General features: G+C 29.9%; 1 protein-coding gene across 1 annotated transcript; it reads right to left on the reverse strand.

Moving 5' to 3' along the window:
* Positions 1-36,122: 36,122 nt before the first annotated feature.
* Positions 36,123-115,419, reverse strand: LOC111037516. Its single transcript, XM_022320139.1, has 6 exons — positions 114,822-115,419; positions 65,210-65,415; positions 63,302-63,437; positions 53,988-54,121; positions 41,820-42,057; positions 36,123-36,213 (listed from the first exon to the last, which is right to left on the reverse strand). The coding sequence occupies exons 1-6, from the start codon at positions 114,913-114,915 to the stop codon at positions 36,149-36,151; spliced, it is 873 nt and encodes a 290-aa protein (XP_022175831.1). The 5' UTR covers positions 114,916-115,419; the 3' UTR covers positions 36,123-36,148.
* Between the last annotated feature and the right edge of the window lie 28,760 nt (positions 115,420-144,179).

A 144,179-nucleotide genomic window follows, 5' to 3' on the forward strand; every position in this document is an offset into this window, starting at 1 on the left:
CTCGTGGGCCGGGTGTAATTACGAAGGATTTTGTGACGCCCGATATATCGCCATATAGTTCACATTAACTATAATCCTGTTCCTCTCTCGCCCTATACATAAAACACCATTATACTAACTGGCACACGTTAACCCACCCGTAAAATACCAATAATCACGATACCAAACAACGTACGCGTATATTATATTGTACTTCGATCGAGTGTATAGTGGATTATCTATATTTTTTTTTTTTACTTTTAAATGGAGGTGTCACCAAATACATATTTGAACAGGATGTATATAGTACGTATATACATATACGTAGATATTAATATAAAATCAAATTAATTTAAAACATCCTTATGATAGTATATTAATATAATGTGTTTATAGTTAACAATGCTTCAGTATTATATTTTCATTATCCTCGATGTCAGAATATTAAAAAGACATTGGCCCAGAGACCTACTGAGATAAAACAACAACAACAACAACAACAACAACAACAATTTATTGCACTCAAAAAGTTCAATGTTGGGTAGGGCACTGCTGAGTATACCTACGCATAAATGTTAATATTTCATTCCTATGTCACAATATTATGATACATCAATCTTACTTATATACACATTAAAAACGTAAAAATTATAAATAAAATCTTTTTAAATAAAAGAAATACATTGTTTCCGTTTTATGGTGATCGAGCAACCTCTACGAAATAGGTAAGCATTATCAGATAACTATTATGGTGCCTATGAATATAGTTTATACTTTATTATGCATTTAAAGTAATTAATTATATAATACTGGTGTAATATAATATATTAAGCGTGACAGTCATGATATAAATGTGTCTTAATTTAATTAATTAAGTTTACATTTATGATTCAATTCTCCAAAGAAGCAAATGGTGGTGCATCAATACTCAGTAATAAATAATAACTAATATTATTCATAGTATATTGAAAAGGAAAAATAAGTAATGCAATACGGTAGGTACCCAAAGAGTTACATTCATATAACAATTCCCGAGAAATTTGAATACGCCACTGACCGCGGGTGTAAATCGAAGTAGGTTTCGTAATATTATTACGCATATTACATATAGGTATAAAATGTATTGGTACGGAGATCATTGTGTGAGGTGAATATTTTTTATTTTTAACAAAATAAAAACTATACCGGTTGACTTGCTTTAGTGCTCATACAGTAAAACACTAAGACATAATATTATTTTTGCTTTTAAGACGCAAATGCCCAATGATTGTTATAAAATATACCATAACCACGTGACCTGTCGATATATTATTGTGTAATTGACAGTAACATTATGTAAGCACCTTATAATGTAACATATCGCATGGACTATTATAGTACGGTAATCAATTCCAATTATATTCATTGTAGTAATAGGTAGATGCACTATGTGTATTGTGCGTATTCGGCTGTAGTTGCGTCTAATATTATGAGATTTGGTTGAAGGAAGACGTGGAGGACCAAGGGAGGAGATCAGAGGAGAGTACCACGTCCCAGGAGCCCACAGTGTCGTCAGCCAAGTGTGTCAAGCGATCCTTTGTACATAATGTTATAGCGAAAAACATAACATTTTAGATAAACTTAAGGGGAAAAATGGAAAGTAGGTAACCGTAATAGCATTGCTGTACAGTTGTTGGGGGTCGAGTGTACATCGTCATTGAACAGATATTCTAAGATATGTGTTAAATTGGAATTCAATGATAAATCATTGCATACGATGTAAAACAATTCTGAACGAAGATAACTTTTTAATGTTTTTGTAACCAAGGTTACTAAACGTTTATTTTAATAGAAATAATATTATTAGCATTAAAAAAAATATTCTGTTTCAGTTTTTCCCGATTTTTTTTTTTATTGTATTGAGAATTGTCAATTTAGCCTTAATAAAAGTGTTGAATTTGTAGTCACATACATGTATAGTATAAAAACAATTATTTTTGTTTTTTAATACTGAATATAAAAAAATTGAAATTTAACTAATTTTTTTTTGGATAAGTTCAAAATCGCCAATTTGGGAATCTGATTATAAGAACAATTTTGATGGCAAAAACATTTGTCTAAGTCTAGTAGTTTATTTATTAGAACTTTTTTAAATATCAATTTTTTTTGAATAAATTCATTTGAAACATAATAACTTTTTTCAAAATATAATTTTAGGAAATTTGCTGACACGAGTATATTTATTAAATTATTTACTACTCATTTAATGTTTAAAAAAATTGTCCTACGCTAAGGTAGCATCGTTTTTTTTTTTTTTTTTTGATCAGGTCTATCTGTTACACCTTGTATAGTATAATGCACTTAAGTGTATACAATTTTAAAGATATCATACAGTTATTGTAATAGATTAAACATCATAAAGTTATAGATTTTTTCGTTTTTTTTTTTTATTGTTATAAAGCTTCAACATCTGAAGTCATTAGCTTGGGTTATTCAGTAGGTTTAGTGTTCGGTAGGTGAAGAAGAAACGGTAGGTTAGATTACGTGTACAATGTGTATGTGACGAGGATTTGCCCCTCAAAACTCGGGTGGTCATCCATCTGGGATCTTGTGACACGGACTGATACTTAACTTCAGAACACGTTAAAGTGACTGAAGTCAAACACCATGCCACACAAAACCACGTTTTGCATTAATAGTATACCTAAATTGTACATAATACTTAATTATAATAGATAATATGTTGTATTATCTTTTTTTTTAATTTTTAATTTTTTTTTTTTTATACGAGTATAAGTGAAGACAGTACATTTATAATACGATCGAAATTATAAATAACTCCTCGTGTAAATAAATTATTAATATTTATTAATTTAGTATTATTTAATATACGGTAGACAATATTGAATATAATTAATATTTACTGATTAAATAGGACGTTGGCTTATGGTTAAAAATACAATGTTATATTCGTGTTAAAACACAAGTATAATGTAACAGTTCCATCTACTATTTCCTTGTCGGATCGCGTTATGGACTATTTCGTGTTTTCAGAATATTTTATTTTTTTCAGGAAAATTATAACTGTTCATGTTGAAAATAATAATTAATAATGTTATAATTGTTATTGTAACGACATTTTTTACCATTGATATTATTTTAGCCATTTTCTCAATATTGATTAAGCTAGATACAACGTACTCACAAAATTTGTTAAATTTTAGATTAATATTTCATAAGTAAAATGGATATTAAAACAATTTGAAAATTTAGGTATACAGATAGTAATGGCAAAAGCAAAAAATCGCTTAAGTTGAGTAAAGAAGAGAAAAGAAGAAACAATTTGAAAAAATCAACAATTTTTTTTAAAGCACCCAAATGGGATTTAAGAAAAACGTAAATATATATATTATTTTTATTTTAAAAACCTAAAAAATGAAAACATTAATATTATAAGTAGATTTATTTTTTAACTATTTTAAAACTAAAGATATTCTATTTTTTATTAAATCAGTATTTAATGACGTTAATAAGGCGTACCTATATACTTATTTATATTTAATAAACAATAAACATGTTAACTTTTAAATTTTGTTATATTATTTAAGATAATAATATTATGATACGGGTACAGTCATTATTATAACAATAAGTAAATTTTTATGAAAATGTTGTTTTCATACTATTTTAAGAAAGTATTAAAATTAAATTAAAGAGCTCTGTTGCTAAATGATACGGTTTAAAAAAGGTAATATTTTAGTATTGATTTGTTTTAATTTAATGATAGTTATATCATTGATTAATTGTATAATGTAAAGTATAGTTACATTATATATAATTTCTTTTAATGACTGGTATATTAAATTCTTAACAGTGAATAATTGTAAGTTATAAGTATCACAATAAATCATAATTTTCAAACAGGGATAAGAACATCGTTGTATTTCCCCCGTTAACGGGGCTCACTATCTAGTATGAGCCCCCGGTCTAAATTAGACCCCCTAAGTGTTAATTTGGTCTTGGATTATGCATATTGATAATAATTTCACAGTGCATTGAGCGATTAAGTGGGGTCGCTGCCACCGTCACCGTCGTTCGCACTACAATTTTCACCCAATTTCCTCTTTCTACAACTATTTTGTTAGGTATGTATCTACATTATAAGTTTTCTATTCAAATCCAATAGGTGGGAATAAAAGTATATGCATTGTATTGGTCTCGAACCTAAGAAGAATAAATCGATACCGTACGATAGTGTCCTTGTGCCGAGGGGTATATTCACCACCCGGGCACCACCCTTGCTTCACCATGCAGATAAATAAACACGACAACTACGACAATGGTGACGCGTGGACTATCCAACGACGAGTTTCTACAGTTCAAAATTATTTCAACGGTTGGGCCCATGGTAATTTTCCCTCGTAAACTATAACAATGTCTTATTATTGTATCAACAGACAGCTGGTTATTGACATGTTTGCAACATCATGCGTGTAATATAATTATTACAATTACACAGAATTTTAGGCCCTAAGTGATAGGTATTTAATAATTAATTCCTTCAGCGTGCAAAATACAATATATTATTACAACGTATTACCTACTAATAATATAATACATTGGTATAATAATTAATAGTAATGATGATAACAATAATAATGTACAATATAATCGGGTAGAAGCTGTGTGGTATTGATTGTGCAGTATGTCTGTCAACTGGAAATCGAAACGCTTAATCAAAACCACCCCCCCCCCCTCCCCCCAAGTTACCCCGAAGTGCTATCAATCTGCCAGCAGTAGCGACGGTATAGTGATATGGCAAACGAACGGGCCGACTGACATACACGTGTGTAGGGGTAGCGATTACGGGGTCGCGGGCTCCAGAGGATATTTCTTCGTATTACCTCCCCGGGTTATTCAAAACAAAAATGAGATTATAGTTTATACGAATTATTAATATTCACAAACATTATTATCTTCCACAGTCCGCGGGCGTACTGCTTTCGAAGAACAAAATAGTTGTTTAACTAAGACGGAAAACGTTTAAGCGCTGGATGTTTCGCAGAAAAAATTCTCTGTACATTCGTAAATGAATCGACAATCGAATTAGTTTGTGTATGAATATGACCATTCGAATATAATATACCTATTATATTATTATATTATTTAATTTACATGATTATTTAAATGATATTCATCGAGCGTTCCGGAATCGACGTTGGGACAGCGTAATACTTTTTATCGTTTAAAATTTGTGAACGCGACGATTATCGGATTATCCGAATTCAGCTTTACTAAAAAAGGTCACAGTTTTTTTGCTATGGCTGTCACAAATTCTCTAAAAAAATTTTTGGGAATTTTCCAATTTCCGCGAACCCTGTATAATATTGTAATGTACCACCGACCGACAATGTTTTCGATCGACCGAAAGCACTCGACTCGCGGTGGTGCTGTGCCCACAGCGCCAAAAAGTGTTTTCCGATAAAAAAAAAAATAATAATAATAATAATAATAATAATAATAATAATAAAAAAAACCCGCACTCTGCACCGTGGGGTGTTATATATATTTTATATTATTTGGGGACCATAAATCATGACGTACACAAGTGCTCCGCCGTTCGGAATCTATAACGATGATTAGTAGTCTCGGTCTCCAGAGTATGATATATGCACGCACTCGGGTGACTGGAAGACCGCATATACAGTACACGGTTGAATCTGTTTAATAGTTGTCGGGGCTGCTTGAAATGTCGTCATCGGCGGAGTTCGGCGAAGCGATATTTAGACCGGAAGCCTAGTAGTCATCATTCGCCCCCGTCCGGTGTCGCACGTAGTGCACAGGGATCGCCGTTCGGGGGGGGGGGGGGGTCGCCCGGGAAAATACGTTATTTGTATGTAAACACTGTTGAGCGCAGACGACTGCGATTGCTACTTTGGCGCCCGGCGTGGGAGGCCGAACAAGAAGAAGCGGATGGAACGAAACAAGACACGCATTGGATCCGTGCTACTGCAAAGGCAGAGCCGTTCGAACGACGATTTCGATTATTTGCTCGCGAGTTCCGCACTAAAGCCCAATCCTTACGCAAACATCGATCCCCCACCACTCTACGGAGAACCACCGCCTAAGACGTATATTATATTCTGTTATCCGTTGCACGGATGTCGATCGACAAATATATATATATACACCTAGTGTGTGTGTGTGTGTGTGTGTGTGTGTGTGTGTGTGTGTGTGTCGTTTTTGATTTTCAGGGTATGACACGGCCGCGTTGACGGTTCTCGCAATATTGTCCTCATAAAGGAAAAATATATGATGTACCGTACAAGCACGAATACGTCCAATGTACACAACAACACGGACCAACTACGCTGAACTTTACTGAAACAATAACGAACATTTTTCGATCCGTTTTAGGTATTAATTCCGTATGAATAGTAATAATTAATGTCACCTATACTGCAATAATTATTGCTGTAACAGGTAGGTACGCAAAATATTGTGGAAAACATTTTTTTGAATTATTATTTTTTATGTATTACCTATTTTGTATGAACGGATTCGTTAGGAATTCAACATTAAACGTGGTACCTATATTTACCTCAGGTATACAATTATTCTAGATTTATTTATTGTATAATACAGTTTGTGTATAGGCACGTAGTTAATTTAACTTAATTATGATTATTATTAAAGTATAATAACTATATGATCTTTAATAACTATAGATTTACTTAAGCTATTGCCTTCAATATCAGTATATATTATTTAAATGTTATTATTATTATTTTACTTGTCTATAATATGTAGATACCTATGTTTATATAAACCTTAACCTTTGTATATTGGATCATGAACTGAATAAGACATTTTAAATTATATACATATATATTATCACGTCAGATTTGTTTGTTACTCATTTCTTTCGAACAATCAAATTTTATTAGTCATTGACTGGTCAGTTAAGTAATGCTCATAATATGCAGGCTGAATACTAATTTTATTTTCCGGCACGATTCTGGGATATTATATTAAATTGTATATTTTTACTAACATCGATTCGGTGACCTTTAGAAAATTTGTATTTAAATTAACGCATACAAAACTACATTATACTTACTCTATGGGTACGTTTATCACATAATTGTATGTATAATTTAATATACACTATTTTAACGTACCTAATTATTATATTATTATTATTGTATTCATCGTAGTGCATTGTATTTAATATTATATTGTACGCCATTGAAACGTTTTAAAAGTTATGTAATACCTATACATAATAATATAATAAATTATATGCACATTAAATTCGATCATCGGGAAATCGCAATATGTATCTCATGGTTCTATAATTAGCTTAACGAACAATAATCCAATAAATGTTTGCACAATGTGTTGCCGATTAAATAATTTATGGCTTGGCTTGTGAACTTGCGTGTCCGGACGTTTCTGTACCACGGACACAGATGAGGAATAATTCTAACTTTGAATCTGACGGGTGCCAATTGAAATTAAAATCAATTGTGTTTCACCGCTCACTTTATTAGCCGCGACGGAATACATAATAGCGCACGGCGCATGCGCTTTTCGTGCAAGTCAGTATATTATATTATTATGTGTCTACACATAACTTTTAATAAATATTATAATATTGTTTATTTAATATTACTATACTGCTGCTGCAGTTGGATAAATATACGTCACTATAACTGTAAAACATGTACGCTGAATAAATTTCAATTTACTTGGACTTGATTTATGAAGAAAATAAATTGTATTTTTTTCATCGCTTTTTAGTTCTATTATATTGAAATAGTTTGCAATTCAAATAGAAATGCTCTCTCCCCTGATGTAGTTATTGATTTGTCTTATTGAGTCTTACCTGCTGCAGGTGTATAAAATGAATTAATATTTTATTTTGTTCACAATTCAAGTGTATTTTCAAGTAGGTATTTAATTATTTCTGAACTTAATCTCCGATTATAAATATTAATCTATTACTTTATTTAAAAAATCCAGATTCTGTTTTTGATATTTTTTTTTTGTTATCATTTTATTCTAAAAAAAAAAACATTCAACAGCCTAACATTGCAACAATGTTATCGTATTGTAATATATTTTATTCTACTGTATCGATTTATAATTTTTAACAAATAAACTATGTAAAATTGATATAAGAAAATTCAAAATTTTAAAACGAACAATTTCAAATGAAGACCAGGGTGTAAACATGTAATGGTGTGAATTTTACAAAGGCAAAGAGTTCCGACACTTAATTTCTCATATTACACTGTTGATGAATCGTTTGAAGTGAGTAAAAAGTTTTGTACTTGTTAAGTGCAAAGTGTTTTAAATCCTCATTTACAACTTTATTTAAGACTTTTCATTCAGCTCGAAACTCGAAGTGAATATAAGTAGTGTTTATTTTCATCGCTGCACGTACAAACGGATTTAAATCCGATAAATGTAATTACTGTGCACACGGCTGAAATATTTACAGAAAGTATTTTAGTTTGCAGTTTTATTTTAAACTATTACGCGAGAAAAAAGAAAATTAAACAGTGACGTATTCTGAGACATCAAAATATAACGACAAATAACGTCTCTGCGGATAAAAAGGTAGTTCTGCCAATAAACGAATAACAACAGTAGTAATAATAATAATAATGGAGACAGTTTTATGATTCGTTTGAAGTCACTCACGACTTTTTTTTTACCTCGTTATAGAACCGGAATACGTGACACATGCGATTTCGAACGGCGTTCCGCTATAATGGTGGTTTATGATTGACCTGGAGAGGAAATACGGTGGTGACGAACTTTATATTATTCTGCAGACTTTGAGAAGGGATTCCAAAAACGTGTTAACGTCGAAATATCCCCGAATACTATTTAATATGATTTCGACGAATCTCCACGGAGTTTATGAACCGTAATTTCTGGCATTTTTTTTCACCGCATCAGGTCGACATTATCGTTTAGTCTCGCCAGCTAAAGAATGACCGTTTTCCAAACACTATTATACATTAATTATTCCTAAGACTCTCATTGTTTGTATACCGATACGATTTACGCATTGCACGTTATTATTATGAATGTGATTTTTTCGTCTTGAAAACATATTTTTATCCCATCAAATTCGACATTCGTTCTAATGATCGATATCAATGATATTGATTAATTATATTGATTGTTATTTATCGATTAAAATATGATCTCTTGTACTTCGGAAAAATTATTCGATTAGCATTCTTCATACGTTTTAAAACAATAACATACTGTTTATTTAACGAGGTAGGTAACATAATAAAGTTAAATTGAAGTGCATACACACTGCGCAGTGTTAAGATTAAAATAATTATTTTAGATTATTTTTACTGACATTTCATGTAATAAGTATGTATATTTATAAGTATAAATTAAAATTTATTTAGTATAACGTGTACTAAATGGTTGGTTATAACATAATATTATAGTTTAAAATTGCTTACTTGCAGACTACATAGATTTAGCGACACTTTAACTTTTTCTTCACTGAGACATTTCATACAGCCATCATTTTCATTCGCCAGTGGCATGTTTTTAATTTATAGATATCTATAAATAAAACATTATACCGTGTATAAAAATGTTAATACAGTAACGGTTAATTTTTTTAGAGGCATCAAAATCAATTTTGTCGAAAACTGATTCTGCATAAAAATTTCCGTTTTTCATTGATATTGTTTTGTTTTGTTTTTGTCAAGGCGTTTGAAAACTACTAGGGATCATTAACTTTGTCTTCCCAAATACACCAACTACATTCATGCCTGAAAAGTAACACTAAGGTTGAAAATCGATGGACCATTTCGATTAATTATCGTGTACACAGAGACACATCATTGTGAAATCAATACCAGTATCTACAATTATCTATAAATTATTTATTTTTACACCTAATATTATTATTTATATTTATTTAGCATGACATTATGTACTTAACTGTTAGTTGTATATAATACAATTTCAATTTGCCTGCCTACGTGGATTTTTCAGCACATTAATTTTTTCACGGGCGCCCAACACATATCAGACATTCATCATTATCATTCGTTAGTGGCAATTATTATTATTATTATTTTTTTTTTATTTTTTTTATTATTATTATTATTATACCGCCGTATAATATTGTTTACCTCGTAGGACCGTGACTACTGAGTACTGACCGTTGACCACCGAAATGTATAATAAACAACGCATAGACATAATTATTTATGACACATTTTGTTACTAGCACCTTACAATTAATGTAATACAGTCAAGTCTTAATAACTTGAAAATCTCGAAAACTTGAATTGTTTTATTACTTTTTGAAGTGTTATGAAGTTGTGTTTAAGGGTATGTAACTCAAAAATTACATAAGTTAAATTTATTTTTATTTTCCTTGAGGTACGAGAAGTAGTCGTGGTTGTCCAGCCTTCGGGGTATATTATTTCAGCTAGTTCGTAAAATATAAATAACTAGAACTTTTAATACATAGTACCTATTATACGTATAATCAAATCGTGCAATCAGTCTGCAGATTTTAAAATTCTAATAGTAAATAAGCTATAACATTTTTTATTAAAATCATCAAATATTACGTATAATTTATATTTTTTAAAAGTGGAGAGTTTGGTATTCTTTAAGTAAATAAAACTGAGCATTACGGATAATACTCATAATATAAGTATCTCCCGAAATTTTATTGAATTCATAAATATTTTTATAGTTTTAAAGAAAACCGTGCTTATTATTCTTTCTAAAAATAATATGAAAGGTCGAAATAAACGATTATTACTGAAGCTGGGTGGTCGAGTTCAGAAGTTTGTGTATTTTATATTAAAAAGTTTGAATCCGAGTATTCAATAGCATTTAATGCATTTTTTCAAAATAATATTTTTTAGGAGTGAATATTCAGAACCCAAAAGTTATAAAGTAGAGCGCATTTGGTCATTGTCGCAATTATTTATTTTTCGTCGAAACGAAAATCGGTGGAATTGTTTGTCGCATTTTTCTACGAAAAGGTCAAAAGAAAAATCGTAAATGGTGCGGCGTCGAAATAGCGTGAAGAGTACACGCATAAATTCTGGTTTGTTAATAATAATAATAATAATATTATTATATTGTTCTTGACCATAAAAACAATAGTAATAATAACAACAACAACAACAACAAAAACAAAACTAGCAATAAAAACATGGGGCGGGGGGTGAGAAAAAAAGAAGCTGTTTGTTTAATTATTATACTTCGCGTTGTTAAATGTCGTTTAAATAGCAGTTGGATTCTTCGCGTTGACCTATAATGGCTATTATATGATGGGCGTTGGACCGGCGGCAGAACGAGTGGCTGTTCGGTTTTTAAAAGCCAAATCGTGGGGCAATTAAAATTCCAAGCATAGTTCGCCGGCGGTGTGTGTGTATGTGTATGTGGGTGGGTGGTTGGGCGCGGGTGTGCGTGTGTATAGCAGAACAATGGTTACGGTCGTAAATTGGTCTCGCGAGCTTTTGCACCGCATAAAGGCCACGCCGCCGCCTTTTCTTTCTCTCGCCATAATAATATATACTATATATAATATTGAATCCGGTATTGTCCTCTGACCGAGCAACGCGGAAGGAGCGCGTGGCGCGGTAATCTTAGGACCAAATAAAAAGAATTGTCTGCATTTTTTTTTTAGCTAAATCCATATACATATATATATTATATATATATATACTCACGCGCGCGCGCTGTGTCAGATATTTATTGTGCGTGCGATATTTTGTGTAATATATTTCTTCTCGTCTGTTTCGAGTAGTTTTTTTCACTATGATTATTATTGTTATTATTATTATTTTTTTTTTTTTTTTTTGTTCGCGGACACACAACAATAACAATTGAGTTTGGGAGCACACAGCACATCGCACAATGGGAATCCGGAGAGACCGAGTGTCTAGACTCTTCCGGCACTCTCCGCGACCGTGCAGCTGCAGGACGCGCGCTGTAATGACTCGACACGACTGCTATACACATATTAACCCAAATAATATACACGATGGCGGCGCGGACGTTTGTCAAGACGAAATGTCGGACGGCACATTACACACGACAGTGCACATGCGACACACTCGCAACAATAATAGTGTGTGCGCACGACTGGACAATCCACACGAGTATAATGTGCGAATAATTCGAGCAGACCCTTTGTAAAAATATATACACGCTCGCCGTGGATATTGACGGACGGGCCGCGAGTGAACGAAGAATCGCAAACATTTTTCACCCGACTACTCCGATTGTTTATTTTCACACGGAAAGTATTCGTATATAGTTTTACCACTCGAATATGACGATGATGGATTTTAATGCACACATTAAGGGTTCTCCGCAAGGATAGACAGTTTGTGGACGACTCCAAGTCTAAACAAAGTTAAAAAAAAATATTTGTGGTTCAGCTCTTATTGTAATATGCTTCCAAACTAACATAGTATTATGTAATATTATAGGTATTGTTATTTATTTATATAAATCGAGTAAACTATTGCAGGTATTGGGGTATCTCATTGAAACTCGGTGGAAAAGAATCGATAAAAGGCACACTAACGCCTTTTTAAAGAACATGGCATTAATATCTAATATTTTTTCCTTCTAATTATTTTTTTTTCAACAGTTATTTGTTGTATTTAAAAAAAAACTACAGTTTAATAGTGATTTGAAAAAGTCATTTTTAATTGGTTAACAGCGAGATGACTTCAGTGCTGTCGAAATAATTGAATATTTGCTAACAATACGAGTATATTACCTATTTATAATTTTTTTTAACAAAACACTAACTATTTAAAACAAAGTTTTATTTATTTTGTCATTTAAACCACTTTCACATAATCCACTACTAAACTACTTACAAGAATATTGCTTAAATACTGCTGTATGTGTGGCGAAAACAGTAGAGTGCAGACTCAATTTTGTCATAGTAGAGCACATACGGGTACGACCAGATAGCCTGAAATAATTGTGGTATCGCACATTACTTAGATAGGTACTATAATGTCGGTGTTTCATGGATTTCTTCTCCTGCACTCTCCTGTGCCATCGAAGGATCCACTGAGTTAAGTTAAGTGACCTCCCAGCCACTACACAACGATCCGCTTCACCGACTGTTTTTATTATATTGGATTAAGTTTCTTCAAACTTTAAGTGTAATACCACGAGGTACTGTAGACAAGTATCAGAGGATCGATAATAATTACTGTAATAGACGATCAATATCGTGATGAAAACATATTATTTTTATCCAACAATATATTATTTTAAGCTTCATGGTAGTATCTACTTAAAGTAATACGTAGTATAGATATGTACATATTATCATTGGCAGTGAGTGCAGCCATAAAGCTTTTTCTACGCTCTGACCTGATTTCGTTTGTGGATGCAACGATATCGGCTACCTTCATTATTTTTGTTAAGTATTCTCACCGACAAATATGCTCTTACAGATTAACACGAAACAATTGATTGTATTTCAAATATTAAATTACACTATTTTCTTAAAAGACGTGTATAAATTATTTAACAAATCACTCGAAATCACAAAAAATATCTACCAACACATTATACTGGCAATGATAGACGATACTGTAATTAATATAAAAACAAAAAAGATAAATCTGTTAATATTTATTACTTGTATAATAATTAATATTCATACAAGTATGCGGAGTTATAATATTATTATTAATTTGTGACTTAAATTAGGTAAGTAGTTAAAAATATAGAAAAACGTTGATCAACTCATTAATTATACTCTGAACCTCCGTATCAAACCGCTTACAAGTTACAACCAGTTTCGTTATCCACCCCCTAACTCATATTGGTTATGTATTCTTATTTCTGTCGTATGAACAATCTTCTTTCTTTCTTTTTTATTTCAGTTAATTTTATCATAATATTTTTATAGTCTAGCTACTTTTCGCTCTATCTTTTAAATATTATAATTAAAATATTTTATTTTATAACTATTAGCTACTTATATATAATTAACCACAGTTAATTTACTCGATTTTATATACACCACCTGTATTCCTTGTGATTGACGAACTATAATAATGGCTGTATGCTGAAAGTTCTAAAAATAAAATTAAAGATATGTTAACTTGAAAATTCTTAATTATTGTGATACCTAAGTATATAATGTAAGGGTTTTAAGCCACAAAAAGTTTTATTAGAACGAAAATAAATTCAATTTTTACACAGATTACCTGGATTTGAGTTTGGGGTGCTAGGATAACATCATCCCCAGCATCTCAACCATTTGGTAATTAACATTTCTATCTGAATATTGTTTGGTATTTTTGTAATTATAGTATTACAATTTGTGACTACAAACAAAGAAAACCAGAGAACAGGTATTTGTGTTAGGGGTCCCTGATATAATGTTTCCCAATCAACCCTAGGTACTATTAAAACCTTAAGTTATTAAAGTGTTAACTTTGGAAATTCGTTGGTTAATGGTATGGTAACGTAATATAAATGAACACCCCCGGATTAATACCCACTCTAAGGCTATGCCTGTAAAGTCCATGTGTTGGTAGTGAGTCACGACGCTGAGCCGACAACCAGTGGCCCGACAGACATTGGGTCAACAGGATATCAGATCGACGGACGTAGGGCAGACAGGAAATCAGTCCGTCACGTAATTTTTATTGAATATAGATACCTACTTAATTGAATCTTGCAATGTTTTAGTATTCATTATTGTGATAATGTAATCCTCTGATGCTAAAAAAAATGTGATTTAATAAACATATTTATAGAAAATAAAAAACTACATAATATTCATATTTATAGGCTTTACCTATTAAAAAGTTATGGCGGTCCTATTAAATTTATCATTTATAATAATATGTTTAAATGTTTCTTAAGAGCGACATTGACATTTCAGATATTCACTCAATAGTATTAACCTTGACCTACAACCCAAAATATTTTAATTGCGATGTATAAATTAAACACTTACACTTTATGTTAAATAAATTATATGTTCATATAAACTAGTATTATCCTAATGTATTATTTTGTCTTTTTTTTCAATTCTGAAACGATAGTAGATATGTAAATAGCTCATTTGGTCCTTTCCAACGAAAATCTTCCATCGTTTATGCCCGGACTATACCTTGTTCTGAGTTCAACGTATATACCCATAATTTTTTGTTATGACTTATTTAACAAATTCTCGGTAGAAATGAGGTTGCACATACTGTTGTTTCATTTATAAATGTTCGACGAATTTGTCTATTTACTCAAGTATCATCAAATTTTGTATAAATACCTATTGGTATAATATTATACTGTTTTATTTTATGAAACGCTGCAACTCGTCACAGTTTAGTTGGAAATAGTATCGAATATGTAAGAATAATAATATGTTACAAAATACGAATCAGACGAATGTACAGTGTACACTGTACAGGCATACCTCTGATGAGTCCAAAAATCTTTCTCAACTAATCAGCTACTCATAATATTACAGTCGAGTTGCGATAACTCGAAGTTTCAATGAGATAAAGAAATCACTTAGAGAAACATAACTCGAATTTAACTTAACGTAACCTAAGGGGAAATAATAAAAAAAATAATAAAGTTTCAAATTTTTCGAGTTATCGCGACTCGACTGTATGTACTTAAGACACTACTATATGGTTAATAATGAAAAACACATTTATACAATAATATCACAAGGAACAACATATTTTTACATATTTTTCTTTAGATATATAGTGGAAAAGTTAATAGACCACTCGTGGTATGTTTGACGTAATCGTATTGCTATGATTCGTCGTATGCGTAAAATGTACGTCACACAGTGAACATTTATTTAGAATATAAGTCACATATTTCAAATATTTTCACATATTTTAAACATTTAGATTACATATTATTCAATATAAAAATGGTTTAGGAACAAATTGTGAAAAATGTTTAAAAAAATATATAACTTTGCAGTGTGGTATGTCATCTACGTGCGTATACGCTCAAAACTGAAAACGACAAATGATTTATTTTTATATGTAGAAAATAAATAAATCGACTTTGAGTTACGGATTCACAGGTACGCATGGTACACGTCACAATTTGACTTGACGTATAATAATACTGCCTACGTAGACATAATATACGCCATATTTTTCGGGATTTCGATAAGTTTTCAAAATCATTGATATAGGTCGTGGCCGGTCGGGAAGCGAACTTTTTATATAAGACGTATGGGAGTTATTATTACGACGACAGTCGGTCGTATTGCGAGCTTTCTGAATTTTTACACAAAAACTTAATCTTTGTCTTAAAATAAATTCAACGGGAATTGAATCCCGTCCGACGAGTTTTATACAGAATCGATTTCAAAGTAGTATTAAATATACATATAAAAATTATAATATTTTCTGAATTCTGAGAACCTTAAACTCTTTAACAGAGAGAGAGAGAGAGAGACGATCATTGCTGACGAAGTACAATATCGAATATCTATTCAGCTCAAAAACTCCCACTACTTTTTGCTTATTCATTTTGTGTATATTTTATCCTTAGACAATAAAAAATAAACAGCATCTGGGACCTTTTAATGGTTTTGTGTGTTTAATTCATATTATAATGTATATATAATAACTGAAAATTAACCAACATTTTGGATACACATAAATATTTATATTTTATTTTTTTGTTGGTTGGATTAAACCATCTATAAAATATCTGTAGAGCACTCCTACCTGAATGATAATATAATATTGAATTTACAAGAATATTTTAATTGATGTAACAAAAACATTAAATTAACTGTTGCGCAAGTGGCTACGTTAAAATATCTATTAGATTTTATTCTTTGAACAATTAGGCTGTCGATTCAAATAATTCTAAAAACCAATATCGATTTGTAATTAAAATAATCTCGTTTTGTTTTCAAATAATATGCAACACAACCGAAAGCCCTCGGTTCGGGTCCAAAATAGGAGGGTGTGCCAGGGAAATGAATCTATGTAAATAGCTCATATTATAAATAATTGTATTTTTTTCTAATAACTAGGTATATAATTCATTATGTTATTTATATTTACTATTAACACTTAATATATTGGTTTTTTTTCAACTATTATGATATAGTAGTTAATAAACGTAAGACTAGCCTTTAGTGAAGAAAAATAATATTATTAAATTATCTACTACTTAACGTCTGATGATAATACTATTCTGATTATTACATGGTTTAGTAAAATCGTTTTTAGTCTTCAAAGACTTTCCACTTGATTTAAGCTATTCGGGCATTCCTGTTTGATAATAATTTTGTAGGATTTAAAATTTAAACGACTGCCTATTAAATCAATACCAAAGACATATTATCATTATACACTCGATAAACGTGTGCATACAGATTTTATGAATCAGTAGAAACAGAGCTTTTGGTTCGGCGAAATCAATAAGAGCACATAAAAGTATGTGTTGTCCAAAACAAAACGATTTGAATTCAAAAATAGTTGGCATTCCCTTACGCGAAGGTCGATATCGGAATTAAAAACTTGGATTTTGCTATTGTTATTCTGCGAAACAATAAAATGAAATAACAGTTTTCGTCGGTCTTTCGTCGAAAATCGTGTTCCATGAAATCTCGGTTATTGGTTGTAACTTATAAGCTGATATTATTTTTTAACATATGACATTCAATAAGTAGAAACGAAGTCGTTGCTTACTGTTTCACGTGTTCTTTATCATAAATAAAGGTCTTGGGACCATAGAGACCTATTATACTAAGTTTAACGTCTGTGCTTAGGACAAATCTATCGTAATACAAATTTCAGTTTTTAGATACCAAAGCAATATCATTGCTGTCATTATCATCATGTCATTATTGCTTACAATATATACTTATCCATAACATTCTCAATGTGTGCTGAAAATAAAATATGCACCGTAGTACAAGTCGATCGGCATTGATATTATACAAGATACAAAATAAAATAATAAAAAATTAATAAAAGCACATTTATATAATTTTATTGGATACGAGTGACAGGAGGAGACGTAGGTGTACGTATATTAAGCGCCTACTACCTTTATTATTATAATTTTCTTTCATTTCACATGTAGATCCAGATAATTTAGTGCGTAATACCGTAAAAATGTTTAAAATCTATAAAAAATCTTGTGTAGTAGTAGTAGTAATAATAAACGTAATAATTGCATTATTCTATAGGTACTTTAGGATCTTGTCTTAAAACTATCTATGCACGATGAATAATTTATTCTCATATATCAAGTTATTAGCACACAATATACATAAATTAAAAACTTAACTCCAACCTTAAAAATACGATATGTTACTGTAAATAGTGGAATGAACAGGTGCGCACCCACACATGCAGTGGAGTATTCAGATTTTTTTTAGGGGGGAATTGACAAATTTTATATGAAAATTATTTATTAATGCATTTTTATTATTTAACTATTTTTTTGGAAGGGGAGTTACAACCCCCTAACCCCTTTAGATACGCCACTGAACACATGTATACACCATGTTGTATATGTTGTACACACTGCACTATTATTATTATTGTTTTATTTATTTATTTGTACATCCATTTTACAATAAGACACAATTCATTATATGTACAATAACTAATTTATATATGGCGCAGTCGTTTATATTTTGATATAATGTTATAAAGTAACCTATTCGCCGGATTGAAACGGATAAAAAGGCATCATGGAATTTAACCGACCTGCAAATTTAAAACTGACTGGTAATTTAAATGACAACTTTAAAATATTTAAACAAGAAGTTGAAGTTTATTTTATGGCTACTGAGACAAACAGTAAGAGTCAGGAGGTTCAAGTGGCAAGATTACTCAATTTATTAGGACCAGATGGCTTAAAGTTGTACAACACATTTAAAATTGATGTTGTGACTGTAGACAATATTTTCAAGTCGTTAAAAGAATATTGTGTCCCAAGGAAAAATGAAGTGATGGAGCACTACAAATATTTTACTCGAAAACAGGCAGAAGGTGAACCATTTGATAAATTCTACGCAGATTTGCGTGAATTAATTAAATCATGTTCGTTTGGTGAATCAGAAGAAGCACTATTGCGTACACAAGTAGTTCTGGGAATAAACGATAAAGATTTGCAGTCTAAACTATTACGTGAAGACTTACCGTTGTTAAAAGTCATTAAATATTGCCAAGTGGTAGAACAAGCGGAAGCAAATTGTCGACTAGTACAAAAAGAAAATTTAACTGTGGATCAAGTGGAGAAAAGCAAAAACTGGCGTTTCAAATCTAAGGAGGCAAGTAAATCAAATCATCAACAAAATGCAACAAAGAAATATGAAAAGGGAAAATACAGCGAATCAAATCAAGGCAAGTCTAACAGTGCTGATTACAAAGATCAAGGTGTGGGTAAGAATAACCAAAAAATATTTAATTGTTTTAAATGTGGTAATCAACATGCTATAAACAAATGTCCTGCATTTGGAAAAAATTGTAAAGCATGTGGTAAACTAAATCATTTTGCTGTAAAGTGTAAATCTAAAGAAAAATATAATAATTATCAAGTGAATGAGGTACATCAAAGTGATGAAAAGGAAGTAACATATTTATCATTAAACACAGTTGAGACTGAGAAATGTAAAAATTGGACTGATATAGTGGATATAAATAATATTAAGATGGTGATTAAAATAGATACTGGAGCACAATTAAATGTAATGCCATTAAATGAGTTTAAAAAATTAAATACTAAATTGGAAAAGAGTAAGGTGATAATTAAGGCGTTCGGAGGTTTTCAAATTAAGTCATTAGGTAAGATTAAAGTCTGTATTAGTAACATTAAAAATAAAATAATAACATACTTTGAGGTGGTAGAGTATGATGAGTTACCAATTCTTGGGTTAAATGATAGTATAAGACTAAGTTATAGCATGAATGAAATAAATGAAATTGTCAAAGGAGATAACGAGAAAGATATTTTTGTGCAAAAAAATATTGATATTTTTACAGGTCTTGGTAAATTTCCAGAAAAAATAAATATTAAACTAAAGAATAATGCAGTTCCTATATCTGTTCCGCCTAGAAGAGTTCCTTATAAAATCATAAATAATTTAAAAGAAGCTTTAGATAATATGGCTAAACAACAAGTAATAATAAAATGTAATAAACCGAGTGAGTGGCAAAGCCCAATAATAGTTGTTGAAAAACCTGATAAAAGTCTAAGAATTTGTACATATAATGAATTGTGTCTTATTGTAAAATGGATGTACAAATAAATAAATAAAACACACCATTCGTCTTGATTATGGCAAGTCCTTACGACGCGCGACGTTATAATGCTTGTATAAATTTGGCCGCGTACTGAGCGTTTGGATAATAATTTTATAATTGCGCATTTTATCACTGTATTTCCATTATGGTCACATAATATTAAGCACGATTTGTCTAAGGACAATCATTTTGGTAAAAAATGTAGTCGTTTAAATGATGGTAAACATTAATTGTTGGACCGTCTAAACGAAGTCATTGCGTGTTCGTTCGAAACGATATTTTACTAACGACATTTCATTTTTGCAGTAATTATTTACGAATATAATTTAGGCTTTTCGAGGATAATAACCAAACAGTTTCAACCAATAAAGAGGTGTCCAGATAATTCTGCACAAATTTCAACAAAAGCCTGTTGGGCAATTTATTGCATCCTTAATTTTTAATCAAAGGCTTTGTTAGTCTTAAGAAAATAATTAATAAATAAATCTTGAACTTATTTAGGTACTTTATATCATACAACGTATAGTTATTATATGAAATATTGAACTTTATTATAATACAATACACCGCTTCCAAGGCTAATAAACTTTACCTCAAAAGTTTTTTATTAAAGAGATTATAACTTAAAGTTATTGTAACTTGACAATTGCAAAGGTAGTATATACATGCAGTCACATACATACACACACACGTTTGCGAGCTGAACGTGCTTTGATAATATTCTTTGATAATTATCAACTTTGAGCCAAAAATTGATTTTTGTCTGAAACTCGGGTCGTTAAAATATTTAGTGACAATATATTTTATACGTGGTCCGAGACTGCAGTATAGTCACTTTGTATTTATTAAAAGCTTTTATATTCCTTTACCCTATTAGTGCTGTATAATACACGGGTCCGCGATCAAACACGCTTGTTCAAAGGCCAAATTATTATGGAGCGATCAATCGGATTCATTATAAATAATATATACGCAGGCGTGTGTTTCTACCGGTTTGGAAGTGCCCGAGTTTATTATAATATAGGGACCGTTCGGAAATATAATTTCAAATAATTATTATACAACATGATCAGTTTGTCGAGTTTACGCCCTGATAATATTGTATTATTATTTATTGTGAGCACGAAATTAAGTACCTACTTAATATTATGCGTTGCGTGTACAATTTAGTGGATCTGAATCTTAAACATGACGCCGTGCTGTTCCGCCCGCTGGTTAGATTTTTTTTTCGTTTTTTTAAATATGTTTGTAAAAAAAATAATATGCAATATAATACAATACATTATAATAGTGTAATTTCAATAATAGGAAATAATATAATATGGAACCATTAACAACAGGTACTATATGTCACCAAAAAAAATTAATCTTTTCTCGTCAGCCAAAAACTAAATTTATTTGTGAGTTACCATTTAGCTATCTATAGGGTTTGAACAGGTAAACTATAAACACCCTCATGGTATCAAAGAGACTATTTATATAACTTTTATTGAAAACAGTCCAGTAAATGTTGAGCCTATAAATTATAAACAGACAGAGAAAAATGTTTGTAAACACAACACATCAACATTTAAATAATATTATATACCTACATACATATACAACACTGTAGACACTCGCCATTAACTAGAACGGTCGAGTAGTGACAGTCTCTATTTAGTACGGATTGACCACGGAGGGTGCAGCTCTCGTGCATTGAACTTGCGCAGCTCTAACGAGATATTTCACTATCCGATAGTGTTGTATCTGTTATAATAATATTAAATCGTCCATTATAATGTATCGCGGCAAGTTTTAGTCAGTCTGAATGCAGGAATGGAATAGTTCTATCAATAGAGCGAACTCTCGTCCGTACATTGGTCTCTCACACTGCCTTCGTCTAATATAATCAAATATTATATAGCTATATATTAGCTATCCTCTATTCATAAGCTCAACAATAATAATATTATAATGACTGAAATGAAATAAAAGCTGCCGTCTCAAAATCGATGTGCAGTCTAATCTGATAAACAAATCACATACGTATTCAATGTTTCAACAGTCTTTCGTAGTATTTCACGTTTTCACATCGCATTGTAAAGATTGTACTGCATTATTTATCATATTGGTTGTACGACTTAAGTAATTATTGTTAATTTTAGTTTTATATTACCATATTATATTATATTATTTAACTACACAATGTTTTACATAATACTATATTATATAAACAAAGAGAAAAAACATATATTACTTATATTATAAATATTATAGTTAGATATGTGAGAAATGTATAAATATTGCAAATTGTAAGAATTTAATTTATAAGAACTATTTAACGTATTTATATTTCAAATTGTGAACTCATGGGCCCCCACACAAACATGTTCAGTGGGGCCCATTATCTTCAGAATGCATATATATACACCGCAATTATGAAACGGTAACTGTTCACTTCCTGTATGTAGATCATGGTCATCTACGGTTGCCTACAATTATCTATTTGTAGATAATTGTGATTTGGATACAAGTATGTTATAAAAAATGAATAATTATTATGTTTTATTCACTCGTCGTCAAAGTCTTTTAATATTTTACATCGTATTCTATGTACAGTCCATCGCCGTAATTCCGGTCAGAGTTTACGTGTCATGAGCAAATATGAGAAGGTAGCCATCCGATTTCGATGCAGATCACGGTTATCCACGGTAATCTACGGTTGTCTGCGGTTATCTATTTGTAGACAACCGTGATGTGGATATGGGTATAATATATTATACGAAACGAATTAATTTGTTTCGTCGAAGACATTAGGTGCTACCAGAGTTGTTGGCACAACGGTGGTGGTAAGTTTACGACGTGTTAATCGTCTTTACATCATTAGTCGCTGTTTTTGCAAAGACTCGCGAAAATGATGGCCTGGTCCTTTTCACATCCCCCCGGGAATCGGATGTCGACTTCCGTGCTTTTCAAACCCTCTGCCTCCAGCAATCCCGGGACTTCCCGGCGAAACATTCTCCAAACTAGGCTGCCACCATCATCATCATTATATATTAACAGCTTTAGACCATTACGGGTCAACACCGATCCGCCGAATACCATAATAATATGATCGAAATAATTTACGCCACAACCATAAATGTGCACTGGCATTGTTTTGCGTCGAATCGAAAATAATATTCTGGAAACGACTCGTATTTTCGAACAAGTAAATAGGTATAATATAGGTAATTGAGTATTTTTAAATTTGAGATTCCCAAAAAACTACTAATGGTTGTCTAAGACTCCATAAATTAGGTGCGTGTCATTGAAAGAACTTAAATTTTCGATCAATGTTATACTACGTCAAAAACGTTCACTTTTTGTGAATACAATCATATGGATCGCACACGTGATGTGTAATACACCTTTCCGATTTTATGAATGGTTTTAAAGTGCCTTTTGTGTTGAGTACACATTAAACAAAACGAATCAATATTGCATCAAAATCATATTATTCCATGATTCTGCCGCACAAGCTTAAGCTCGAACTTAAATATTCTCAAGTAAATTTTAACTGACACAAATATAGCCTTATAATATATTGGTATAATACAAACTTATAAACTATTTCATTAAACAAATTTTTTAAAAAACTAAACTTAATCAAATACTTTACGAACTGCAACCACGCAGATCGACGAATGACACACTGACACTATAGATTCTCATTTTATTTATTGAACTGCTTTCGTGGGATTAAATAGTTTTGAATCCGATAACCATCAACCATAAAGATTCAGTAGATTTCATAACGTGCATTCTAAAGTTATCTTCTATCAATAAGATAATACGTGATCCCTGTTTTGAATTTCAAAACTTAAATACCTGATCTTTTAAATCGCGTGTGCCTTAAGATCGTATCTCGAAGTGACTCCTAAAGCATAAATATTTCGCTTGAATTTAAATCATTGAACCGCAAAATTCGGTGAAATAAGGTTTTTTTTATGTGGCTTACTGTAAGAGACCGCTTGAGTTGAAGGTAAATTTAGAAAGGATTTATAAAACAGCCAGATCCTCGATATTTACTCCCTACTTAATAATAAGGACAATATTTTATTTATCATAAGGTATTAAATAGTATTTTACATATTTTAAAAATCTTCGTGTCTTCTTCACTGCACCATTATATTGTTATTTACTTATTTATATTAGCGTGGTCTGGTCGATATTGAATACAATTCTTGAAACATAAAATATGCCAATGCGCAAGGGTAATAATCTGCAGACTATTTACAAATTGATAAGTTAGATTATGATATCCTTCGAAAAGTTTTTTTTTTCCAGATAAGTGTTCTATAACATTATCATATGGACCTAATGTGGCCTCATTAAAATTATATGTTCAATAGTTACAATTTTTCAATGTAAAATTAAAATGACATTGACGTGTACGAAATCATTAACGTGTTATCATCATATCCGTGTTTTATTAATTTTTAATAAACAGCTAACTATTTTGATCTTTGTACGACCTATTATTTATTCGAATAATCATATCTCATAACATATATTATACCTACATTATTCTATAATATGTTTTATCTATTTTCTTTGAAATATTAGTTTTAAATCAGTACAATATTATAGGTGTTTATATTTTTTATTTTCTATATTTACTAAAAATAGTCTAAACGGTTTTATAATAATAATTTATATTATTATTTTACAGACAACAAAGCATTAAAAGTTTTAATTTCATATAGTATGCTACAATATTATCAAATCGCATATAAATAACAGTATGAAATGTTTGTCAGATTTCCATTAAATAATTTTTTTTTTAATTTAAATTACAAAATTTATTATTTTTTTTTATTTTAATACGAGTATTAGTTATTAGGTTATCGCTATAATTTGGTCTGTATTAAATAATTAAATAATTGATTGCCCCCAAAATTAATAGAATTAAAAAGTTAATTATATTTTGGGTTTTTGGTTTATTTTTTTTTTGTTATAATAAGTTTAGCTAAATTATTATTGATTTGCAAAACGGCAAAATAATTAACGAATTATCAATATTTGAATGTTTAATTAAGTACTAAATACTCCACTGTACACAAACACACTACAATTTACCATATATTTACGAAAAACAAAAACGAAATTTATTGAATTATGTTCTTTTCAACTGTTTGTATAATGTCCAAAATAAAGTCATATTGTGTTATAATTTATAATACACTAACTAATCCAATAAAAAGAAATATTTCAAATTCATATAATGCTACAAAAAATTAGGCACATTTTTAAATGTGTAGTTATCAATGAGGTAGTTAATTAAAATCGAGTTAGATTAGTAGGTACTTAGTAATTTTACTAAAATTTTACTTTATTTACCTTATTTTAAACTTTAAATTTAAAAAATATATATTATTTGCACGGAAATTTCATATATTCTTTACAAATATAATATAATTCATATCTATATGAATCTAAAAAACCCTAGTATGTGGTTATTTAACAATTAATTTGTTTTGTAATTAAATGCCTATCGGTTGATTAAACGAACATTATTATTCAGCTTGTTCTAATTATCCTACCTCTCTATAATTATAGTAATGAAATGAAATGAATTATATTAAAAATTCGAGAACCATCATGAATATTGTTAGATCTTAGACGTATTAATGCTATATTGTAAGTTAAACATTACGGTAACTGGTTAAAAACACCAAACTAGAGGTCAATTATTACTCTTAGACCTTAGCCTATGCATGTATTAGAAATGTATGTTGTTAATAGTATTTTTTTTTTGTTTCTATTAAACAATTACAGTTTTAAGCCATATTATTACATACACGAAAAGCGTTAATACATTTATAATAACATAAACCACTGTTATGAATTATTAAAAAACATTAGATGTGTAGTGACGCTTGGGTTCATGGAAGTATTATACTAATATTTTATTCAATAATGTGTTTGGAGCAGACAAATCTATAAAAAGCTTATGGCACTTTCACCGAAACCACGTTTCATTTCGGTGCATAAACCCGTATGTTGGTCAAAACTAAACGACGAAACTTCGATATTCTTCGTCGTCATTCGTGTATTTAAAATTTAAATATTATTATTATTTATTATACATAAAGTATATTTTCGTATAATATTATATCATTTATTGTACATACATAGATGATACATTAATATTATCTATGTATGTACATTGCAGGCGAGTCGTAATAACTAGCAGTTGGAGGAAGCTGAAAAATAGTTTGAGATACCTAACTCGGTTTATTTAGGTTCACTAATCTAACCTCAAGGAGAATAGTTTTAAAAAATCGATTCGTCAAGTTTTTCGAGTTACTCGAATATATTTTGTTTTGGTGCCTATACTAAACAGTATTGCACCTGATCTGTGCTGTATTCATTTCCCGATACGTTTTCCCGGACGCTTTCCATAAAATGTGGTCTATGTACCACCTTCTGTACGGACGTATACTGACGAAATTAATCGCGAAAAACGTATTGTGAGGCTAGTCAGGTCACCACAAGTACCTATTATTTACACGGATTGTGGTGTATTAGTGTATTATACCTAAGTGTGATGGCTTAACGATAACTGTTTGCGCTCCTCTCAAACTGATAGAAGCATTCGTATAATTCGCTTTCCCCTATTATACAATCATATAGCATGTTAACAGTGTACCTAAAAAACTAGGACGAAGCCTGTCTTTAATATATAAGAAGCGAAACACTCACAACAGACATTTGCGGCCTCTGCCTTAACACTTCCCCCTAATAACGGACACCAAGGATTTATCACTGCAATTAATATTTACTCTACTTTTGCCTGTATTATCATCACTATAAATATCACTAATATTATCATCGTTCATATGATTGGCATTATATAGTGAGTTATTTTTACCATGAGTACACTCATCATGTCGAAAGGTTATTACTATTATTATTATTATTATAAAAATAATAAAGTTACAATTTAGTAATCGATGTTCTGGAACATTTTTGAAACTGCAAATAAATAGGTAAATACAAAAATAAAAACAGTGTATAATAAAATATTAATATGGAATAATATGATATTATTATTATAATACGTTCAGAATAAAAAAAATAATGAGTATACGATTTATATAAATGACTATACTAAAGTTCACGATTATATTATTTTCCATTCGTTGTTTTTGATTTAAAAAACAACGCATCGCTTGACGGTTAAGATAATATAATAGTTGATATCTGTAGCACAAGTAACAAATTTTCGATGAAAAACCGCACAGTTTTATTACTTTTGAAATATTTCCTTATTTATTCGAATTCTTTCTTGTTTTTCGGCTATAAGCATGGACCATATTTTAGGTATCTGTCGTTTGTACAAATTTTTTATACTGCTCTTGAATAGGATCCATCCTTACGGCAATCATTGTCCCATCATCCTCACACAAGTTCCGATGCTTTGTGTCATACTTTTTCTGGTTTGATGTTTTTCCTTGATATGTTCCCTATTCATCATATTATAAGAACTGTAAATCAAAGAGTATTTTTCATTAATAACTTCTATCAAATAATTAATGAGATATGATTATATAGTTATTTTTATATTTATTTTGCTTTCAATATTTTCTAAGAAATTCAACCTCAAAATAAAATTGTAAGTCTTCATAATATACACAATGATATTATCGTGGAATTAATTGAAAAAATAATGTGAGTCTTGCAGTATGACATGGTACACACTGCATTTACGAAATTGTTCATGTTACTTAGATAAAATACCATTTTCCATCGGTCACAGAAACCCACAATCTTCGTCGTGCAGACGAAATTACATTTACATTTACAGCTGCACGACATACATTTATTTTAAGGATGCTAATTTATTCCTAACGATCGGGATTTACACATTACTATCGGTTCTACCCTACATAAAAATAAAAAACGTTTAAGGAATTTTGTAAAAGTTTTCTTGTTGAGCGAATGTTTCGGTATAATAATGTTGTATTGGCATTTTCACTATAGAATTCATATTTTCTGTATTTTCTTCATATATTCATGTTTTCTGACACCCGATTCGCCGACAAGGCGACAAATAAAGCAGATTTTATCGTTTCATAAAAATTTTTCAATTTTCCTACAACGAATAAAGAATATTGTGATCGTATGTAACAGAATAATAATATTATAGTTGATAGATTGTTTGTAATATACAAACTGTGGTTGTCAGAAAATTAAAAAACTTATATAATATACGTTATCAAACAGCAAATAAGTAACTAAAACCATGCATGCAACACACACAGTGATATAAACAGGTTGTATAAAAAAACAAGACGTTTTAATAATAAAAATTGTCTCTATGTTTCACGTTTTTAACAAACTGCACCAAACATTTTACAATGAATTCTTAAAAAAAATATTCAATATTTTTATCATGCTCACGAAAGTTTATTTAATTTTTAAAATAACGAACAACTACAAAATATTGTTGTTTAATGGAAATTATTACACATGTCATTGACATTTTATAGGTATGCTCTTATACAAACACTATTTACGAGTTTTTTTTTTATTCAAAATAAATTCAATTTTGTTTACTGTACTTGTCGGCAAATATAATACGTGTATTATTATGTAGTAATTAGTTATAAATTAGATTCATTAATTAATTTACTGTCTTGAGAATTATATTGTTAAAACTTGTTTTTTTTCTAAAAAAAATTCAATTAGCATCCATCATTATTGAAATATATATTTTGTTTATCATAATCGATATTAATGTAATGACCAAACGTGCATTTAACCATACGGTTACGTACACTAAAGTGAGATACAAAAATGTAACAGATAAGATTATATTAAATGAAAATGTCAACTTTATAAAGCCATTGTATCTTCAATAAAATTACAATTTCAAGCTTTTTGAAAAAGAAGTAATTACTTTTTTGAAGTGGTACATTATTCTCTTTGTTCCAAAAAGAGTTAATTAATGGTCTTATATAATTATTTGAAATACCGAAAATATTTGATTACATTTAAAAACAAATACAAAACGATTAAAAAGGTAATATTTTAAATAAAATAACGATTTTTATTCAATTGTTTATTTATTTATAATTGTTTATTTTGGTTTGTAAATTAATTTTGTTTAAGTAATGTATAGCTCATGGACAAATCATTATTTTTTTAAGATCAACTTATAAAACGATTTATAACTTTTTATTTCTAATTTCGAAAATACTTACAATCATTTGTATTAATATTTTATATCTACTTATAAATTTGAGTGATGTCGTTTTGATAGCATTAAATGAGTAACCAAACGCAAGGATATTTTATTGTTTTTTCTAGCATATCATTATAGCTTTAAGTTAAGTATTTACAAATATCATAAATATAATCCAGTTTTCTTTAACAATAGCTTGATTTTAAGTAATTTTATTGACTGAAAATATATTGATTAAAATATATTATTATTCAATAGCATAATACAGTCATAAATAATAGCAATAGTTCCTTACAATTGATATAATATAATAATTATAATATAAAAGTAATTAGTTAGATAAGCTACATCAACCTCAAATTATTACGCAAACATCATTGCAAAAACGATACATTCTGTGGTTTTCTTATAATCGACGAGTGTCAAAATACCTAAATATTAAACAAACATATGTATTTGGAAGGTAATACAATTTTGCAGACAAATTGATTATTTTGTCATTTTCCCGAAAAAAACCTCTGGCAGAGCATTGCGCTTTGAAATTATCTTTAAATTAGATTTGCATGAAAATGCTGTCATTTGAAATTGTTCAAAAACTCACATCTGAACAAGATCTGAAGAAAATCACCAAAAAGTTATTGTAAAAACAGTTTTTTGTGGTATTTGTCTGTATTATGCAACTACACAATGTGACTAAATTACCGGAGTTGAATGCACTTTGAATACTTGTGTATAATTTGTGCTATCATCAAATAACAAAACACAAGTTAAGTCATCTATTAAATCACGAAATAAATTATAACTTATAAGACTTATCAGTTTATTTTATATATATTTATTTTATTTAATTAGTACCCATTATTTTTAAGCGTTTGCAAAGCTTACACGGGTTTGAACAAAACGACTTACGACATTAAGGACTGTTTAAGGATGAAATAAAACCAACTTGTTAACTTATTATATAATAATAATTGAAATTAAATAGTAACCAATGAAAAATTCAAAGAATAAAAATATTAATATTTCCTACTTGACCTATATTGCATTGCATAGCAATTAAGCATGTTTGATAACAATGTTAAGATATCAACTTGGTTGTGTTAATATTAGTTAAATATCTTGATACCGTTTACAGTAACGACTATTATTTATCGCTGCAAACAAAAAATGAAGAGATTGTTCCAGATTTCGGAATTCGGTTACAACATTTTTTTCCTCGGTCCTTGAAGTGTTGTAAGCTGTGTTTGAAGTATTCACTTCGAAAAATACACAAAAGAAATTTATTTTGATTTCTTTCGGGTTTCGAATTATCGAGCTATCGACTGTATGAATAATATCGCAGACCGTATTTCGATGCCGTAAAATTACGGTCTGTTCACAATGATAATAATAATAATAATAATAATAATAATAATATAATAATAATAATATAATATACCGAGATCGATTTCACAACCCCGACGTCGCATATTATATTTTTTACTTCACGAAAATGCTGCACCATTCATCGACGAATTCAATCGTTTTTCTCGCCGAGTTTAATTGCGTGTGAGCGATATTACAGCACACATTATCGGCAGGAAGATCGAAACGCCGTTATACGGATACTTCCCGCATAATAGTGATATAGTTATCACGGTAGTGCGTGCCGTTTTCCATACAACAATCTCAATATTAATGCTTCGATGGACGCATTAATGTCAGCTGCTCTACGAATACCCGAAGTCTATAATATTATGATGGAACACACTACAGTACCGCCGGTAGCCTGCAGTGTAATAGTTATAATATTATTATCTGGTACGGACATGTTTTCGTCGTCGCTTTGACATCGAACGACACTCTTGTGCGGTGGACTAAGGAATCCGGCAGATACAGGTAATTTAATTGAAACGGCAAATGATGATTGGCCGATGTATTAATTCGACGGACAGAGGAATCGCAAACACTTTAACTTGCGTAATATATATATATATATATTGGTAGGTACCGTAGTCGTTGTACTACTAGACCAGAGGTGGCGAAACTATGACACGTGTGTCACGCGCACACAATTTTAGTGACACACACGAATGTGTAAAATTTTGATTGTGTTTTTGAAAAAAAAAATTGAAGGGTTATCGAACTAGTTGAAGTGCCGGGAAAAACAAAATCCGACCAAAATTTTTATTTGCCACGCTGGTACAAAAAGGTTCGCCATCTCTGTACAGTGGGACTCCTACCCCATTAGCATGCCTGTAGTTCCATCGGTCTGACGTGAGTGCGCGATCTTGGTGTACACTGCACATGCGCATTAGAATTTTTCGAATTCACAATAAATGTTATTATATCCATTTGGATACGACAACAACCAGGTGTAAGTTCAGAATTTTAATTTGAGGGGCCCGGTCTGATCAAAGTGTATTAACATCGTCTCACAGTAAAACAAAACAATTATATTTAATGTCTCATCATAAATAAACATTTATCACAATGTATATTAAGGTAATTTTATACCAGCAGCCCACCCATAAATAAGCCCCTGACTGCAATCATTCTATCACGAACTCTATAATATATTCGCATGATATCTATGGTAGGTTTATCACACGACGATGACCATCGATAGTCTCTTATACTAGTAAGTAGTAATATTTCTACCCCGAAGTCTATGATCGAAGGCTTTCTAATACTAACACAGCCGTCTTACTATAACTACCGAATTTGTCGTCACACAAGTACTGAAGTACATGTCTTATATTATTATTTTTATTTATTATTATTACCATTATACTCTGTGAATATGGTTGCCACAGACTGCCGGGCAAAATATGGTTACGGTATTCCGCAGGAGGAAACAGCTGGGAATGCACAAACACATATTGTATAGCGTCAGAGCGTTGCCAGTTCGCGTCGACCCTTTTTTGGTACCTACCTATATATACCTAATTGGCCACATTTTAATTGGGGTCACAATCAAAGTGGTTAATTTCCATAAACATCACGAAACTCGGTACTTACGGTCCCCGAGCACATATTTTCGTTCACCTATAGGTATATACCATAATATACATAGTGATTCGCCAATCACTCTCATCTCGGTTGTATCCTTTAGTAATTATGCATAACGTGAGATTGAATAGACACGTATTTTTTTGAAATTTTTAAATAAAAGCTAAGATCATAGTACGTTCAGAGTCAGACACTACTTTATTATGCTGTTATCTTAAACGCTATGTGACAAACTTATTTTATCTCTAATATTTTTTTTTTGAAAAATCATAATTTGAATAGACTTACCTTGGGTTAATTACTTTGCTCAACTGATCGTTTGTGTTTTTTTGGCTGAGACGGCATGGAATACTTTAACGTTGAAAAACGGTCAGCTAGTCAAACAATTTTGAAAACCACTGGATAAATTGGACGCTTGGCCTCGAAATCTCTGTAGGTGTATAATATGTGTTACACCGAACGTTTATTTTAGCAGGTGTGCTATTGGATTGCTTACGCTGCGAACGTCTCCGTTCAAAACCGATAAATGTGTAGCAATAATAATAATTTAAAGACACTGTAACGAGGTCGGGCAGACCTTATTACGACATTAGCCGTGCTGCAGGAAAGGATTTCTATTCCTCATATGGAATTGGGGGTTAGAGCACTTGTGTATGAGGTTTTTATCGATAAAAAGAACTCGTTTGGCTTACAAATCTAGACAAATTATCAGTATAATATAGGTATACTTATTACTCTATCGGAAGATGGCTGTTAATAATACTGTATCTGTCCGCTCATGTCGATGGTGACCCTGAGCAACTGACAGCTGTTCGTCATTTTTTATAACAAGTACTATTACGTCAAAGTTGTATTAGGTGCATAATTTATTTATAGGGTGTAACAAAAGTTAGGAAACATTTTTAATTTAACACTCTCTAGGCAACAACATTGATCGTCCGTATAGTTACACGTGACACGACATTTTGGGATATACGCTCGCAATTCATTAGTATAGACATTTACATAAAAATAATAATAATAATATATAGGTCACGAGTGAAAATACACTTTAAACATAATAATTATTGTTGTTGTTCAACGCTCACCGTCATAAAGCATATTATTATTATTTTATGCACATACGTTATAATAAAAAATATGTATATATACGCAGTGAGAATTGCAGGGTGTAGGTATAACTACTATCACATTCAAAAAGTTCTGAGAACCTTTTCTATTGTCCCACTGCCGACGCCGCCGCGACTGTTATTACCGCTGTTTTCGTATTTCCCAAGCTTAGTACCAAACACATTTCACCTAGGTACGTACCGTATTTTTATAGTTTATATTATTTAGTTGGCTCAATATAATGGCGCCGTTAAAATAATTATACAGTTAAAGAAAAAAATAATACAAAACAATATTCTAGCAATTATTTTGAAAACTACCATTATGCGCAGAACTCGCAAACGTAATAATATATTTCAGTCAAACTTTCTTTTTTTTTTTTTGGTAACCCGTTTAATATAATAGGACGAAAATAAATCATCGCAAATGTATATTATTAAAATATCAAAAACTAAGCGTATAATATATAATATAATATTATATTGTTTTTAATTATATTTCTTGCCGAATCCTAGTTGAATTTATTCATTTAGTTTTCAATTTTAGACGTCTTATAGTATCACATTTGTCACATTCTTCAGAGTATATTTTAATAAAATACATAACTTTTATACGAAATATATTCGTTTACTGACGGGCTCTTTTAAATTATTAAAAGTTTTGGTACAATATTGCTACTCGACTATTTCGTTTATTTTGCAAATAGAAATACCAATAATAATTCACTTCAAATATTAGTATAACATTATTTATTGTTGATATTATTATTGGAATAAATGATTCTGTTAATTTAATTAAAATATTCATAACTTACATTTTAAATAATAATTAATATTTACTGTTTTTTCTGAGATGCAAATGCGTATCAAAATGTCGAAGTTTATTTCATAATTAATTGCTATTAAGCCAAAATCAAAAGTTACTTACTTTTTAACGACTAACATCATGTAGCTTATTTCACCTTCGAAATGTCAACGTTTCATTAAACTCTAAATATGTAATTATTTTAGAAAATTTAATTTCAAAACACTTTTTTCTAAAAAAAAATCTTTCATTAAACTATACGATTTTATAGTCGTCATAGTCAAAATAAATGAGAGTTGTGTAAATAACATTATAATAATTAATTTGCATTTCAAAATCAATTCAATCAATTAACTTAACGTTTAAACTTTTACGTATTTAATACACCTACTTACATTGTAGGTGACAGTAAAAATTGGAAAATACTGAACAATAGATACGTTCAAGTTAAATAGAGCGTTTATATTGTTCCCAAAATATATTTAACATTTTACTTTTATATTATATTTTAGTCGATTGTTAATTATTGCTAGCAAAACAAACTAAATCTTTAAATTGAAGTGGCGATAAACAAAATACATAATATTTTAAACATTGGTAACCATCCTTAAGCGTAATACTTTTTATTTTTCTGTTCATTGGTAATTTACAAAAAAAAAAATGTTCATAAATTAACAAAAATTGTTTCGTTTATTTACCAAAAAGTACGTTTAGAAATCTTGATAAGGATGATTAACGTTCGGTAAGAATAACGACTAATATTTATACTTGTATTTATGGTGGTAGGCAGTTAAGGTGCGTAGTTTATACCCTTAAATAATTTGTAGTTACATGTATTCGAAAGCGACGCGTATACAAACATAATAATATTAGTATTTGTGTACGAATTGTATTAATTAATTATTTTCTTACTTCATCCTTGGAAATGCTGCACATAATATTATAAAGATCATTTTAGTATGTTAATCGCTTCCAAATCAAAAGAATCAATTTGTTTCATAACTTGGCCTTTGCAAGTTTTGTACAAATTAAACTTTGTCAGTAAATTTGCCAAACAAAACTTTGAATGCATTTTTATCACCTAGACGTACAAGAATAAAATAAAATAAGCCAAAAGTCTTCGAAATGCGAATCATTCTCTTGTATGGGAGAAAATAACAATAAGAATAAAATATTAAATTTTTTTCACATTGCGACACAAACGACAGTAATCTACCCAGGGATGTACCTAAATTGACTATCCAAAGCGCCGTCTTATCGTACAAAGAACACAACAACAACACAATACGATTATAATATGATTATTTATATGCATCAATGATTTATTCAATACAAACATTAAATCATAACAAATAGCATTGGCATCTTCTCTGAAGTTTATTCACCTATCTAAGTAATTTTCGGTTAACGATTATTCAAAAGTCGAATAGATATTAATATATATATAATAATATGTATTATTAATATTTTTATTAATTAGTGTACATTTTTAGTTGAATATATATTATATTATACAATGTAATAATATTAATAAAGTCGTCAAAATGCAAAACTTTATAATAACCGATAAAATACTCTATGGTTTTTTTTTTCTAAAATATTTCTATATATACAACATAATACATAAATATTTATACGAAGATAGTTTTTGGATTCCAAAATAACGAGTCTTAAAAATGTTACAAATTTACATACAACGAAAATCAACGAAATCACTATAATGCGGTCGTTTATTTTGGTATTCGGGTTTTTGATTTTTATATGGTTATCTCATCCATACGCTGACCATTATCACAATCAATAACGAATAAGAAGACGTGTGTGATGCACCTGAAAAAAAATCAAAAAAACATATCATTAAACTCGATCGACCAAGCACCAAGCCGTAATAACCGTACAATAATATCACTTTGTCGTTAATTATTTATAAAAATAATCAGTAAGCTGTTGTCCTCGCAAAGCCAATAATAGTATTATTGATCACGTAAAAAATAACTACGAATTGTTAAATATCGTCATTAAATTACTCCGACACCGGTGCGGGAATTAAACTATGGTCTGCAGTGAGTTTTAATTCCCCAACTATCGTGTCGTTTTGCACCATTCAGTATGTACTTAATCGTGAATGGCGGGGGATGGTTAAGCGCATTACAAGAGTCAAATATACTATACTTATACCCCTCGAAAATATACGGGTTTTTGCCGTCTTTAAATGAGATTAAAATTCGAAATCTTTAATTATGGAATGGATTATAAAAGCGGTGACACGATGACCGAGATACGTGGATGTGGTTATAGCATTCGGTAGTAATTGCCTGTACCTCGTACTTGCCTGTTACTGCTGATATGGAACTTAAATGTAATGGGCATTAAATAACATTATATTTTAATTTCATTATTAGATGTAAGCCAATCGGATTGACAAGTTTTCATTAGGTTAGGTCATCTGTGCTGGGTATTAATATTATTATTTTAATTTATAGGCTATTTATGATTGTTATAAAATTTCCGATTAGATCAATATTACAGCATACAGCATACAGCATAACATAAATCATCATTGAAAATTTAAAGAGAGGTATAATATTTACCTACGTAATAAGTATTTTAAATTAATATAGCAATATATGTCATAATATAAATGTAGGTACTTAAATAAATAATTAGTTTGAAATTACCCTCTGTGTAGTTATCACTTGTATTATAGCAGCATTATCGATTGAAACATAATTCTTAGGATTTTATACATGGTACAATTGATCATAAAAAATTTACAATAAAAAAAATATTTAAAAAAAATTATAAGCATTATATATTATAACATATCATATTTATTTTTTTGAGCTTTATCTTTGGTGACAAGAGCCTTATACTATAAAATATAATAATGCAATTTATTAATTTATATTTAAAATAAAATAAATATTTAATTAATTTGTTTACTGATTATAATCAATATTTATATTTAAAAAATATTAACTACCTAATTATTATATTTTATTGATAATAATATTTAATATTTTTAATCTTTCTTTTTGGTTTTCCAATCAAGAAATTTGTCATAATAATAATTCTAACTTGTTTACGAATTTATATTTAAAAAAACTGTGTTACCGTTCAAAACTGTAATTAAAATGATTTTGATCATAAAAATATTTCACGCCTATAGACATCAAAAAGAGTGGAAAGTTCTATTTATTTAATTAGTGTACTTCATTATGACGTAAATTTTCAATATTAAGAAATTTATTTTATCATTATAATTTAAAATAATCATCCTAACTTATTCAACCGTTTATATCGAAAAAACGCGTTTGCCATTCAAAACTACAATGATTACAATTTTTTTTTAGTAAAAGCTCTCACGTCTGTACATATAAAGTGTAAAACATTTTATTTATTAAATTCGAGTATTTTATTTGCATATTGCTTATAGGTATATTTTAAACATTAAGGCTTTAACAAAACCAATTCTTTTTTCCCGAGTTTTTGTTGGTTTCAAGTTTTTAAGTTTTTATTCATTATAATTTAACCATAAAAAGTCATATTGTAAAAGAATTGTCGTAGTTATCTTTTTCCCCTGTTAACTCGTTTGTAAAGTACATTTATTTAAAATAATTGGTTTTAGGACGCATATTTTCGGCAAATCGTCCTTGACAAGCATGACAAAGTCCCAAACAGTTTCATATCTTGTAGTATAGTCTCTGCATGATACCAAACCAAAATGAGGAAAACGTTTCCTGGTAACAATTTTGATTATACAATCACAAACATAATGAAAACATAACGGTAGTTATAATATGCAGTGAATAAAAATATTATTTTCAATATACTTGCAACAACTATATCATTTTTAATTATTTAACTAATATTTTTTATGTCTCGTCAATCAGATATTTTGACGTTACGTGTATAACTTTTGATTATTTATACGCACACATCGTAATTATTGCATTTTTTTTTTTTATGTACAATATTGACTGTCATGCAAGTTTATACATGCCATTGAAAAAATTGTATAAAATTAAAAATAAAACAGCATTTGAACTTTATTGACGAACGCGGAACGACTATGATAATAAAGTAAGAATTTTTTTCCTGAACTTCATAATAGTTTTACTTATATGCTGTGGATAGCGACACTCACTTATAGACCACTTCTGATATAATATGCAATGAAAAAAAAATGTTAAATAAAATATAAACTTTCAAACGGAATGTTACAAAACGTGAACTTTATTGATGGACGATTACGATAATAAAATAAAGACCGAAAGTGAAATTCCATATAATATTTATGCCGAATTAAATATTTAAATGTATGAAGGGAGCGACCGAATTAATAACAGCAGCCGCGTAATAATTACGTTTTCACATAAAAAAAACACAAAAATGTAGTTTTGTATCTAGAAACACTGCTGTAATTATCCCTATAATAATAATAATAATAATATACACTCGCATAAATTATAAAGCATATATATAATATCTATGTGTGTATATGTATATGGGTTAGGAAGTGCCGACGAATATGCAAATGTCGGAATGGCATGTATATATGTATAAATGTTTGTGCGACACGTTTTATGTTACTGCTGCAGCAAAGGCGGTGTTCGAGAAATCATTTTTACCGTTTTATTTTCATCACCAACGACTGCAGCCTCTACGTATTATGGTCGTGGTGAAAATGAATACATATATATATCTTTATATATATATATACACGATGAAACAATAAAATAGCTGTAATATATTATATACATATAAAAAAAAAAAAACAGATCGAGAGTAACTGTTACGGGCGATAGGTTTTTGTCAATACATAAGTCGTCGTCGTGTTTTATACATTATCTCCGTGAGTACCATTCTACTACCTAGGTAGAGGTATGTATAAAACGTACATAAAACACACGCGCGGAGTCATACGCGTTGAATAGGTATAGAGTTCGAAACGTTTTGGCGAAATGATGTGCGCGTTTACTGGCTTTTTTTTTTGATTCTTAATACGAAATGCGTTTTCTGCGAGATCCTTTATTAGTAGACCCAACGAAAGTGTGTCATCAGATAAAAAAAAGAAAAGAAAAGAAAAAACCACACGAAATAAATGGCGACTATCACGCGCGCGTGTCGTTTCACGCCGTCGCGTCGTCGCTACCCATACGTACTATTTATATATAGGTATATTACACACATATATTATATCATCCTCATTCGGATTTTATTTTTCCATTCTTTCCCCTGCAGTTTTCATGGAAATAACCTTTCGTTATTTCGTTTTGACATATATCCACGCGGCGGTGGGTCTTATAATTCTATATACTCCCGCAGGGATCGATTTTCGCAGTATTTTCGACACGTGCCTATATGCTATGGGTAGGTAGGTGCCTAACACTCGGATATAATATGTATGCGCTTGGAGATGAAAAAAAAAACTGCAAATTCTGCAGGATTTTTCGGGGCTTGTCTCCATCCGGGCGCTTTTATATTTAAGGGAGGCAGTCACGATGAATCATTGCACTCCGAAAACGATTCTGCACAGAACCCGGTTTATCGTCTATTTGACGTCTCGTCGATTATTCTATCTAAGAGCGGTAGGCACTGCGGTGAGGTCCCCGTGAAAATGTTCAATACATTATGTATAAAATAAGCTCGCCGAGATTGAAAAGTGTTTTAAGTCCGTTCCGAGTGTGTGAATTGTGTAAAAAAAAAAGAAACCTGTTGCTAAAACCCGGTGTATATAAATAGCTGGTTGGTGGATTTTCAAACACAATAAAACGTCTTCGTCTCAAAGGCCGTAAAGGTATAAATATATTATTATCTGAGAGTGTGGTAAATACAGGGTGGCTCGCCGAGTTTCCCGTTTTCTCATATAAAACACTAACCGAATGAAATCACCGTGAGTCACACACTATTTATACTACCCACTACGAGTAGTTTCGCTTTGTACCCAGTATATTATCTGCACTGGGTAAATCGATGGTATTATAGTGCACAGACATGGTAAGTGACATTTTATAAAATGTTCCGGGCAAGAATTGGAAATTGTTTACCCTCATAAAATACAGTATTTATTTCAAACAACGACGTTATCTATTGGATTAAATATTAACCATACGCCTACAAACGTGTACAATGTGTGTATAGTATATTATGAAACAAAATATGGGGAATCGTATGAAAAGCTTAACTTTCAAATTTCTGCTAAAAATGTCACTCTTAGATATTAACACGTCTGCGTAATATACATTTTATTTACTAAATTGTGAGTGAATCACAGACCAACGATCGCAGAAATCAACAACATCAAAAGTCGAATGAAGTCTCCTTAACACTCGATGACGGAATTCACTAAGGTAGCTGGACCCAAGGGCCGGACGAGGTGGTGCAGTTTTCAATTAAATTAGAGTGAGTATTCCTTATAATATAGGTCTGCGACGTTGTTGCGTTACATAGGGATATTGTTACGAAATCATAGACCGTAATCAATCTAATGGCCGCGAGTGACGGCCGTTTTCATTTATTCAAAGATATCTGTGAGCCACAGCCACCAGATTTAGCCGAGTCACACAGTGTTTAGGGCCTGATTGCATATGATCTAAAATAAAAAGTGAATTGTATAGGTACAATGTTTAACTGATTTCGGTTGAAAACGTCATTTCCCGCATCATTTCACTATACATTTTATATTCTCAGACTCTCAGTTGTGGGCGACCGCGGGCCAACGATCGTGGCAGTTATCGTCAGAACAACAGTGAATGTCGAGTTGGGTCGCCGCGCCTTCCGCGATGACGGAATTCGCTGAGATAGCTGGCCACAGGGGGAGGGGGGGCGATGTCGCGCAGTTTTCGATTAGAACGGAGTGCGTATTCCTTATAATAGGTCTGCGACGTCGTTGCGTTACGGAGATGTCGGCCGAGTTGCTGTGTGATATATGCGATAGCAGCAGCTCACAAACACACGCACGAAAGTGCGGTATAGTTTACGTATTATATAATATATATATGTATATAGCATAAAACAGACCATCGAGCAAATAAATTGCCTTCCACGCGACTGGAGACCATTACATTACAACGACGCGAAGAATGTGCCCTTAATCCCCCGTAAACCCATTTTACACTACATTTTTCACCCGCTCGCTGGTCGAGAAAGTCTATGTGTGTGTAGTATAAAGTGTACGCACTCTCTCCCCCCCCCCTCTCCGTGCTCCTCCTGCTCCCTTAGACCGACAGATTTTTCTTGGCGCGCAGATTTTTATTTTCCTTTCCCCGACCTTATTCCTGGCAGACCGCGCCCACGTCACCGGGACCAGTCGACAGTGGGCGTCTTACAATATAATAATAACAGTTATAATAATAACAACAATAATAATCGGACGATACATATATATTAACGTTTCATCCGTGCATGTATGTATTGCGTGTCGCCATATTTACCTGTAGACGAAAACGTGCCCAGAATCGAAGCCAGGCGAGGTTTCTCCTCGTCCAGCACCGTCTCGGCCGACGTTTTGAACACTCCATACAGCTCGGCCACGCAGCGGATACGCATTTTGCCCACTTTGAAACTGTTCACCTCCAGTTCGAGCCCCACCGTGTTCGTCGACCGCCACGCGTCGTCTGATGCCGGCAGACCCGACGACGACGTCGAAGACCGGCCGTAACTCGAGTTCATCTGTAACCACACCGCACCACACACGACCGCAATGTTTATTATGGTTTAATAATAATAACAACAACAACAACAACAACAACAATATAAACGTCGATAATATTATTTATTATCGCGTGTGCGTTACACGCACTAATAATTATATTATGCAGGTGGGGAATGTGTGATTATATCACGTGCGCGCCAATCGATCATCGATATAGGTACCTATATATACGAGCCGCCGCTGCGGCTGTCATTCGCGATGCTATTAATTACACGTCGTTGCTGTGTAATTATAACACCATACGCATCGTGTACAATATACAGAGGTACCATAATAATATCACGGTAGTCATAATACCACGTAATTCGTATGCCGAAGCTTCCGTAAGCCGTTAGAAATATCATCATCTCGTATCGGCCACGGTGTGTACCGCTAGTGTTATTTGATGCGGACGATAACACTGACCATATTTATGACTGCCTAAGGATTTTTCTAATTTTTCGAACAGGTACTGCAAATTAATATTCGAATCGTCACTATAAATGCATAGTTTTATTATTTTGGTTTTCCATTATTTACATGAAAATTCGTGATTTTACAAGCACAGAGAACCAACCGTAGGTACTACGAAAATATTCAGTGATCGTTCAATATGGTATGTATTTATGGGTAATAAATAAAATATTAATTTTTTAAACCTATACAAGAAAATTGGCATTTATTTACAAAATTCTGGAATGAAAAAATATATTTTTTTCAAATTATTAAAGTGAACGTCTACAAACAAAAAAGCCATAACAAATTGAGCCAGAAAAAATAACCACTGACGGAGTCTGATACACTGTGCGATATCCATATCGCGGACCACATACGAATTTTTTCTCCGTGTTCTCGTGGTCCAAGTGTGCGTGTCCTATATTTCATATTATTTATTGTATTCCCGTGACCTATATAATACAATATTAGCTACCTTCGAGTATCGTATACAGGTACATATAGGTACAAAACGTTGTATGTCGTAGTGTTCTGGGCGCCGAGCGCGGTCCCCGCGAGGGAGATATGGGTTTTCATATAAATTTTCTGATATCAAAAGCAATTTAAATGGCTAACAAATTATTTATGGTCAGGACGACGAAAAAAAGCGAAATTCATACATTCACAATATTATAATATATTACTACGACGCGTTTATTGCCCTCTTGGTACTCGAACGCGTTTCAAATGCACGTGCGTTTTGACGTTTATGGCGGACATTTGTATAAATATATATATAAGATACCGCGTATTCGGACATATTTCACAGTCGGGTCTATATACTTTTCACATTGATATCGGATGCTGAATTTACAAAGTTCTTATCTGCCGATTTAAATTGTACTTTTGCTCTTTCAATGCCACGGAGGCGCGCAAAAAAGTCACGCCACTTTACATTGTATTGTGTCTTAACCGGGGACGTTTAAAAAAATAATAACAAACGAGGTAATAGCAATCGATACGTCTGCTCAGGAAAACAACAAAGTTTTAACGATATTTCTTTTCTTTTGCGTATCTGACAATATTATTATTATATATAGGTATAAATCGCAAACGAGTTTTCGTTTTGTTCATGGGCAATTGTGTTTTATTAGCTCCGTTAATTTGTTTATTGTGTACTCTTAAAATTTGATACTGTCGATAAATGCTCGTGACTATTGTATAAGTTTTTACAAATGAACGAACGTAGTCGTGGTATTTTACAACACAATAATGATATATTTTAAGCATTATTCTTATTAATTTTAAATTTAATTTCATGCTTGTAGCACGGGGGCGGGGATCGAAAAATAATACTAAAAACAAAACCTCATTAGTATAACTGATTATTAGAAACTAATATTATAATAAATGTACCAGAAAACAGAATATATTATGTCGATTTACAACAAAAATGCTAGTAGGGTTAGATACCTACTTTATGTTTTCCATTATGCTACATGGTGATGGTAATGTATTTTTTAAATTATTTGAGTGCAGACTGCAGATAAAATACACATTATCCATGTTTGAAATGTGTTTTTTAATGATCTCTCAAAGATTCCCTTTGATGTGCGCATATTATTATTCTGCGGGATCGTACCTAATAAGCAAACACATTATTGTGAGCCAAGAAAAACGGATATTTTCTATCATCCAATGTTATATATTTTAATAACATATTATTATTTACATCAAACCCGCTAGAGACGATAGAGTAACGAAGAATAATAAAACACAAAGACAAATACATTTATATGTGACATTAAGCCGATTTGATGTACAAATAAAGTCAGTGTTTTCAATTAATATTAATAGTTTGGCGTATTGACAATATTTAATTATCATTCCAGACACACATTTTTTTACAATCATTCATTTAATAATTATTAATCCCGTCGAATATGGACACTCATATTGCGCCCAAGTTTGTAATAAATTTTAATTGGGCAGTATAACCTTTTCAACTTTAAACGACAATTTATGGTGAAAAATTCAATGATATATTATTTTATGTATCCTAATAAACACGAGGGGTAGGAGTGGGAAGAGGGTAAGGGTACGAAAACAGAACAGCAGGTATATACGCGTTCCCTCGGATTTTCTGCGGTCCTGACCATGTTACAAGATAATAATAGTGAATATAAATTATAAATGACAGTTTAGGTATAATGTCCTAGAAATCTACCTCGTAAATTTTAAGTGATTTTGTTTCCAGTGAAAAACAAACTTATATTGTAATACATTATAATAATATATATTATACATGGACATTATTATAATTGTGAGTTAAAAAGTTTTGAGTTCACGCATTTTTTTTTAATTCGAGCCGGCGTAATAAATACGTTGTTGAAAAACTAGAATACATTTCTGTGTTAAAGTTAAATTAATTACGCTCGGGTAATCTTTGTAAAATGTAGACGCTTCCGAGTACAACACCAAGGTTAACTTAATGTGTACCTATTTAAATTTTAAAGTTACATTTTCCAGAAACTATTATAAAATTACTGTCTAACACCAGGCCCACCAGATCGATAGTAAATATAAACAGTATTGTAAATACAGATATACCATTTTAAAGCCCTACTCAGAAGCACTTAGCTCGTACAAAATATAGTATAGTATATTAAATGGACTTTTGAAAAATATACCTATTGTGCAAAAATGAAAAATATAATAAAAACCGATTTTTTTATTCTGGATAATAATTTTATAATTTAGAAAACTTGAACTTCACAATACGTCTTGTACCCTTGTCGGTATGAATTTGACGTGAACTTTAGGGCTGTTCCATTTAAAACTGTATTTACTTTTTGTTGAATATAATAACATAGGTATAATAATAATAATAATGTGTTTATAATATAATTAAAAATTCCTATTTAAAACCACATAACGACTTTTACAATACATCCACACAATAATGTGATAAAATAATTACTAATAATATATCGTATAGTAATAATTAAACTGTACTGTTTTAATACATACTAAAGCTGCTAGCTCGAGCCGTTTACTGCTCAAAACCCACTTTTTTCTCGGTATTTTAACTCAATTGTACAAGCAACTTTGAACACAATTAAGACTTTGTATAATCGGCTAATGTTGAACGTGAGGGGCAGCTCAATGTTGGGTGAAATGCGAGTGAAACTTTGTACGACCAAATGCATTGGGTTAGCGCACTTAAAGTTTATAACGCAACAACTGCACATTCTCCCGGCAGTTTACTGCACGACCAGTTGAACAAAATAAATAAATTGGTTAAGCATCATTCAATATAATATATTATTAAGATACATAATAATATGCGTTGTTTTATACATATATATATACAATATAAATAGGTATTATATAAATAATAGTAATAATAATTAGGGCCCCCGTGACGATTACTTTTGCGTCTTTTTTTAGAATATTATTGACGATAATTTCCTAGTTCAAAATATGTTTCAATGACATAAAACTAGTTTTGAAATTGAAATTTTAATCAAAATCACGCAAGTGTATAAATTGCAATTTTATAGTTTTATGAACGTTCCTTTTTAAGTTTTTACTATTTAGGTCATTAACATAATATAAAATATTTTTTGTGTTTTTGTATTATAAATTAATTATTTATGGCATTTTTATTCTTTTTATTGGGCATCAACATTTGGGCCCTAATAAGTAAATTATTAAATAAATTATATGTGACGAAGAAATATAAAATTAGAACACAACGGCGTCCTTACTTCACTATAATATTATGATGTTTGTTCGTATTCTGCACTATTAGTCTGAAATTAAACGAAACCTTTGACAAAACTATCAATGTTGAATATTATAAAAAATGATGAAATTTGAAATACTAATACTTACAACCGTATTCCGACGGGAAATCAACGTAGGTACATTAACAATGACGGTCTAATAAATAATGGCTTCATTACGATGAAATATTGTAGTAAATAGAGTTGGTACCTACCTGTATTTAATTAATTTAAAAATCTATTTTTTTAAAAAAAAGGTAGTTTTAAGGTGTTTATAATGCGATAAACAAAGATCATTAGTATATGAAAATAGATTATTATATTAGCTGTTACGATTGTAACTATCGCGTTTTACTATTGTTATGGGGCCCGGACTTTTTTTGAAAATACTTATTTTAATAGTTTTAGTAGTTGTACTACATCGAATTTGAATTTTTCACTGGGTATTTATAGTATAATATCATTACTACAAATAATTTATTATAATTTATTATAATATTATGAAATAATGTGTATTATAATGAAATAACTTCATTTACATAATATATGAATATTAAGAGCAATATTATAAATTTAATATTTTTCTAAAAACATTGTCATATTTTACAATTTAATGAAAAGAAGATCTAGATTGGGGATCTGACCAACGCATCTCATAACTTGTGTACAAGAGAACACGCCCTTCGATGAGCATGTCTTCCTGCAACACGAAATATCGTTAGAAAATATATTATTTTTGTGTTATATTATTTTGATTATTATATGAGGTATTATTTTAAGTAATATTAAAACAATAGCATTTGCGACACAGATGATCATTGCTGATATAATATTATTATATAAGTCCATGTGCAATACATTATTATTGCCGTGGCATGGAAACGCAAAACAGTATATATGTATTATGTAGCTAAGAGAAAATAAAATTAGACGGAACAAAATAATACCGAACCAAATCGAAAGCTATATATAATTATCAATACGTGACTTTTAACTTTTTGTTTTCCTAGCAAGCATAAATCAAATATTATTATTTACCTCCGCACGTACACATAGGACCCCGGGATCTGTTATTATTTTCGATACGAAAAAAAAAAACAAAAAAATACTTCTCACAATATCACCCGGCGTGAGGGGAAGTCATTTTATTTTCGATTCCGTACGTGATTTAAATAAATGCGAATTCAAACAATACAATATACGTTGAGCATATTTCGCATTAAATGAATCGCACCAACTCGTGGATCAAAAATTAAATCCAATCACTATTTAACAGCAATCCATTAATCAAAATACATGAACAATATATAAATTAATTATTATATTCGAATACTGTTTGGGCACCATAATAATATATTAACGGAAATTATTGAAACGATAGGATGTAAGTGTTATAAATAATAAATATATATTATTTTTAAAGTGATGTTATATTATGTTTTCGTTTCAGGTTAACTATAATTTATATTTCATTACTCATTTTTAATTCGACTAACGAAATATGTTCGTACTTAAAAGGGCAACGCGAATCCGGTAAAGTTGAGTTATTAGAATCCGATGAAATGCGATATATTAACGATTCTAAAAATACGAATAAAGAAGAAAAATAACTAAATCCTTAGCACATTTTAACGAATATAAATTGAACGACATATTGGTGTACTGGCGACATAGGTATATTTAGCAATATCGTGTAAAATTGGGAGGAGTTAACGAAAAGCATCTGAAAATAGAATCATCTTCTAGATAAAATAGTTTTTAAAAATCAAATTAACGTAGAAACACTGGAAACTAAATGTTTTTTATCTGTTAAATTTAACATATTTTAATATTATAAAAACAATGAAATGTTATAATACTATATTAATTAGTACATTACCTATGTATTATTGGCCTTCCCCAGTTAATATTAGACATAATACCGTATTTTATTTCGCACTGAGTAATCGTAATTTTGTTTGCAAAAGTCCCATCAGTAGAATTTTACATTACAGTATCGAACATCTATCTGATTTTGATTGTTTCAATAGTTCTAAGTTGAAAACTTGTTATTTGTTTTTTAGTTTATTTCTTTATGTTATTTCCAACTTATATGTTATATAATATGTACCCTGGTGCATGAGAGTTGCTATCTATAAATAAATAATACATTAACTACAATTGTTACACATGTAATTTCGTAAGGTTTAATAAATATAAGCTTTAAATTACAAAAAGACGATATTTTAAATCTTCAAAAAACCATATTTACATCAACAAAGACAGTGTAGCTATACCTTTGATATGGTCGCATAGAACACTATTGCGAATTTCAGGAAGGTCGATCACACGCGCTGAAAATTATATTGTGCTCTAACGGAAGTATCACAAACTCGGACGTTAAAAAATAATAAATTATCCATTTGACGTCATCACTTTTTTTTTTATTCGGAATGTGCTCGCGAGGCGTACACAGCGTGACGGGAATTCTGAAGTACACTAAGTATTATAATACTACAGTGAAACCTCCAAATACCGGACACGCTCTGTCACAAAAATTTCATCTACTATTCGGTGGTTTCCACTATTCAGAAAGAGGTTCAGATTGAAGAAAGTTCGTAATTGGTTCCCAAGAAAACGTTCGCTGTTTGGAAGTGGCCGTCAGGGGAGGTTTCACTGCATATTATGCGTATGTATGCTGGGTATTGAAATGTCTCTACTCTTGGGTTACGATATCAATACCTACCTACTTAAAAAGCTAAAGTTGGCTCAGAATTGAAATGTTTGTGGTGATCCTGAACCCACGAGCCACGCGAAGATAAAACGACGAGAAATTAAAGTTTACGCGTGGTGCGTTTCAATTGTAGATTACAACTACAGAGATATATTGAAACAAAACAAAGAAAGTAAATTTCATTAGAGTATGCGTTAAACGAAATCGAAAAATACTTACCTAGGTAACAAATAGTAATACCTATTCTCTACGACTACGTCACAACATTGTGTACACTAACCTAACCTAATGTACCTACTTCGAATTAATATGACGTATCGGCGTAATACCTATAAATTTACTGTTGTTATTGTTTTTACAAATCGTGAATCGTCGATCCGTTGGACTGCAGCAGTTCTCAAACGGTTGTAAGCAGAATGGCGAGCGGTAGTAGTACAGAACATTAATTAATTAATGGGTACTTTTATTAATATTTATAAATGATCTGATATTATTTTTTTTTGTTTTTTGGGCACTAAATATATCGGTAAATGTGCCTAAATTATTATTGTCGATCTTTTATAAATTATAGTGCACATGAGTACATGACTACATGAGTGGTACTCCAAAAAAAAAAAGTTTCAGAATATCTGTGCTCTAGCCATGTAGTCGTTCGCTTATAAAATACTAATAATATAATCTCGTTCGAGCTCGGCGTGGGTGGGTGGGTATTTATTTAAAAAATAATATGCTAACCCTCGTACAGTATATAAATATTTTACGCTGTACTCAGGTACGTCGGATTCAAACATGTGCCTCGGCCGAACTAATTCCCATATTATCGTCGATATAGGTACTTTTTATAACTTATGATGCGGCGTAATGGGTTAGGTTGGCATATTATATAACCCCACTCGTCCTGTTCAGTGTATGACTAGTCCTGGTGTGTGTGTGTGTGTGTGTGTGTGTGTGTGTGTGTGTGTGTGTGTGTGTGTGTGTGTGTATGCTAAAGGCGTAGACACAGCTCAGCGTTTGATACTTGTTCGAAATTTCTCTTACACGTCTAAAACACGAAATAGTAAATTTGTTTGTACACATACGGTTTTACTCTATACGAGAACACTTTAGTATTTCAATAAATGCGGTAGAGTTCAAGTGCCCTTCAGACGGCGCTATTCACTCTTCAATGCATGTGTATAGTATATTATATTCATTTAATACGAACGTCTATTTTAAACTATTATTTGGAAAATAAAGTTTATCCGGTACGGTTGGGTTAGGTATATAAGCGTAGGTGGGTAAGTAGTGTTTGCCCGTTAACAGCCAGAGGAGCACTATAATACATAAATCATTATTGTGTTCTTGGGCGTTATTGTTTTTATTTTAATTCGACACAATGCACTGCGCATCGTTTCAGTTGATTTCTCTCTACAATGCCTGAATTCAGATCGGTAACAGTAGCAGCGATCATATAAACGCTATAATGAGAACGGTAAACTCGCTAAATTGATTAACATCGTCTTAAACAATTATTATGACATCGCGACAAATAGAATGCATCAACCGCCGTCGACTTTTTAATTTTTTTTTAGTATTATTAGTTACATTGTCGTGGGTCATTATTATCCGTACTACGATATAATAGTACGCATTGCTCTCGTTCGAATCACCAACTTTAATTCGCAATCTCTTAATTCCTAGAGGATATTTAATTCATTATGACATATTCATTATCCCACTTTGTGAAAGTTTAAATGCAGTCAAATTTAATTCCTCTATATTGCCCAACTTAATAATTATTAACCACCGCTACGGTAATATGATTGTAAAAGTTTAGTTGACAAAACACTATTCGTCCCTCACACTTGAATAAATGTATTAGAATTATTTTGAAGGACTGTTAATTAATATATATTATAATGTATTATTTTAATTTAACACCAACAGTACCATATTATATTATAATGAAACATTGCATCATGCTATTATTTAGATATTTGTAACTTTAATAATAGTACGAAAATTATATCGCATATTATTTTTTTATGATTTGATTTGTGCATATTTATTTATAGTTGGCTATTGGAGACTGTGTTTATAAATTAAATTTAAAAAAAAAATCAAAAATAATGTTAAGACATATCAGGCAAGTGCATCGGTATCATAATTGAATATAATGTCAAATATATCAATTAATAATAATTGCAATATACACACTGCAATATCGATTCATTGATTTTGATATACGTGAACATAATTTGAACAACGTAGATCAAGTATATGGGTGCAAAAAAAAAGTGAAAGTAAATAACAATAAATCTTATGAATGTTATGACTTATGACACAACATTAATATTATGTACCCGTCTATTGCATAATGTATATAAGATACAAACATACCTTATGTATTGTTTTCTTTGAACTTTAAGTAGATCAAAAATAAGATCTTGGTTATTAAATTGTACTGCAGAAACAGAATTCTATTAAGTTTAAATAAATTATGTTCTATAAGACTCTCGTGAGTAGTAACTTATGTCTTTAAACTTAAAACTTTAAAGTATATCATTTCTGAGAAACCATTATAATTTATTAGCGTTTACCAGTAACAAGAAGTTCACAATAAAATATATATTTAAAGGCTAACCTTGGTGAGGAGCGGCCGAATGCTCAATCTGCAGAAACTCTATGAGTGTACGTACCGGCCGACTAGCTCCCGGATGGGTGACCACCCGGGTTTTTAGCAACAAATACACAGACACGTGTTGCAATCCTATCAACATAAAAACCTACTAAACCTATACAAAAAACTGCCTACCCTACCAGTATACACCCAATGGCCTGTATTGCAGTGGGTTAAAAAAATTAAAATGTACATAATATATATTATGGTATTGGACAATAAAATATGCCTTACTCTACGACGAAAAACTGTCAAAAACGGTTTTTTTTATAAATTTGTTTACAAATTTTAGTGATTTTTAGTATTTTCAGTGCAAATACCCACTCTAACTAGTTATACAAAATCGTAATATTCTTTGAGTAAAAACAATTTTTATTCTCGGGGCGGTTGCTTATAAATTCTTCGAGGTACTTATTATTCAACCTATAACTTACATACTAAACGTAACCAATTAAGTAAGTTGTACTAATTTATCAGTGTTTCGAAATGTTTTATAACCTGAAAAAAGCATGCATAATTCTACGTCGTCATAATTTATAACGGATTTTCTATAATGTCGTTGTAACACTAAAAGTTATGAATTATGGCTGTGGTTTACTCGTGCTAATATATTTAAGTAACATTTCAAATAGTGTGACCAATACAGAACTTTATCGATGTACCCTACGAATAGACATAAAATTATACCTTTGTCATAATATTAGCTACATCGGAGTGCCGTTTTATTTATACTCGATTGTTTTTAATATTGATAAATATTTATGGCGTTATATATTTTACATTTTATAAACACCCACTCCATAGACTTATATCATTTTATAGCTTATAATATATTATATTGTGTGGATGGTATGAATGAGCGGCTGATTGGAAAAAGAGATTACAATAAACTGAAAATATAAAATATTGATTCAGACATAATATTGTACTATAATAATATATATTACACTAGTTTGAAATCATTTAATTTAACTTACTTAATATTATGTCTATTCACAGATGACAAATCCAATTTAAAAATTCGTTTTATGAATATTATAGTCTCTTGGATTCGTTATTAAATTATATAATATATAATATCGTCACGCGCAAAGTTATCAACTACCAGTGTATAGCAATACGCGATAGGCCATCATATCAGATATACAATGTAGCATAATACATGTAGATTAAGTCTGTGTTGGAAAAAACATAACAACCGATGATTATATTATCCGTATAATATAAATTCGAAAATTCAAATAAATATACATTATACATATATTTATTGAATTTTTCAACGCATATAATATTATACGGGTCAATATAATTTAATAATAATAATTTATAAGCCCAATGAATAGTTCAGCTGATAATTTAAACAAAGGCCCGTAAAAAATGTATTATTTAGAATTAGCAACTTTTAGAAGTTCATAATAATGGAGGTAAAGAAAAACTATTGTCTATAATTTTACAGGACTCGTAAGTTGGTGAATTTTCATCTCAATATTTTCAATTTATATTGAATGCTATGGGTAACATAGAAATCCATTTCGAGATAACAGGATTCAAAGTATTATTCAATTTTATTTTGCATAATTAGAGATTTTCGGCATATTTAGCATATTTTGGTATGATCATAGACTTATTTACATTTAAATTGTTATAAATCGTTGTTAACACATTAGTTTTAATATAGGTAGTTACATTTGAAAACATTGAAATACTATCTAGGTAGGAACGCTTTAAAAATATAATCAATACCTACGTAGCCGGTCGAATTATTAAAAATAAGACATTAAAAATAAATAATGTTTGATCTGTTAATTCCAAACGAACGCATGAACAAAAAAATTATTTATTAAAACGAGTAAAAAAATGTTAATAAATTTAAAAATGTAATTGAAATAATATTTATGAGTTTTTACTGCGTAACATTAAAAGTTTTTTTACAGCAAATTTAAGTGCATATTTGAGCATTTTTAGGAGCATAGTTGCTTACATATTATTATTCAAGCGTTTTAAGTACACGAACTTACAGGCGAGTCATGATGATTACATTTTTAATTATGCACTATGATTAATTCACCTAATTAGTTTTATCACAGTAAAACTGAATGTTTCATTTTAACATGGTCAGGAGAATCCTTTAGATCCTGCCTACTGATACATGCAATATTAATGTGAGCATATCTATATTTATTTAAATATCGTATCGGTTTTACCTAATGTAATAAATTATTGTGCAGACATTGTAACCATCGGCGCTATACCATCTATAAATGTTTTTTTTTCCCGAAACTGACTGAAGTAAGTCGGGTTCGGTTTACGTACCCATTTATCGTTTAAGTACCACGTGACGTTGGACGGTGGACTGGATGGCGGTGACGTGCAGTTGCCTTTCAACGTGTCTCCGATGGTGTAGTGCCGTTTCTCCAGCGACAGCACGGGTTGTCCGACAGGTGGGTCTGAAAAGTGACATGTCGCACACATTAAAGTCGTGATTATTATGGCAACAGTCGAGTTACCTAAGCATAACACTTTAATATGTAATATGATAGAATAATAATTGATTATCCGTGTCGGCACTCACAAGGGAACGTATACTCGTAACGAAATAAATTATGATTTTATATAATTTTATATTAAGCCGTGTACATCGCAAAACAATCATTCGAGTCCATTATAGATTATGCTGATGACACTTTGAGTAGATATTTTATAGCATCATAGCTAGGGTGGTCATACTTCATTTTTTGATAACGCAGATCTGCCGAGGGTAATAGATAATATATTTATCATTTAATTTTGGAGGTCTACCTACCATGTATGTCGGTGTGTTATTATAATATTACGTCTTGGTAAATATTTTAGTAGGTACTCATTATTGTATTTTTTAGGCGTTTAAAAATTTAAAATACAAACTTCTTTTAAAGAGTATTTTTGATACATGATATTTTTCATTTTCCACTGAAACTAAACAATTTTTTCCCTCAGAAATGGTTTACTACCAACGACGAATATTGCATAGCGACTAAATAGTGTATAGATATAATTAGATATATTATGTACAATAAGAGTATGCGATAAAGGGCAAAAAACATAAATTTGAGTTACACGAGCCACCCGTTAGTGACACTTAGCGAAAGATTTATTTTATACCGTTATTTTTTTTATTCCTTTTATATTATGGTATATTATAGCTTATAAGTGAAAAAATATAACTCTTATATGGTTTCCACGGAATAATTGTTCAGGAGGCTTTACTTATATTATTGTAGTACAAAAAAAAAAAAAACTATAACAATAAGTAAAAAATAAAAATAATATTATTTAAACAAATATTATGCAACTTAGAATATTATACTCCCACGATTTTTGTACTTGTAAAATATACATTAAACAAATAACCGAACGTTAGAATAAAGAATTAAAATAAAAAATAAATAAAAACAATATCAAGTATTTGAAAATATTTGAAATGCTTATTGAATAGATTTGTACTGAAATACTTATGGGATAATGTGTCTAAATAAGTAATTAAAAATTGTACGTATAAAAAATATTTCTTACAAATAGTATGAGCACTGATGAGTGTATAAAAAGTAAACGCGATAATAACAATAGGCCATACAATTATTTTTCGAATAGAATATATTTTAGTAAAGTAGGTACACTTTTAAGTTGCAAAATCAGAATTAAATAAAATATTATTGGACATCGAACGAAAAATGGGGTTCACCACGCGTGGTGAATCGTCCTGTGTATATTATATTATTAAATACCATAGTTTTTCTCGCGCTACAATAATTATACAACAGCTGTACAACGCATGACGCGTATATTATACACATAATACCAAAATAGCATACCGTAGTCGTTATAATAATTGTTATTGTTCGCGATGTGACTAGGTTTCACCTCATACGCAGTGTCATAGGCACATGTCTGGATCAACCGAGGGGTTGTAAACACCTATGCAAATAATATAATATATATAATAATGTTATATAGACCGCATTATTGTTGTATCCGTTGTTGTCATCGTCATGTCCTGTCGTTCGGTCGACCTCAGAGTGGTAGATTTACGTTTGTGGATCGTGACGCGGGTCAATCGTACATATTTTATAATACGCGTATCGCCGGCGACGGGTTAAAAAATCAGTTTTTCGATCTCCATCCCCACATGCGATTCCACGTGCTTTGTTTGCATAAAATAAACAAAAACATTCCTTTTCCAAAAACTCTACAACACTGTACCTATATGTATATTATATTTTATGTAGGTCAATATTTCATTATTGTATATATAATATTATTATAATATACAGCCAGAAACGAAATATAAGTGTGACCGACTGTATATTATTGTAATATAATATAAAATAATAATATGCGCATAACATAATAATATTATATCCTACGAAAATATTATTATGCTCGTTTCTATTTCGTTCGAGTAAAATCTATACCATAAAGGTAGCACTACAAGAATAATATTTCATTAATTTAAATGTTGTTTTAAAAAGTTATCACAACACTATAGGTACTCGGGGGGTATTCAAAAACGTAACTCCAGTGCCTTCATTCGTTTTAAAAATAACAGATAATATTTTTTAGTATTTTTCCTGGAAGTGTCGAGTTAACAATGGGAATTCGAGATAAACAACTAAAACCCATAATATAATAAAATGAAAACCGTAGTAAATAAAATATGCAACCGAAATAATTAAACCTCCTATTTTATATATTTTGTGAATTAAACTAATAAATGATTGTATCCTTCGATTGTCTTCCGGAGTATACGAGTTTCATTAGGATTTTTGAATTGGTTTGCTGCATTTGCACGCCAAATTCTCTCCTAATAATTAATGGTCCGTAATTTGATCGAACACTTAAAAACTAGCCTTCTAGGTATAAAATAGTTAAACAGTAAGTACCTACCAACTAACCTACAAATAAAAACAACATTTTCAAAATATATTGTTAAAATATAGAAAAACAAAATGAAAATATTTTATTTTATTCATCAGAATGTTTTAAAATATTGTGAAAACATATGGAAAACATTTTTTGGCAGGAGAAACAACGTTTCACAATATTTTATTTCGTTTTATTGTATTATTGATTAATGAATATATAGATATTTATAATATATACCTTTACTTAACGAGTGTGTACCGCTTAAAAGTTACACGGTACTACTCGATAATTTAATAACAATAATTATTAATAAGTAATGACTTATAAGTTATATAATACTAGTATATCTAGTTGTTGAGTTTAGTAATTATAGTTGAGTTATTGTTAATTTGATATAAGTTTTAAAAAAATGATATAAACACAATTGTTGTCCGTTTCAAGGAAATAGTAAGTATTGAATGTAAAAATATAAAAACGATATAGGTAATAGAAAATATACGAACCTACTCAGTATAATACTTACAGCAACTTAATTTTTATTAAATAAACATTTTTTTTTTTTACTATTACATAACTTTGCTCAAACAAAGTTACGCGTTAAATTATTTTCTATCAAACGAATTTTTCTATGGTAGAGAATTTTTTTTTATTCGTGTACTCTGCGACTGAAGGCAAAAGAATGTGTAGTTTATTATAATTTAAACCAGAGAAAGTAAAAATATAAATTCATAACGCTAGGTGTTATATCCGTGTTTTTGAAAAAAAAGTATTATAAAAAAATTCCCAACGATTGGTAATATAATGGTAAATAATAATAATAAGTACGAAATGTGTTGTATTTACCGGAAGAGCACCTATAGAGACACACAAAGATATAAATGAATACAACTGAGTTTATGAAAATAAAAATATTTTTTTTCTGTAAGTAATATTATGTACCTATATTTCATTTCGCAAAATAGCAAAGCGCATCGATATTATTTTACATCGACATGATTAACTGAACTAGTTGTTTATTTAGCGGAAGTTTGACTTCACGGGGTGTGTATTTCTGAGAATGAATTGCGAATATTGAATGTTTTAAGTTTGAACATGGTTGTGTTCTAATTCATACGTATATTGTATTAACTATTAATATTGTGCTTTGAAAGTATTAACTCGACGTATTTAACTGTGTCAGAGGAACAAATAAATTATTCGAATGTCTGAGAAACCCCAACAGACGACCACAATAACATAATGTCAACTTACTATAATACAAAACCGGAAAAGTCGCTCTGTTGTATTTCAGTTGTAGGTGTCGGATACACCTCTTCATTATAAGTAGGTCATGACTGCAGTAATGCATGTGTTTGCAACATACCACTCCCCCTCATTCAAACCAAGTGACTTTTGTGATTTACACTCATTTATTTTTCCATTTCTATCAAATAAATGAGGGTACGTGGTTGGCTATTACCACTGCCCGAACCGGTTTCGTGAACCGAATTTTTTTACTCGAAAAAATAAAGTTTTCCATGTTGTATTTTACAGGTACAGGAAACCTCCGACCTGTGTTCAAACTAATACAATCAAACACGGTGTGGCATTGTGCATATTATAGATTAAACGCCTGAAATAGTAATAAAATAATACTTTACAACGTAGTACTGAGTACACGGCCTATCACCCGAGTAATCATCCGGTTCTCGATGATGGTATTGAAGATCACAGGACTAGCGGAGTACGTGCTATTGAACAATTCGATTAATGAATGCATGGTGGCGAGGTTAGGTTTTGCTTTGGAGGTTATTATGCCTATATTTGATCGATTTAAAATGAAATGTACAAATTGTATAGTTGACTGTCTATCGAATTCGAAGTACCAACCCTATAACTACTGTCTGTGTAAATAACAATATAATATGTACCTCGTACTCAACGTTCCTGTGTTCTGTTAACCTATGCAAATCCACAGAGTGTGACATAAATGACGATTCAGTTGTAATCTGTTAATGTTAAATTTGAATTCAAAGACAAATCATTGTACACGAAAACAATTCCGGGTAAAGGCTTATCTGTCAGCCTACATTGCAACTAAAGCTATTGTATAATAATATATATACCGCTTTGATAGTAATTTATTTTTCTGCTTGTAAATTAGGTAGGTAAGAGGCGACAATTTTCTTACAAATAACATTTTCGTAATTACAATAAAATAATATTTTTTCGAAATTCGAAATATGAACTCGAAAAGGATATACAAAGAAATTGAATGTTTGTATTTTTGAGATTTCTATGAAAACTGTTGTTTTATTATTATGAGTAACCTCGAACTAAAATTAAACTGATTAAAATTTAAAATGTTATGGATTTTAAAATACAATATAGTTCGTACATTTTCGTGACTGACGATTTTAAACTTTAAACAATTGTAAACAAGTTTTGACGATGTATTCAAAAATATTTAAATAGAACAAAAAAGCCAAAATATATTGATAATTGTATCATGACATCTATACAATTGTAACCCACAATTAGTATTTTATGAAAACTCAAGTCATTACTGAAATATATATTATTCTTAATTGAATATTACAACTGCGAGACAATATCAATTTGTTGAAAACTGATTTTGCATAAGATTTCCTGTTTTTTATTAATTTGGTTTTGCGTTCTCCGAGTACGGCAGGTAATATTTGAACTAGACCCGATTTTCTACAACACATGACATTTTAATATTTTCAGATTGATAATAGGCACCTTGAAAAAAAAATCCATCTCCTCATAGTTAAATCAATACATTCGTCGCTCTTTTCGGAATCCAAAAACAATGAAAAACCATGATTGGAAATTCTACAAAGATAAACAAAATCTAATTATACTGAACAAACAAGATGTATTGAATCCTAAGAATTGAAGTACACGCGTATTGGAACACAGAAAAAATAGAGATTATGAAATACATACATATATAAAATATAATAACATAACATAATATTGTATATAATTATATGTTTTCCAAATGCCCTAAGCGACATGTTATTATAAAAGTAATCATATTTATGCAGAATAAGATTAATATCATATACTTGCTTGTGAGTACAATGCTGCGGAAGTCGTCATAGCAATTTTACCGCATATTTGAGGACGATATTAAAATTTAAAATCTTATGCGTTTTCATCTCATATCCAAATATTAATCAAATTTCGTCCAAATACATATTATACTATTAAAAATGATTTATTTATTTTTTGTTTTGTTAGTGAATCAAGCTAGACTTGACTAAGAGTATTTTTTCTTTCTTTAAAAGTAAAAATTTAATAAAATCTATGATTAAAAGTGTACATAACATAAAGACGACCCGAATACATCGATTCGAACGTACCTAAGTGTATATACCGTTTGTAGCAAAAAACATTATTTTGTTAATAGTACGATATCTAAAACTGTTTATTATATATTTTTATTACTATTATTATTATTATTATTATTATTATTAGAACTGTATGCTTCGAGCAGTGAGAATGGTTTTTTCATTTTCTATCGGTCGGAAACCCGTCAAAGTTGTCGGGTAAAAGAGGCCGTCGCACGAGTAAACTACAAAACCAAGTATAAGTTTTCTCTCGGTATTCTTCTTTTTCTTTTTTCTGGTCTTGTTCGCGTTCTCCGTCTCCCGTCGTTTCGGTTTATTTGTTTTGGATCTTTGCCGGGTGTGAGATTGAACACGCGCGCTCACACACACACACACACACACACACACACACACAGACATTCACGACGACACGATGGTATTTTTGCGTGCCACGGCGACCCGGGATTAAAATTTACACGACGACGACGCGACTCGCGAAAAAAACACAGCTGTCACTAACGGCTCTTTCTTTCGGGTGGTTTTCGGGGCAAACAATATTATTGGCCCCCCCTCCCTCCCAACAGTCCGTCTCCAACGCACACAAACACACTCACACCCGCTCGCACAACAACAGCAACAACGCACATCCCTTACGTGGTCGTCCGGCTTAATTACTTTTATAGTCTTAATGGTCGGATTTGTGCGGATGGTCCTCAACCCACCAAAACACGAGCGCGAAAAAACTCGATAAATTCCACGTTATTAATAGACGTCACGACGGCCGCCCACGAAAGGGCACAATAATATTATACAGGGGCGGTTGGCAACGAGTGGTGAGAGTAGAACGAAAAAACTGTCTGTTTTAAGTAAAAATCGTCAAGCCACCACGCAGATTACGTTTTTACGTCAAACGCCAAGTCGTCGACGCTTTCGCTACCAGTTAGTAATTAAAATACATTATGATATTATAAAATAATAACCTACGTTGGCGTTCTCGCGTACTAATCTGTACAGTATAATAATCATTGTAGCACACTCGCAATAATTTGTTCGAATTATATACCCGCAGCTTCAGGTGGCAGCTGAGATGCAGACTCCGTAAGAGTATGAACTAAATCACTTATTTAATACCTTCAAAAGCGTATAATACGATAATGACGGAGGGCCGACGACTATTATTTTTATGAACGTCATCGTTAAGATTTATCCCGCTATATGATTTTGTTGTGGATAGTATACAGCAGTATGACATGCTGGTTATTGTAATATTGTATATTATTATTAGGCGTGACATCGTGGTAATATTCGTGATTTTGAAAACTTAATTTATGTACTGAACCATTGCAGTGTTGCAATCAGGGCCGTATTACCTCTTAGGCTGTGTAGGCTAAAGCCTAGGGTGGCAAATTTTTTTTTGATGTGACCCAAAAACTACGTTGAGATATCAGTAAAATATCAATACCTGTGTAAATTAGGCGGTCAATTTATATCAGCCTATGGGCGGCAAAAACCTTAATTCGGCCCTGGCTGCAATGTTTTAAAAATAATGAACTCAAACGGCAGGATATAAAACTCGTATATAATTTGTATTTTTATTATTAAGATCTGGATTCATGAATTCTATAAAATATAACTGCTGTAAAAAAATTGTTATAAGCTGATAATTACATTAGCATTGGGATAAAATGCAAAATGTTATCATGTATTAAAAGAAAACGATGTTTATTGTTAAAATAATCAACGGATTAGACAAAAAATCCGAATTTAAAACGAAATATTAAATAGCATGTTCAGTGTTCACTTGGATATTTTGTCTCGTATTCGACTGCATTGTATCATCAAATGATCAAAATAAAGCTTTAATTCATAACAATCGCAGTAGATATAATCATAAGCCTCCGTTTAAATGACTTCCTCCCCTTTTGTTTATTCATTTTTGTATAGGTATCTTATGAGAGGTGCATTTTTTAATATTATAATATTACATACTCTTTGATTGTGACCCGGCGATCTGGATAGGCAATCTAGCTACATTATTGTTGTGTGTTCGGGAAATTTTGTTTTTAAAATTAAAATGTACGAAATAATTCAGTTAGCTGAATCAGCAATATTTGATGTATTTTATTAGTATATTACACATTATGTTTTATGTTAATAAGAACAAAATCCAATGTACAGTATTATTAATATTGAATAAGGAATGTAATAATATTGTTAATATACTTTTAATTTACATTGCATATAAACATGGTAAATTTTAACAGTTTTATTAAAACGTCTGTAGTACCTACCAACCTACCAGGGTACGGTCGTGTTTTAATCTTAACAATTCACTACAAACATCTTTTAGCACCGCCACCACTTACGATGATTACGCAATTGTCGTGATTACAGTTGCACCTTTATCTAAAACTGATTGTCTCGGGTTTCTGTAAACATGCAGACATTTTACTAACGAGCACGATTTCCAATATTATGTTTTTATAAAACACATGTTAGTGTGATTTCAGAATAAAATATTATTCGTCATGTTGTCTAGGAAACAAAATAAAATATATTAAACAAACTGAATACCCACACCAGAAACACGCATCCTATAGTTGTTTTGAATTATTATGCTAACTACAATATTAATTCAAAATATTTATCAAGAGCGCTTAGAACAAAATTGTTTTATTTAATAGTAAAATAATTTATTTAAATTGGATTTAATTATACCCATGAAATTAAGGTAGACTAACTTTGCATTTGGGTTTATATTCAAAAAAATTGCCAGCTTATCCACAAGAAAATATTATAACTAGACAAATGCTTCTTTTAAGCCCCTCGTCATTATTTATGAACGAAGTTCATGAATAAAAAATGGCATTTGTATAACGTGCGGTTGACGTGTACGACATATCATTATACGGCTAATAATAATTGTTATAAAACAGAACATTAGTCGTACCTACGTTAGGTTTTTATTTTTTTATATAACCAGCGGATCCTTTATCATTAATAAACGTACATTGTCGGACGAAACGTAATACGCCTGTTATCTAGACAACATGATATGAAAAAAAATTCGATTAATATCGTCAGCTGTCACTCAATATTTTTCAAAACCACCAATCTAGAGAGATATCTAAATTAAATCATATTCAACGTCAAATTCGATTTGATTAAAATGAGTAACATATTATTGGCAGATTCCGAAACAATGAACTTTATTGTAAATCATAATTTAAATCAATAAATGCGTATTTCAAAATCGTATAGCAACATAGGGACATAAAAAATTATATTTTATTTACCCTCAATAAATTATATCGTTTTTGACGTGCCGATGTAATCCGTATATTTTGTATGAAACGGTATTGTTTTTAACATATAGTTTTTAATACTTACAGACAACGTGCATCCAAGAGGACACAATTTTCGTGTGAAATGATGGTGCGTCTGCTGATACCTCACATCGGTATTTTCCTGACAAGTGTCTTTTGACGTCTCGTAGTACCACTTGATTGGGTCCTGATTGGCTAACCTGATTTAACATACAATCAGGAAATCGATGTGATTAATTATGTGATAGAATACGTAAATAAATAATTGATGAATACTACTATTGTAATTACGTGCAAATGTAATACTACACAAGCCAACCATATATATTATGTCTTATCGTAAATTATTCGCTGTAAACGAAATAAATACAAAACATTTTCAAATCACAAAATATTTTACAAATTGTCAACGATTTTGATAATATTTTAAACTCGAAAAACAATAATTGTCGGAAATTTGAAAGGGCACTATAGGAGGAATTTACTTAATGCAATAGAAACACAATATATAAAATAAAAATTTAAGTATGCTAATTGAATATAAACTTTTAAGATGAATCGCCATGTATAAAATTAGAACAATACGCCAGCGTTGACAGGGAAAAAAACTTTAATAAGATTACGTAAGAAAAAATATAAATACCCATAAAGAATTCAAAACCTCCGTAAAAAGTACCATTTTTGTTCCAAGAAAACCATTTTATAAAAACAAAAAAAAAGTATTTACTTAAACTATATAATTAACTGTACGAATTAAATTGAAATTAGAAAAGTATAAGGTTACGTATTATGCAAATATAATATCACGATTGTTTTACATTTATAAAATAGCTTACATTATATTTTATTAAACGCTTAGAATAAAAGAGTATGGTTACGATACTCTTTCACTGCGGACTAATAAAAGTAATTACCTAAGACTGAATTGAAAATAAAATATTTGACATAATAGTAGCATAATAGTGTAATGCATGTACAACATTGTAAATAAGATATACTAAAAAATACTACAAAGCTGTTCATTTTGGAGATTAGCTGTAATTGAACAATTTACTACTATAATTGTTAAACTTAATTTTTACTGCAGAGTGCCGATTACGTCTTACATTTTCATAAAACTTTCGAATTGTTTGACTACAATTGCATAGTAATTATAGTTAGATTCAAACCAAAAAAATGTGTATCGCAGCATGACAAAAATTAACGATTATATCAACTAAATGTTACGTAGATTTCTGCCTGATGTAAAATATTATGTGATTTCTGTCTTTTACAGGGCATTTTTAACAATTTCTAAACACCGCATACAAAATAAACTGTAAATGTACTTGACCGAGTTATTTCACGTTTCAGTGCGCACCCCATAATATAAATATAATATAGGTATGACCCAGCTGGTATTCTCCATTGTAATGTTTGATCGTTCATTAACGTTTCGTATAATATAAATACAATAATTTATAATGGTATTCTGCGGAGTGTTTCCGAATGGTAAATGATAAATTTCCATTAGAGGTTTGATGTAAAAACGTAGCCGTTCGGGTTTGCATCCGACACACGTGTGCCGCTTTTAACGCAATAATAACGCGAGTAATCAAAGGGCAATACGACCTGTACTCTCGCAAACACACACGCATATGCACCTAAGCGTTGACCCAAATAATGATAGTATGCACAACGGCGTATCGTTCTTATCGTATTGCTATCGGTGCCGTAGCCAGAAAATGTATTTTTTTTGGTTCCGGGGTGGGGAACTTCATTTTTCTATCTAGTTACCATGTAGAGTGTAGTAGAAATACAAAAGTACCTACATACTTATCACACGTTACCAGCTACTTTATGACACCATTGTCCGTTGAAAAAAAAACCCGGGGGTGACACTTGCAGCTCACTGTGCACGCCAACGCCCCCCCCCCCTCTGGCTACTGCACTGATTGTTGTGTTTTCATTAATTGCAGGTGTGCACACTTACGTCCACGTTTATGCCGGGCCACGGGAACACTCTGGTATGCGGCAGTTCCTTCGGCACGTACCTGAAGAACTCCTGCCGACCTTTGTACCATTTGACCGTGTACAGCGGATCGGATTCCAGATCGTAGGTGCACGTCATCTTGGCCGAATCGCCAGACGCCACGGCCACGGGAACCGTTATGCTCATATTAGACAGACTGTCGCATTCTGAAACACAATGACCCACAACGATTAATAAAACACACACTCATTATATTATTCGATAAACATCGTCCCGTCATCAGTCCGGGATCGCGGTCATAATACGTCATATATTATTGATGTACCGTCGCCGAAACGAAATTATTATTTTTTTTTTTTTTTCATCAGTGGCCTTTTATATGCAACGGTTTCGGTCGTCCGAATTTGTGTATTCAGTGGCTATGGAGATTGGCAGGGTCATTCGATTTTAGTTTTTTTTTTCCTAAAAGGCTATTTATGTGCAAATATTTACGAAACCGTCGACCATTTTAGTGCAACAGAATCGAATACGATTTAAATTTATAAAATTTGTCCTATGATATAATGTATTCAACGTATAGAGTTTAAACATAATATAGTTCAAGTTAAACTTCCGTTTTGCGAGACATCAAGACAAAATGTATACGGACAATATTTGTCATGCATAAAATACGTGATACGTGAAATACTACACCAGACGTCCAAACATAGTACATAATATGATATTATTATCCTTTAAAACTAAAAATATATTAGTCTTCTGTCAGATGTAAAAAATAACACGAGGTTCATGATTGATAGCACTATAACATAATACATTAATACACCACTGATTCCCAATAATCGGAAAATAATATAATTTAATGTAGATTATTTTATCTCGAAAAAAATATAACCGAAAGTTGATTACATTCTTGTCTTGGAAAGTCACTGAATATGTAAGTTATTTTTAACTTTAAAAATATTTTAAAACTTCAGAACAAATTTCAAGTTTTCTGTATTCTCCGCAACTTGTCTGATGCCGATTTTTGGGAATGTATTATATTAAAAGTTTGACATGATTTGTTTGGGAAATATGTATTATTAAAAGTACAACTTTGTGAACTACAATTTTTTTCAAAATGTATAAAAATTAATATAAACAAATAAGGATGACACATTTTTTGATCATTCTTGAACAATATTAATTATAATGGTCAATGTTTACAAGCGAATATAACTCAATAGCTCAACCTTAACATAGCAAAATCAGTGTTTTCACAAAGCTAAATCCGTTTAAGACTTAATAACACTTTGACAAAGTACGAAACTAAATACACCATCAACGACTTGATTGATATAAAAATTGTAATTAAATAACAATATTATTAAAACCTTTAGGCTTTGGGAATGTAGGTCAACAAAATAAGGGCCATTAAACAATAATAATTGTATGATAGAAATTATATTGGACAGGTATTGTATATGTTATGATTTGCAACAGTTTTGTTGCAATAAGTTTCATGACGAAGTACCAAAACTTTAAGCACTATCGCAGTATTACAAAACGTAAGTAGAACTAAAACATGAAAACTCACGCTGTGTTAAAAACCGTATATCTGTGTTCATTAAACAGGTACAAACTACAAATTTGACGGTGGATTTCATTCTTAAATCATCCTGCAAAATTAAATTCCATTTCCTTTGTCAAATATACAAACGGTCTAATAGAAGTGTATCAAATTATGAATGGGAGTTCACTTATGTTCTACAACTTCTGGGGAATGCGAGCGACAACTACTCACGGCTGCAGTTATTTTGTAGACACAGTAAATGAATAATACGTTTCATATCTTATTTTGTTATTTAAAAAAAAAAACTCTGCAGGCTTCATAACTTGCATACAGTGTATCTGTACTTAACATCTGGCGTAAGAGCCATATGCTGCAATGAGAACTACTGTGATACTATAAACTTAAATAGCATTGAAATAATGTACATAAATGTCTACATTAATATACGTATAATATTATTATAATATTGTACATTATACATATATATTGTATATTATAGTATATACAGGAGTTAAATGTGTTTCATTTCAAAATGGAAAGTCATAAGTTCTCGTCATCCTGTCCATTCAAGGTCGTTGTTCTTATGAATTCCATTATCGTCACTGTTTTAATTATGGTGAATTATGTTCAATATAATATACAATATATTATACTACTATTTGATAATATCATGGCTTTGGCCACAATTTTGGAAGAGTGTCCTCTACTAATATACATAAAATGATCAAAATCATTTTTCGAAAAATATCATAAAATGTTATTTATTGTATAAAATATTCATGTATTGTATACTAATAATTTTTTTTAATTTTAGCATCGGTTTTTTCAAATTAATTTAAACAAAGTTCTACTTAAATTTAAAAAAAGTGTATGTGAACTAAATACGAGGATGATAAAAAAATTATGTAACGTATAATTTTAAACACAAATGATGGTATTATAATGTCATGAGATCATACAATTTAGCAGCTAATATAAAACGTAATACACGACTATTAATACAATTATTATTACAATTATTATTACTATTATTATACTCTAAGACGTGATTTCTAAAATTCATCCATTTTTATTTAGAAGCATCTTCACTCACTATTTCAAAACATTTTTAATAATTATTATTTATTTATTCTTATACTAATTTGAAAACAACAAAATGTAATTAAATTAACAAAATTTTTTTTTAAAATACAATTGATCAAATTTTATGATATTAAACGAAACAGTATTTTCATTTAATCATATAATAAATTTAAACTTATTTGAATTGGAAACATTTCACATATTTTGTAATTTATTTTAACTTATATTATTCGTGTAGAAGGCATTACAGAAGAAATTATTTAGATGTTAGGTATATTATACATTCCGTTTAGTATTTTACTAAGTGATGTTTAAAAACTTGAACATAATTTATTATTTTTCGTCGAGAGTACAATGTTAAATTTTACATGCAACAAATAAAAATATTAAATTTACTTTCAAATATTTAAGATAGTATTCTGCATATAGGGTCACATACATATTAAATAGTTTTACAGTAATTTGTACACACGTGACACGTATTATTTATGTAAGTATTCAATTTTTTTGTAAACTTAAATATTTTATTCTGATATTTGCTTATATAATATAACGTATACAATATGTATACATTTGCATAAGTTATTACCCTAAAGTTTACTTATATAGTTGTATAACACATGCAAATGTTTTCGTTTCATTAAAAAAAATATAAATTTAAATAATCGTATACATCTCACAATACAAGTGGAGAAAGTTCAATTATTTTAATAAATTGTTAGTCTTCGTCGAAAGCTTACCTAACTTGCCTACCTATAGGGTACAAAACGATTATTCTGTAAGAAATTTCTTTGAATTGTATGTTTTTGCGTAAAAGTGTATATTTGTTACTATTTTTTTTATTCTAAATTATTAAATTTTTTAATCTAAAAAAAATCATCCGTTTTATTTTTAAAATTTGATAAGTACATTTATCTTGTCAATACTAAGTATAAAATATACTTAATATTAAAACTAATAAAAAAATGTGTTAAAAATATAATCATGATTGCAAATGATTCATACGACCATATTATTTGCGGCAACAACGCGAAACGATTAATTCTAGTTTAATTTTTACCACAAAAGTTGTTCGATAAATTATTATTTTACAATTGTTTCAAACATCATCTGTGAACCATTATTATTAAAAAATCATAATATATACATATACGTATACACACAAACGTTCTACATGATAAATTATACATGAAATAGTAGGAATGTAAATAGTAGGTGTTAGGTATCTCAGTATAGCTGGTATAACTAAAAACATTTTACATTATATATGATTAATTATGATTTTCAACTAAATGCAGCAACTATTATATGTATTAAAAATAGTAATAATAATAAAACTCGGGTTTCGTTTTGAAAAATCAATTTTAAAAACGAACATTAATTAAACTGTAATAATAATACCATTTTTTTCAGACACAATCACTGGCGCGTTCCGACATAATAATTATTTATGAAAATAAATATTCTAAAGGCATATTTGTACACCGGTCCCTTTCAAATAAAAGTGATATCACGATATCATACTTTTTATATTTGTATCGTATTTTTTAATTTTTTAATGCATACCTATTACAATTAAATTTCAAATTTTTTTTTTTTTCGTTTTAATGAATACAATTTAATTTCGATAATTACAAGTATACGTTAATTCATGAATATCATCATTCATTATTGGGGTGAGATAAATGCGGATTTTTATTTTCAACGCATTTAACGTGGGTACCTGAATTCCCAGAGCGGTGCGTTATTCATCATATAGTAACATATTTTTATTATTATTATTATTTTCGTTAAATTCAAAGCGAAACTTATCAGTTATCAGACAAACGTATATTATATATCCTACAAATGTATGCAGAGTACCATCTCGCTTTAATGTACATAATACTATCATTGTTATATTTTAGTTGTGGAGCTATAATTAGAACACAACCAGCTAACCGTAAAAGCGTTATAAAATAGGTACGTTGTAATGTACGCAGAATCGATTTCTGCAGATACCGTAGTCAGTCCAACGAGGCTACAACAAATACTATTGCGGCAACAACACTATGTAACCGTACTTAAATTACCAGAACATGTCCGTGTAAACTATACGCGTACACACCTAAAATGCGGCTAAACGCCGCTTTTGTTCCGGAAAAACACCAATTTTCAAACAGCATAACAATAATATGTTTATCGATTTGGGAGAGAGGGAAAACACGTTTATAGTTTTTCGTCCACCGCACGGAATATTACAAACCGAACAATAACAACGATTAATAATTACAAAAATATAATAATAATAAATCCAAACTCGTCCGCGTTATGATTTGAAGGGGATTGCGGCGGTAAGCATAATATATTATATAATATATAATTTCTACATATAATGATATACAGTATATTATAATTCGATCAATGGTTTTAGAAGCAATAATAGATTGACAAACGAACAAAGCCGAAGCGCTTTAATTATTTAATATTATAATTTATAATGTGTGTGTATAGTGCGTCGTGATGTCCAATAATTTTGAAATCGATGACATATCATCATTTCGAAAAACAATTCTCGATAAAAATACTAAGCTGTAGCTGCTGAAGTCCCTTTACTTCTTCAGTCATACTTCTTCTATACTTTCATCAGCATACGTACATAATATGATGTGTAGTTTTTCCTCACGCGCTCGTAGGTATACAAGAAAAATCCCGAGAGTGTTTTTGAAAAATGACCTATTCCGTATTCGAAGTACCAACTACTATAATAATATAGTCTCGATTTTCAATCGATAGACAGAAGGGTCACGTGAAACTTTTGAAGCACTACACTTCTTCTAGCCGGAAAACACGTTTGGAGAGAAAGATTAGGTGTATGTAATATTATGATCGCGATAATATAGTAATAATAAAAATTTTACATTGAAAAAACAATACATACGATCCCGCAGGCCGTAGCTATACCCGAAATCGAAAACTCCCAGTTTTAATAATTTAATTATAATTATATAATAGCTCACAACTAAATAGGGGGGGGGGGAGGCACTGTAATTCGTCCCCATTCCGCACCCTTCGTCACACGTTCGACGAACGACTGAGGTTCCGGTACAGTGTATCAGTATATTATACCTAAATACATAACGTTTTATGTATATACATCATCTATTATATGTGTATTATATATATATATTATTTCCCGTTCTCCCGCAAGCAAACAGACATTAAGCCCGGCTAAACGGTCGCGTCGATCTCCGACAATGATGAGTCGTAAGCGATGAATCCATTACCACCGACGCGCGTGTTTACATTAAAGGACATTCCAATTTGAGGGGTTGTCGCTGGGTGGGGGTGGAGGGCTTCGGTTTTCCGATTATAAGGGTAGTGTGGAAAAGCAACCGAGAGGGGGGGAGGGGGGAGAGAGTGAATATCGGGTAAAAGGACTGCCCTCGGATGTCAATAGCACTCCTCGCACTCTTTAATATATCGGTCTGCACACACACGCGCACCCGCACGCACGGCACACTGCACCACCCGCAACAACACATAACCGACAGACAGTGCTCTTCTCACCGTCACCGCACCGCTGGCGACGAAAACGCACCCCCACCCCAGTCGTACCGCTGCTCCGGGTGTGTACACCGAAAACGTGCATTATATTTTCTGTGTCGACCGCCGAAAACCCTTCCCACGAGCTCCATAATCCATAAATAATATAAAACGCGCGTATATATACATAATATAATATACAATATATTTCCTTTAAATGTCTTCGGGGGCACCGAGAAAAGCCGCCGCCGTCGATTTGCTCGAAACACACGACTGCGACATCGTATAATAAAAGTCGCCGTTGTACCATACATACATATTATACGCCCTTTGTGGCGCAGCGTATAACGGATCGCATATAAGCAGCGGCGGCTGGCGATGGCGGCGCCCACTCGACGCTCGCGGAGAGAAGTTTCCACTTATTATTTTATTTTACTTAACGGTTTTGGTCCCGACGCCAAACATCGCGGCGAATTAGAAACCCGGCCCGGCCATATATATTATTTTATCCGAGTGGCCCCCACCAACGGCGCTGCAAGTGTTTCTCACACGGTTTCCAAACTACAAACTATATTATACATTATACGATTACAACACCCGACTGCCGCTTTACGAAATTAACACGAAAAGTTACAACCGAATGTTACGAGCTAAAGGAGACAAATCGTTTATGAATCCGACTGCAATGTGTGACCGTTTGACAGACGTGCTGCAGGACGACGACGGTTATTGATCGATACGAGAGAGTTTCATTTTTCCAGCGACTTTTCGCTGCTTTTGATGTTGCTGTTGTTGTTGTTGTTGTTGTTGTTGTTGTTGTGGCTATCGATCGCCATCTATCATCGCCTTTTTCCGTCTTGATAAATTAATGACGTGTTGAAATAAAATTAATTGATATTTTAATCTCATTCGGCAGAATTATGAACGGACTCTAAATAATAAACTAAACAAATAGCAAAGGTACCTATGATTAATTACGTATTAATACACTATTTATATTTACGTAAATGTATAAGTCGTGTATATAGGTAAATTACATTAGTTTATCTTTTTGGTTAAAATTGTTTCCCTTTGTTCACTTGATTATGGACTATATAGAAGGAAAATATTTTTCAAAATGAAAGATTCTATGTTTATTCATTTAGTTTTAGATGAGCAAAAAAATGTTTAGTTGAATGTAAAAACATATTTATACAATCATAAATAAACAGAAGACATACACAATCAAAACATACACACATCAGATATCATTATTCATTAATAACGTTTTACTGTAGGTACATGATATATAATAGGTAACAATCTGTAACACTCAGAGAATTCAGAGACATCAAAAAATATTATTTCAAAATTGCATTGAATAATATAATAAGTATTTATGGGCTTAAACTGATTAGACACAGACGAATTTTAAACTTAACGTAAGAACTGCGAGATCTCAAAGTTCAATTTAAAAATAATCAACCCTGAGGTCTTAGTTATAGTAGAAATCTAGAATTGAATATTATAGTGACAAATTTCTTTCGAATGCGTTTAAAAATGATTTATTCATTTTTAAGCACCAGCACCACAGAATCGACATTAAAATAATGGCTATTGCCAATTATAATAATTGTGTACACGAACTATAATAATGTTGAGCTTTTTGGAATCATACAATTGCAGTGACTCGGGAAGGGAGTAAATATGAATCACGCCCGTCAGTGCGGTAATCTGCCACAACAAATGTTCACTGATGTTTATGTACAATCATTATTATAAAGAACAAGACACAGAGCTATATATGTATACTATCAAGATTTAAGAGAAATGAGCAGCCATTTATTTACACTGACATATTTTATAATAATAACACTAATAATAACTAAATAACCGTATGCCCGTGGTACATTATACACCACATTATACGATATTATGATAAAAGGATTGAGACACATAAGAGGATGTTCCGAGTTAACCAGATGAATAGCATTCAGCAGCCAAACGAACATTGTCAGATATCTAAAGAAATATAAGCCGGAACAATATCAAATGTACACAGAGACTGCATACTTACAACTACTACTACTACTACTACTGCTACTACTATTACAAGTACTACTACTACTACTACTAATACTACCACAAATACTACTACTGCATCTACTGCTATAGCCGGAGACAGACTGACGTACGAATCGATTAACTGGAGCACCACAAACAGTAGTCAGTAGTTGTACTACTCCACCGCGTTTTGGCAATAATAATAGCCGAGGACAAAGCATAGCATATTATTTCTCAAAACACACACTCGTGCCCACACACCCACGCAACAACACACTCACACAAGCACACACACACACATACACACAATATGTATGGATAATATATTATGTACAATATATTACGTCATAAATCATGTCAAAGTATTTCGCTCTATGTGTATTATTGGGTTCAACACGGTTTTGATACAACTACTGTAAGTTAATTGAAATTCGTAGTTAAATGCATAAACACACAATAATATCTATATAACGTCCACATGTCTTAATTAAAGCATGTTTCAAACATCGACAATACTGCAACAAATTAAATATACCTATACTGGATACTTAATATATTATACTTATCGAACGACTCCCCGCATGATTACAAACACGATATTATAATGATATTATTATTTCTGTTACTAACCAAACTCTAATGAGACTTAAAATAAGTATATGGGTACCTACTTTGGAGATTTACTGTTGTATACTTGTATAATATGTTTAAACGCGCTCGTTTGGCTTGCTACGTTTGAAAGAGTATTAGAATAATAATTTATAATAATAATAATAATAATAATAATAATAATAATATGTGTGTAGGAAGTACACTTTATTTTATACATATCACTATTGAACATATTGTTGGAAAAAAACTCGTAAGAAATGGTACGTAGGTACATAGAAATATTGTTACATCTCCGTGGCTCTATTTTATGAAAAAAAAAAAAGAGAAGAAATGCCATAAATAGTATGTATCATCTTCTACACTTATTTTTCTTTTCGAACAGTTTCTTAACGACTAATACGTATTTGATGAGGTCGAGTTCAAAGTGATTTACTGACATCTTTTACGACTACGAAAATATTTTATATCAAAATATAATGTAATAAATATTGTAGGTTTGAAAAAAAAATTTAAATGTCTGTGCACAAGATAAATGTGTCACTGTGTATACATATAATACCGGACAAAAAAATATCGATTTTTAAACACTTAGTAGATAACATGTTTATGGAAAAAGAAATTCACGTGTGTGGTTAGTGTTTAAGGGGTAGTTCATTAAGGGTTCGGTTAAAATAATATATGTAAAGATAACAGAATAAAATTGTATATACCGGTAGTACGCGATTTCGTTTAGTAGCACCTATTGTTCACATGATTTATTGAACTAAAAACAGTTCTCAACAATGTGTGCTTTTATACAACTTTCTACAACTCTCCATTATAAAATCTTAGCTGTTTAAACTGTTTATTTTGGTAATAAAATATAATATATTCTAGGTATATCGAAGTAAAATGTACCAACTTATTCGCTCAGTATGGTTATGCAGACCCGTTACTTCCAGTTTTATTTTAAAGAAATCAAAATGCTACGTTACATCCTGTGTTTGCATAATATACGACTTACTTAATAAACTAGCAACGTACAACTTTGTTGGTGTGTTTGAAACGTTAAACTTAGATTCATGAAATTGTTAACAATAACAACATTTCAAATTAAATAGTTTAAACACCGCCGTGAAGCGCCGTGAATCTCTTATGAAAATTTAAGCAATTCAAATTTTTTAATAATTTATTACACAGAAAATAGTCAAAACTACAACTTCAAGATAAACTTACTTACGTAAGATGTACAATAATCTTTTTTTAGAGAATAAACTGGAACGACTTTAATTAAAATCAAATAAATATAGCGATGAGGCATTATCCAAATAGATTGGTCGGTTTACCAGTTGGTTAGTTATAAGAATCAGTAACTATTACAAAAGTGGACGGTAAACAACAAAAATAATCGAAATCGATATTTTTCTGATTAAAATATTAGGTACTGTGACATAGTTAATTTTTAAAGAAATTCGTTCCTAGGATATTATTCTTTATGCATCGATAATGTCGGTTTATCCATAGTAAGTATAATCTGCAATAAGTCTAATATCTGGAAAACAATCCGGGAGAGGTATATCAAATAGTTTGTTCAGAGTTTAAAATTGTTTTATAGATTTCTTCCATTCACATGCTTGACATCCGGGAGTAGTATTTCATCTGCCCGTTATTTCCGACGTGTCTGTCGTATTCCCATTGTCTTAAAAATGTCGTTTTTAACATTAAACTTCTAGAAAACAAAACAATAACTCAAGGAAAAAATCGTCGTGAAACTAAAGTTCTAGACTCTATTAGCGTTCCAGCAGGAGTATAGATTTTTGTTTTTAAATATTAGAATAACGCCAGAACTCTTGAACTCGCGGTAGTGTTTTATTCAGAATTCACTAATGCTCGGCAAGTTCATCCATAATTCCTTTTGTACAAGTTTTGATAATTTTATAATTGAATAATGCATCAGCCAAGCGTTTAGAATCCAAAAATCTAAACTGCCATAGTGCAATCGAGTTATAGCATAAAATATAATATAATATGAATAATAGAAGCGATTAGCACTTGTTGACTGCAAGTCATAACAGGAAACTATTATTTTAAGAAAACGCGCTTTTGTGTAAGAACATATTATTTAATGAAAAAGTACACTAAACTAATATTAATCCGTCCACGTTTTAATTGGATTATATATCTCTGATGTAGGTGCACCAATCCCTAGCTACTACAAAAAATAGAATTTATATCAATACATTTAATTTACCTCTCGTCCCACCATAAATGTTTTATACTCTCAAGTGTTAAACGCGCGAAGTGAAAAACAAAATTAATGGCTAATAAAAACAAAAACGTATTGGTGTGTGTATTTTATTTTAAAGAACCGTTGAAACAAAAAAAAAAATGCTACCTCAAGAAGCATGCGAATTAAAATTAGCGTATATAACGTAGAAGGGAGCTTTGCCTTTGCGGTGATATTATTACTAACAGCTGGTTTGAAAAATTCTTTACATGATATAATAAATAAATATTATTCCACGTAAAAGAAAATACGATTATTTATAATTTATACGGCTTAAAACACATTTAAAAGCACTAATGTTTGATGTAATAATTCAAAACGAAAAAAAAATAACAGAAAATTGCATTTGGTACATTATGGTGTTCTACTATAGTTTTCCGTACAATCACATACGATGTAATTTATTACGATGGTACATCGAAGTACACAAAACAGTATTACAATAAAACACGAAAAATAAATGGTTACGATCGCCTAAAATAGATGATACCATTTTCCAAAAAGAATCGTAAAATCTAGTAATTTTCCATCGGTTCTTATAGCACCTTAAAAACAAAACGAGTCCTCCGAAATTTGTTCTTCAAAACTTTATCCATTTAAACACTTTATGGTGCCCCATAAAAATGTCACCGAAACCTTGACACGATTAAGATACTCGCTGTACGTATCAAGCGCGTTAAAAAAAACTTTTATGTATATTATACAAATTGTTTATATATATTTATTAGCCACCTCGTCTGATCATCGCATAAACGGCCAACGTGACAAAAATTGATAATATTTTTTAATTTTGTGATATGAAAAGACTTGTCGAAAATCTCTAGGGATATTATATCACGATGATAAGCTTATCATCGGGCAACTATAACTCCATTCAAAGTGTAATATATTATATTCCCAACTACATATTGCTGTACAAACTTTTTATTTTTTTAATAATCGTATAATGTATTGCAGATAATATTCCTCGGGGATATTTCGTAGAGTTACGATAATATTATTATTTATCTGCAGGTATAATCGTGTTGACATCAATGATAATAATAATTCTGAATTCATATCGATCATTCACGCGAGCGCACGACGGTGGACCACGTCATATATACATTAAATCATTTAACTGTTGTGCACAAAATTAACAGCGACAAAGTTTTGCACACGGGCACAAGACACACGCATTTCTATCAGAAGTGTATATATATATAGGAGAAGGACTAGGGGTTCAAACCCCCGAAAATTAAAGTAGGTAAGTGTGTGTAAAGTTACTATTATTAATTAAACTGTCAGGATTTCTAACACACCCCCACCCCCAAGGTATCCTATAACATACGCTACTGGCCGTAATAATATATCGTCAAATAAAGTACTAGAAAGTAAGACTATTTTTTTCCGTTTCCGAGTAAAACGCAACGACCTCTGCAGAGACAATCGCGGAGACTGTTGTTATACAAACCTACGATAATATGCCACGATCGTTGTTAAAAGGTTCGAAAGTATTCCCAAGTCGTATTCACGGGTGATTTCGGTAAACGATCTTCGGGTTCAGACGACGGGACCACAACGGCTGTTACCCATGCTGCTATATAAAATGAAAATATAATATATGAATACTCACTTCGCTTATACATCTTTGAAACGCTTTTTTCCTATATGAATTATGTCAAAACATAATATTTTAAAAGTGTTAAATATTATATTGTGCGACGTAGGTACGAGTAATTCACCGAGCGCACTGATTTCAAATTTTCAAAACAATAAATTACTCGTTTAATAATTGACAGTAAAAACGGGGGGGGGGGTTCTGATTTGAAAAAAAATCAGAATTCCAATAACTTTATTATTAAGGGGGCGATAAGCATGATTATTGTGAATCTTCTTGTCTGTAGTTTTTTTTTGCTGAGGCACACACTACCGAAAAAGACATCTATCGAGCCGAAGTATTTCAGAAAGGTAATCCTACGGAGGTTTCACCGTTTCTGGGATAATAATAATATTATTGTTATTACTTATTGGGATCTTTAAGAGTCACCCGGATTTGACGGTCTATCTTTTGGCTATGCGGCTGTTCATCGTGTCGACTGTAAATTCCACAAGAGGTCAGATGAAACGTTGTAAACACCGCCTGGAAAATGTACTGGCATAAATGATATAATATATTACATGGTCGGTTAACAATAAACGCAATCCAACGCATTTTATGTTTTATTTAAACTGTTTGTTCTTTCGTTAGAACAATACACAGTCAAACGTTTTAGAGGAAGAACAAATTTTGATGCCGGGTAAATTAGTAATACATAATGATATTAAATAAATCGTATGAATTTCAAAATCCAAAATTTGAAAAATAATTAATTGAGTAATGTAATATTATTTAAAAAAAACAAAATATATGCGAAAATCATAATAATATGTCAACCAGTAGCGGATCAAAAGGTGTTCAGGAAGAGACATTTTTAAAGTAATTCCTTATTTTACTTATCAAACTCTGAATTTAATATAAAATAATGTTAGACAAATATTTAATAATTGTTTCTTTACTCGTACAAAGTATAGTTGGTTCAAACGCTTACAAATTGAAATATCGATTTTTTTCGATAAAAATAATCTTACATTTATTTATAAATTTTAAATTTAATAAACGCTGTGTTTGGAGATTCCGAAGTTGGATTGATAATACAAATCTGGAATAACGAACGAACGTCGGCGTATCAATACAAAGCTGAACTTCATGTATTTTTCCATCCCGTGGATATTTCATCAATTCAAAATGAAAACAAGTAGAAAAGTATAATTATTACTTTAGTTGTATTTAGAAAAATAAAATATTATTGTACACGCTATTTGGAGCCCGGTTTCTAGTATTTTCCCGACTCACGCGCCCACAATAACATTATTTTCATACTAAATTTCCATTCCGTGTTCCAGGTGTTCTTAATTGTTTTGACGTGATCCTCGACGTATTTTTCAAAGCCAAATTTTTATCTTAAGATTTTTCCATTAATAAATCTTTGTCATAACTCGTACGTTTTTAACGAGCTACGAGGCATTGTAGCAATTGCTAGGACATGCAAGGAATTGCATTTCCTTATTAAAGAAATTGAATTGTTTTTTCCAATTATAATAACTTTTGTTTTACATTTACAAATATTAATTTGTTTTTAAATGTACTTGAAAAGGATCACCAACGTGCTCAATAGGTATATTAATGGTTGTAAGAGCACAGCTTCAAGAAGTAATAGGCAGGAGAAAATAAACAAATAGACGATCGTACAATCATAGTGTGAATATCACAAAAACTTCGTATTAATGTCGAATTATTATATATTTATAACTCCATATTTATAAACTTATAAAAATTTTCAGAAAATATTTTTGTCTCGGTATATCAAAATATTAACATCAGTAATTATTTTTATTTTATTTTCTCAAAATGTATTGAAGTTGCTTTAATATTCTAAAATTATGCGGGAAACAAAACTAATCTAAGAAAAACGCACACTCTCTAGATTGTTTTATGCATCAAAACATTTCCTGGTGGAATTTACTACGCGGATACCTATACTCATATTTTGTCTGTACGTCTTTATTATTTCAGGTGGAATTTATACGACTTTTGTTCATCGGTCGTGTACTTGTAACTTGTGCATGAGGGTGGTTTTCAGCCCCCCCCCCCCATTCCGGGAAGATCCATATTATACACGGGTATGCTAGGAATTCGAGACAGTTGAAGCGATAAATAGATTTAGATTTTTTGTAAGTACGCCTACAATTTTTCGGTCGACCTACGATTTCGTAGTGCATATCTACTATATTATACAAATTTGTTTAGTTAACATTTTACCAAACCTTTAGATTCATATTTTTCGTCACGTACGCGCATTTTTGCATGGGACCAACCAATTTTTATAATAATATATAATATATAATCATTTTTTTTTTATTAGATATAAGCCTCGGCAGCAATGGCCGTTGGCAGACAACTGACATTTTTGTTTTTTACATAATATTAATTTTTACAATGATAATAATATTATACTACTATTATTATAGATAGACGGTCGGAAAAATGAAAAAAAATAAACGAAACAAAAACTAGTTATTCAAATAAACGGCTCATGAATATAAAAATCTATAGTCTCGCGACCAAACCCCGCAACCCCACACGAACAGCCTGTGTATAGCCGTAACTCCCGTGCATCTAATTTGAGATTAATACAATTTACACGATTTTTTTTTCATTTTTTTTTCATTTTTACTCCGTTTAAATTAACTGACATAATACAAAGAACGTGGCCGATATTCTTCCGTGATAAAAATATCTTAAAAGACCAGGCCATAAGCTTACCAACTTTGTTTCGATTGTAAAAACTACGACTGTTTAAGGCACAATGTTTCGCGTTTGTCCCATAATTTTTTTTCCTAATCATTGTGCCACAAAAACCCCACAGTAATAATACATATTATAGAAATTCTAACTGCACGATGTTTAAGTTCACTAGTTATAATATTTAAACTTAGGTAAATGTTTTTCCCTCAAATGTTTCGGTCACGTACGACGTTAATTCACATCCAATTCATTTTTACGAACAAAAAATAGGTATAAAGAACAAAATATAACATAACATGCTATAAAAAATAACGAAAATGTTTTACATATAATGAAATTGTATTTTACAACACATTTTTAAATCTGTATTATAATCAAAACGGACTTATATATATATACATTATGTTTGTGTAATTTTTATCATAATATAACGCGTGTTGTATTTTATAACGATGTTAAATACTTAAATCCCTTGTCGGTGCATAATAATATATGCATTACGATTCAGTTTAATTCAAAAATAATTTTTAAAAGATACAACTTCGGTACATAAAATATAAACGTTTTAGTATGTCATTGGTATCCCCTGAAGCAACCACGGTATAATGGACGCGAATTATAATACGTCGCAATAACACGCAATAAGTTGCTGAATTATTATTAATATTTACTATCAAAGCGAGAGCTCTGAATTTAGGTAAATGTATAAGTTATAATTATCTTAACAATTTAGATTCACATTATTTAAACTTTATTGGGCTTGGTTTAGTTTAATCCAAACCCTATAGGTAGGTAACTATTAACTTGGAAACAATGGCTATATTATCATTGGCATTTCACTATCCCGATGTATATGTATTGAATACTTTTCGAAATAGTTTTCCGGACACTTTGAACACGAAACACAACTATAATATAATATAATATATACATAAATTGGGTTATAGTGATAAAATACGTATAAGATATTTTATTATTTCAAGCATTTATTCTGGAATTGGGATTAAAAAGAGTACGAACTCGGTTTGTTTGGTAGAATAATTTACAAAATATGGAATTATACGGCAAATGCCATCTGAAATATAATGCATGGACCCATGTGATTTTGACAATTAACAAAGTTGCTTATTGTATAGGTGTTTACGTTCGATTAAACTTGTAATTTTTTAAAGGACAGTATAATTTATTTGTATTTCGGAATTATTTCCAATTATACTCGTAGGTAATATTATTTTCAAGTGTTTTTCTTTTTATTTACTGTACATATTATACCTCTAGGTACCTAAAGTTGTTGAGTATATTAACGGCCACCTACTTAATATTTGCAACGGCTAGATGCGAAAATGATAAAAAAAAAATCACATCGTACCAGCTTACCATGCTCTATATTACTTAACATAATATGGTATAGGTATATGTATATTACAACATCCAATGAATAAAACCAAATTATTATATTATAATAAGCTTTCTGAGCGAAAGTGTGGTTTTGAAAGCCGATAAAACCGGGCTATATCCAGACTAATTATTGTTGTAAAATTGCATTAAAAAAACCCCTTTTATATAGGTATATGTGTATAATGTATATAAATATAGAGTGTTAGTGTTTTGCTATCTTTCAGTTTTATATTATTTTCTTTATGAATATACATAGTGTGGGGGCAATAATAATTAACAGGCACAACGGATTTTCCCTAATCGTTAATTAACATTTTTCATCCTCGGGGAATGGAAGCTTGTGAAAAATGTAGATATAAAAAAAAATTGTTTGAATAATATTATGTTTTTGAGACGTAAAATAATTGATACGCTCTTCGGGCATATCAAAATATTGGTTACAGAATACCGTCACTCAACATATTATATTTTAGAATTAATTAAGTAATGCAGTTTACTAAAACAATATAGCTTGAACGTTTTTTTTTTCAAAACCTTTACAATTAAAATGATTTAAATTCTATAAAATGCACAACAATGCAATATAATTAAAGATATATTATAATTTATACGACATATTGTCAGTACTTAATTTTTTTGTTGAATATAATATTTCTCTGTCTGTAGAATTAAGAAAAAAATATTTTCCGTTTTAATTAATATCAATTGTACACAGTGATAAATAATTTCTATTAATTCAAGTATTTTTCAAGATACATCTTCAAATATTATAAGCAGCAACTTATAATTAAAATATTCTTAAAACGGTGCTGCGCTATAATCGATTAATATGACGACAATAGAGCTAAAAAATTAAAAATGATTCATTCCTCAGAATATTTTACAAAATGAATAAGCGAAATCACCAAGTTCTAGTTAAATGCATTTCATATCGAGGTCAGTACCAATTAGTTTTAAGTGTTTTAACAACACTGTGTGAATGCAGAATATTATTTTTCCCCCGAAATTACAGTATTATAAGTATTTTGAACGACTTAAAAACAAACAAAACATATGTCATCGACCATACCTACATATGGTATTACCTAGGTAAGTATAATATTATATGAAAATCATCGTGTAATAAGTTCGAAATAATATCAATTACAATAATCACTAATCATTGTATAAGTATAACAAATAATAATTATTGATGTTTGACGAATATTTCATAAATTAATATCAATATTGTGATAAATGCCTAATTCTAATTTATTTAACTGTACAGATATTCTAATGCTTCCATTAATAATTATTGTCCATTCACGATACCTTGGGTATATTATTATATATTATATTTGTTTACCACAGTCAAACTTTAACGCGTACAATGTCCAAAAACAAACTTCACCGTCACTTCGGCCTTTATTGATCCGTTCAAAACTATAAATGTTAGTTTAAACTAACCTAACACGATAAGAAGAAGAAGAAGTACAACTGATAGTGGATCTCTGTTTCACGAGTAAATACGTTTTTATTTTTAAAACGCCTCAGTATCATTTTCTAAAACTATAATTATTAATCCAACAAGAGTTTTGTTGTTATATTATTATTATTATGTTGCTAATGATTTAGCACCAAAATAATTATCACCGGGGACAGATAAATATTATTTATGATTAACCGCAAAATATTAGACATAATAATCTCTTTAAACCCTCGACGTGTACGTATATTAATCTACATAATTTTAATAACGGATGGAACAATCTTTTATAACATCCCGTGCTTTTTTCATTTTCTTTTTTTTGTTGTCTTGAAAATAATTAATAATTTTATTCTATATTATTTTTAGAGTAACCAAAACCACCGTTTATCAAACTAAGCATCAGAGCTAATTTTAGTCAAATTACACAGATTCGTTTATTTTCGCTTATCCTATTATTATTTCACGTAGCGAACTCATAAAATAACGACATGGAGAGCATTTATCGTTTGCAGTTTGTGTGGTCTCATAATGATATTATAGCGAATTGAATACGTTGTACAAAACAAAAAAAATCTCTGGAAAAGGATAAAACTAAAGGGCATCAATTAAAATCAAATCGAAAATAAAACAACAACCATTCACATTTCAAACACAACATTTATGCGGTACACGCGCGTTTCGATTGTAAAAGAAAACGATAAAAAGGGTACCGAAGCGACGTTATAATAATATAATATTGAATAGGCGTTAAAACGAATCGTGTGTATACACATATGAAAACGATACTCGCCCACCGTTTTCTCCCAGGACTGTGGAAGGGGGCGGGGGGAGTAGAACGCGCGAGGGTCCTGGGAAAACGTCTTTCGGCGATCGTTAAAACGCGAAAATTGCCATCGTCGCCACCGCCGACGATCAGAAGTAATTTGTGAGATAATAAAGACAGTGTCTTATGCATCTTGCTATGTAACTTTTTTTATTTATTGATGGAAAGTTAAAAAAATATTAAGCTCGCAGTTTGAACCACAACAATGTCGACTTTACTCTTTTAATTTATTATTGTTATCAAGCATATAAAAATCGCCCGTGAAAAGTAAAGACACTGTCTCGCGTATTACATCATTTTTTGCTGTACTCATCATAGATAAATACACTTATAAACATGTGAATATTGTGGCCAATTAGTTTTATTTTTTTAAATGTAAATACTGAGTATAGATAATTACAGGATAGTCGACCAAGCTATAATCAAACTGACAACAATCTCAATCCTTATTCATCGTGGAGTCTCAGCGTGAAACATTAATAATCTGACTATATTTTATGTTTCAAATAAATGAGCGCATAGTCGTGGTAATTCATAGGTTAGGTTAGACGACGCGTACATACCCGTATTTACTATGGTAATGATTTAATTAATACCTACTTACGATTGCGATTACTGTGACCAAAAAACAAAACAAATAAGCCGGTTGATTATTACTATATATTATACATATTACTCATGACAAATATTTTTCACAACTATTTAATAAACATAATACAAGACGCAGTGTCGCCGTAGTCGTTGGTGCTGTTATATTTATATAATACAATACAGCTGCTATAATATGCGAAATGATATAGGTATAATAAAATATATTTCCACTATAATAATATTATCATTGTACATTTGTACGCTTGTAATGTTATTGCGTAGAATGGTATTGTGCCAAGTGGCGACGAGCTGCTGTCTTATTCGTAATAGAATACCTACGGAAGAGGTGAACTCGAGGAAATGAAAAATTCTTTACTCACGCAGACATTTATATATTGTATACTTTTATATCGTTGTATATTATATTATATTATTATGTGAAGTTAAACGCGTTCTACGCACAGGTGCCGGGAAACATTTTGGCACGGTTCCGGGTTCGCCTCCGTCGACATTTACATATCCGCGTAGCCGATCCTAGCGGCGACTTCCGATTCTCCGCTGTTGCGTTGCGTCGCCCACCGCAGCCTCCGAAGTCGCCGAGACCACGGGGGGCGGGTGACCGTTAAGGGTGGAAGAATATAATATAAGGGCGTGATCGTCGGAGGATCTGGTACGAGTGGGCAGACTCCAATGACTTGGCGGGATAGGATACGCGCTTTGCGGGAGGGACGGTGAAAAAAGGGGACGGATAGGGGCGCCCGTGTAAACCGACCTGCAGGCTCGAGGTGGCCTGCAGATAATCAAATTTAACGAACTCGCACTTCCGGCACACACGCTCTGCACCACCCCCGTCAGTTTTATTATTATTATTATGATTATTTTTATTTTTATCATCGTCATCGTTTATTCTTCTTATTCATTTTTCCGCCATGGGTTTCGTAGGTACTATACATGTATACATATTATAAGATAATATCGCGACTCAACGCTTAGGTTTATAATACAGGTCACAGGTGATGATATTACGCGTATACCATAGTATTATGCCTATACCAGTTATATCATATTATTATATTTTATATGCCGACTTCGAGGTCCTATTTCTTCTCCTTAACGATCCGGAATCCAATCAAACCGTACGAGGTCATAATAATATTTAACGGTCATCGCAGACGTATTATAAACGAACGTACGCGTATGACGATAATATATATATATATAAGCGTGAGTATAAAACGCGCATATTTATACCGCATACCATAATAAATATAAAGAGAGAGAGAGAGAGAGAGAGTGAGAGAGCTTAGGTATAATATCTATCTCGACCAGATGTGTGTGTGCAGACCGCGGTTTACACTCCGCGCAGCCTGCGGTACGTACGCGCATCATATCTGTATACAATCCAAACGTAATACAAATTAGTAGGTGGGTTATATAATATTTTAATCATGTCGTACCGCCCGACGTTTATTAATTATTATTACTTCGCATAATATTTCCGTTTCGTATATCGCGGGTACGGCTGATAAATACGCGGGACCCGTGTAAAACGGTCGGTACCTATCTGTGCACTATGACGTATAAATACGCCATGCCGGAGCAGTAACAAATGTTGTTCGTAAACCGGTGACAACCGCGTCACGCACATCGCTCGATAAATCAATTTCGTTAAAACGCATATCCCCGAAATGTATAAAATCCCACACGTTCCTCTTCCTTATCCGCCTTCTCTGCCGCCGACATCACGAATCGAATCTCAAAAAACGGCGTGTACGTATGCGTCTAATACATATTATTATTATTATTATTATTATAGTATGCGCGATGTGCGATCGTCTTCGCGTCTACACGTCGCGACAGGAAACATAAATCATACACTTATTATCTGTGCTTCGGTAAATATTACGCGTGACGGTAACCGCCGAATATTCTATTCCGACCGGCTTACGCGGAACGACATTAATTCATAAGATCGCTTTCCAGATTTGATTTGTCATTCTGCGGATTTATCATTTACGTGCACATATAAATCCAACCCACGAACTCGAATTCGATCATTTCGCTACATTTATCTTACGGTTGCACACACGCAACAGCGACCTATTTGATTAATCAACGGATTTCTACATCCCAACGTTTTAATATCTGAGAGCGTGCATATTGCGGCAATTTATTAGATTGCATTTGTCGAGACGGTGCAATACCCAATTAAAACTATAGAACACATCGTTTCGATGATTTTTCATATTATAAACTATTATTATTCTAATAATTTCAGTTTATGTTCATTATATAGATTAACCAATGTAAAAACCGTAAATAGTTAATTACAGGTTATAAATAATAATTTTAGAATACTATAAATTATTGCTTATAGGTAATGTGTTTTTTTTATAACTGATGGTATTAATTATTTTTTTAATACCTACACGAAACAATAATTGGAATGCTATTAATACCATAAAAATAATTTACCTTGAAAAAATGACATTGGGAACTAATTTAAAACCCAATTAATAATATAATGTATACAATATTAGGTAGGTATACTTCTATTATAAAACCTAAATAGGATTTTTCAGTTATATCCAAAAGCTTTTAATATTAAAAGTTGTTTATAAGTTTGGAAATTAAAGCTGTTTTTAAACCCGAGCAATTAGTTATGAGTAAATTATTAACTGACGTAAAATACGTGAATCCAATAACCCCAAACTTGTATGTATTTTTTTTTTATACATTTTTATCATTTAATATTTTGTTTTTCTGTACAAACAATTAACGTCAAAGAATTAGTAATGAAGTACTAAACAAATAGAGCCATAAAAGTAAAAAGAAAAAAAGATTTTTAGTATCACATATTTCACGTTAAACACACGTATAACTAACAATTAATTATGGTATACATACATGTATTTAGTAAATTTTTATTTGGTCTGTAAAAAACGAGTATTTTTAAAATACAACAAACTTTCAAGGGAGACAAATATGTAATGATTCACACAATCATTTAGCAACAGGTAACAAACAATACTGAAAAGATTTTTTCATCTACATAACGAAGTCCAACAAAATTAAAAATGTTTAACAGTTGTCCTGCCACATTTTTATGATGAATCCATTGTGTAATATTGTTTTTAAAGGAAAAATAAATCCGTTTTACTTCCATCTTCAGTCGTCCGACTAATAATTTATAAATAATGATCAACTAATTAGCACACTTTCAATGGATATTCTAACATGGCCTAAAGGCGGATCTGAACCCGGGTTTCATTCAATTCTTTGCCTTGCCGACGAAATTATTTATGTTAATAATTATTATGAATTTTATCGTAACATAAAAACTATAATTTATCGGTAAGTGCTACCATAAAATATGAATTTTTTAACGCATTTAGTTTTTTTCAACTCTGCACATAAATAATTTTTGGACATTTAATAAATAGTGTTTTTTTAAATATGTATTTGAGTTTACCTAACCTTAAGTTCGATATTATTTTACATTTTGAGAGAATCTATCGTTGTATTGTAAGTACATTTTATTTCTGAAATAAAATAGTAATATTTAAAATCATGATTTTAGTAATTTCTCTGCGTGTGTACGTAATCAGTTATGTATAGACTATAGGCGGATCTTTCGATAAATGTAATATAATATAACTACTTCTATCAAAAACAAAAATGCAGTTTCAGAAATTTATTTGATAAACATACGGAAAATAACCATACAACTATAATAAAGGTGATTGTGGAATAAATGAAGAAACTCAAGCAAAAAGCATTTATTATCTTTAATTCGCTGATCACAATGTTTCTCTTAAAATTATTCAATTTATCACGGCCGTCATTACCAAGAACCAAAGTATGAAAATCGAGACAGTGAGTGTCACACATCAGCTGATGTCTGCAGCACCACATCCTGCCCTGGATATAGTTTATGTCTTAACTTAATATCGAACGTCGATTTTAAAGCAAATCGATTATGCCAAGTGTATACAGACCGTTATCAAACTCGTGTGTGTACCTCATTGGTGGTTTTTCCGTCTCAAAAACTTTTGCTGAAGCGAGCACTCAAAACTTAACAATTGCCAATATGTATTTAATGTATTCTGAACCACCATCGTAGGTGCACTATTATAACATAGTAATTGTTGTTAAAGTCGTAACAAAGATATATACGAGTTGAAGTTATATTTGAATAATAATTATATGTAAATAACTTCAACTCAATGCAATATTATGATGTACATATTTCCAGTATGTGCGTCCACAAGACGAGCTTGCCATTTATTGTATGGCTACGAAGTATATTGCTAAAGTAGCTGTCGTCCTGCAATTATGTCCACTTACAATATATATTATATACGTACCTAACTGCAGCTGATTGCAACGTTGCAATAAGCACCAAAAACGTTAAGATTTGGCCACAATGCTCACTCGACTCTTGCTGGCCGAAATTTGACACTGCCTGTATCAGCGTGTCGAGCTTTGAGCCGGATATATTGGTGGACATTACTTTTCTGTTTGTTGAAATTATTGCGCATGATATATTGTTTTATATTTCGACCATTAATTAATATTATTTATAGAAATATAAAAAGGTGCTGCATTACACATTACTCACTGCATAATAATATATTACGTGTTAATGTAAAACAATGAGTACCTATAAATAATGATGATACTAATAATATACGGTGGGTATTTATTAAAACGTACTATATTAATATACGCCACACGCCGCGAGGTATAAGCTTTCCTCGGATACGTCGAGCAAATGCGTTTTCCTGGTAATCAGCATTTTAATATTTGTATTTAATACCGCATCGCATCTCAATCTAAAGTAAAATTAATTTACACGTCCCATTCGAGAATTACGTAATTGTGATCAAGATAATAATGATAATAGTAAGGATTAAGGTCTATGTAGATCGGGTACGTGTATATAAGGGCTAATACTGAATAGCAATCAAGCCATAATAATATTACATCCATCCGACCTCGACCTTTTTCCCACATCTAATTTATATTACACAATTATTATGATCATGTTTAAGACCGTTTCCAAATCCATTACAGACATTTTTTTTTATTGATTTTATATCGTCCATATTATTAAAAGCGTGTATAAACAACTAACACGAATATAGAAAAATAATAATAATATTCTAATGCACGCACGGATAATAAATTAGTTTCCGTAAAAATATCTACCTATTTCGCGAATAAGTTGTAGTTTGACAATGTGAAGGGAAATTTAGATAAGAATAACAGTTTTAACAATTTTATAGTTGTAGAAAAAAAACTTTAATCATTTATTTGAGAGCAACATGGGGTTTTAATACGTTCAATATGAAGAAGTTTATATTTAGATTTTTTTCATTACATAGGGAAAATAAATGATTCCCAGACACAACATTTATTTTCTGAAATTTATTTGTAATACAATTTGGTTTTTAGTTCTGTTATTGAAGATTTTTTTGAATGGAAAAATATTAATAGATTTTTCCATCAAAGTGATCTTAACCAAAAAGACCTTACTTCAACATTTTAAATGTCCCCTCCATTTGCTCTATTGTATTTCACATTATTTTGGTTTTTATAGGACAAAAATTGAATTCTCAAGTACAACGGCTTAGCACTTAAATAATTTGTTTCACAATGTTCTGTTAAGGCATTTGAAATATTATAAAAATAAGAATTATTTCTCGTTACTCAATAAAATTGTCCACTTGGTTGGACAAAGTTGGGATTGATTGTTAATTTTATTTCAGTTTATAATATTTTTATCAAAACGAAAATGTAATTCAATAATAACAATTATTGTAAGTACCTACATAATAATATTATATTGTTTAACTATTTTTTACTTTCAAAAATCAAGTGTTTATATAAATTAAATAAAACGTTTATTGTATAGGTATACATTATATATACTGGTGGCCAATTTGTTTTTTTGGAGATGAAGGTAGTCGGTGACATAGAAATAGACAATAGTTTAAGCACTACCCCATTTTCTCCAACGGGGAACTTAAATATATTTAGATATTGTATCTAAAGAATTGAGGGGTATAAAATCATTAACCTCTAAACTTTATTTGACGATGTAAGATATAACTTTTATTTATAAATTCATTTTTAGGCTATTAACTTGCACTGAGTTCTTAAAATAAAATAATTTAAAAGTACCAGCTTTTAATTCGAGAAATAATCCCCCTTTTTAGTTTATCATAGCTTCAGTAACTTAATTGCTTGTAGCCCGGAGTGCCGATTCTTAAACTAACTATACGTCCTATTGTAATAGTTCATCAAAATTTGAATTTTGTATTCACTCACTATATCTAGCCAAATTAAAAATTATTGTAATGAATATTCCTTAAATTATTATAACTATTACCGTACATTTTCTTTTCTGAATTTTAATAATTGTTCAAATATGTATTATTACCTGTTTGATAATATCTGTACAGTTCCACTCCGAGAGTTAAAGTTTAAATAAATAAAATAAATATAATTAGAGACTTTACAAAAGTAATTGCTTAGTTATTACGGAAATCATAAAATATCAAAATAATTAATTTGGTATTGGTCACCTTTGAAGTCTAGATTTATTTTCCAATAAAAATTAATATCAACAACTCAATTAATAATTCATTTACAATATGAATACAAATATAATACATAAACTAAAATGAAATATGTACATCTTAAATAAAGTTTTATTTTTAAGCTATTAAAAAGCGCAGTTTTAAGTTAAAAAAAGAAATGTTCTTTTTTTACCGATGAATATTTATGAAAATTGTTGTTTTCATTTAAACTTTCTGCAATTTCACTACGTCACATTATTTAATATCTCAAAAATATTCGTTTTAAGGAATCATATAGGAACTCCGTAGAAAATGAAAGTAGGATCTTTTTATAAACTTCCGGTAGCTACCCTCCACAACTCCACCAACACTAATATAAGTAATACAGATTATATTATATTATTATGTAATTCACATGCGATCCGAAAATCTAAACATGTTTGAGTTATTTGGTACGTTTGTAATAAACATCCATATTATACATATGCAATAAAAACTGATGGCATTCTGCTTACACCAGACTCCTATTATATTTAGGTGATTTGGATAACTTTTTTTTCGACTAGTAGGACTTGAGTATTTTTACTATTTTTTTAGATACGTTACTACCATATAATTTTATCGTCACGTTTTATACCGTTTTTACGACTATATATTGACATAATAAATCACGTTTCTTTTTATAGTCTCATTTTTTAAGTCTATAAAATGCACAAATATATACCTTACCTACCTACTACTTCTTATTCATCGTTATGTTTTACATGATTTCGTTCTGGGGTAAAGAAGAAATTAGAAAAATCTTCAAAATAAATCTCAGTATATTATGAACGTTTATATTCACAAGAATTTTCAAAGCAATTAAATTCAACGATGCTACAGTTGTAGCACACTACATTATTTGGAAGAACAAACATAGAGATTCACACAATGTACAAAAATACTATAGCAGGCTAGAAGTTTATGATTATATAGCGTTTAATCGAACATTTTCATTTGTTGCTACATGCAACATTTTGTATCACAAATGACAAGAATTATACTAAAGGAATGATGAATAACAAAATATTTTATATAGATTTAAAAAGATTTTTCTGTTTTATAACATTTATTTATCAATCATTCGACTGCAATAACTTTTTTTTTAAATTGAGCAAACTGACATTTTTTTTGTTATCTCGCCTTACTATTATGTTAACAACCCGTCTTCTAGTTACCAGATGATGTCAGTACCAACCACCAATTGTATAAGACATTTTTTTTTTAGGTTTTCATACAAAAATACATGGCGTATAAGAGATGCATATGGAACAACCCTGCCAACGTGTACAAATACAAGAAAATAGTGATGAACATAAAAATAGTGAATAAATATTAAATACTCAATAAGAGAATACAAGAAAATTTGTAGAAAAAATGTAACGAAAATGTAGAGTGCTACAAAAAAACAATGTAATGGCCGACCACTGGTATCCGCATATTTTGTATTAGTACCGTCGAACGTGACAAATATATTTCCCGCGAGGGATTGACGAGGCGCGTTAAAAAAATCTCGCATCTCGCTCCTATTTTTTTTAAAATGCATCACAACTCGATTGTAATAATTTATAATAAAAACTAATAATATTAAATAAATACAATACGATATTAGGGGTGTCGCGGTCGTTGTTATTTATTTGTTATTTGGGTTATAGCGCCGCCGACCACGATAATAATAATATAATAATAATATATTATGCACGCATATTATCATCAACCACTGGGATTATATTATACGTGCGGTGGATTTGTATCATAGCCGAATACGATAATAATATTGTACCTACGGTTAAACACCGCAAACACATAATATTATACGGTTAACCGGTGGTGGCGGAAGCAGCGGTGGAGTCTGTCAGCGACTGCAATTCCGAAACGATTTAATAACAATATATTAATAAGTAATAATCGTAATATATAAAATATACATTATATAAACGATGTGCGGGTTTCCGCTGTACGATAAAACAATATCGCGTGCGAGGTATCGCGCTGAAAAACACATTATTGTTTTACACCATTTATATTATTACATATTATTATTATTTAACAATGCATTAGCATTATGATATTTGGCACGAAACCGTCACACGGAGGCGCGAATAGAACAATATCTCGGTAAGTATATGTATATATATAATTTATAGATGTACTCATACAAAACGAGATAATATTATTACTATTATTATTATATTGTTTAAAAGGGTCGCGACAAATTGCATTTCAGAGGGGCAACGAACGTGTGCGCGCCACGATCAGATTTGATTCGGAATAGCCCGGCGTATTATAATAATATAGGCCATTGCCGACCGCGTTCCACATACCTATGTTTACCGGGTATATGGTATACGAACGTCGTGCGATGCAATTCTGCCGGACCGGACTCGGAAATCGAATCACGCACACTGCCGAGCGCGATTCACGTCGTTCATACGGTTCGTTTAGCTGGATGCGCCACGCACGTGTGTAAACGCGCTTCCCCTAGACAGCTAATTGCAGTGAGTGCCGGCACGATGACGAGTTTATACGTGTCTTAGTATACCTAGGACCTAGGTATATTGTGTGTGCCAAAGGAAACAAATAAAACAAAACGGAATACTTTCGGACACCATCGGGGCGCTGAAGTGTTCACGCTGCTCATCACCTGCAGCTCGGCAGGACACTCGGTGAGATGTCTATACACGATATTATATAATACTATTATGAATAAGGCTGTGAATTTGTACAGTAAAAGCATAATATTATGTTGAGCTTATTGTAAAACATTGATTTATCAACTCAAAGTTTGAATTAAGTTGTACCGATATGGTAAGGAATCAATTTTGATTTTAATATATAAAATATGTGGGTATGCAATTTTTGTATTCAAAGATAATTTTGAAATTTTAGGTAATTGTTGACCTTTATTTTTGAATTTATGTCTTACATATTTGTATACATTTTCGTAAATCGTAAGTGAATAATAAAACTTATTGAAAATATAGTTTTTTTACCCAACTATTCATAGATTTTTATGCGTTTTATTTTTCGATTTTTAATGCATTTTCGAGATTTTTAGTGCATTTTATATTGCATTTTTTAAGGTTTTTACTACATTAAATCCACAGCACTAATTATGGTTTATGAGTTATATTTATGACTTGACGAGTGAACGCGGAACATCGGTCGTGCAGATTTTTGGATTTTAGTCGTGTGAGGTTCCATATTAGATATTGTCTATCATTTTACGTTTTTAAAAATGGAGCATTAACGACGAACGCCGGAGACAAGCTTCTGCACTACGCTCTTCGACGTTTTCAAAATCCTTCACGTAGACAGTCCAAACATTTATATGGTTTACGTTTTGTGAGCGATTACATGCGTGCGTCATTGTCACGCATGCTGTATATAATAATACGATCGATGAAATCTAATCGGTGAAAACTCTATACGAGATTTATAAAAAAAAAGTTTTCCTTTCCGACAGCATCGAGACGTCATGGGTTCTCACTTAAGTAATATTGTTCACGATTTAAAAAAGTACCTCTTTCTTATATAATAATGATAATACCTAATATGATGTGTGTATGTCAGCCGTCATAATGAAACATTTAGAGCGATCGTTGTGTATAGCCGAAAAAGTGATTACGTATTGTATAAAGAAGAATGAATCGCATCACATACATAATAATACACAGTGGCAATAGATTTATGATTTTATATGTCTCAGAGAAAATACAAAATACAATACAACGAGTGCCTATATAATAATATAGCGCCGTCGAGTGTGCAGTTGAGAAGTGTGTGGAGTAATAAATGCACACACATATACAATACATATATAAATATATATATATACAAGGTCTTATAATACAAATACGATATTCGTAGGTAGGTAGGTACTTGGTTTTTGCGTCGCCGATATATATACTTCTGCCGAGCCGGAGACCGAACTAATGAAATTTCCGTATCGTTGAACTTCTCATCAACAGTGGTAACCGCCGCCACTACATGGGCTGCTCTATATAAATATAATATATGTATATATATATATATATATATATATATATACTACCGCCAACACTGCTGCCGCTATTGCAGGGCCGTTGACGATGGACGTCCGTGGTAGTGGTTTACGCGGCGTCGCGGTGGGCGCAGTCTTTGCATAATATAATATATACCACCCCTACCACCCCTACCTATGCAACCATCTCACTCTGGTTCTCTCTTTCCTCTGTGACTCTCTCCCCGCATCTTTCTGTCCCTCACGGTGCGAAAACTTTTAACATTACATAAATAAAAAAAAAACGTCCCATCGTATATGCATGGGTATAATAATATTATGTATATATTATTATGATATATTTATAAATACTTGACAATTTTGAATTTGATTTGACCAATGAATCGATGAAGTATAAAGAATTTTTTTATAATATTTATAATAATATATATATGTATGCTTGTGACATGTGTGTATGAACTATGAAGTACTGCAGTCCGTTAGACTAAATATGATAAACATTTTCACATTTCCGTGTGATAAATTTAAAATTGAATATAAGTTCGGTTATATTATTACAATAATTGTTGCTTGATATGGAGTACATGGACTATGCACAATATTTGAATACAATAATTTATAATCATACCTGATTTATTGGTCGTTCATTATTATAATTTTAGCCAACTTTAAATATTCTCAATCACACATATTATAAGGGACGATTCCGCAAGGCCCATACTTGGGATCCACATAAAGTATATCTGCACATTCATTTTAAATATGTGAATCACGTATTGACTAGTTGAAACAAAATCCTATTTAAAATAATTACGATCCATAAAGTATCTATTTAGGAATTATTGGTATTGGGGGTAAAATAATTATCTAAGAAAATTTTACCTACAAAAGATTATAATAGGTACACTTTAGGTCAGGGAATGACATAAGTCGGTATTAGGTATAATTGTTCCTTTAAACCGGCTTCAAATTTTGATAAACTATATTATATTGGTGAAATTTGGTATCTGGAGCAAAATTAATATTCTAAGAAAATCTCACCTCCAAATAATTATAAAAGGTATATATAACATTAATCCGTATTAGGAGTAGGATTGTACTGTTAAACTGCAGACACGCGTTGGATTCGAATTTTGATAAATTATTATATAGTATATCATAGGTAAATATAATACATTATTATTATATTTGCAAGTTAATGACGCAGGAGCCTATATACAAATATTGTGGGCATTAGATTAGATTATAAGCACGCAGGAATAATAATTGAATCAACCCTGAAAGCTCTCCAATATAGTGCAATAGAATTCTATAGAACTTTTAATAATACTCACTAGATCAATGATTACAACAAATATTTAACATGTTGCGGCTATAAAGTAGTATAACAAATACTGTAATATAATTGTTCGAATGCGCGTGACATTTTGAAAACCGAATAAGAAAAAAATTATGTACGTCCTGCGCAATAAATCTATTTAGTTTGCATTATAATACGAGTCTACTCGATTTTCCATCGCCGTTTTAATTATTGCATTATTTGCATTCCAAATATGCACGCGAGATGTACAAAGAGAGCGCCGAAACATCGAGTTTTATACATTGCATACACGATCAGTATAAAACGTATACATGTATACATTTATTGTTGTTTAACGACGAAATAAAAATGTCCGTTTGACAATATAACGAACGAGTTTAAAAGAACTCGCGATATATTTGAATTTAAAACGCGTGTGGAAAAATGTTATACGAATGCTTCTTCGGTATACCATGCACACTGCGACGAAAGTAATAGCGGGCAGGAATTCGTGTATAGACCAGAAAATATATTATATAATATATAATAATATACTATACTCGCTTATACATATGTGAAATTCCGAGAGCAATTGGAAATAAACATTGCCTTATTAAATAACATTTCAGTACTCACTAAAATCATCTTGAACGTGTTATTTTTTTTGCGTCTGTAATCCTTCTTATTAACTTTCACCCACAGGGTAAAAAAAATCCATAACTTATTCAGCGAAGACATACTTAGGTAGACGTATACCTACATAATTACAGTGATAAATAATATAATACCCAGGCAGCACAAATCTTGAGTACAGATCACTCATATATTACGTCTTGTGTCTTATGTATAATATGTTACCACGCGAGGCACAAGCGCTTATTTTCCCCGCGTTCGCTCCAATAATACATCGGCTTAGAGCTACTATAATATGTGTGTGTGTGTTTAACGTTTTCACGTGTGTCTTTTAATCTTGGTTTCCGTACCACAGTTTGGGTGCTTGGGTTCATATGCGCTTAGATTTCACAGGGCACACCCCATTACAATGGTGTTGCTGATGTTGTCTCGAAATCTATACGCCTCATTCGAAAGGCTCCGATGATTGTCTTTCGATTGTCTTGCGCTTTACTCAATTATCTACCTGAATTTTAATTATAGCCGTGATGGCTGATAGCAGGTAGTCACAAAATTCTGTAACATTGTTACCGGTAATTTCACAATTTGTTTTAATTTTAAATAGGTATGTGATTTTTTTCATCTTTGACAACTGTATTTTGAGGCACAAAATAATAATAATAGTAAAACATTCTCACTAAAAATAATGGCTCAGTCAACCATTACTGCACTCACACGGTGTATATAGGTAAATATGGTATCAAATACTTCCTACGTATATTAAGAGGACGTTATACTAGCAAGGCGTGTTGTCTCCGTCTTATAAAAGCGTAACATATCAAATTTTACGTTCAGCAGATCACGTTTAGCTCAGTTAGCTTAAAAATTAGAGTGAATTGACCTCTTATTAAAATTATTGCGGAGTGCTTCTCATAAACTTTTTATTATATTTTAATTTTAAGGAGAATTATGAGTATTTAAAAATTGTAAGTTGTTTGTACAACATAAAGTACTCATAACTAACATGCGGGTATAACGTCCTCTTAAACAAATTCTGATGGCAAAACTAAATACAACAGACGGTTATGTTACCTATGAAGTATGAATATTATAGAGGAGGTAAATATGGTGGGCGATCATCAAATTTTGTGTGGTACTGTAAAGTGAATTAATTTTAATGTGATTTTTATACCTCTAACGACCGTCTTTTTGGGGTGGATATATACGAGTAGGTATATACAAAATAATAATATAACTGCGAACTGCGAACTGCCTCACTAAAAATATTAGATCAGTCCACCACTGCAGTGTATAATATATGGTATGGGATACGTCGTACGTGTGTCAAGTTGACAACCCACTAAAACAAATTCTGACGGCAAAAATAAATAACTGATGGTTAGGTTATGGATACGGAGGATGTAAATAATGCACGGTTTATTGTGTAGCATAATATACATCACCAGTTTATTATGAAGTGGAAAAGTACCTACCTACCTAGTTTGTTATATAATAATTCTCCAAAAAGAATTTCTACCACGTGCGCACTTTACGCAAGTGTGTAGATAGTAATATTATTATGTTATACAAGTATTATATTCGTGGATACGGATTAGCATATAATGTAATATGTTTAAATCACGAATATTCTTGTAAGTTGTTCAGAAATTTCATATCGGAAATTTTCATGGAATGCAAAAAAAATTTTCCATCAACCAACCATAATTTGAGCCTCTCGTAAGATGGATACTTTCAGATTTAAAGATTATTATCATACAACTTTTATAATTATTGATAATTTTGTCTATAATACATATCACAAAAACGAATACATGGTGTAAAAATATAATTCATATATTTCTCAATTATTATAAATGACCAAACAAAAAAATTGTTGACAGAAAATTTAGAAAATAATAATTTAAGATTATCATACGGCTAAGAACAATTTAAATTCAATAAAATAATTATTTTTATACCTACAGACTACAAGTACTTATAAAAATGTTATTATCTGAGTTAAAAATAAATATTTCAAAATCAAATGTACCAACATATAAAACATAGCTATGTAAGCAAAGACACACATCATACGTCCCACAAATGACGCCCATGTTTGTGCTGTCCATTCTAGAGGAAACATAGCTGTTCTAAATTAATAATGACAATAACAACAACAACAACAAGTAACAATACCACAATAATAAGTATGTAGGTTGCAGGTTGCAGGTATTATAATTTATAGATACATGTATCGTATATGTACCTACTGGTACACGCTGCAGGCAGGTAAACAGACTGCACGGTATTTTATATAATATTCGCCCAAATCTGATTGTACCTGCAGCAATCCGAGTATACGTGGTGCGAACTGTGTAGATAAATAATAGTAGTAATACGAAATAATACTTTTTGGGCGCCGCAGCTGAGCTGTCGACGAGCAACACAATGCTGTACGCACGTGAAAACATAATAATAATAACAATAATAATAATAATAATAGTAATAATTTGATACATGGCCCACCACGGGCCGGCGATAATTCATTTATTTTACAATGAACATTCATTGCTCATAATATTATTATATACATTACCTATTATATTATATTAATATATCGTGTGTACATTATGACGTGTGTGTATAGAGCATATTATGTTCGCGGTGCACACGCTTATTAGTCGTTTTCGGAGAATTTTGAGTGCAATCCATCTATAATATTACACGATAGCATAATATAATACACAAGGTGGATATATTATAGAAGTATTAAGACTTTGATTATAAATTGATTGAGAAATGTACACCAGTTGTCATTGCCACAGGAAACGCTGATTAGGTTATTCTATCGGGTAGATGAGGAATCATAATTTTCTATACGAAAATACGATGCACAATGCTTGCAAGTTGCAACGCCATACAAATATAAGATATCAATTAAATTTAAGTATTGAACAACTAAGATGGACTTTGATTAACATAAATATATCTTCAATTATTCAATCATTGATAATTATCCACATTTTTGAGGGAATATTGATTTGTGGAGTAGATATAGATATAGTAGATATACTACCCACCTATGAGTGCTAAAATTTCAATTTATAAATTTATTTTAACCATTGTCATATTAAAATATATTCATTAAAGTACCTAATTGTAAACTTATTATTTCCCTAATTCGGTATGTCTGCTTATCATATGTTTATTTTTGTAAAAGCACGTAGTCATTCTAAGAATGACATTATTGAAAATACCACATTACTACTCAATGAAAATATCTATCATATTTATGTCTACAATAATAGTATCTATTTACATCATAATATTATCCTGGTAATTAGTATACTCTTTTGCTATATTCATTGAAGTGGACGCTGCCTATGCCTTTGTTGTTTCCATTTTACACACGTACGACTTAGAACATTTTCGTTCACTAGTTTCAATAGTGTGCTGTTAGTTTTGATATTAGAGTGAATTGTTTTAATATCAAAGTTTAAGGTAAGAACATAATCTATGCTTAAGGATTTTTGGATATTTTAATTTTCAAGCGAGATATGAACGTTTTTGATTTGTGTTATTTCACATACTCGTATATTGCTTGAAAATTAAATTATCAAAAATCCACCAACGCTTGAGCATAGATAATGTTCTTACCTAAAAATTTGATAATATTTAAATTCACTATAATATCAAAACTAACGACACACTATTCAAACTAGTGAACGAAAATTTGCTATGTCGTAAGTTGGTAAGACGGAGACAACACATGCGTGTGTGGCATCATCTTAAGTACCCACACAACCTACTCTTTTTGTACAAACGTGGTTTGAAATTTATTTTTTTCACTTATCTAGTATAGAAGTTTACCTCTTAAGTGTTTTGTGCCTGGGTGTAGCTCTGAGTTACCCAAACAAAAATAAAACATATAAACAGGGAATAAAACTGTTGGTATTTCATCCTTCAATATATATTATTAATTTTTATTTAAACACCAGAATGATAGTTGCATGCAAAAGGCATAATGATCAAATATCATACAAGAAAGATAATATAAAAAGATTTTAAAAAATAACAAAATTGAAATTAATAAAAAAATAAATAAAAACTACTACCTACTTACTGGTAAATGTTATCCAAACAAGGTATTAAAATATATGCATTTTTAGTACATCGGATAATCAGTGTTCCCGGTGTATTTTTTCGGGGCTATTAACTAGTTGTCTCTATGGTTTACACTACTATATATCCACCTTGATAATACATTTATAAATTCACACACACACATCAGTGAGTAGTAGGTACGGAAAAATGGCTCTGTCCATCACCACTCTTATAAGCGATCGATTATTAAAAACATACACAATAATAATGTATATTTGGATAGTCATTTCTCTTACTCGGTTGGAGTGCTATGAGTATTTTAAAAATTGTTGCCCGGCTTACATCGTGTTAGTATGTATTGCATAAAAAACGGCTAGCTCCATTATTAACACTGTCTTAGGGCTTCTTCCGTTTCGTCTACGCTATAGATTCTACTACAGTGAGTAGTATAGCAGTAGTAACAGTATAGTAATTATTGTAATAGTAGAAATAGTCACACCAATGTTGCTGAACTGAAAGCGACGCCGTGTGTTTCATCAATCTGCCTCTGAATTTGATTTCGGCACACGCACAACGTCACACGACACAATATATGTACCTAATATACACTTACATACATACATATGTACATACATACATAGACGCAGTACACAGGTTTTACTTACGGCTTGTTGTATATTGCTACTGCGCCGATGTGAATTTCACACATCTGTTGTTTGTACCGACAAATCTCGACGGCCGCATACAAAACACACGAGCACGCGCACGAGCATAAATATTATAATTTATGACGTACATATTTATACGGAATAGCTGTCATGTCACACGACACGTCGTCAGTGAAAATATGATAATCAGACGACGGTTCTTATTTTTTTTTTCACTGAGACCCATACTCATACGTATAGCGTTCTACCCCGATTATATTGAATAGTATACTATTATTATCATAACAACTAATAAATATAATAATTGTACGCAGTTCTCCTGCTGTTGTAATAAGCACGCAGGACCATAATAATAATCATAAGTCGTAATAATAATAATAATAATAATAATAATAATAACAATATAATCGTATAACACGTCATAATAATATTGTAAACGTCTCTGGGGTGTTTTACAGCAGTCCCTGATCCTCCCCACCCCCCCAGCTGACTTACGTGGTGTGAAATTTGCTAGATCGACGCCAAATGTTAGGGGAGGTACCTACTCGCGTGTCAGTAATCAGACGGTGCCAAGGTGGCGACTCTAATGCTATCGGCGGGTGCAGGTTCGCGTGCAGTCATCGCTGTCGAAAATTTCGACTAGAAATATCATTCCAGTATATAAAGATATTAACATAATAGTATATTCGTATGACTGTTGCACACACATTCTCATAATATTATACTGAATTACAATAATATGCATATTTATTTTTTCGTTTAAATTATATATTACCATGTGGTACCTATAGGTTTAACATATAGTCCCAGGTTTTTAATCGAATTTATACAGACACAATGTTGCAATTGTGCATACACGTTGTATATTATAACATTGAAATATTGTATATTATACAATATGTTCTTTTAACTCGTGTATCACCACAGTCTATAGTCTATTCTCTGTATATGTAAATATAATTACAGCAAAGTTTTTTCAAAACAATTATTGAATTATGTGATTTATACAGTTCGATAGACGTTAGACACTTACAAGTGCTAGAAAATAACGTCAGTAATCGAAATGTACCAGCAGTTATTTCTGGCAAATATTTATAAAAATGAACAAATAATAATGTCAAAATTGTACTGCAGTTTACATGATTTAAAAAAAAATTATTTTTTGAAAGAAAGAATGTTATTAGTAATAAGTTAATACTAATTTCGAAACACCGGTATTCATAGCCATATAGTGTTAAACCGAAATATGACGTATTATAGTATTAAGGTATAAACGCATGCTTGGATACCGCAATAAACTCGACAAAAATGTGGTATTTTATTATTTCATCATTTTTTAATTTAAATCTCCTCTTCCCTTCCCTTCTTCTTTCTGCAGTGTTTATATAGTTGTCTATAAACGTGACCTATACGTGCACCTATACACTTAAAGTCCCAGCAAAACATAATATTATTATATAATATTATGGACAGCGTCATCGGCCATCGGCAGTGAATCATATTGTAGTATAATATTTTGGTACACTTGTGTGTAATATTATGACGTATCAGTGAAATTTGTGGGATCATCTTCCCACCGTTCACCCCCACTCATACATCACTATATACCTACATGTTATAACATATAATGGTATGTAAGAGAAGAAATTTGTTCATCCCGACCGGATCAAATAATAATATAATTCGGAAATCGCGAGATGAGGAGATAATATAAAATATAAATACAATATTATATAAAAGTAATATAGTGTAGATACCTGTTATATTGCTGCAACATTGTCTGTAGTGTTTTCAAAATGTCTAAAAATTGAACAGCCATCGACTTCCCGTACCTATGTGTGTGTGCACACCTACAAACGAGAAACACGAAGACACGCGTCTTTTGCGTAGGTGGTTGTATGTTTATATTAGATACACAATATGCACATATATATATTATATATCCTCGAGTCAGTGGTGGCTCGTCGGCTCGTGTACCTATATGTGCAGAAGAGCACGTGCGCTGCCTACCCAAACTCAAGAAAAATTTAAAAATTTAAAACATAAATTATAATAAAATAAAATGACAGAGTACTTGTTCTTAAGATTACTCGTATACTTCAAAATTGAAAAATAGAAATATAGAAATTCAGAATAAAATAAATGGCCGGGTGGTTATCCACGTCGGAACGGTATCGTTATGTGTGTAGTAGTGCAGTAGTGCACACAATCATTGTGCACATTTATTTTGTACAGTGTAAAAATTAAAACAAGTCATAACTCGCAACTAACCTGTGTTATAATGGAATAATTTATGTCCACATTCGTTCCTGTGCACATAATAATCAATTAAATTGTTTTCAGCGAATTATTCCGACGTCGCCGTTGCGCGTAGGCATTATAATTTATTTTTACTCTCACTCGTTTCTTATATTATTCAGATTATCCGCTGATAATGTTCGTAATGTTTAATACAGTTTATTATGTATATTATGCATGTGTAATATTGGTTAATTTTTTTTTTTGGATGTGCACTACTTCATTAAAAACCCACAAGCCACCTCGAGTACAATATAAAATATATTATATCGTCAAATATAATAATAATTGTCATAAATCAATCACTGCCGCTATACTACAACAACCCGCAGTAGGTTGCTTTAAAAATTATACCAATAATTGCTCGAATGACCGAAAATAAGATTCGCTGTATAATCTTAATATAATATTCTAATATATATATTGCGGATCATTACAATAATAGCAGTAACCTACCCTAATTTATTGAATAACGAATATATTATACTCCACCACGTCTCACCCTGCTCAGCGACTGAAACCAAATCGAAACCCTTAGTATTATGCATTTTATATTTTAAAACCAATGGTTTTATTATTAATAAGTAATAATGAAAGTGAGAACCGATAATATTTTGAGAAACATTTTTTCTGTTTTCATCCCAGTTATTAGTTTCAAAACCACATAATAACATGATTAAACTAATATACTGCGGCAGTCACTAAAGGTTAATACTACAATTAATTGTTAAGTTAAATCGTATTTTGTCATACTAAAACATTTAAATCATCTGGGTTATATTGATCTCAGTTGATATTAATTGTTTGTTATGTTTATTCTGCCGAATATTTGTGTATATTATTTAAAATTTGTATCATCGAATGCTTGTAAAATAATAATCAATATAAAACATTTTATACACCCAATTCTTAATTATTATTTTTTTTTTTTAATCGTCAGTACAAGACCTATAGAAAAATATATTAAAATAAATAAAAAACAAAAATATTCTTTTCCTGCATATATCAAGCAAATTATACATGACTACTTGCCAACTAATAGGTACCTACCTATAATATTACTATAATAATCTATTTTCCCAATAAACTCTTTAAATCTGGCGCCATTATAAAAATGTCATATTATACATTTATAAAAATATTTTTCAATGCAGATACGATTTATATTTTCATTGATTATTCAACTTTTACTTAATGTAAGAATCACATTTTTATCACAGTTCAACATATTATGCACAGTATTTGTTCTAGATTATAGGAATATTTTACGTACATTAATTTTTATTTACTTATTAGCTGTTTTTAATATTATTTAGGACTAAATTGAATAAAACTAAAATAAATAATACTAAAAAAAATATTTTATACACAACGCTTATATAACTATATTGTGTAAATAAAACATATAATATATTAATATGATAACTGATAAGTAATTTAAATTGTTATTCTTATGTTGATGCATATTAAGTATGTAAAAATTTAGTTTCCAAGTGAACATGGAATATTGGACTGTTTTTTATTGCTTGTGTTATATTAAATTTATGGAAGAACATTTTTTAAAGTTTTATATAAGTCCTCTCAATCGGTTAATGATTGAACCTACAGATGACCTTATAGAGTGGTAATTTTTAGATTTTTCCATACAATTTCAAGCAAAACTAACCAAAAAAAGTCAAAATGTATGGGGCATCAGGTGTTAATTGTAATAAATTTACACGACAATTTTAAAATATTATGTTTTAATTTAACTCAAAATGAAATTTAAATGTTCATAATTACCATCCACAAGGTTAAGAAATATACTACGATAATATGATGGAATATCCTAAATTATAATAATGAATAGTTATGCAATGTATTTTTATAAACGAATATAATTTGATTAGAGTGTTTTTTAACAACGATTTATTTAAATAATACTTTTAGCATTGGATATAAATGTAAATACTAATAATAATAATATATAAATATGCATATTTAGTTTATACATATTATTTACATAATACTATGTAAATACAAAATTACTATAAACACATCAAAAAAAGTGTTGCAAAAATCATTCGTAATTTATTTTTTTTTAACACTCTAAGTATATAGAACTTTCTACGCATTATTTTAGTATAAAATATATACGTATGGATTAAAGGTATTCAAAGATTGTATAACTACTGGCTAATGAGATGATTATTGATTTAAAATTGCAATAAGAAGCATTGCAATTCATCAGACAAAAGTAAACATTAAAGTCGATTTGAAAAAAAAGATCATTTTTAACGGCATTTCTGAAATAATATAACTTAAATGTCAAAATATATAAATAAACATAAAATGTATTCATTATATATAAACATGTAAGTAGCTACATTAAATAATAAAACAATAAAAACAGATTTATAATATGTATATTGTATACGTACAAAACCCTATTGTAAATCAAAACCTTTTTTTATAGATTTCTAAAAAAGTGATGGTCTTGTATTCTTATAAGAACATATAAATGTGTAATATATATGAATAAAATTAAATAATAAATGGTTAAATAATTTAATTTAATTTGAATATGAATCTTCGTGTATGGTCCTGTCAGTGTAATGTGTACTGTGCATCGATATTGATTTATATATTAAATTTCATGAAGTACATAAAGTTGTATTCTGGATTAATTAAGTTATAAATAGTTACAGAATAATTCATAGCAAGTTGTCTAAAAAAAAAATGTATACTAGGTATGTATTTATAATTGAATTGATAAATCCAGTCAAATATACATATTTTTAAATTCACATTAGCCGTATGTTATCGTGTTTGAAAATATTCTATTAACCTATTTACTTATTTTCATTAAATATGAGGGGTTGATTTACATATAAATTATTATATAATAATGTATTATGTATTTATTTATAGGCATAAAAAACCAGCTAACAGAGGTCCCGACATGTACTAATAATAATATTCATGCAAATTATACTATACATACGCTTTATGGGTAAAAAACTTGTGTAGAATCATGTAGCGATTTAAGGTCTCAACACTCTCAACAGTCAACATTGTCAAAAGAAAAGGGTTGAAATTAAAAAAACTAATAAAAATGAGATCAATTGTAAGACAAGTAGTACCTAGGTACAGCATGTTGTAAGAGTGAATCATTATAAAAAACATATTTAATTACTATATGTAATATTCATACACAAGAGTATAATATAACAATATAAATAGATTTGAATTTATAATACTAATATTTTTAATTGAGAAATCAATTAATCTTAACGCCTAGAAGTCGACTCGATTCTATGATTTTGTCCACGACATTTTAATTTTAAAAAGTAGGTACTATATGTCTATATAATATGTATAATACTTTCAAATAAAAACTTTGTATTGTGAAAGTGCGTAGTTCCATTAATGTGAATACTTATTTTCACCCAGTTCCTTAAAATAAATGCCACTGTTATGGATTTAAAATGTTTCAACACAGTTGAAAAGATTATTATCTGTTGTACTCTACAATAATTATTATAAAAGGTCTGCTGACTAAAAAGGTTGGAGAGAAACCGATGAGTCGTATTGAATGCATCTTAAGCTTTTAAACGTACACTTTAAAGGTTATATTGATACAATTGATAATATACTCTAACATTAAATAAGTTTAAAACTAAATATTGAATGGTGCGTATTAGACAAATTATACGCAGTCTGTGCACAAAGATTTAACTGGAAAATAGATCACTGAAAGTGATTTAGATAACAACGGTCTAAATTTAAATGGTCAACTATTAACATATATTATATTAATTTTATTTAGGTAAATGTTGTAGTTCTTAAGCAGTCATAAGTTGTTATCACGCACAAATGTATGATTATCATCGAATTAACAGATGAAACTATTTGGATAAAAAACAAAAAGATCTGATACTAAATCAATATTATTTCCTGAAATTACAATGAAACATGAGGTTAGAAATATACACACTTTTGACTATTTATATTATCTTTGTTATATTCATATTTTAGGATTAAAGTAATAATACAGTAATAACACATAATTTCGTTTATTTTTATGTTTTTAAGCATAATATTTATATGTCCTTAAGTCGAATATAAAGCCTATTTTATAGTAATTTATTATACTCAATGGTGATTTGTGTATGTTACAATATTCCATTGAATGAGAAATTATTGTAATACATACGAAGCAGTCAATCAGTTTTTATAAACGCGTTTATGAAAAGAAAACATTTTTCATAGTGAAATTGTTTAAGATTTTTAATGAACCCATTAAAAAATAAAAAATATTAAATACATTACGGTAATATAATTAAAAACCTGAAGATCCAAAGTTTCTCGTGGAACTTACCTTGCAAAAATATTTATTTTAAGTTTAAATTATAAAGTAACAATCAAATCAAACGCTAACAAAATCACATAACAAATAGTTTACATAGAGAATTTGTCTCATTTTATATTTATTTGAACAGCTACTGATAAAGAACCTAAATAAGATTATTTGGCATAATTCCATTTAATATAAAAAATAATAAGCAACGGGATTTGTAATAAGATTAATACATTTATTATCTTCACAAAAATAACTAACTAACCAAATCTACAAGACTTTAAATGTTATGCAATTAATAATATAAAAATAACCCACATACCCAAACATTATTTTACTCAATTATAAATTTATATGTGTACTTAATAATAATATGTTTGTGTCCACAAGTCCACGTGACCAAGGTGTAATTTTCAATCACGGTAATAATTTTGTTGTTCTACTGTTAACATAACTGTAACTCGTCTTATAATACATAAAATAAGAGATATTAGTTACATGTATTGTTAATTATAGTTATTAACAATTTGCATTTAAATTTACATTGTTTTGTTTTTTTTTTTACAGAATATTATAGAATATTAACATTTTATAATATAAAAATTGCATGTTTGTGCGTTGAAAACTCCTACTTCAGCTTAAATCAAGATGTAAAAACAATTTCAAGGAAAAATAGGATTATGTCTCGTTGACAAATAAAGACGGGATTTGAAAATACAAATGATGGCTACATAGCTAGACAGCGTTTTTGACTTTATTTCGTTAGTACTTCTTATTCCTCATTTGAACTATAAAAGTTGTTGAATAAATTATTTAATCATTGTTTTTCAAATTAATGAAAAACCTTACAACCACAAATTACCTTTATAATAATTACGTATTTGTTTTTATTTAAAAATAACACATTTTACCACAAATTGTATACATTTCAAGTTAATACATTCTCCAATCATACCAAATTAATATTTTAATCTGCTATCATAATAATAATGAGTACTAATTTAGTAATTTTAAAAGAAAATAAATATTTTTTAAAATTATTTTATCACTAAGAAAAATATCAGAATCCAAAATAATTTAACTATAATAGTGGTTTGATGTTACTAAAAAAAAATGCATGTCATCATTTGGTTGCTAATTAAAATCGTCTATAAAAAATGTAGTTTATAAAATCAATATGCATACAAGAAATTAAATATTAAATTAAAAGACGATGTACAAAGAAATTAAAGTTTTCCGAACTTTTAAATTAGAAACTTAACTATTTTAATTCAATAAATTAATGGTTAAAAAGTGGTTGATTATTAAGAGGAAATACTTAATAAGATAAATACAACTTTTTAATGAAAATGTCTAACTTTTTCATTGTAACAAAAAAATAGTTTGAACAGGTAAACGTCGATTATAACATATTTATATTTGTATAATGCATATGAAAAAAAGACATAGGTTATAAGTTATAACTGATATTCATCTCTATGAAAGTTATGAAATTGTAAGTAATTTTAAGTGGAATGCTCCACATGAAAGCAAAATATGGAAAGTCATATTTTTTAGTAACTCACAAAATGTACATAATATTGTATTTTTTATAAGAGAAAAATCAAAAAATGTCATAAGTATGATTAAATTGCATTTGTTTTTTTTTAAATTTGTAATAAATTAACTATAATGCGGTTATAACTAAAAATGATTAATATTTAATAAAAGAATAATGAACAAAACAAAATTCAATTAAATCAAATTAAATAGTCTCAAAAAATGTTTTTTGTTTACAAAAAAAGAAAAAAACAGATTGGTATGTGTCTTAAATGTTTTAAGTTTTTACCATACTGTTGTGTGCGTAATCTCTAATATGAAACTAAACCGCTATTGCAACATTATAATACCATGTATCTGCATGGATATCATGTAATTTTTTTATCTTTACGGGGTATAGCTAATGTAAATGTTTAAATATTACCTGAATGGTTTTTAACACTATATTTTGAAAATTATAATTTAATAGCAACTAATGTGTTTCAGTTCGTTTAACATTATTATTGTTATGCTAAACTATAGCAAAAAAAAACTCTATATATGTAATTAAACTTTTCTTTTTTTAAAAAACTTAGTGAATTAATTCAGTTTCCAAGTATTAGTTTTAATCTTCCTATATGATGTAGTAAATAATATCACTTATATGGTGTGTATATTGTTATGATTATAAAAAAGAGAATGTATTATTTTAAGATAAGACCCTAAACTGTTGATTTTTGTTTTTTTTTTTTTTTAATGTAACGTTAAATTTCTAAAAAAATATTTAATGAATAAAAATGAGAAATTGAACCGTTGTAGTCGAAAAAAATAGCATAGCTTTACGACAAAGGATAACCTTTATAAAAGTCTTTTTTGAACGCTTATCTTTGAAGGTCTGAAAAAAAAGATTAGGTTAAGAGGATATATCGACCTTTTGCACATTTGTCAATTCATCGTAGAAATTCGTATTTTTTTTTTCAGATAGTCCATGCAATATAAAGTTACTTAGACACACAATGCTTGCATTGTATCTGAGTGTCCTAAAGCCCATCAAATACGGCCAGCAGACTCAAGTTTTAATGACAAGCACTTGGACGGCCACTCATGATGAAATATATTTACAGATATAGAAATAGATATATATTTGTTGTGTAAACGACACTTTAGTGGTCAACAAAAATAACAAATCTCCGAAAAAAATGTTTATTATTTCAGACATATGGTCTGTTCCACAAAAATGTCATTTTATGAACATTTCAATTCTTAACTGTAGGTTCACAATGATATACAATTGGTATATTTTAATATAAATAAATATATATGCTAACTAAATATTACATTATTATTAATGTACACCCTAATTTTACAGGGTGATTGGTACACAAGTTCCTATATTCTTAGTTATATTGTTTTTTTTGTTTTTTTTAAAATTGTTTATTAAGTTTACAAAGGTTTTTAGCCTAGTTATATTATTCTATACATAAAATATTTAATATACTGTTATTAGCATTGAGTATTATACATATTATGTTTTTCTATATATTATGATATTTAAAATTTTTTTTATATTTTTCACATTGGATGCATGTTAGTTTAGGTAGTGAGCTTTTTTCATTATATTAATTAATTGACTCATACTTAAAAAAAAAAAAAATGAATTGTATTTATATTTTCGATTACAATATTGTGTAATGTGTATGCATAATTTTTGTAATATATATAGGTGATCTGTATAAAATACAAATCTACGATCAAGTGTCCTATATCTGTCTACGATCTATGAATAAATTGAAATTAAAATAAAACGATTAAATAGTTAATAGTATTTTAAACCATAAGAAATCGTATTTTTTAATTATCACAAAGTAAATTGTATTACGAAAAATCATAAAACATTTTTTAGAATCAACTAAATATACCACACTATGTAAAATATACATATTTTGCCTAGGATACACAGAGAGTAGGCATTACAAAAATTGATATACTTAGGAACTTGCAATACTTGTACACTAAGTATTGAAACACTTATATAATTATATATTATACGTCTTTGACAAAGAATATTCGGTTCAATTTAATTAATTAAAATGAAACATATTTTATTTAATAAACAATTAGTAGTAAATAATGAGTAATTACCCGAAAAAATGTTATATTTACATAGGTGTTTAACACAATTTTCATACGAGAATGTTATTTGATGTGTATATTTTCCATTATTCCTTTGTATGCTTCATGATTTAGAAAAATGTTAATGTTTCAATTAAATGTATAATAATCTCACTAGTTTATTTTAAATTTATAGCAATATTTTAGTGTTAAAGTTTATTAAAGTGTTATTAAACTCTCTTATCATAATATCACGTCTTTTGTATAAGCATTCTTACATGCACTTAAATTATCTAACCGAGCACAAAGTTATTCGATATAAAAACTCTTCTAATATTATTAAATTAAAATCGTACTTTATTAATGAGTTTAAATTAAATTCAAAAAGAAAATTAATGAAGTCTCATGAAAGGATACAGCGAATATTTTCTCCCTTCTGGTATGCGTTTATTACGATATATTTTAGATGTCCATCATTATGGTTTGCCTCTGTTCAGTGACATATTTTCTTTTTATAATTCATGATTACGTGATATTATGTAAACAACTACAACTTACATTGTATATAACGTTTAACGTGTAGAAGTAAATACTTTTTTGAAATTTAATTCGTTCTATTTTTAACCTATATTTTGCTAAATTCTAAAATAAAAATCCAATATAATGTCTATTTTAACTGGCAGAAAACTTATGCTAAAAACGAACCAATATTTTGAATTATTCATATCGTTTTAGAATAGCTACATGATATTATTTATTTTAGAAAAGTACTAATATAATAAATATAATACATATATATTGTCAAAGTTTAATTCCAAAATGCTTATTAATATTAAATACACAAATAAATTGAACATAAAAGTACAATTTTCTATATTGTATTTTGTTTATTTAGCATATTATTTATTTTTAAATAAAAAAATAATACCATTGGATATATATTTTAAATTGTGCTTAAAATAAAACTAAATATTTAAAATGTATTCTGTGTTTCAATTTTACTTTGTTATATACAAATAAAAAGCAAAATCTTTAAAACCAATACTTAATTATTCCAATGCTTTATGCTAATAAACCATTAAGTTTTAATTGCAGTACTGCCAGTATACTTACCTACAAAGTTAAAAGTTATATAAAACTATAAATAAAATATTGTACAACCAATATTGGAAAAAACCCAGGTACTTTAATTTAATTTAATTTGCATTATATTACCTATGTAAGTATTTATAAAGCTGGTTCTGAGGTTTCTCTGGGTTTTGACCTTTTCAATGTTGTATTTTATGTATAGATGCCTATCTTATTTTTCACATCATTGTAGTCCATGATCGAATAATGTAGGTATATTAGATTATTATTGTATTCATTTCATATTCCATATAAAACAGCTTAAAATATATATGTAAATATACGAAATAAGATTGTATTATAATGGTATTAGTTTAGCTACATTCAACAATACCTCATATTTACATACGGTCAAACAGTAAATTAATTGCGTGACAAATTCAAGTATGCTTCAATTGATTGGGATTGTCCACTAGGTGTACAGTCCCGATTTATAGATGGTGTTTGCTTATATTAAACAATATTATATCATTTAATTTTTAATTGTAATATTTAAAAAAAATGTTGAACAAAACTATTGACGGAGTTCTTAAAACGATGGCTCGAGTATTAATTTAATACATGTATGATGTATATACTTTGCAAAATCATCTTGTAGTTAGGTTAAGATTTAATAAAATTTTGGGTAGTATTATCATGGATCGTATTGAATTTACAAATATAGATGATTGTAAAATCGTGGTATTTTTCCTACTAGTAATTCAGATTTTAACATAATAATTATTAAACAACACGTAATATTATTACGCATTCCTTCATTCCAATTAAATATCGGTTGGAAATGTGCACGATTTTTGAACGATCGGATTCGGGCTCTCGATATCCTTATTACAATTCGGATTGGTAAACCACCCAGTATTGACGAGAGGCGTAAGTCAGAGTCCTGCATCGTGAGATTAATAATAATCGTATCGGTTAGTGTGATTGCTATTTAAAACTTGGAATATATAATATTATCACACAATACAATTTCAAACACGACATAGTTCGCATTCAAAGTGCAGGTAAGACTCGAGGGAATACAACATGATAACGGAGTCCTCGACGCACTTAGACGACGGCCAAGTTGAACAAATTTACTCAAACGATTCTTCACGTTAAGTTGGTATAATGTATATTATAAAAATAACGATGACGAAAACGATTACGAGAAGATATTAAGGTAATTCCTAATGATTAATTTGTATAAATGTATGATATTATGTAGTGAAGGACTTACTCGGAATTCGAAAAACGACGACGACGGCAGCAGCGGCGGCAACGATTGCAAAGTACGTACGAGCGGTTTTGTTCAGACGACGACTCGGTAACATGGTTCTGACGTCGCAGTACGGTACACGAATCCTCCATCACGGGTTACCGCGGTAAGGTAACCGATGTCGACGTCGGAATGGGTAGGTCGACGCGGATTCGCCGGGAAACATGTCGTCGCGCTTTACGTGTATAATAATAATATAATTTTATGTAATAACGCGTATATCGATATATCAGTGTCTTCTGCTGTTGAAATCACCGTCTGTTCACTGGGTAGACAGCGGCAGTTGTAGTAGAAGTCGAACTGTTAAGACCATTCCTGACCGAGCCGGAGTCGCACCAGCGGGTATGTCGAATAATAATAATAATAATACGCACACCGTCGAAATAATCGTACCGTTTGAATAATAACTGGGAAAAAAAACTTAACGAAATAAATAGTCTTTGTCGATGCGTTTTTAATGGTGACTTTTTTTTTTAAATTTATTTATTATTATTATTTTTTTTTTTGTAAATTCTTTCCGAGTGGACCAAAACGCGCGCGAGAAGACTGCGCTCTGGGCGGCCGCTAATTGGCACCGCCGTCGAGGGTACGTCGCCGGACGCCCGCAACGACGCCTGGTGAGCACACGTGTTCGCGTCACATCGCGATGTGTTTTTCGGGAAACTTTTTCATACCTAACAATCATGTGACATCATTTTATTATTATTATTATTATTATTATTATTATTATTATTATTATAAAATTGTATAGGTATATATTATTATAGAATTCGATTTTTTTCTCGGTTTTCCGGACGATCCCGTCAAAAATGTCAAGCGCTTGTAAATATTTTAATGGCAAAAAAGTGTATGCGATTTCAGTGTGATACTAAATAAAAGCTCCGACCGAAACGCTAACTCAAAACTTCTATGAAATATTTATAATCATAATAATTGTTGGGTGAACTTAATTTTCGGATCTACCAATATAGAGTATATTACCTATTTACTTTTTGTATTACTATTATTATTTACACACTATTTTATTAAAATATAGAACGCAAATACAATTTACATTTTGTTTTTCGCAATTTGGGTTGCTCACGCTGATGACCATTAGTTTTTATTAGTTTTTTTTTAACAATCTGCTCTAAACAAACGGGACGTTTTCCTAATAGAGGTGCATTAGTGTGCCTGAGATTTATAGGAGATAAAAAAAAGTAAGAAACATTAAGAATAATTATTATCGTGAGTATTTTTGCCAGACAATATAATATAGTTACTTCATTTTGTTTACTTATGAAATCAGTAGAGACGTTTTAATAGTCACCACTTTAAAATGTTATAACATAAATAAGAATTCGATTTGCCTAATCATGTCTGATAAGTATAATTTTTCAATAAAACCCGTTTTATTTTACGCTCTTGAAAAAGCGTGATTATTCTTAAAACATTACGAATTATTATAACTATATTATCCACTTCAAGAATACAAAAAACGGATAACTTTATAATATAATAATATTCCATACCTATATAGTATGAAATTTTATTTCTACGAGCTTTTTAGTTTGACCCATTTTTACGCAATTGACTAAAAACCATAATGTTAAAAACCATATTGTGTTAAAAATGTGTTATATAGGAAGGATTGAGACTGCTAATTTATAAGATTTATATTTTGTCTAATTAAATAATATGATACGGACATACGGCGATTCATAATTGTTTCTATATTCTATATAGGATACCTGTACTATAATTGTGTAGCATTAAAAGAGTTGAAGGTATTGTTAAGGTATAAGTTTAAAAATAAGTGTAAACTCTATTAATAAGTAACATTGGTTAAGCATTGTGTACATGTGTAAATTAATAAATATACATTGTGTGATATAGACATATAGTTATTGCTAATGTATTATATGTTTTGTATACGATAGTAATAGATAAATAAGTATTTGTTATAGGATTATTTTAGGAGATTATAAAATATTTTCGTGTCAAGTTGGTTATTATCAATAATTCAATATCCCAATAGTGACTATAAAAGTTAGCTTATAGAAAACGTACATTGATTTATAGTTATACTTATAAAGTTACTACCAAGATAAAATTTAAATTTAATTTTGAGCTTTTGATCTGTTTGGTTTTTAAGTTCAATGTAAAAAATAAAAATTATTTACAAAAATCCATTTGGTTATACAGTCACTTTACGGTAAAAAGAAATAAGGAAATATAAATATTTGAAATCCCTATATTTTAACAGAATCTAGAGAAAATATATCGAATTTCATAAGTAGTAACGATTTTAATTTATAATTCGTATATATTATGCATAACTTTTTATACTCTAAACTATAACCTGGGATAAATTTATTGGAAAAACTTTTGAACTAGGCATTCATCTAACCGTAAAATGCTCTCAAAAACTTGAACACAAGTAATCATAATGAAACCATTCCTTGCATTCAAATATATACATTACACAATCATTATGCACAAGAAACTGAATAAGTTTGAGTAAAATACAGTATATCTTATATCAAGAGTGTATTTGATCACATTTATATAAAATATTATATAAATGTGAAAAAATATACAATAATAAATGTGTAATATTAAATATATTAATGTCATATAATTTAAATATTTATAAAAAAAAATGTTCCTAAAATAATTAAAAAATGTTATTTTCTATAAGACCATTTTATAAATTTAAACTAAATTTGGTAGATACACCCTATTAGTACTATACTTAATACACACACAAAATTCAATTTTAAAGCTATCTGAGTATGGGGGTAAAGGTACACGGCTATATTATAGTCGTGTTCAAACAATAAGTTTGTATTAAATGTGTTCTTTTCTTTTTGGATAGATGCGTTTGGGGCATACAAAAGTATCCAACAATACTCGTCATATCACATAGATAATTGATAACAAGTTCTAAAACAAAACAGTTTATTTTGAATGTCTCCTTTTTTCAAAAATCGTTTAAAGAAAAGTGCAAAATAACAATAAAGAAAATTAAGGAAATCCAGTCACATTTAATAATTATATTGTTGCATTTATATTTGCAATATGTACAATTGTTATATGCAAACTTTTGCAAAGCTATACAAGTCACGAATGTTTGGTATGTAAAGATTTATCACCCAGCGGATTTTAGATGTTAGTTTAACCATTTAATCTATTCTGTGATTTAACAATCATATTGTGTTATTAATTGGGTATTTTGGTAGATACGATGATATTTTTTTCAGGTATAAGGTAATTTTAAATATCTTAATTCTAATTTTTGGGGTATAATTAACTTATGCATTTTTTACAGTTAAGAAAATCTATTATACAACTATAATATACCGTTTAAAAAAACCCTTATTTTACAATGTCAAAATAAATTATTTGGATAATGTTTGATTAATTAAAATGAGAGATTGGACTATTACAATTGTGTAGCTTTACGACAAAGAAAACCTCCTCAAGTGTTGGTCCTTAAAGTCTTATCTTTAAACGTCTGTAAAGAGATAAGATTAAAATGGATATATAAACTTTTGCCACATTTGTCAACTTATCCTTAATTTTATTATCATTAGGTACATCTAATAGGATGTTATATAATATACAGTTTTGTATACACTTTTACATTTGTTGTACGTTGAATGGTAGTTTGAAGATATATCATATTCATATCATACTATATGTAACCAATTAAAAAAGCACTTTATTACCAATATTTTCCAGTTATTTATTTATTTTTTTTATAAACAACAAACAATGTATTCAAAACATTAAACATTATGTGTAATATATAAGGAGATAGCCAGATATAGGAGGAATATGATATTTTAATCTACGTTAAAATATTATTTTATAATGATAATACTATATTAATTATCAAAGTTTTTAAAATGTTTAAACGTACCAACAATCCGATATTATAATACTAGTTAGACAAGTATTATACATGAATAAGTGTACATAAGTTATATTGGTATTTCCTTACATTTTACTAACCTGGAGTAATTCAAATACAAAATTAAGATTATTGTCGTCATAAACATAAGTAAATAATTTAATTTAATGTATTATTCCTTTTAAATGATGGTGTAAATTATTTCTAAAATACTAAATTTATAAAACTATATTCAAAATACTATTCAAATAGTTGGTCGATATTCATTTACATGGTAAGTAAATTCGATTAACTTTAAGGGACATTCTTATTTGTATAGAAATCTGCTAGATGCATTTTATCTAACTATCACAATTACACTTCAAACCGTATTAAATATTTTGAAATCGGTCATAAAAAGACAATAGTTGAGCAAAAAAAAAAAAGTTAACAATATTGTATTATACCTATATAATATAAACTTGATGTTAATACACGGAAGATATGATATGTGTTATTGAAAGGGAGTGATTAGGAGTGGTATTTTGATTAATTAAGATGTTAGGGCAATTACAAGGGGGTTGAAAATTGATTTTAATTCATCGAAGAATTTGGTGATGATGGTGTAAATATATTCGTGGTATAAATATCTTAAAATTAATAAAGGTAAATAAATTAGGCTTGTATAATGTATGAGGAATGTTGTATTAAATTGTCAAATCTAAGTAACTAAAATTGAAAAAATGATGCATTTTTAACTACAAAATAGTTTGTAAATTATTATGATTTTGAGGAATTTTAACTTCAAAAGTTTATAAAAATAATTGTTGTGGCAAAAAAAATCATTTTATAATAAATCGTTATTGAAGATACATTTCCAATTTCCATATCTATCCAATGCCATCCAAATTTTAATTTCATACACTCATAAACAATTTATATATTATTATATATAACTGTTTACTTAAATTATAGTAAGCAAGTCTTATGGAAAATCTTGTATTACATTTTCAAGCCATAGATATTAAAATAAACATTTTATGGATTTTAAGCTACAGAATAATTTACATAGTTTCGTGATTTTGATGAATTTCATAAAAATTCATAAAGTTTAAGATTAAAGCATTTTTACTGCTTCTCGGTATGACGGTAGATACAAAACTGAAAAAAAACATATCGTTGTAAAATAAATAGATTCATCATTAAACTTAGAATCTAAAAAATGTACATTAATCTTCAATATTCAATAAACATAATATTTTCATTCTTATCATTAATTAAAAACCAGTTCAGCTTGATAAATATAAGAACTATAAGTCATACATTTTACCTGAAAATCACCTTTTTCCAAACCCGTGCATATTTTATGAGCCATATTCAATAATCATGTAAAATAATTTATTATTCTAAAATAATTAATTTGAGTACTGCTCCGTTGGAAAATTGCATATGTATTTTGATAACCCCAAAACATCTTAATTTTATTATATTATAACTGTGACGAGGTTAAGTAATAGTAAGACAGTTATTTCACTAACGTTTAAAAATGTTAATTAAGCATATCAACTATATTACCTGCCTATAATAATAATTACTGTCAGACTTGGTTGAATCGAATTCGAAGGAATCGGCCAAAAAGTTCGAGTTATCCAAAAATAATACAATTATATAGGAAATTCTAGTGACTGGGGGGAAAAACTTCAAGGTTTCAACGATTTTGAGTTAACAAAGTGGATATTAACCAAATTTGACTTTTCTATGTGAGTTACTCGGAAATTAATTTTATCAAATCTGGTCTAAGAAACTGACTTACGATGAAAACAAGTAGGTACTTTATTAAATGTTACAAATTATAAGTAAAATATAAATGAATTAATAAACATTGAATCAATAAGTGTGCAGGTGTACAGCAACAAAAAAATCACATCAAGCAAATTAATAATTAATAATGTAATTTTTTTTGTTAAATCTCTCATAAAAACACTTGAATTAAAATTGTTTTCATATTTATATATACATTATACATATATATATAAATTTTTCATAATTTCATGGCATGCGGGAAAATCAGGTAATTTTTGGCACGTAACGTTAGAAAAATTTTCCATCTCAGAACTTTTTAATATTATTGTATCATAAGACTACCTCGAAAATGCACTGACCTTAATTTTTACATCGCGTATCCCGTAAATTTTAATATCATTAATCATCACAATATCTGATCGTAAAATGGTATTGGAACATCAAAATATAGTTATTGTGCTTATAGGTAGACCGTAGACGTTTATCAACGACCTGAATTAAGATAAAAATCATATAGGTACAATAATTTGGTCATCATATTCAGTCACTAAGTCACGCAACTACATCATAATCTAGAAGGGAGGCTAACAGCCCAGTTTTAAAGATTTGAAAACTTTTTTTTAAATTTTGATCAACGAAATTCGAACAGAATATTATACCCGATTCAATACTGTTGACCAGAATAACTTTTTCCTTTTAAATCGTTTTACTTTGAAAGGTGATTCAATCAATCATACCCACCCCTTTCAAATTTTGATTTTTGTAATTATTTAATTTTTTTTAGACCAAAGGTAGTTTTTAATTATTTATATTTGTGTAATAAGGATAAAATATAATAAGTTAATTTTAAGGTAACACGTTTATAAGATATATAGGTGCTTTGGTGACTTGAAAATTGTTGTCATTAATATTAATAATTTATAAAAAAAGGCCTAAGTGGCTAAGTATAATAAATACTAAATCCAATTTTACGTTTAGTTTATAGTTTTGTAAAACCATTTTTAAGGACTACTATCCTTAGTGCAAAAATTATACAGAAAAAAAGGGGAGTTCTAATTTAAAAACAGAAATTTATTATCACCTCGGGAAACTTCTTCAGTACCTAGTAGGTACAAGAAAATTATAAAATTTTAAAATATATCTATATCTTTAAGTATATTTAAAATTTCCAAAAATTATAACTTAAATTAATTCATTGTTAAAGGAAAATCGGAGTTCAGCAAGCCTGCTGAATCAAACGTATCTACGTATAGTTACTATTCATGGGCACAACATAAAAATTTCCTAAGGTTACAGCTAATTGTAGAGGATATTAGTGTACATTTTCAGTTCTATTAGTGTACATTTTCAGTTCAAACCAAAGCGAATACATGCTAGTCTTACGATAATGTACGTTGTTTCTTTAGTTTTAGCCATTTTTCTGATAAAGCATCTTCGTAAGTTTTTTACAATCTCTTAATAGATTGAATATTGGATACAGCTGATGATACTTTTATGTTAATTTATAAAATATTTTAGTTTTTAAGTATTAAACTTTTCGAGAAAATTGCGAAAAACTGTCAAAAAACATTAAAATGTACGGATAAATAATTTTAAACTAAATCTTCTCATAGTAATTTTGGTGAAGCATTGAAAATATTATTAAAATTTTAAATATTTCATTGACCATAATCGATTTCATAAAAATTATCGATTGACGATTATATTAATAATTTAATTAGTTTTGTTTAGTTTTTTTACTTATTATCATTGCTCTGAGCCACACTACTGACTGTAACCTACACGATATTTGTCTTAAAATGGATTTATCGAATTAACTGTTAGTCTGTCGACCATAAATTAGGCCACTCGTAAATCTTTCTATTTAGCCACATGAATGAAAATAAACGATTATTCGAAAAAGCTGTTTGGCTGTTAGCCACTCTACAACAATCCATTTCGTTAACTTCGAAGAACCTATACATTTATTCTTTCAATTATCGATTGTCAGAACTCGGAAGGTTATTTGTTAGAGCAAAAAAAAACACAATTTCAATCTATTCGTTGTATGTACAATAATATTCCTGATGCCATTTAAATAGTAGAAATGACTTTATTCGACTTATATAACAAGTGTTTTTTCACATTTAACTTCAACTCACGTTTATTGCAGCGGTATATACTACATGACATTTTTGAAGTATACAATATTATATTAAATTGTACACATATATTAAACATAATACGAGAAAGCAAATGAAAAACAATTTTAATTTTAAAACATCACGGAATATATAGTAAAACTTAATAAAGTTTCATTTATATTATACATAACCAATATGTACTGTTCATACAACTTTTTTGTTTTGTAAATATTTTTATAAAACGAACAAACCAATATTAGATATGAACATGTATTTATAATAGCTAAGACAAACCCATACAAATTGAAAATAAATATTTTACGAAATCACAGAAGCACTCATAAATACAGCTCAAATGCATTGGACAGATTCATAATGTAACTTAGTATTAATAATGGTATGTTTTGAGCAAGAATTAATGTAATAGTTTTACAGTAATAAGTATAATTATAGTATTATTAGTTATTATATTTTCAAATGACAGGAGTGTTCCAAATGTTACATTATATTATAACCTTTCTAGTTGATTAGAAATGTTAAATATTAAGTCAGTATAGTTACTTCAAAAAGATCATAGTTTGATTTTCTCGTACGTTTCCGTATAAAGGATTAATCTCAAGCAGAAAATTGCGAAATATTATTTGCTGATCCATAATGTGAACATTAAATATTATTTTTTTTTTTATTAACAATTATTTTACACGTAATCTGTAGAAAAATGATAAATTCGTAACCATACATTTAATAATTAAATAACATAGGTCATAAACTCATAACTTATTATAGTTTTACCATGGATTTAAATGTTCGAATTTATTTGTGTAATAAGTATAAATAAAATACAATTATTTTTATGTTTATAATAAAATCGTAATTCAGAAAATAATATGTTTTACAATTTTTGATTGATTTTAATTTTTAATACATTTTACTAGGTAAGTAAATTATCAAAATATTATCTGTTCACAGAATCCTCAATTAAAGACAATTCCTTATTATTAATGAGTTATACGTTTTTTGAGGAAAATATAAATCCAGTACCATAATTATAGGTATATAATAAACATATTATTTTTTTTTTTTTGCTTATAAATAATTGTATTTATTAATGCCTACTTAATTACTTTTTAAAGGTATTTATTGATTAAATTGAAACAAATTATGCAATAAATGTTTGAAAAAAAAGATCCTTGGGTGATTAAGAGGTACGAATTCAAAGTAAATTAGTTTGCTGATAAATAAAATTTAATTGTTAGAATTTAAAAAAAAAGGCTATTAAATATGAAATAAAACTATACGAATTTATATAGGTATTAAAAAACACCCATTCATTTTAATTAAATATTTGCATTTTGAATTTTAAGAACATCTCATTCGTTCACTCCGTTTTAAAATTAAAAAAAAGTCCTTTGTTTGTATACATTTTTAAATTAAGTTGTGTAAATAAAACAGTATTATAAAATTTAAATTATAGGTTCCTAGATAATATAAAACCACATTAATATTTAATGTTTTTACTGTCTGGAATTCTGAGTAAGGTGTTTCAGCGATGAATGCAAAAAAATTTAAAAATATGGTTATTCTGATAATTGTAATATTTTACTACTTACTAATATTATTTTTACAATGACATAATTCACAAAACATTTCCCATATACCTGCATTAACCATATTATAGTATATTCTGTACATCAAATTTAAATTTTATCCACCAGGTGGCTGATATAGATACAAACTATAATAAGTAGTTTCATCCCCAATAACAAAATTGTGTTTTATTACTTTTTTCATATACCTTTGTTATTTGTGTCCAATGTCCATAGATTTTAGATGCAAGTAATCTACTGATAATAACGTGGGATGCCATTTATTATTTTCAAACAAGTAATTACACAATAGAAAGTGATTTAATGGAATTTATCCAAACAGATCAAATAGCGTTCAATCTTTTTGTAACTATATATTCATAATATGGCATTCTAAGATGATTAATGTCTGAAGTTTCTTTTTAAAACTAAATGACACTTAATGCACAGTTCCAATGTATGTTTTGCACATCACATAAGTATATTTATTTTCAAAATAATACATATTTAGTAGGCAATTAAATAATATATTAGGTACATTATATTAGGTATATGATGAATATTCAACTTGTCTGGTGGAAATATGTGGTCAAAAAAATTTATCTGGCATTCAATGAACTACAAATCTTGAGCGTGGATCATATTTTCATGCCAGATTTAATAAATAATTTTATACATAAGTCTCAACCAAATATATTTTTATTTTTAGATGTTTAAAATATAGTGTATATACCATACTAACTAATTTATCTAGACAATTGACAAATACATGTTAACCTCATTTTTTTGTGAAAAATATCATGTAAAAGCCGAGAACCACTCTATACTATTTGAACTTCAAAAGTGAGTAATTATTATTGACCAATAAACGTAAACGTAATTAATTATCTAAGCGAATTATCAAGACGATCCAATTATAATTTATTTAAATATTCTATATAAAAATTGATGGAACAGCATAACATTTTAATATTATTTTACACACTATTTGATAGCAAAATTCAAAAATATGTACTCAAATATGCTACAGGATACAGTGCAGCACATTACAATACGTAAATATTACCCTATAACTTATAATACAACATACTAAATAACGCCGCCGATATATAACGACAATAGAAGCGTTAGAATAATAATATGAATAACCTGTCTATCTCTACAAGGGACCTGTGAATAATATATAGGTGACGTGATGTGCGTCTTACAATATTGACGACCCGCCCTCGCGGTTCGTAATCCTCGGAAACGTGCGACACGTTTCATCGGACCGGAAATAATGAGGCCCGCAAATAATATAATGCCATTGATGATTATATAATTAATAATAACGACAGTACGTAATAAACTCGTCGTGGTGGAATTTCGTCGAGCTGCACATGGCCATTAATAATACACGCACCCGCGGTCGACGGCGGCGACGGCGTGCCAACGGTTTGATTGAGAATCGATCGTCACTACAATACTGTGGATCGTAGTGAAAAAATGCTATCGTCTACTACACTACGTTTTTCTAAAGCTTTCAAACTGCGCAACAAAACTTTACGTGCACTTGTTGATGATTATGCTAAAACAGTTTGATATATCATTGATCATCGTGAGTGTGGTTTTACAAATGTTCAAAAGTAAACGAACACCGGTTATCAGTCGACATGCTTTTGTACTCCAAAAAGCTCCGCTCCACTTCAGATCACAAAATTGGTGTGTATTTTAAAAATATTAAATTATTTTCACTTGAATATAGATTATATATATATATACAATCAGAAGATCATATATTATATATTATAGTGTAAACTATAATATGGAGTAATAATATAACTAAATGCTGCAAATAACGAAAAATGAAAAAAAATATATGTATCCAACTAAAATAAAACTTTAAAATATTTCAATATAAACTTCTCGATTTGTATAAACATTATAGCCTTAAACACGATGCACACGTGATCTGGTGGTGGCCACCTATTACAGACAACTGATACTAATAATGTCTACCCCAACTAAACACACCTTCTATTGATGATAGCCACATGCTACGTTTAATGTCTATCTACTATAACCACCGATAAAATCTAGTTTACGTTTCTATAAATGACAATAAAAAATCAAAACACATCAAAACCTACCTCAAATCAGTAACATGAATGAAAAAAAAAACGTTATTTATGACAAAATTATTGACTATTAACCACGCATCACTGCACCAAATTCCTAACCATCGTCATATTATTTGATACAACAATATTTAAGTAAAAGTGATGTACAATAAATTAATTCTCATGTATGATCCTACTACATTGAGGGAGATTTAGTTATCAGACAATTCAGAAGTGCACATTTGATTTTATAAAATCTGTGATATAAGTATTATTTAATAACATTTTCTTAGAACTAATGTATAGGTGACGGATTACCTTCTCTCAGAATCGTTATTCGTGTGCATTAAATGAAAACTTAAAATATCCATTAGTGTGACGTTTTCGATAATGATTTACACTCAACGCCTACTATTATACTACAGAAGGGTGACTTTTCCCGTTTTCGTTACTTTTAGAAATATAACTGATTATCTGACCCATATATTACGCCCAATATAATAGCGTATTGGAAGCGAAAGTTTGGGGAACATATGAATCACACACAAGGCACTGATATAATAATAATATTAATACAATTTACAGTTAGCTATTATCTACTCAGTATAGATGATGGCACAAACATGTTGTTCTTTAGGCATAAGTGCATAACGTGGGATCAAAGTATTTGCACTTGGTAATAATAATTATAATGAGTAACAATAAAATATAAATGCACACCAAACGACGACACTAACAGATAAAAGGGTTTAAAATTGTATTCAAACAATCAAAGATAAAAGATTGCTCTTAATATAAATTATTAACTGTGGCTTGGCGTTGTGTGGTTGCTAAAATCAGTCATGCAACGTGATTGAGAGTACGTACCGTCCGTTGCCACTAGTTCCCGGATGGGTGACCACCTGGGTTCTTAGTGGTAAAAATCTTGCCTCACATACACGAGATTCCAAACCAACCGTACCAATCCCACAAACCATAACCCCTACAATAATGGCCTTAGTTTCCGGACTCAAGATCAATACAAAAAAAAAAATATATATATATTTATAAATATTGAAGTTATTAAATTCAAATAATGCTAGATATATATATATTGTACATATATTTTTTAGATACATTACGTAAATTTTTAAAGATATTATTTTCATTCTAACCTAGATTAATTATTTAAAATAATATTTTGACTATATCTAAGTAATTGAGACTACAATCTAAATTGTATCTCTATATAATATATTGATACATTTTGTTCAACTATATTTTATTGTTATTTAAGTAATGTGTTATAGTTATACATCTCTCAGTAATGTTGAATGATTATTGTACAATGCAGAAGTTGAAGAGTGGGTACGATGCAGTTGTTCTTGATCATGATACTTCTTCATAAACAGCATATTATTATTATAAAACAACCTCTGATGTTATATTATATTTATACTTTGAACTTTTGTTCAATATTACTACTCTGATAACTCGGTTATTGTTTATTTGAAAATCTTTGAAAAAAAATGAGGTATTTTTTTGGATGAAAGTAATTTATATAGAGCATTAATTATACCTTGAGTTTCTTTTTCCAGTTAATCGATAGAAGTGTAGGTCCAGATTTTTATTTTTATTCTCTTTTTTACAAAGGATAAATTTAAATTATATATTTAATAATAAATGTACTATCTTCATCTCTCTTCTCTTTCGTTTAAGTTATTTTATGTCCATAAAAAAATAAAATAATTCGAATTCCTAACGATATTTATTTTTAATTGATGTAGGTGCATAATAAATAATGATATATAATTGCAATGTTACAATAATTTGGCTACATAACAGACAGGTTTAGCATTCATCATGCATTAACGATATATTTTATATTCCATAGTTAAATGTAAAAAAAAATAAAAAATTGAAAAAGTCATTTTCTTGCTCTGGTCTTTAGATGTCAACTTTTGGAGAGGTATTGATGTAGGTACTCAGACTTGTTGAAAAATTTAATAAGTACTGTAGTTTAAAAAAAAATAATACTTAATATTTTTGTTAAATCTATCTTACTACTTGTTATATCATTATTTTTTTTATTTTAACTTAGTGTTCTTGAAGTTATTACATGATAGTACATTATTAATATCATGGAGGTTTTGATGTAATATATTCACTAGTCCTAGTTTAAAAATAATTAAACAATATAAACATTTTTTCGATTGTTTATTATATTACACAAACAATTATAATGACGTATAATATCAAATTTACACCAAGTTACACTCGAATTTAAGAATTGACTCTTTACACCACACTCATAAAAATTAATAAGCAACTTCAATTACAATCTGTATACTTAATCAATGCAGATGCAAATACGGAGAATGCTCCGGTAGGTTGCCCCATGTATACTGTATAGTATACGTTACTTCCTATTACGTGAACACTTACAATTCAGTATTTACGAACACCATACTTTTGTAAAAGCAGGATATTTGATTTTTAAATAACATTTATCATTGTAATCATTATTTGTTGTGTTAAAATAATTAAACAAAATCACTTTAAATAGTTAATTTAGGTAGGTACTTTTGTGTACCATAAATTAATTTTTTTCGAATAATTATCAATAATTGAAAATTAAAAATAGTAGTATGTTGTGTTTTTATTAAAAAATAATTTTAATGAAAACAAAATGTTTATATCTAGTATGGTATTATGTGCAGGATCGATGGTTCCCAAACTTTTTTTGACAATACCTCTCATAGGTACCCATTCTTTATTTTGATCAGCTATTTACAAGATTTGTCTTTACTTTGAAATTAATATCAATAAATTCACATTGTAAGACTTTGGAAATACGTTGTATAGCTACCTACTCTTTTGTTATTTTTTTTTATGTCAGATGGATATTGCATTGTTTTTCCCCAGACTTGTTGAGTTCGTAGTTTAAAAAATATCAATAAGAATACGTACACTGCACTCACATTACATATTATGTTATATATTGCATTAAGAGCATAGCCACTTTTCTAGTCATTTTTACTGCTGCACACGCTATCATAAAAATTTACAAAACCTACAACTTAACAACACAAAATAACATCATAAGTTTAAGAGTCTGTGTATACCACTTTAGAAAGAAAGTATAGATAATAGAGGGTATTCATTTGACAATATGCTTTTTTCGCACTGTACAAATAATAATATATTTTATTGCATATACACATATTTATCTATTTAATATGAATGAACACAACGTTGTAGGTAAACAGTTTGTAGAGATGAACAAATGTTTAGGGTCGAAACTTTTTCCATGCAACAAATAATGGTTAAATACAAATTATGGACAAAAGTTTTCAAACTGGAAGCCAAAAACAGAAAATACGGCAACAATAATGGCAAACTACCAGCTATAAAATTTGATCCTGTTGAGAAATCGGTTCTACCTTGGTTGTATTACACATTGTGAGAAACGCATATATATGTACTAAATATAATGTATATAGCATTAATAAATTATTTTAAAGTTAATTTGTTTCAATTATACTTTACTAGTTACATTTTATACACTTTATTTCAAGAAAACTTTTTTTGTTTTCGAACAGATTTACAAGAAAAACTAATTTAAATATGTTATACGCTTATACTGTACATAATATATAAAAATATATATGTAAATCCAACAAAGGTAATTCAAATTCACAAGAAAGTGGACTTTTGGAACACATAATATAATATATACATCAATCGTGGTTATGACATTCTTTAAAATGTTAAACAAGTTTTTAAAACATATAAACGAAGCTCATCATAAATATTTTAAATACATTATATTATGTATTCATTTAGTTATAAAATTCATACCTGTATAACTTATATGTCCGATTAGAAGACTAACTTAAAACAAAATAATAATATCCAAGGTGTTTATGTGATTATAAAATTAAATACTAAATAACAAACTAAATAATTACTAAATTTCTATATTTTCTAGGTGACACCTGAAGAAGAAAAGAACATACTAAGTATTAGTAGTTAAGTCTTATCATATTTTATATTTAGTGGTTAATGATGGTTGGGTTAAATAGGTTCAAAAAAAGTATTTTTTAACAAGCACCTATGACTACCTACTTGAGTTTGTATCAGTTTAATATTTTTTTAGGGTATTTCTTTATTTTGATTTAGATATTATAATAATATAAGATCCAAGCGTCATGCTCGATTTCATAGTAAAAAATAAAAATAAACAAATTTAATTTGATAAATTCTGAGCATTAGCAGCTTCTAAATACGTTAAACGATTATTATATTATATTTGAATACAATACGCACAATAAAAAAATAACAATAAAATACACACATCAGCATATTAAATTCCATACATACGGTCGTTTTGGTCTTAATGCTTATGACGTGAAGATTTGTAATAAAAAATAAATTATTATTTTAATAATTATTATTATGCAAAACATAGGGCGTATTACAGTGTTCTAATTTATTTTTATGTGATAAATATTATGGTTTTTACAATTTTTTTAAACGTTTCAAAAGAATACTTTATCAAGTTTCAAAGCACATTTTGAAAAACTGTAAAACGTATGGTCTATCTATATCAGTTGCAATGGATATTCAACAAGAAAGTCAAATATAAATTTAAAAACAAATTACATTCTCTAAATAATAATCTTAAAAAATGCAATATCCGAAATAAAGCTTAATTATTAACGTATCCGACGTAACCACGCCAAATAAGTATTGGGGAGTTATATGGAGCTAATCAATGTATTTTTTTTCGACAAACAAACAGTTCATTGGGAGGGAAAGAGTGGGACCAAAAGGTAACGATCACTTGTACTTCTATGTTGTGTTTATAACAATTTTTTTTAAATGTATAAGCGCCCTTGAAAATATCCTTTTGCATTGCTCGAGCCTGCGTAGGTGGTCCGAGTAATTTATAAATGTACGTCCGTATATACACGTCATAATATTATATATACGGGTAGGGGAGCAAATTAATAAAAAGTTGCTTAACTCATAACAGGTGGTTTTACGGTTAATCTCTCTACATAATTATAACACAATTGAACAATTACGAGTTTAAAAAGCATACAAGAGATGCGCTGCAGAGGATGATGAAGTCGAGTGAAAAAGAAAACAACAAAAAAAGGCCCATTTGGAATTTTTTTCTTTTTCACACTTCTTGAAGAGACCCTTATTTCCATCTGTTATCTAGAGATGTTAATAACCCGCAGGTGTTTTGTTCATTACCAACTCTCTCTCTGCATCTCTTTCACTTTGCTTCCGCCTCTCACGCGTCACTCTTTGAGCCTTTGTGTTCTCTCTTTCTCTTGGTCTCTGTCCCTCTCTCCTCCCACTTTTCTTTATTCTATTATATATATATTACATATTATTATGTGCTCCGGTGTTTTTCTATCTCATTGGCGGTGAATTTAGAGCCACCTCTCCACGTCTTCTCTACGAGTATAATAGACAGAGGTTGGAGTTAACTGCAATAATTTCTCTAAAGTTTATACTTTGTACTCAACCCTACGTTGGAGGCCGCTAGGCACTACAGCGGTCATTTTATTATATTATATAGAGAACACTGTCACTGGTACTTTATAATACACTTGCGATTTTGACGATACCCTCAATTAGGATAATAATATTGCGTCCAAATGTGTGCACCGCCAATACTATACACGAGGGCTTTACCATAGGTCTAATATAGTTTCGACGATCGCTTCTTAGTCTTTAACCAATTATCAACTATCAAGTGCCAAGCAATTGTATTTGATCGCCAAAGCATTTAATAACGTTATTATCTGAACTGGCCTGGTTATAAACACGTGACAAGAGATCGGTGTCACTGTGTCGACAAGGTAAAGGTCGTATCTACACACAAGGTCGACGGTTATTCTGAAATTTGCGAAGACAAACCATTGGGAATTACTGAACATTATATGTTATCCTCTCTAGTTAATTATTTCAATATTTTTAATTTATAAGTCTCTGTATAATAATAATTTACAGCGTTCATATTGATTTATTGAAATAGTATACCGCGATTATGATTGCAGTAGAGTAGCATACACTAATTCAGTTGAATGCGTCGTTTAATCTGCAAAGAGTTAGATATATGTATATTAATTTGCACGAAAACAAATCATTTCAAAAGATTAAGTAGAGATAAGTAAAGACAAATTGTCTACTTTGTCTACATAATAAAATATATCAATAGATTTCTCTCAGAGGTATTAAATGTCTTATATGTGAACCAAAATCTATTCGTCTGTTTTGCGAGTTTGCAATGCAATATAGCTCAGCACAGCAAGACTTTATAAAAATGTAATATATACACAAGACTAACTGCAGGTATAGTCAGGTGGCCATCAAAAGTGTTTGTTGTAACTTATAAGACAAGCTCCCTATACATCTATTACATTAGAATAAGTGCCTATGTTTTTTACCGGAACAGTATCCGTCGGCAATGCACAGGTGTCCGTTAAGGTAGGTTTAACGCACATCATAATCCTTAAGCCTCATAGTGTACTTTAGGGAACCATGTATAAAACGTTTTCAAAATATTTTATGGTAAAAATATGTACAGTTGATACGCCAGTGCCATATGCCCATATGCCACTCAATGCCTGCAGTGTATGATGTATGTATTATAAAATTTATAACAGTACCAGCACATGACTATTGGCTATTTCTGTTTAGGTTTGGCGGTCGAACCTCTACGTCAAAAACCAAAACGACACACGAATATATACCACTCGTAAAAACTTTTATATTAAACCGTCTTCTATGTACATCGCATTCTTTTCTAATAAAATATAGCTGGTTTTATTAACGCGAAACGCTCATATTATAGTATATACGCGTGAGCACAAACACAATTTGAAACAAACGAATGTATGTAGTTGTCTGCAGTAGAAACTCTATACAACTATAACGCGATAACTTACTGCAACTGTAACATCAAACAGAAATACGAATGGGAGACAAACTTCAAACCTCGACAGATGTTGTATACTGCACGTCCATACCACTCACCCTCACCTTGGGCTAAGACGTGATTTCTATTTACGAGAGATACTCTGCAGTAAGTAATGCATTTCGAGATTTTGATAGTTGTAATATTCGACAATATGATTACATTATTCTCCACACAACACAGCCTATACTAAGTCTTGCTCGTCATACTGTTTTAAAGTAACGTCAACTGTTGTTCGAAATCCTATATTTATACAACATTTAATGTTAAATGAAAATTATAATATTGTCCGGGTAAATTGTATTGCATACTTAATTTATACAAAATTAATATGTATATATTTTGCAGTCGACATTTTTTACTTTTATGTCACTTTTTTAAGCTACTAATAAGTTATTGTTACATAATATACCTAACTTGAAAACAGTAAAGGCACCATTACTACTCTATATAAACTTTCTGTGCCCGTCATTTTACCACAGCTATTTGTGTATACAGAATATAACATTATTAGAATTTATATTATTAGCCAATATTATAAGCACAGTTTAGTTGTCCATTTTATCTCGTTTAGCTGTTTTTATATACATATGGTACATTCGTGCATTGTCAATTTACATCGGTTAATATTTCAAACACCATATGTCAATATAAAAAGAATTTTTTCCAAAATATTTGATCTACACAGAATTGTAATAGTATTTACTTGATTGAATGCTTGAATATATACCTAAAACTTATCCACTCACACACATTAATAAATAGTGCTTTCGTATCTGAAAGTGAATTACGAATATTTACCATTTTAAAGTGGTAGAAGCAATGTAAACTCCATTATTTCCATTTCTCATTTTAAATTAGTTAATACTCGTGGGACGAACTTATATATACATATATATTATAAAGTCGATATTAATAACTATTGAAACAAAATTTGGTTGAATTAAAATTTAATTTGTTCCTAGTTCTAATGAAATATTAAGATCAACATAATTAGTTAACTTCAGTCTAATAATGTAATATCTGATCTACTCAAACAGACTCGGCTTGCTTTTAAATATTTTATAATTTTCAAAACAGAAACCATGCAAGAACTTTTAGGTATTAGGTACAATTGATATAAAACATTTTTATTCCTGTGGTTGGTAATCGAAAATTATTCCTAGATACTAAATTTCATGCAACGAAAGAGATTAGTTAAATACTAATATTAAATATTAAGTATTTTTTGTTATTCTGGCACACAACATCTTCATTACGTATATTATTTGGTTATCATTTATTCATATTATAACAGTAGTTCGATTATAACATATATAAAAATATAAAATACATTATATTTAATAGTATATGTTAATAATTGCTTACACATTGGATGGTACAACCTGAATTGTTAGTACTGTTGTAATGACGATAAGGTTTTTGAATTTACTCGACTTTGAACCAGATGAAAAATATCTATATGTATTCAAATAGAATGATTTAGTATCCAAAATCTTCAAGAATTTCATATCATATTATAAGTTATACTTATTCAAAATATATCATCCAGCTACATAAATCACATAAATGATTTGTTATAAATTTTAATAATTATAAGCTCTGATTGATGTAATACAGAGGACTAATCTACCCATACATAAAAAAAGACTTGGATTACTGGGTTTATGTTGTTTCTAAGGTTCATATTGTATCATATTTATAACTAATAATATCATGCAACCATCTTTCTACTTCAGGGTCGTGATCTGGAAATATATTCTACGCGGTCGACGTAATTTAAGTACCTACCTTTCCCCGCAGAATCGTCTATATTTAAACATTTGGGAAACCTCATTTATAATAGTTTTACTAGTAAATTATAGCTATGAAAATCATTATATGGCATTATCAATAACTGTAAGTTATCCTAATTTAATCGTAGCTGGACAATATTGATGACAACTGGTTGTTTAAAAATAAAACTCTAATGGGCAATCATTTTTTTTTTTTTTNAAAAAAAAAAAAAATGGGCAATCAACAAGTAGAACAAACCAACCATACAAATTGAATAGAGTAAATTAAAGAGTTTCTATAGCAACTTTGTTTTTAAAAAAATATAAATATATATGAAATATTTCAACAAAAAGTATAATATTATAGTAATTATAAGCTAATTCTTTTTTAATTAAAAGGTGGTATAAACAAATTACGAAATTCAATTTAACCTACTTAAAATAAATGAATAAAATAAAAATAATTTAATTATTGTTTAATCAGATTAAAGATTTGATTTACTATGTCCGTTTTACAATTTTAGCGACTTTCGTACAATTTAGAACAATTAGGCGCATTTTTAATGAGCTTAAGTATTTCTTAAATTTCTTTGTTAACTATATAAGTATTATATTTAATCTATTATGTAAAATACATTATGTATTCAAATTTCAAACACAATAATATTATAATATTTTGTAGTAAACTAAAATAATGTTTGAGTCTTCTCGCGAGGTATATTATAAATTATAATATAATATTAAGACATGATTGTTGATAATAATTATATTATATCATAATACATATAAATTAGTAAAATTGTATACACATCAGAGTATCAGGGTAATTATTTTACCTAAATATTATTAATTCAATGTTCAAACAGAATTCGATATTTGTCGTATTTGTCTGTATCCTTCAATACAATGTCGATACGTTGCACAAAATAATAAAAAAAATTGTAACGAAGCCTCTATAACAAAGATTATATAGTTTTGAAATTTAAATAGCATTTACATGGACACAGTATATAATGTAATAACATAATATGTTATACTATAAATATAAGAAAAAATAAATAGGGCAGAAGTGTTTAAGACAAATTCAAGACGGACACATGGATATTTGATGACAAAAGGTGACCAATGTGCAAATCATGTGGCACCACACTCACAATCGAACACATTTTCAAGGAATGCAGAGAGAAAACACAGAAAGGAATTCAACATAGGCCACCATCTTATTGGAACAAGTCTAGGTCCAAATCCAGTTAACACAATAGAATTCTTTAAAAACAATTAAAATACTAAATTTAATACAACCAACAATCATTGCAATGTATATAAATATTTAATTTAAAACTGTAATTGATTACTCCTTTTTATAGATTTGAAACAATGTATACAAATATAATGCTGAAGGCCTCAGTAGTTAGTAGCCAAAGCAGAAATTATTATAATTTTAAGACCAATATAAAAAAAATAAACAAAACAAACAAATGCAAAACATACATTTTTATTAAATTGGATTATTTAATTTATGTAGTATCAAGAACTTTTAAGTGGGGACTAGAACTTTTATGATTTTAGGTTTGGGTTTGGGTCAAAAACCTAGAATTTAGATTCTTGTTAATACTGGTTTTAATCCCTTTTATTGGACTTGCTTTATTTTTATTTTTATAATTCACTACTATATAAAAAAATTTGACATATTAAGGATGTCTATTATACTTACCTCTATTCAGTGAAAAGTATTACCTAATTGTTGTTAAGTGTACCTATTTCATAATTTAGGTTATACATCGTATTGTAATAAGACACTAACTATAAAACAATAAACTATTATGTTCATATGACTAAATGTGATTATATATCCTATATTATATATTTTGAAATAAAAAATAAAATTCAATTAAAACGTATGTTCGTATGTATGTGCAAAGTATTACAATACAAATAGGTTTTAGTAGCTATATACTAGTAGTTGTTACAACAATTTGGTAACCTATACCTAGGGACCATTAACCTAAGTACCTACAATAATTTATTTTCTTATACATGTACTATAATTAGGTACTAACTGGGTAGATTATTAGGTACTTTATTTAGAAATTGTAATTTTGCCACATAAATTTACACGCCACTTTAGACACTAAAACTATAATTTTTTTATAATATAAACATCAAAGAACAGTGTAATACAGTCGTACAGACGTGTGTTAAGTCTCCTTTATGTCTTAATTAAGCCGGGATAATTATTGTAAGCTGAACAACTCAATTTATAAGTGCAACACGTCACTAGCCCCCCTCCCTTTTTTATCCAAATTACACTGAAAAACGTTTAAGTTCAAAAGCTCGATTTGTAATTAATTGTAAGTTGAATTTCTAAATTTGTAAGTTCTTTGATTTGACGAAATAGCCAAAATTAACTTGAGGGGCCCACCTCACACTAGTCCCCCTCCCAACTTTTACTAATTTACTAATATTGTAAATTGTGTTAACTTGATTTGTAAGTAGACGTAGAGTCTATGCTCTATTACTCTATAGCAAAAAGAGAAAACGATTCATTATTTTATATTAACACTGGCATAATATAATTATATAGGTATCGATTTGGTGGGCAATATTTACTCAGAAACACTTATAGATGTATTTTCAGAAATAATAGTCAAACATTGTTGGCATACTGATAATATAGTATCTATAATCATACATCAGCTAGATATTGCGAATTGCGCTTCGATATAATAATTACTCAGAAACGGGTGAATACGTGGAAAGTGGAATTTTTAATTTGTTTTATGAAAAGTCTGCTGTACACATAATAGTTTAATAATATTCTTAGTATTGATACACTTTTACAGATTTATGATTCTACGATTTTATAATTATTAGTTTTTATTTACTACTTTAATTCAAATGGATAAAATATCTATTTGATGTTGAAACGGAAAAAAACCGAAAAACCTATTCATCAAAATATGGGTTTCGGCTCTTAAGAAAATTTATTCATGGGTTCCGGTCCGGTTCGGTCCGGTTCGGTCCCAAGATTTTCAAATGGTTTCGGTCCATAACCACACTATTTTAGTACGAATTCAGTAGCTGACTTACACAGATTTGAAGTTGTCTGGATTGGGGCCCAATGCTTCGAATAGATCTTGAAGCGGACCCGGACGTTTTGGCGTGGCCGTATTGGAGTGGTCACTTTGGCGTAAACCATCCTGGCGTTAGGTTATTTCACCTATCAAAAAACTATAGGTTGAAAATGAGTGAATTAGATTTAATGTCCAAGTACAAAAATGATGCAGATTTTTCTATAGCGGTAAAAATGGTTTTTGCATTGGCATTTGTTAAACAAAGTGATTTATACACAGCAATAGGGGCACTAACTGAACATATACCTCCAGAGATGTTTCCTCTTTTAGATTGGTTCGAAGAATACTATGTTGGTAGAACAATGAGAAATCAACGACGGCCTGCTCGATTTCCACCTGAACTGTGGAATGTTCATGATTCATGAACGGGTATTAAATAAAAAAGACAGGGCAAATAACCCGCTGAAGCAACCAATAGACGACTGAGTCTAAAAATGGGTGTGCAACATCCAACATCGTGGACATTTATTCCCAAATATGTAGTTATGTGAGTGGTTTGTTTCGCATTCAATTGTTACATTGAAAAAAAATTGGGTTCCCAAGCTCCAGGAGGGGCTCCTGGAAGTACGATTTCATAGAATTTTTAAACACTTCGGCGCCACTGTTGCAAGACTTATATTAAATTTAACGACCATTGCTCTTTTTAATAATGATAAAAAAATTAATTATAAGGAGAAGAAATGTCAAGAATAGCAATAATAATAATACTAACCTAACCTCCAAGATCTATCTATTACATGTATTGCGAGTATTTACACATTATTTGTATTAAGTAGGATTAAAGGATTGGATTTGACTGAGTGTAAACATTTACCTAAAATAGACGTTAGTAATTTAATTAATGAATTTATGATGCTTGTTGATAAGTATAGAAGTATTATTTGATGATATACAGCTAGCTAGTGGTTGGTTGGATGTAGCGTCTTAGGAGACATAACCTTATGAGGTCGGATATCTTTACTTTATCAGCTTTACGCTTATGAAGCTTAAAACGTTTCCGATGTCGAAGCTGTTTTTGTAATATCATAGATAGTTGGACTTTTCGAGGTGTTGTATAGATATTAGTATTATTATTTCTAAATTTTTAAATTAAATAATCATTAAATATTAATAAACATCAACGAAAAAAGTCTGATGTCTGGGTTACTTTTGAAATGTGATAAAATAATACCAACATTTTTAAATTTGGAAAAGTTTGTTATGTGTTTTGTAATATGAATTGGCTGAGAATGGGGAGAGTTGTTTATGTTTTCAACTTGGGGCCGTTTCTCACAGACTCGAGACCACAGCTGTGTTATCATTAAATGAGAAAAACACGATGTTGGAGAAACAGATGTACAGGATTTAAATAACTGTATCGTCTTGTTTTAGAGTACCTTCTTGTACACACGTCATATTGAACTTAATATTCTAATGCATAAAATGTATAATATCGAATATAGATGGAATTTGGGCTGAACAGAAGAGTAGGAAAGCAAACTGACCTTTGACTAACCGTTAAATACGCACTCATTATATAACATCAAGGTATAGTCGGAACCTTCGGTAGGCATGTGACGACACATATTGTAATGACAATGATATGATGACATGGGAAAGCAAGTACGGACGTATTGCTCAGACAAACCAAATCTGGAGTTTTGCAATTATACCATGTGGCTTATTATCATGCTTGGAATGTTCTTCTTACTTATTATTATTATTAATAAAGCTTTATCTGTAATTTTTTTTATTAGTTTCATTATAACTTACATTATCAAAACTTCGTTATTATTATATTTACTTTTGATAAATCCATAAACGATGTCCTTTCGTGTCACGGCACCGGTGGACTGTGAGTTTACCTACAGTGTAAACTTTTTTTTTTTTGAGTTACAAGTTTAAGACTGTTATAGTTCAACAGTTCTAATATACGATAAAAGACACAAGTGGTTCACACGAATTAAAATATATAAGCAAACTATAAATATTAATATAATTATATAAATAATGTTGAATAAATGTAAAGAGTTACATTATAGATGTAGACCGTAAACTTTAAAACAGTAATAAAAATACGAATACACAACAGTACCTTTAACAGTTATAGGTATATTATGTTTATTTTACCCTCATTTTATTAATGTTGTTTCAATGCTTAACCGGGATTATCTCTTTTCATCACTCCCAAAAAATTGTCAAAATGGGTAATTCTACGGGCTACGTACATATTAAAATATCGAAGGACAATATTCATTGAGTTTACCTTATAATATTATAAACATAATATTATATTATAATCTATATACATTCAATGGCGTCCGTCTATTTTACAAGTGGTACACCAAAAACTGAAAATGGGACGCGTTTTGGAGAGGGCGATTCCATAGATAATAAAGACATGGCTAGTACATTAAGTCTTATCAATGATGAATTAAACTATACTACGAAAGTACGAACTAAGATATCTTAGTAAATCTCAGTTCATAAATGATTATACCAATTATTGAGGCCAAATAAGTACCTATATCGAGTATCTAAACTAACTGTATAATATATATGATCATACTTAACAAAAATGTAAGCAATCGGCCTCAATTTCTTATCTGTGTTGGACCGCAAAACTAACAAAATAATGAATACCTACGTTATGTTCTATTTATTACCTATGGCGCCGACAGTTCGGCGCGGACGTTTCGGGGAAATGTCAATTCGACGATGTCTGTTTTGGCAATACTGCGATATGAACTTTTCAGCGAATGATATCAATTCGGCGAATGGCGATACGCCAATTATAACTTACTCTTGTCTGTAATATACTTTGTCTTACCCTGTGGCGTGTATGGTATAGGAAATAAAAATATTATCTTTAATATTACTACCTATTTAGTATTTACTAATTTACTACAATAATTTAAAATTTAAAATACAAAACAATATAAAAATAAATAAAAATAAGATAATGTAATAAATATAATAATAACTAATAATAATAATAATAATAATAATAATATAATAATATACAACCAAATCAAAAATATCTGGCAAAAAGAATGGCTTAAAATGAATAATAAATTAAATGAGATACAAAGAACTATCAAAAAATGGAATAACCCTATGTCGCTCAAAAGAAGAGAGGAAGTCGTACTAAATAGCCTCAGAATAGGCCATACGCATCACACACATGGCCACCTCATGAAAAAAGAGCCACCAAAAATATGCCTTACATGCGAAATTACAACTACAATCAAACATATTATCACCGAGACACCGAATGCAGGACACAAAAGAGACACGACAAAAATTCAACATACCGGAACACCTTCACGACGCACTGGGCCCTGACGAAAAATCCATCCAAAATATAATTTTATTTTTGAAAAGATACTGAACTGTACAATCTAATTTAAGTTATTATTAAAATATGTAAAAACAAGCCAATGGTCACGTTATTGAGGCTTTTTTCTTGATTAAAAAAAAAAATTTATGTATATATAATATAATTTAAATATCAAAAGAATTCCGATAATATAGTATCTATAATCATAGATATTATAGTAGGTATATTTAATCTACTCTACAATCTACATCAGCTAGGAATTGCGAATTGCGATTTGCTATTCAATAATAATTACCCAGTACCTACCTCGGTTATTATCGAATACTTAACAATTTGAAATTTGTTGTAAGACTGTTGTGCTCATAAATACATAAGAATATAATAATATTTTTAGTATTGATAAACTTTTTCTAATTCGATTCTATGATTCTAGAATTTTAAAATTATAAGTTATTGCTAATAATTAACTAAAATTAACTTAATACTATTAATTTAAATATTTATTAGTTTATTACTACTTTAATTAAAATAAATAAAATATCTATTGGATTTTGCCATTTTGGTTGACCCTGACCGGCCCACATGATTTTATTATTTTTAGTTACTCAGCCGAATGTAAAGTACCTACGTAGTAAGCCGTATATAATAAAGTATTTTGTAAGTAACCAGCATCAAAAGTATAATTAAAAAGAGATTTGGTTTTAATATTTATTGCTAAAAAATTATTCTCATGGTTCTGAAGGGGATGAATAATCATGTATACTTGGCAAATCGACGATCAAATATTCAAATGGGTACTCATCTAACGCTTTAAACCTTCATTGCAAATCTCACAAAATTCAAGTCGGACGTGACACGTATTATGAAAATCTCGTGTCAGGAAACAGTCCTCTAAGGAAGTTGAAACAATTTGAAGAGACAGAAAAAAGAATGAAAAGGTTAATAAATAATATGATAATCAGCAAAATAAAATTATATTTTTAAGAGGTACCTCGTACCTATCGCAAATGATATTACTTTAAATTAAATAATACATTTTAGAATGGAATTTTTTTTTATTGCATTGACTAAATAATATTGCTGTTTATTTTAACTGCATTAACTATAAATAATTATAATTATTTTGACTTATTTATTAATTTATGGTTTAAAATAACTGAGGCATTTATTATAGTACCTATATAATTCACTTTAACATTAAAGTCAATTGTTTTTAAAATTTAAATATTAATTAATTAACGGACATCATAGAATTGACATTTCGAGATGATATTGTTGCAATCGATATTCTTATTACTAGATCCATTAAATCTTATAAATATATCATTTTGTCGTACCACTTTTTTTCCATTTTCTTAAGAGGTACATGTAATTTAATGACGCCAAATACCTACTTAAGGTGTTGCAAATTGCACAACCAAAATTTTAGGATGGGTACTGCTAGTATCTGATGAAATTTAACGGTTCACTTAATACATAAACATAATATATCAAGTAAATTATTTATTCATCTCATTATTTTACAGTCGTTACTAAAATAGGTGTTTTTTGAATGTTCTGGTTGGGAGGAGGGGGACGACTGTCCCCCTCTGTTAATAGTGATGAGCTAATATCCTCTGTATTGTATTAAACATATAGAGATAATTAATTATACATTTTTAAATGTCAGTTATTTCAAGTGCACTATGAAAATATTATAATGATTGTATCTATATCCACGGTGTTCCGAAAATAGAACATTTTAGATCTTGAGACCGCTTACGACGAGCGGAAACTGAACGCTGACCGGACACACCGTAATGGAGTGCATGCACCTATATATATGCACATAGGTCTGCTATATATGCGTGTGATGTGCCATCGTACAGATTTAGAAACAGATAGAGCTTGTCGTATCGCCGTCGTATATTCGGCCGTCGGATAATATAAAAATCATAATATTGTACAAGTGTCCCGCCGAGTGTCGCTTATAATATGACAACCTTTTGGCGAGCGTCCAAGTAGCGCGAGATATGAAGGACCTCTCGGCTGGCGAGTGTGCGGCGACAACAAGCAAACTTACTATTACTTAAATATTATGTACATAATATACACATATATAAGTATATTACATCCATGTGCTGAGTGCGTCTAAATCGGGCTTAATGACCTCGCGTTCCGCGACGTATATATATTACACGTTTACCGACAATCAACGAAACGATTTTTCGGTTCCGCCGGATGGCCGGATAAAAAAAAAAATGTTTACGTGTCCTTCGACGTGATGATTTATCACGAGTCCGCTGACACGAAATCACGGCACATAATATGCTCTGAATTTTTCTGATATCACCCATTCACCACCTCCCCCATTAAGGAGATCAGCAAAGTGTTATCGAAATCTCGCTATGAACGCTCTACGTTTCGCCGTCGTAAGAATCCGCTACGCTTGCCGACTCAATGGTGAGGCAAGCTATTTCAACATAAGGAGCAAAGATTTCAGTCCACCCACCCACCCAATATTTTATCAAACACATAAAATGCATACATGTTAAATTTAATTGAAAAAATACATTTTGAATGAACTATTTAAAACCAAAAAAGACAAAAAGATAAAAAATAATACTGGACCATTATTACCTCAACATTGG

Source organism: Myzus persicae, unplaced genomic scaffold (assembly GCF_001856785.1).
Source record: "Myzus persicae strain clone G006 unplaced genomic scaffold, MPER_G0061.0, whole genome shotgun sequence".
NCBI lineage: Eukaryota > Metazoa > Arthropoda > Insecta > Hemiptera > Aphididae > Myzus > Myzus persicae.

Excerpts from the sequence above, each read along its gene's own strand:
- LOC111037516 (XM_022320139.1), bottom strand. The coding sequence starts at position 114,915 with ATGTTACCGAGTCGTCGTCTGAACAAAACCGCTCGTACGTACTTTGCA. Across the intron at positions 63,438-65,209 it reads GGCCCGGCATAAACGTGGAC|GTTAGCCAATCAGGACCCAA; the intron begins GTAAGTGTGCAC and ends ATGTTAAATCAG. Across the intron at positions 42,058-53,987 it reads GGTACTTAAACGATAAATGG|ATGAACTCGAGTTACGGCCG; the intron begins GTACGTAAACCG and ends GTGTGGTTACAG.